This window comes from Mya arenaria, chromosome 15 (genome assembly GCF_026914265.1).
Source record: "Mya arenaria isolate MELC-2E11 chromosome 15, ASM2691426v1".
Classification (NCBI taxonomy): domain Eukaryota; kingdom Metazoa; phylum Mollusca; class Bivalvia; order Myida; family Myidae; genus Mya; species Mya arenaria.
In genome coordinates this window covers 43,953,595-44,097,773 of record NC_069136.1, presented here as the reverse complement: position 1 = coordinate 44,097,773, position 144,179 = coordinate 43,953,595, and the positions used below count along the sequence as shown (strand labels likewise).

General features: G+C 36.4%; 6 protein-coding genes and 2 long non-coding RNA genes across 14 annotated transcripts; 4 read left to right on the top strand and 4 right to left on the bottom strand.

Moving 5' to 3' along the window:
• Positions 1 to 266: 266 nt before the first annotated feature.
• On the top strand, positions 267 to 1,354 carry LOC128220556 (uncharacterized). Its single transcript, XR_008258812.1, has 2 exons — positions 267 to 557; positions 898 to 1,354. It is a non-coding gene; the product is annotated as an uncharacterized LOC128220556 (long non-coding RNA).
• Positions 1,355 to 5,242: 3,888 nt separating this feature from the next.
• On the top strand, positions 5,243 to 14,260 carry LOC128219587 (very low-density lipoprotein receptor-like). The gene is made up of 6 exons (XM_052927414.1): positions 5,243 to 5,329; positions 5,658 to 5,807; positions 6,881 to 6,991; positions 8,153 to 8,275; positions 9,074 to 9,196; positions 14,103 to 14,260. The coding sequence occupies exons 2-6, from the start codon at positions 5,660 to 5,662 to the stop codon at positions 14,219 to 14,221; spliced, it is 624 nt and encodes a 207-aa protein (XP_052783374.1). The 5' UTR covers positions 5,243 to 5,329; positions 5,658 to 5,659; the 3' UTR covers positions 14,222 to 14,260.
• Positions 14,261 to 21,972: 7,712 nt separating this feature from the next.
• On the top strand, positions 21,973 to 35,388 carry LOC128218906 (uncharacterized). Of its 4 annotated transcripts, none has more exons than XR_008258501.1 (7): positions 21,973 to 22,257; positions 27,003 to 27,089; positions 27,825 to 27,968; positions 30,087 to 30,191; positions 31,211 to 31,287; positions 32,272 to 32,376; positions 33,268 to 35,388. It is a non-coding gene; the product is annotated as an uncharacterized LOC128218906 (long non-coding RNA). The 4 variants fall into 4 exon arrangements; XR_008258502.1 differs by lacking the exon at positions 21,973 to 22,257 and adding an exon at positions 22,317 to 22,496; XR_008258503.1 differs by lacking the exon at positions 21,973 to 22,257 and adding an exon at positions 26,344 to 26,864.
• A 34,559-nt stretch (positions 35,389 to 69,947) lies between these two features.
• Positions 69,948 to 72,128, top strand: LOC128220315 (uncharacterized). The gene is made up of 3 exons (XM_052928673.1): positions 69,948 to 70,091; positions 71,107 to 71,297; positions 71,529 to 72,128. Coding segments are annotated over exons 1-3 (360 nt in total). The 5' UTR covers positions 69,948 to 70,090; the 3' UTR covers positions 71,697 to 72,128.
• A 1,830-nt stretch (positions 72,129 to 73,958) lies between these two features.
• LOC128219411 (uncharacterized) lies at positions 73,959 to 82,080 on the bottom strand. The gene is made up of 8 exons (XM_052927221.1): positions 81,886 to 82,080; positions 81,205 to 81,390; positions 80,739 to 80,829; positions 80,190 to 80,345; positions 79,341 to 79,451; positions 78,018 to 78,140; positions 77,733 to 77,846; positions 73,959 to 74,080 (listed from the first exon to the last, which is right to left on the bottom strand). The coding sequence occupies exons 1-8, from the start codon at positions 82,078 to 82,080 to the stop codon at positions 73,959 to 73,961; spliced, it is 1,098 nt and encodes a 365-aa protein (XP_052783181.1).
• Positions 82,081 to 84,359: 2,279 nt separating this feature from the next.
• Positions 84,360 to 85,340, bottom strand: LOC128219410 (uncharacterized). The gene has a single exon (XM_052927220.1). It carries the CDS (start codon positions 85,338 to 85,340, stop codon positions 84,360 to 84,362), a length of 981 nt encoding a protein of 326 aa, XP_052783180.1.
• A 3,241-nt stretch (positions 85,341 to 88,581) lies between these two features.
• Positions 88,582 to 111,070, bottom strand: LOC128219408 (mucin-3A-like). Its single transcript, XM_052927219.1, has 15 exons — positions 110,887 to 111,070; positions 109,081 to 110,263; positions 108,678 to 108,925; positions 98,661 to 98,872; positions 96,968 to 97,142; positions 96,686 to 96,791; positions 96,082 to 96,160; positions 95,412 to 95,498; positions 95,113 to 95,255; positions 93,649 to 93,695; positions 92,928 to 93,036; positions 91,288 to 91,440; positions 90,495 to 90,642; positions 90,037 to 90,153; positions 88,582 to 89,913 (listed from the first exon to the last, which is right to left on the bottom strand). The coding sequence occupies exons 2-15, from the start codon at positions 110,190 to 110,192 to the stop codon at positions 88,582 to 88,584; spliced, it is 4,068 nt and encodes a 1,355-aa protein (XP_052783179.1). The 5' UTR covers positions 110,193 to 110,263; positions 110,887 to 111,070.
• A 13,967-nt stretch (positions 111,071 to 125,037) lies between these two features.
• Positions 125,038 to 134,028, bottom strand: LOC128219809 (uncharacterized). Of its 4 annotated transcripts, none has more exons than XM_052927845.1 (4): positions 131,946 to 134,028; positions 131,527 to 131,723; positions 126,822 to 128,673; positions 125,038 to 126,426 (listed from the first exon to the last, which is right to left on the bottom strand). In XM_052927845.1, the coding sequence occupies exon 3, from the start codon at positions 128,588 to 128,590 to the stop codon at positions 126,935 to 126,937; it is 1,656 nt and encodes a 551-aa protein (XP_052783805.1). In that variant the 5' UTR covers positions 128,591 to 128,673; positions 131,527 to 131,723; positions 131,946 to 134,028; the 3' UTR covers positions 125,038 to 126,426; positions 126,822 to 126,934. The 4 variants fall into 4 exon arrangements, with proteins under 4 accessions (XP_052783805.1, XP_052783806.1, XP_052783807.1 ...); XM_052927846.1 differs by having other exon boundaries at positions 133,132 to 134,028; XM_052927847.1 differs by having other exon boundaries at positions 133,762 to 134,028.
• Between the last annotated feature and the right edge of the window lie 10,151 nt (positions 134,029 to 144,179).

Genomic DNA, 144,179 nt, shown 5'->3' with positions numbered 1-144,179 from the left:
AAATTACAAATGGTAGATATTGTTGTGGACTCGCCTCTCTATGCCTGCCCGTTGGCGGCGCTGCCTCGACCAAAGCACGCTTGATATCTCTTTGGATGGCTATCGCCTTTAACCCTTTCGGCGCCAAAGTCGCATAATTGCGACAACTAGGCTGACCGCCAAAGTCGCATATTTGCGACAAAACGATAGGGTAGTGTTTTCGCTATTTTTACGCTCAAATATTATTACAGAGCCGAGTGATTTCTACTTTCGATTCAGAACGAGGCTTTATCATGTTACTTCCGCATTCTTAAATAATTTTTCACGTAAAATTGAATTAATTACAGTCTTCTAAAGTGAATTAAAATCGCAGAGCGATCTGGACAATTCAAGATGGCTTCCAGGAAAAGGAAGCGGGCTTATACTTGCAAGGAAGTGCTAAATACGATCTGTAATGACAGTAATAGTAATATTCCGGACATCGAAATTGGATTCGGATATGTCAAATGAAAGTTCGGATGACGATATTAGTGAAAAAACTGTTTCAAATCCGTCATCCAGACCACAAACACCTTCAGGTTAGTTTGAATAATGCTTTTTTTCTGTTATTATTGATGTTTTATCCCCATGAAAATGTCAAATATACCATAAATAAAGAAATAAGCACTTGGCAGCTAAGTAATTCAATATAATATATATAAAAGAAGACTAAATTAAAAAAAATATATGGATGAAACTTTGCCCAGTAGGTTGAGAGGTTGGCGGTCGTTTTTTTTTTTATGATATCTTCAAATTCGTCTGTTTTGAGTTCTGGCTGCTTATTTTGATCAAATTCTCAATTTATAATGCAGTTTGATAATTAAACATATGCCTATATTGATTCATGACTGTTATAGAATTATTTATTATTTATTTAAGACCACGGACAAGAGGTTGAGGGGACAAGGTAGAGCGATCGGGAGAGGGGAATATTCGAAAAGAAGAAGCATCGACCAGATTGTGCAGTGCGAAGTGACAGACAGACTCCTGGATGGAGTATAAAACAAACATATTTTAAATGCAATGAGTGCAACATTCCTATGTGGGCAGCCCGTGTCATTCACACAAACAAGAACTTTCAGGAAGCTGGACGCGTGGTCCATAATGTTGATGCATAACTATCTAGATGTGTTGTTTGTACACATGTAGATTTGTTTATAAGCAAAAATGTTTTCATTTTAACATAGTCATTTTTTCTATTGTATAAGAAGTAAAGAAAGGATATGTACACAAATGTAATCACTAAATATTTATGAACTTAATGATATTTTTTCATTTTTTTAAATTTATTATGTAATTTATTAAATATTTTGTATAATAAAATTTCAAAAAATCATATTTGTTTTGATCTCATGTTTAATATATTATTTAATTAATTTACTGTGAAAATTTGAAGAGAAAAGCTTTATAAATAAAAAAGTTATGGTCAAGTGAATAACCTTGGTAGAATTCTCTTAGACTTCCAGGAATTAATTTGGCACTGAGATGAACTTTTGACTATTTATTTGGCGCCAAAAGGGTTAACAAGTTTTACCATACTCTGCTGCTTGACCCACATAACTTTTACTTGACATCATTTAATGATTGAATAGTGTCGGGGGCTTCGAAATGGCATCAAAACATCGATATAAAGAAATAACGTTTATTGCCAGAAATTCATTGTTAATATAAAAAATGTCACAATAATGACACTAACCATAACAGCTTAGATATTCTTTCTTGGATAATTTTCATTTAATATCGTCCTGTAAATAACATTTGTATATATCCTCTCACTGCAAAGTAATATTTTGAACCAATAGTTTTGTTATATGTAATTCAAGCTATCCCTTTAAGGATAGCTTTCGTTATTGGTGTATTTGAAATGCATTTAATTAATGGTGCTCTATAACCATATCCCCAGTAATCTCATGACGTAACTTATTAAACTGGTCTGATTGGCCGCAGTGCGCGCCCTCTACAAAGCACATGGTTATTCAGGCCTTTTTTGCTCAAACCATCGTAAGAGAAAGGCCAGCCTTTGGCAGTTCTTATATTAAATTCTAGTTTATTTTATTATTATTTTTTTCTTTAACAATCTGTTAAATACATAATCTAGTTATATAGTGGCACGTTTATTTCATATTCAGCGATATAAATTAGTTATTTACGAGTTATCATGCAGTATCTGATTGTAAATACATATAGTGGTGTATTTTCGCGCACTAGCAGTGTCTCGTCTGCTTACAATTCTAATTTATAACAAAGTAAACTTGATTATTCTTCAATTGTTTTAAGCGTTTTAAATGTTTATCTTTTGTGTTTAATGTTGAGATGACCGAAATGTTCCGAATCGTCGAAGAGATCCGGTCGGCCAAGTGTATCCGCCTTAATCCTCCGGCTGCACCACCTCCTCCGGCTGCACCAGCGTACGTTCCTAGGGAGAGACTCCCGCACCCCCCCCCCCCACATGTTCTTCCAGTCCTCAACGAGGATCAAGCCGCCGAAACAACGACCCCAAAGGACCAGGCATCCACATTCTCCCCACCACGTGATAACACCTTCCGGCCAGCGTCAGCCGCCGACCATCGGCCGTTCAAATGCAAGAGAGAGAGATGAGCCAGATGATTGTGTGTGTGTGTGTGTGTGTGTGTGTGTGTGTGTGCGTGTGTGTGTGTGTGTGTGCGTTTTCTTTTTGGGCAGATCGGCTTCTACTATCTCAGCCTCTCATTGGCGAATGGCAACTCTTAAAATTACTACTTATGGACAATTTGTGGTATTTAAATTGGTCGGATCTGATCATGAATATACCATGACAGAACCGTTGATATTTTATCTACACTTCGTCCGAGCCTTGCCCATTATTTTCCAAACATAAGATAAAGACAAAGAAAATGAATTAAATATTGAAATGGTTATGTTTTCCTTGATTGTAATGATGGGTTAAAGGATATCCACTACGGGCTTGCCTTAGTTGCTGCTCTACTTCCGATCATAAGTATACCAATAATCAGTGATTGCTGATGATATTGCTATCTTATTTTAGTACTAACGAAGTTCTTTTTGAATTTATGTAGTGACATTTGAATACATTAAAATTATTACAAAATTTAAAGTGAACTTGAAAAGTAACATGACGTGTCCAACTATTTTAAAGGCCTTTAAGGTATATTTTACTGCATACTAACTTATGTATATTGAATATACTGTAATGTTTCCGTTAACGCCTAAATGATTTACAATTGACGTTATTCACATTCACGGAGTTGATAGGAACTGAGCAAGGTAAGCCATTTAAAGCCATTTAATAAAATGATGAAATAATGAGAATACAATTTAAATGTCAATGATTTTGCTGTTTTTGTAGTGCAACTAAGATGTTGCTTTTTGTTATGTTTAGCAAGTTTTATTTCATATTGAAAAAGTTATTCAAAGATGTAAGTGTACCGGTTGGAGAGCAGTATCCAGCGGGAAGTAGCAGCCAGCAATTGTCATCTTGTCTTTTCATTTTTGTATTGCATGGCAATTGTAAATGTTAATTCGTAAAATGTGTAATTTTGCCTCGAATCTTTTTTTTAAAGAATTATTCAGAAATTGTGATTTGTGTTTCAAAAATACGAAAATGTCATAAAATCTGCATTTTCCCACTGTTAAATATTCATCAATAATCGTATTCATTTTGTATAAGTAATTTTTATTTTGAACAACTGCATGTATATTAAAGAGTATTCATTGGTAATTCACTTTAAGATAATACCGTTATAAAATGGTAGTGTTCTACAGTCAAAAGTCACAAAATGCACGTGTTTTTTTTAGATTAATGGAGAAATTGCATGACTTGTCTTGTTCGCATAATTGGTTCTGTTTTACATAATGAGGATTTCATTTTGAATAAGCCACAAGTTGTTTTATTTGCGTACGTCCAAACAGCATTTTTGGTAGATATGAATCGTAATCATTTATCCGACGACGACCGGGTACGTGCTATGGGATTTAATGAAGCGGGGTGGAACGTTGAAAACATTGCATCGCGCTTCAACGTTAATCGTGCAACGATTTACGCTTATGACAACGGTTTAAAGCGACAGGGACCGTTCGTGATACGCCGCGGTCAGGGCGACCCAGATCAACTTCCGACCAGGAAGACCGATACCTTGAAGTAAACGTCGCTAGAAACAGGTTTTTGTCCAGTGTTGCGTTGCGTCAAACTCTTATGATGAGGTGGGGTCAAGGCGCGATACCTGTTTCATTCCTAACTATTCGTAGCCGGATGCACGCCGCCGTGTTTAAGTCACGTGATTCGGCGGAGAAACCAGGCTGACATGCGAGCTTGAACAGAGCGCAGTGGTGGATTGTGTTGTTCAGTGACGAGTCGCGTTTTTACCTTCAGAATGTTGACGGACGCCAGCGTGTGTGGGGCCGGCGTCGCGAGCGGCACGCGCAGTGTACCGTTATGCCGACTGTCGCAGGAAAATAAGGATCAGTTATGATCTGGGGAGGTGACAGAGCAGAAGGTAGAACATGTCTTGTTTGTTGACGGCTCATTGATCGGTCAGCGGTATCGAGACGAGACTCTTGGACCGCACGTGCTTCACTTCTTACGACAGATGAACGTCGCCAGCCAATCGATCAAGATGACAATGCTAGGCAACTTAGGACTGCTAATTTGAACCTGTTCGTCCAGGAAAATGGCATACAGCGCATTAACTGGCCCGACCTCTCGTCGGGATGTTATTGGCGCCATGTTTCTCTGCGTTTAAAGCCACATAAAACCCTAGTAGACCTTCGAAGATTTCTTGAAAAGGAATGGGGTGTGATTTCACAACAGGAAATGAAAAAAAAACTCGTTTTTACATGAACAACCAGAATGATTGAATGCAGGGACAACTTTGGGGAATATACACATAATTAACGATTAAAATGAGAACGTATACGACTTTTTTAACAAGATAAAACAAACATTGAAATATAAATAGATAATTATACGACAAAAATATTTTTTTTGCAAGACTGGGACTTTCTCAGCTACATATTGAGCCGACTGACACTATCAATAGACTGCGAACAGCAGATACCCATAAATGAGTTGAAAAATGAGCCGTCACTTTTTGTTAAATGCAAAAATATATTGGACACGCGTATTACTCACAGTTGTTAACCGATAGTTAACGAACGATTGAATTCCACTTTGTGAGTAAAGCATTGAATTGTATGAATTACTTGTCATATATTTGCTTGCAGATGAAGGGTCCCTTTATCCTGCTTCTTGCACTGATTGTTGCAAATACTGTAGAAGGAAAACCAAGGCAATCATCACCAAGGAAATTCAAGGGTATTCTTCTTTGTAATAAATTAAAAGTTACCTTTTCAAGACATGCGCTGCTATTTGCTATACAAATACATGCGCTGGTTTCGAAGACATGCGGTGCTATTTTTTGTTATACAAAGACATGCGTTTATATTTGTTCCACAATGACATGTACTACTATTTGGTGATGATGATGATGACGATGATGATGATGATGATGATGATGATGATGATGATGATGATGAGGAGGAGGAGGAGGAGGATTAGGATGATGAGGATGATGAGGATGATGATGGGGAGGAGGATGATGCAAATGCGTAATTGAATAAATGAATAAAACAAATCGTTGAAGGTATGCCGCATCATGAAGCTCCAAACTGTGATGAACAATTTCAATGCGGCAGGGGTCATCCCATGGGCTACCCAGAGTGCGTGCCTGCAAGCGCCGTTTGTAACGGATTTCCGGATTGCTCGAATGGCGCCGACGAGAGGGGATGCCCGAGTATGTACTATTCAATCTGTAACTCGAGGGGCGAAAACAACAAATGTTATATTTGATTCTTATTTTATGTGTCTTGGAACCTCTCGCGTTACGTAATATGTTTTGATGTTTGTTTGCATTTTCTTATTAAGGTCTTAACATATTGTGTGTTTCGGCGGGGCTGTTTAAAATTAATTTTGAACTAGATTTTAGACCAATCAAATGTTGTATTTTAAGTACGGTGCTTAAAGCTGCACTCTCAAAGATCGTTTTTTTTTTTTTTTTTGTCTTGGAATGAACAATTTTTTGCGTGAATATTTGCCAACCAGTGATAAAAGACAGCTGACAAAAGATCAAATCGCAAATTTTCATATTTCCGTTCGAAAATTAATGTTTTCTGGCTGAAAGCGTTACTAACGGTTTAAGAAAATGCATAAAACATCATTTTTTAACTTAAATATAAGATTTGAGATTTGTCAGCAGTCTTATATGACTGGTTTCCATGAATTTTCGCATAAATTTGCTCGTTCCAAGACAAACAATAAAAAAGTTGTCAAAACGTTCAATCTGTGAGAGTGCAGCTTTAAATACGAAGTAAATAATATGTTTTGATTTGTTCATACTTTAAGCGGAGAAAAACCAAAAGGAACTATTTCAATATATGATTGAATTTCAACTCGAATACACATATTAAGTATGTGTTTGTATTGTTTAATTTCAACGTTCCAGCTAATTAAAGTCGAGCGATACGTCTCTTCTCGTTGTGCATCACTTTCGTCAATACCGAAATATGACATTAATTTTAAGAGACAGTCGCAACACCTCGATCAAATCTCGCATTTAGCGAGAACTTATTCTTGTTAGACTTTTTTGAGTTTGTAGTAAGTTTCCTTTAACTATAATACTGTCAATCAATGAATGGTGTTGTCCTCAAAGAATCTCTTCTTTCACTATGTAACTCGTTTTCACCTCGAACACTATTCAATCTACGCTGTTTTTTATATAATTTCTTAATTCAATGTAGATTTCAACTACTCTGTCAGCTTCCCCAACACTGATCATATGTTAATGTATAAAACTTTTTTCACCAACAGACCCTAATTGTGGGTCACGTGGAATGATGACGTGCAACGACAGACGAACCTGTGGGAAACCATGCGACGGCAATACGCAGTGTCAAGGATTGGAGGACGAAATCATGTGCCGTAAGAAACGCTTAAAATTGAAAATTTGTTTCTTAAACCGACTGTACATGTTTGAAATTTAAACACATAGCTTCAGGGAATATGCAATTGATCGAAAATGGATCGATGAAATGTGGTTAACATCCGCCGTTAAGGAAATGATAATAAGTATATGAATTCGTATAATCAATTATCTATTCAAAGGCCAAATGGGATCGTTATTTTAACACTCCTGGTGATTTGCCACACTAAATTTCGTAATACAGTTTTTTGCATGAATGATGCATTTTACAAACAATGAGCGAATTTATTTTTTTGAATAGAGCATTTACCAAACCATGAGCGAGTCCCTTTAAGAGTCATTAAGACCTTTTCCAAATTAAAAAAACAACAGAAACGTAGATAGCAACACAGTAGGTGAGGAGAGGGCATACTTTTTACAGATCCCTCACATGAATAAAATACCATCGTAGGTATGATATGCAAAAAACAAAATTGCCTTAAACTTGCTCCCCGACAAAGTACGGGGTCACCTTTTACAGCCCCTACTCATAACTTAACGACATCTAATATGTGTCAAAGATACACGCAACAGTATGTATGAACGTGCTTTGATATCACAATGGTATTAAAAGACAGTTAGTTGAACACAGTTTAGTTTAAACTATTTTACAACGATTGTGAAACAAGCTTTTGCAACTTATATCAATCACTCTCGTTGGCACGATGGTGCGCGAGAGTGTGGTCTTGTGTTGTAGGGGAAACCGGAGTACCCGGAGAAAACCCACTTGTCCGACTTGGTGACCACAAACCAAACTTACATGCGATCAGGCAAGGAATCGAACCCGGGTCGCCTAGGTGAGAAGCGAGTGCACTAACCACTGCGCTAACCGGACAACCAAATTTTACGGTTTACGGTGAATACGTTCCTAACACTATTTCAATGAGTTTGAAAATACCTGCTAGATTGTCAGGTTAGGCACATACATCTGAAACAATATCAAACTCCTTTTTATTTTGAGTATCGAGCTGATGGGAAACAGTTTTGTTGACAAATATCATGTCAGCAGCTGAAGCCAGTTACTACATCAAAACCACGTTACTATTATTACTGTAGCCGTGGTTCTTTCGCATTTCGCTTTCAAAGATGTTGTTATTCAAGTATATAACTTATCATTTCAGCAAAGATTTGCCCGAAAAGGAGTCTTCTGTGCGGAGACGGCAAGACGTGCGTTGACTTGGATCGGATGTGCGATGGACATGATGATTGCCCTTCTGGCGACGATGAAAACAAGAAGATTTGCGGTATGTTGCCACCTGCCTTTCAAATATGATATTCAACACCCAGGGGACGTAGCTACATGTAGGCTTTGTAGGCCCGGGCCTACAACTTTTTTAAAAATGACAAATTCTAAAGCGTCAAAATTGCAATAAAAACTTGTTGCTACTAAAACACATTGAACTACTAAAAAAAAATTATTCACGTTTGAAAAACTGTCATATTTTGTTAACCGTAGAACAAAGAATGAATTTCATTTAAATTTAGGTAAATGTTAACTTAACGAAGCCAACGCTTTATCTTTATTCCCGAGAAGTAGTTCCCCGCGTAAAGTATTGGTAAGTAGTCTCGCGCAAAAGGTACAGAACACAGTTTGCAAGCGTTTGCGAAATCAAACACCCGCGTATGTTCTAAAAAATGTGTGAAAAAGATATCGGCCCAGTTTATCCCGACCTCGGTGAAATCGAAGTCTGAAGAAATTGAAGCGGACCGCCAAATATGCCCACCGTTTCTGTGAACCCAAAGTATAATACTGCTGTAAATTGTACCTTTTGTTTTAAACTATAAAGCTCCCAGGATCCTCCCAGATTGCATCACTTTGCTTCTATTGTTTAAGAAAAATATTTCGGGGTATGTCCAACCCCCGAGCACTATCGGGCTTACAACTTATTTTGGCCTAGCTACGCCCCTGAACCCCGGGGACACAATTATATGCGTACACCATTGTAACCATTCATTATATGTATGTTTTAAAGACATATTTGATATGTACGCGGTATATACCTATAACGTAGCTAGTTTAAGGTTGCTATATATGTCTTCAGTGAAGACCAGTGGGCTCATGGATGGACAAATCCGTTGCTCAAATGGCAACGTTGCCAACGTTTGCGATGGTGACCGACAATGCCCAGGCGGTGCGGACGAGCAAAATTGCAGTCCTGAACTAAGTAAGTTGGTTTGTCACAATTTTAAGTATCTGATACATGCAGTACATTATAAGAACCAAGCAGTCCATATTATTTATGGATGGCTTTTGGAATAAATTCGGAGTGAAATATAGGATAGTTGAGATAATATTCTATAAAACCGTCGCCATATTAAGGATTTTGAGTCAGCCTACAACGTCGGGCTAGCAAAATAATAATGCAGTTTCCATCTCTTTTTGAAGTATATACAAAAGCGATTTCATAAAATATGTACATAGAACGAAGATTTCACACAGTATGTACATAAACAACGATTGCATACAGTATGAGCATATAACAGCGATTTAAACAGTATGTACATACAACACCGATTTCATACAGTATGTACATAAAACATCGATAGCATACAGCATGTACATACAACACCGATTTCATACAGTATGTACATACAACAGCGATTTCATACAGTATGAACATACAACAACGATTTCATACAGTATGTACATACAACAGCGGTTTCATACAGTATGTACATACAACATCGATTCCATACCATATGTACATACAACAGCGATTGCATACAGTATGTACATACAACAGCGATTGCATACAGTATGTACATACAACAGCGATTGCATACAGTATGTACATACAACAGCGATTGCATACAGTATGAACATACAACAACGATTCGATACAGTATGTACATACAACAGCGATTGTATACAGTATGTACATACAACAACGATTGCATACAGTATGAACATACAACAGCGATTTCACACAGTATGTACATACAACAACGATTGCATACAGTATGAACATACAACAGCGATTTCACACAGTATGTACATACAACAGCGATTCCATACAGTATGTACATACAACAACGATTCCATACAGTATATAAAACAACATCGGTTTCACACAGTATGTACATACAACAGCGATTCCATACAGTATATAAAACAACATCGGTTTCACACAGTATGTACATACAACAGCGATTCCATATAGTATATAAAACAACATCGGTTTCACACAGTATGTACATACAACAGCGATTCCATACAGTATATAAAACAACATCGGTTTCACACAGTATGTACATACAACAGCGAATCCATACAGTATATAAAACAACATCGGTTTCACACAGTATGTACATACAACAGCGATTCCATACAGTATATAAAACAACATCGGTTTCACACACTATGTACATACAACAGCGATTCCATACAGTATATAAAACAACATCGGTTTCACACAGTATGTACATACAACAGCGATTCCATACAGTATGTACATACAACAGCGATTCCATACAGTATGTACAAACAACAGCGATTCCATACAGTATATAAAACAACATCGGTTTCACACAGTATGTACATACAACACCGATTCCATACAGTATATAAAACAACATCGGTTTCACACAGTATGTACATACAACAGCGATTCCATACAGTATATAAAACAACATCGGTTTCACACAGTATGTACATACAACAGCGATTCCATACAGTATGTACATACAACAGCGATTCCATACAGTATGTACAAACAACAGCGATTCCATACAGTATATAAAACAACATCGGTTTCACACAGTATGTACATACAACAGCGATTCCATACAATATATGAAACAACATCGGTTTCACACAGTATGTACATACAACAGCGATTCCATACAGTATATAAAACAACATCGGTTTCACACAGTATGTACATACAACAGCGATTCCATACAGTATATAAAACAACATCGGTTTCACACAGTATGTACATACAACACCGATTCCATACAGTATATAAAACAATATCGGTTTCACACAGTATGTACATACAACACCGATTCCATACAGTATATAAAACAACATCGGTTTCACACAGTATGTACATACAACAGCGATTCCATACAGTATGTACATACAACAGCGATTGCATACAGTATGTACATATAACAGCGATTCCATACAGCATGTACATACAACAACGATTGCATACAGTATGAACATACAACAGCGATTTCACACAGTATGTACATACAACACCGATTCCATTCAATATATAAAACAACATCGGTTTCATACAGTATGTTCATACAACAGCGAGTTCATACAGTATGTGCAAACAACAGCGCTTCCATACAGTATGTATATACAACAGCGAATGCATACAGTATGAGCATAAAACAACGATTGCATACAGTATGTACATACACCATCGATCCCATACAGTGTAAACATTCAACAGCGAGTGGATACAGTATAAACATACAATAGTGATTCCATACAGTATGTTCATACAACAGCGAATGGATACAGTATGAAAATACAATAGTTATTTCACATAGTATGTACATACAACAGGGAGTGGATACAGTTTAAACATACAATAGCGATTGCATACAGTATCTACATACAACAGTGATTCCATACAGTTTGTTCATACATAAAAGATTCCATACAGTATGTACATACTCAAACGATTGCATACAGTATGTACATACAACAGCGAATTCATACATTATATACATACAACAGCGAATCCATTCAGTATGTACATACACAAACGATTGCATAAAGTATGTATATTCACAAATAATTCAATACAGTGTGTACATACAACTGCGAGTACATACAGTATGTTTATGCACAAACGATTCCATACAGTATGTACATTCAACAGAGATTCTATACAGTATGTTCATACACAAACGATTCCATACAATATGCATATATAAAAGCGATTCCATATAGTATGTACAAACGACAGCGATTCCATACAATATGCATATATAACAGCGAAAACATACAGTATGTCCGTACAATAGCGATCCCATTCAATTGTGCATACACAAACGATTTCACACAGTATGAACATACACGAACAATTGCATACAATATGTTATACAACAGCAATTTTATGGAGTATGTAAATACAACAGCGATCCCATACCGTATGTATAAACACAAACGATTTCATACAATATGTATATACAACAGCGATTCCATACAGTATGTACATAAAACAGCGATTCCATACAGTATGTACATACACAAACGATTCCATACAATGTGCATATACAACAGCGATTTCATAAAGTATGTACATACAACAGCGATGGCATACAGAATGTACATACAACAGCGATTTTATAGTGATTTACATATAAAAGTGATTGCATACAATATGTGCATACAACACCGATTGCATACAGTATGCACAAACAACAGTGATTCCATACAGTATGTACATACAACAGCGATAGCATACATAATGTACTTATAACAACGATTGCATACAGTATGTACTTACAAACGCGATTTCAAAGAGTATCTAAATACAACAGCGATTGCATACAGTATGCACATACAAAACCGATTGCATACAGTTTGTTCATACAAAATTGATTGCATAAAGTTTGTACATAAAAGAGCAATTCCCTACGGTATGCACATGCACTTGCAATTTCCTGATAGTGTATCAAAAGTTGTTTTAAAAGAGCCTCCACTTGTAAAAGCAATATCCAAGTACGTGAAATTTTTGACTGTCTCTAAATGTTCACCCTTATATAAAAAAAAACTAATACTCGTTCTCTACCCTGCCATCCTTTTTAAAAATCATAACCTTATTCTTGGTAGCATTTACACTTAGCTTCCATCTATCACAATACTCTTCTAATAACAATAAACCTTTCTTGAACTCACTCAAAATACCATATTTGAAAAACTCATTCAACAAATAATCAGGCCCTGCTGCCTTCCCATTTTCAATTACTTGCACGCCTTCACAATTTCAGCATGAGTTAATGATTCATTTACAGTCTTATCTTAGTTGCTTCGTGGTAAAAATTCATCCTGGACATAATCATCTGGTAAAATATCTTCTAAACAAGAGTGAGCATTGTCATTTAAGACAAAGTCAGGCCTTTCACCAACTCTGGCATTAAAATCCCCACATACAACAAGTGTACATGCATTGTCAAACATAGTATTGACATTTAACATATCATGTAGTATAAATTCAAACACACTGTAATCAATAAAATATTCCCTACAACTACCTTGTGGAACATTATAAGTAAGACACAACAGAATATCATGATTTATATTAACACATTTTTCGTCTAATTTTATCCCTTGAATACAGTCACTAGTATTCTTTACAAATGTTACAAACTGTTTTAATATATTATGAATATAAATAATTACGCCAACACTACTTCTCTTAGAATTTTTAACTTTAAGTTTTCTATGAAGAATATATGAAGCAAAATTGTCAATATCATAATTAAATAAATAATTTCACCAAGTTTGAGTTAATAAAAGAATGTCATAAGTATTAAGCAATAATTTCATTTATTAAGCACTTCATGCTATTAGAACAATTATTAAAAAACAACGCAGTTCTTGTGTTGTTTTTTATGTTGGCATGGAAACTTAAAAGCAAATCATGATAAGCAAATTTGATCTAAAACCAGATTAACAAATTTATATGCATTTTGGTGTAGTTTATAGCCTACGACAATGGATTTTCCGTTGTAAAACAATTTGTTTATAATACATGTCCGAACAAAATATTTGTTTGTTAGTTTAAAATATTTGAATTTTTACTTTTAAAAAAGTAGAAAGTCTTCTCCTTCATTACAACAAATACATAAATTACAATCTTTCAACTTTAAAAACAAATTTTCAAAATAAGTTACCAGGTTGTATTACACTTATTTTAAACAGTTTTTGTAAAACTTTGAGAAAATCATAATGTTTGACAAGTATATTAGTTGGTGGAAACGCCATTTAAAATAATGAAGTCGTTTTCTTTTATTTCATAACGGAATTTCTTGCACCTCTTAGGTATTGTAATAAATTGAGTTGTGTTACAATATTGCTATTTGTTAAATCTTATGTTGCAGCCCAGAAAATCGGTTTGTGCTTGTGTCAGGAAATCTGCCAGCTTGGTATGTCCGTTCAATTTTGCGATGACTTCTGCGGTGATTTAAGTCTTCTCCCAACGATTACACAATGTTTCTAACTTAACCTTCCAGTGTCAAGTATAATTACAGGACATGTACTGAAATAAATAGCAAGCTTCAAATTGTTATTTTTTTATTGTTCCTGGCGTGTTTAAAGGTTGGCATCAGACAAACATAAACAGACATAAGATACTGTCGAAACTCGCTATGTCTCAGTCGTCCGGACCTCGGGAAAAAGTTCGAGACAATGAACATTCAATATATCCGAAATACCAAAATATGAAGCACGAAACGAAACATACTTATTTCCGAAGACCATACTCACTGATATCAGCCAAAGTTGTATTGTTATATTTCCGACGTGAAAACAGCAAACTAACAATTAAAAATGAAATTTGAATTATTCGTGTCAACGATTTATTACATTAAACATTGATCGCAAAGCACATTCATGACTCCGACAAATTTCGGTGGGGATGGGGGTGTATGCTTATTTATACTCTCAGTTGGGCCAAACCCATTCGGCGAGTGCTCCGGCCGGAATGTTAGTCATATTAGGTTTTTCGAGCATCGTGTACAGACAGAATTTAACCCTGGTTAGAGCTACATCGGTTCTTTAACGTGCATTAGTGTAAAGCAATGTTTCAATAAGTTAAAACCGAAATATGGTGATTATATCAGTAGACGGTCGCAACACCTCGACCAAACTTTCGCAACTCGCGAGAAGTTACTCTTATCATCATCATGATCATTTCTGATCCTATTATACATGTTTGCAACTTTTACCTCCAACAGACCCAAACTGTGGGTCACTTGGAATGATCACATGCAATGACATGCTGTCGGAAACCATACGACGGCTTTACACAATGTCAAGAATTGAAGGACGAACTGATGTGCCGTAAGAACCGCTTAGAATTTGACATTTGCTTCTTACAACGTCTCTCAACCGCTAAGTAAATAAAAACATTATATGAATTAGTAAAATCAAATTTCCTATCCGACATGGACATAATGATTGCCCTACTGAAAACGATGATGACATGGATACGATGGTTGCCCCACTGGAGACGATGATGACATGGACATGGAGATTGCCCCACTGGAGACGATGATGTACATGGTGAATGTATCACTGGAGACGATGAAAATGAGGACACAATGGCTCCACTGGAGACGATAATGACATGGACATTGTAATTGTCCCACTAGAGACGATTATGACATGGATATGATGATTGCCCAACTGGAGACGATGATGACATTTTCACATTGGTTGCCCAACTAAAGACGATGATGACATGAACAAAAGGATTGCCCCATTGGCAACGAAGATGACATGGACATGATGATGGCTCCACTGTAGACGATGATGACATGTACATGACGATGGCTCCAATGATGACGACAATGACATGTACATGACAATGGCTCCAATGGAGATGACAATGACATGAACATGATGATTGCTCCACTGGAGACGATGAGGACATGGACATGATGATTGCTCCACTGGAGACGATGAGGACATGGACATGATGATTGTTCCACTGGAGACGATGATGACATGGACATGCAGTTTGCTTCACTGGAGACGATAAGGACATGAACATGTTGATTGCCCCATTGGAGACGATGAGGACATGAACATAATGATTGATCCACTGGAGATGACATTAACATGGACATGCTAATTGCTCCACTGGAGACGATAATGACATGGGCATAATTATTGACCCACTCTAGACGATGACGACATGGATACGATGGTTGCCCCACGGAAACGAGGAAGACATGTACATGGTGATTGACCCACTGGAGACGATAAGGACATGTACATGATGATTGACCCACTGGAGACGATAAGGACATACACACGAAGCTTGCTCCACTGGGGACGATGATGACAAGAATATGATGATTGCCCCACTGGCGGCGATGCGGATACGAACATGATGTTTGCCCCACTGGAGACGATAAGGATATGGACATGATTTTTGCCTCACTGGAGACGATGAGGAGATGGACATGGTGATTTACACTATGGAGACGAAAAAAACATGGACATGGTGATTGCCCCACTGGAGACAATAAGGATATGGACATGATCATTTTCAAAACTTGAGACGATGAGGAAAAGTACATGATGATTGCCCCATTAGAGAAGATGATGACATGGACATGATGATTGCCACACTGGAGACGAGGAGGACATGGACATGCTGATTGCCCCACTGCAGACGATGAGCACAAGGAGATGATGATTGCCCAGCTGGAGACGATGAGGACATGGACACGCTGATTGCCTAATAGGAGACGATGATGACTTGGACACGATGATTGACCCACTGGAGACGATGAGGACATGGACATGATGATTTCCATACTGGAGACGATGAGGACATAGTCATATTATATGCCCATCGGAGAAGATAAGGACAAGGATTTTGTGATTGCCCTACTGGAGACGATGATAACATGGACATGATTTTCCCACTGGATATGAGGAGAACATAGACATGATGACTGTCGCACTGGAGACGATGAGGACATGGACATGATGATTGCCACAATGGATACGAGGAGGACATGGACATGCTGATTGCCCCTCTGCAGACGATGAGGACAAGGAGATGATGATTGCCCAACTGGAGACGATGAGGACATGGACACGCTGATTGCCCACTTTGAGACGATGATGCCATGGACACGATGATTGACCCACTGGAGACGATGAGGACATGGAGATGATGATTGCCCCTATGAAGACGATGATGACATGGACAAAATGATGATTGCTCCACTCGAGACGATGATGACAAGGAAATAAGTAATACCTCACTGGAGGCGATGCGGATATGGACATGATGTTTGTCCCACTGGAGACGATAAGGATACGGACACGATGTTTGCCCCACTGGAGATAATGATGACAGGGATAGTAAGATTGTCCCACTGGAGACGTTGAGGACATGGACATGATGATTGCCACATTGGAGACGATGAAGACATGGACATGACGATTCCCAACTGGATTCGATGAGGACATGGACATGATGATTGCCCCACTGGAGTCGATGAGGTCATGTACTCGATGAATGCCCATCTGGATGTGATGAGGACATAGACATGATAATTAGCCCACTGGAGACAATGAGTACATGGCCACGATGATTGCCCAACTGGAGACGTTGAGGACATGAACACGATGATTGACCCAATCGAGAAAATGTGGACACAATGGCTTCAATGAGGACGATGATGACATGGATGTATTTATTGCCACAATGGAGACGATGAGGACGTGCACATGATGATTCCCTAATGGAGACAATGATGGCATGTACATGATGATTGATCCTCCGAAGAAGATGAGGACATGGACAGGATGACTCCCCACTGGAGGCGATGGTGACATGGATATGAACATTGCACCACTGGAGACGATGAGGACAAGGAAATGAGAATTGCCCCACTAGAGACAATGACGACATGGACACAATGATTGCCCAAATGGAGTCGATAAGGACATGGACATGATGATTCCTCACTGGAGACAACGCTGACATGTACATTTTATTTGCTTCTCTGAATACGATGAGGAAAGTGACATGATGATCGCCTGACTGGTGACGAGGAGGAGATGGACATGGTGATTGCACAACTGGAGACGGTGAGGACATGGACATGATTGCTTCACCGGAGACGATGGAGACAGGGACATGATGATTGAACAACTGTAGACGATGAGGATATGGACATGATTGCCTCACTGGAGACGATGTATTAGATGGTTGCCCCACGGAGACGAGGAGGACATGTACATGATAATTGACCCACTGTAGACGATGAGGACATGGACATGATGATTGCTGAACTAGAGACGATGATGACATCTACATGATGATTGCCCCAATGGAGACGAATAGGACATGTACATGATGATTGTCGCACTGAAGACGAGTATGACATGGACATGATAATTGTCCCACTGGAGACAATGCGGACACGGTCAAGATGATTGCCAAATTTGAGACGATGCAGGCATGGACATGATAATTGATCAACTGGAGACGATGAGGACATGGACATGATGATTGCCCCACTCAAGACGAGGTGGACATAGACACGATGATTGTCCCATTGAAAACGATAATAACATGGATATGATGATTCCTCCACTATAGGCGATGAAAACACAAACATGACGATTGCCCCACTGGAGACAATGACGACATGGACATGATGATTGTACCACTGGAGACAATGAGGACATGGACACGATGATTGCTCTACTGGAGACGATGAAAACTTGGACATGATGATTGCACAACTGGAGACGATGAAATATGGACACGATGCTTGCCCAACTGGAGACGATGAGGACATGGATACGATGATTGACCCACTCGAGAAAATGAGGACATGGACATGATGATTGCCCAACTGCAGACAATCGGACAATGACATGATGATCGGCCCACTGTAGACGATGAAGACATTGACATGATGATTGCCCCACTGGAGACGATGATAACATAGACATGGCGATTGCCCCACTGTAGACGATGGTGAGGTTGGTATGATAATTGTCAATTGCAATCGACGAGGACATGCACATGGTGATTGCCCCACTGGAGACGATGAGGAGGTGGACATTATGATTACCCATCTGGAGACGATGATGACATGAATATGGTGATTGCCACTCTTGAGACGATGACTTGGGTGTATGATTCCCCACTGGAGACGTAGATATGACATGGACAAGGTGGTTGCCCCATTGGAGACGATAAAGACATTGACGATATGATTGCCCCTGTGGAGGCGATGAGGACATGGACATGATGATGGCTCCACTGGAGACGACAATTGCAAGGACACGATGATTGCCCCACTGTAGACGATGATGACATGGACATGATGATGGATCCACTGGAGACGATGATGACATGGAGATGAATATGGTTCCACTGGAGACGATGATGATATTGACATGATGATTGCCCCACTGGAGACGATGATGACATGGACATGATGATTGCCCAACTGGCGACATTGATGACATGGACATGATAGTTTCACCACTGGAGACGATGATGACCTGGACACGATCATTGCCCCAATGGACACGATGATGACATAGACATGGTGATTGTTCCATTGGAGATGATGTTGACATGGACATGGTGATTGTTCCATTGGAGATGATGTTGACATGGACATTGTGATTGTTCCATTGAAGATGATGATAACATGGACTTGATGGTTGCTCCAATGGAGACGATGATGCAATGGACAGAATGGTTGCTCCACTGGAGACGATGATGATATGGACACGATGATTGCCCCAATGGAGACGATGATGACATGGACACGATGATTGCCCTACTGGATTCGATGATTACATGGACATGGCGATTTTGACACTAGAGACGATCATGCCAGGGACATGATAATTGCCCAAATCTTTGCCCCACTGGCGACGATGACGACATGCTGATTGTACAATTGGAAACGATGATAAGATGGACATGCTGCTTGAAGCACTCAACACATGTCCGTTATGTACAGGAGCTAGTCATTCCTATGTGTCCAATGGTGATTTATGTAGATGCCATACATTGATTGATTATGTTTGTATTCCTGCTAAAATTGTATAAACTTGTAGACATTGTGAAATGATTGACGAAAATTATTTGAATATGTATAGACACAGGTCTGCATTTTGCATGCTTATTTTAGGGGAAACTATTTCTGAATGCAAGTATACAAATACTGATCCTAATTTACAGATCAACTGGAAGAAAAGACTCCTGGAGCATATCTCAGTATATCATGTTGCAAGAGGATACTGGGCTAAATGATATAATGTACAGCGATTTAGGAATAGATTCTGTTGACAATGCATGTGATTATATTAGAAACAAACTTAACGTATATTTATCATAATCACTTCCGAGAAAAAAAGTTCGTTCCTCACATAAAGCCATTCTGAAATAAAAGAACTATGAGATTTACACAGTACGATGACGTCGTTGGGCGTCAAGTGGTGTTAAGAAGGATGTCCTAGAAGTTGTAGTAACACATTTTTTGACAATAACAACGCCAAACGGCTGTTTCGAAGTGTACATAAAAAATGTGTACAAACATATTAAAAGACACTTGATATGGAACTTGACAACGCAGATGAACTCGACCAAAAACGCTTTTGTAATTTAATAAATAGACTGCCTAACAGGAAAATAGGCCGGGCTCCCTAAACGGCGTAGACTGCGCTATGTTTCATTTGAAATGGTGAAGAAAAAGAAAAGTTATCTTTGATTTAAGTCTTCATTTTAATCCAAATATTGCCTTCAGACGTAGCATTTATGACATAATTTATCACGTGGTATACACACACTGGGTATGCCGCTTGCCAAATGCGTATCTGGCTAAAACATTTTTTAATCATAGATAGTTGAGATTCATTAAGTATGTCCAAAAAAGACTTGGATTCATACCTGAAATATATAGACACTTACAGAAATATAGTCACACAAACTATATTAGCAATTGTATATATAATACGGTACATTCCCGTCAAAATCATGTTAGAAGACCATATTAAACGAACGTGTAATTCATGTTGTGAAACGGCGACAGTTGATGTCCTTGATCTTGCATGAGGACGTTGGAGAATTAATGTCAAAACTTTAATGTGACAATAAACCAGCATATTTTTGGTTGCTGGCAAACAAATGCAATACTATTGGACACATCCTGTAAACAAATGATGAGCATTATTATATTTGATTAATGAGTGAAAGGTTAAATAGACAACAAAGCTCTTGTGAATTATTAAAACTGCTCACTCACAGATTGACAGTTTTGTCCTTTTTTAGTTTTTGTCTCAGAATCAGCAGATTATGGTATTATGGAACTCAGAATAGAACAAATCCCAATTGTTTTGGAAACTGCCGAAAAAATATTTTTTTCTTTAAGTGTTATTTACGCCTTTAACCATAAAATATAAATTTCCGAACGTAAATATGAAAAACACATGCGATTAGATCTTTTGCCAGCAGTCTTGTATCACTTGTTTGGAAACATTTAAGTAAAAATTGGCTCAAAGACAAAAAAGTTCTCAAAACCCTAATATGTGAGAGTGCAGCTTTAGAAAACTATTCAATTGTTCATCGTATTTGCTTCTGAAGTGCTCGTGAGGCGAAACGGCATTTGATGTGAATGTTATCAATACTGACACTCCATTGGACTTATGCTAGTTGCATTTGTTACGGCCAGTCATTCAGGGCATTAAACTGGTTGCATATGCTGTTGATTGCCTCATAAGGAACACGTCTGAATATCTTGATAACATCATTTATAGCTTGTTCCTAGATTCCTAGGAAATGTATGCAATGTGTATATTGTCTTCACACACACACACACACACACACACACACACACACACACATATATATAATAAATATATATATATATATATATATATATATATATATATATATATATATATATATATATATATCTACTACAGATATTAAGGTGACCATATATATATTAATCTAGGCATTATGGGGACCGCTGGATTAAGGCGACAAAAATTGGTCTCCTTAATATTTTCAGTCCAGATTTGATGTATCAAATGTCAATAAAAATGTCCATTGATAGTAAGTTGATAAGCTTGAATGTTTATTTACGAGATCATTTCATTGTTTTAAATCTTATTATCTTTTATTATCAAAAAAAATATTCTTAAACTTTTGTGCGTGTATATTTGTGTATCCATAAAAATAGCTATTAAGGCGACCAGGGAAAAAATCATAATTTTGGTCAAAAATAGCTATATACTAAGCATTTTTTATTTGTTTTACTTTATTTAAAGCCTATTGTATATTATCCCGAAGTTTCATTCCATAAAAAACAGAAATAAGGAAATTCGATATTTCGTGTACCATCAGCATCCAAATTTTCAAGTATACAGAAATTTAACTTTCCGGAATATAACGGAAATTTTCGGGTATCTCCGTGGTACCATCTCCGTGCAATTATGCAGTATGGCGTTCATCTCTTACGGAAACAGAATGGTAACTTGGTAAGTGTTTAAAATACATATTCAACGTTTTTTTTTTTCGTTTATTTTTATGACTTTTGTACAGTAGTATAAATCGTCCACCCTTTGGATGAAAAGCAAATGATTTATCCGGATTTTGTTCATCCGAAACTAAATCACTAGTATCAACATCCGGTGTAATTTTTGCTTGTATTTTGGAGAAACTCGATTGATTTCTAGCAAACTTGGTTTACCACTACATCGTCGCTTATTATTATTTGGTATGTTCCAATCTAAAAAGGGATTTGCTCCCTTAACATCTCAGATTTTAATAAATAAAAGACGAAATGATACAAATGCCTTACATTTTGTTTGTCAATGTCATGTCATTTGTCATTCTCATCACCTTTGAATAGCAGAACAGAACGAACACTATCACCAATTCGTATTGTGGCTTTTTGCATGTGTCTTAAATTTTCATATTTGATAATAAATGCAACAATAAAATATTTCCCTTATTCTGCCACAGTTATGCACCAGTCAATTGTAACCATGGCCCCCAGGCAGGTCTTGTTTATACCAGGGATAGCAGGGGAAATGGGCCATGTTTTTACGTTCCAGGTGGACCGGCAGTGCTGAGTGAATGCAGTGTTATTGTTTTTGCGCTGAAAACAGGGAATAGGCCTAACCTAGGATGCCCCCAGGGGCATTTGACGGGGATCTGGTCATTTCGTAACCTTACCATTTCGTAACTGCTGAATCTTGGTTATTTTGTAACCATTTTGTTAGTCAATTCGTAACCATCAATAAATCAATTGCTCATATGGTAACCACCATTTAACAAGGTGATAAATAGTACACTTAGCACCTCGTTAAGTGTATTGTTCGAACCTGGATGTATATGGCACAGCAACCAAGACACCAATTGGGAGACATTACTCAAATTCTCACTAGTAACAAGCCAATAATTTATGTTACTCAATAGTTATTAGATATATATCATGGTAAATTAGAAATGATTTGTTATACTACCAAAATATGTTAATTATTTTCTTACATTTTGCTTACTTATAAACAATAATTTAAGACTGATCGCGATGTATTTTTGAGTAAAATTACGTTTACATAAATGATCATTCTTGACCTATTTCATTGACTATATTTGTTTGAATTGTTTAAAACGAAAAAAAAATTGTTCTGTTCTTTTCTCAATTGATCCATATTCTGCATACTTTATATCCAAAACCGACAAAAAACAGCCTAAAATTATTAGTTATGGTACAGTGGAAACTCACTAAACCGGATCTCCACAAAACCGGAATCCTCGGGATACTGGAATTTTATCAGAGTCCCGGTTTTCCCCTTCTATTTTCAATGTAAAAAAATCCCTACAAAACCTGAACCTTGGAATTCCGGATACCGGACAAAAAATCGAGAAAATTTGTTAGTTGTCAACGTAATTTTACCTTACAAAACCAGACGTTTTGTTCAAACATGTCAAAATAATTCTGTGTATTAGGAATTCGCGAATCACGTGTCATTTTGTTTTGACAGCCGGTACGTCGTTAAATATTACACCTGTGATGTTGTGTTAACACGATAATCGATAATGATGATTGTGCTGTGGATTGACTGTTGCGCGATAATCAAACGATAATCAAACTTGTGAAAAGAAAATTGATTAAAACATTTATTTGTTTGTTGCAGAAAATAAAGAACTAGAAACGGTTTTTTAGTGATCATTTTGAAGTGTTGTTTTATCTAAAGACTTCTATGATTGAATCAAATTAGAGCGGTGCTTTAATTAAACTATCAAACATACTAAACAAGCATTAAATTACGAGAGTTGTTTTATTTCAAGACTTGGAAAAAAGATGGTTATAAAAACGCAGAAATGTTTTATTATGCTTATCACTTTTGCAAGTGCTTTAATCATGTCTCAACCTCCGTCTAAACGTCGGAGAATTGAACTGTCCCTAGAGGACAAAAGCCTTTAAAGGTTAACTCAATTAATATATTGAGTAAACTTACTCCGTACATCGAATCCCCACTAAACCGGAAATTTTGCCTTGTCCGGTTTAGTGAGTTTCCAATGTATTAATTTCCAATAACAAGATACAAAATTAAACATATGGGCACATTTTTAATACAATAAGCATATAAAAAGCGCATACTCTCATTCGGCAAACTTACTACATTTTACAATACTTCTATGCAATTTAAAAAAAATGAAATTCTAAAGTTATATGGTCTATATATTTAAAAAATATTGGCTTAAGGTCACAATTCCTCTTAATGGTAGAACATCTATGAATTAAAAAATTATTACATTTAATATTCAGCCTACTTATAATATTTCCTTCGCAACATAAAAAATAGCTAGTGTGAATGTTTCTATTTGTCATAGTTTCAGAGTTTATTGGCAAATCGCACTACACTATTAGGAATAAAGAAGGAATACAACTACTAGATTTAACTTTGTTTATTTTGTTATTTTTATGTTTTATACTTACCGTAAACTTATTTTGTAAATTCAAATGGTATTAAACTAATTCCTCATAATTATAGGAGTCAACGGTTAAGATATGACCATTCGATTTCTTAACGGTTACGAATTGACTAACACAATGGTTACGATATGACCAACAATGAGCAGTTACGAAATGACCATAATTCATTTGACAGGGCTTTTACCAGCTGTTTGTGCAGAGCGGGAATTTTACCTGGGATTGGCTGGACGGAAAGTCAAAGTCCCCGCTATTAGCAGGACCTTGGGGGCCCATGCTGCAATTGACTGTTGCATTATTTGGATTTTTTCTTAACTTTACGACACGCCCCCCTACAGTATTTTATAGTCAAGTTTAGTATCATTTATTTACAGAAATTGGATAACTTAACAAGTAAAGTAAACTGTACTGAGCTTTTGAACAAACCTACATACTTATAAATCAAAATTGATATTTTAGGGTCTTACTGAATAAACCCAAAATGTTAGTTTTGATTTGCTAAATTCGAACAGTATTTAGTCTATCCACACAAAATTTACAGGATCATGAGATAACAAATTTTCTAAAAATTCTCTGTTTGCCAAATAGGGAAGACAGGTTAAAGTGGGGTTAAAAGGTTGCTATCTGTGACCAAAAAATACTGTTCAAAATTGTGAGTATTCATTTATCTTTCATTCAGTAAAGAGCATGCAATGGCATACTTTGTGGTTGGATTAGATAATCTGACAGCGGTGCTGGACGTCAGGAGTTCAAATATTGTTGTGAGTTCAATGTACCAAAAGAATACCTTTGGAATACACAATTATCTATAAAAATGGCAGAGCAAACTGCCCATATTGTAGTAATGTCTTAGATCCAGCTTGGATAACTTGGACACAGTAAGCGGTTCACACCAAGGGAAATTCTCAGATTAAACAGCGCTTATGAACTTGAACATTACATTTTTCATTGAGACAAAGAAAAAACATTATTGCTGATCTTCTGAAAACAAATCTTGGATTTATACTAATCACCACCAAAAATTTAATTTTAATCACACAATGTAAACAACTGCGCCACAGATCTATCTTATCTGTATGTTTAGAGTTTTTAAAATTTAGCAGTTAAATATAGATTAGCATACTGGTAGGTCTGGTTGGTCTGTTGCTTTAGATGCTAAGTAAACATAATGTCAGTGATTTCATCACTATTTCTATCAAAATATCAGTTTTCTTCTTCAGAGCTTCTCACATTTGCACCATTTTTTACCATTTGAATCATAAAAAGATAACAAACGAACACGGATGGAACATTTGAAAATACAATTCAGTTGGTTTCTATTTTCATGCTCATTTTTGCTTAAAATTATTCTACTTGAATGTGATTTATGTTGCTTAAATTTGAACTTAACTCTTTGTGAATATTTAAGGAATGTAAGGGGTCAGATTTCAGATTGCTCATTATTTCTGGAACACTAAATACTTTATTTGATTGTGTACACTGCACTTTCTTGTTAAGCATTCATCCAAATAATTTGGGTAAATATTGGCAGAAAAACTGCTTTTAGATTTATACTGGTCATCAAAACCAGCACTGACAAAACATAAGATGTGTTTAATTAATGTGCGGGAAAGAGGTTTAAAGGTGTCCGCCCACAACGAAATGCTTGCGGGTCACAGTACCCCTTCAAGTAGTTCTTGAAAAAAAATGATTCTCTCAGGTAGCGTTTGATTATGTGTACATTGTATCCTTGTATATATTCTCAAGTGTACACATGATTTATATAAGGTTTGTACAATTTTAGTTTTATTTAAATTTTAAAATTTTGACATTTTTTTTAAGATTTGCCTGCCCCTGTCTAAACACTTAAATTCTTGGTCTTTGGAGTATTGTCTGCAACTTCAAAACACACTTTTTGGAACAGGACACATTTTTCTGATATTTTATCCAGTTTGACTGCAATATAAGTTGTATTTATCAATCAAGTAAAAAATGACATTTATTTTTCCATAATTACCTGGTAGTTATTTGTTAATTTGTTTTAATTCATGGATAGGTTTATTGCAAGTGTCATGGAAAGCTGGAACTTTTCAGTACACAACATGCAAACAGAGAATGAACTGTGTGTGCCGGCTTTGTGAACAAAAACGCAAGGCGGCTATGGTAAGTTGCGTCAAGATATATCCTTGGGACCCCCCCCCCCCCCCCCCCAGTTACCCCAGCCAACAGGCTGCATGTTTAATTTAACTCAATACTAAGCTTTGTTTTAGTGCGAACATCAACATGTTTATATAATTGCAGTTGCTGCTTGGGACATTAAAGTTAAGTCAGCAACCGTCTACCAGACTGCAAGATTCATCTCTTCCAAAGGATGTCGTACCTTTCCAGGTGGGTGTGCATTGATTGATTGATTGATTGATTGTGAGTTTGTGTAAATGAATAACTGTGAAACCATAACCAAATGTTGGGCTGTAAAGGTGTGTATGTGCATGCTTCACATATTCTCCATCCTTTTGGCATACTGGACCGTCATCAGACACTCTGCCATGAATGTTAGAGAGTTTAAAGCTATTTCTTATTTTCCTGTGTAACTATATTGATGTTAGATTAAATTTACGCCGCCGTGTTACTGAGTAACAATTTGAAATTGGGCCAAAATCATCAAGCTAGAGCTTTGCATAATCTTTTTCAAACTTCTGCGAGATTTCTGCCCTTGACAATATTTGCTCGCAGCCCCCCTCAAAGTTGCACTTCGTTCAGTATTTGAAAGCTTACGGATACACTTTTTTGTTAATTTGAGATCTTAATGTGGCTACTTCTAAGTAAATAGATGCTCAAAGTAACTAGATGCTCTGGGTGTTCACTGGGTGACAAAGGCTACACAGTATTGGTTGTTTCTTTTTTCTGAAAAGATGTTTCTAGTGAATTGCCCAGTTGCAGTGGTTTTGACGCCACAGAACCAGCATAGCTCCATGACAGATATATATGTTTTCGTCATTGATGTCAGTACTGCTGTATTGGAGGCCTCACAATTTCTGTGTGGAAATGTCATCTGATACACTCATAACGGCGTATTTCTAGCATAGCTTTCATAAGTGCATGGCCATTCTCTGTCATTTTCAGATACACTGTGTTTTGTGTGGATAAGAAATGCAGAGTGGTACCACCAATCACCTAAGCCACAATTCCCCTAACAGACAATAGGCTCAAGGGGACAGTTCCTGCAATTTACAGAAAAGCTCTCAATTGTAGCCCTACGAACTTAAGGTAAGCGATAAATCTGGACTTCAAGATATCTCTGTACTCACTGTAAGTTTATACTTCATTTAAACAAAACATAGGGCCGAATTCAGAACAATCACTCTCACTCACACTCAATGAGTTAATCCTCTGTAATCACATAACGGTCGAGATATTTTCGAGTGAAAGGTATATCCGTATTCACAGGTGTGAGTGAGACTCAAGTGTTTTGCGTGAGTGGGACATTTGTGAGTGCTTGGCTAGGCCACATGAACCGCCCTCGAGGATTGGTTGTGAATAGGAATTGAATGAGTGTATGTGAAAAAAGTACATGGCAAGTAGAAAAGATGAAATATATCAAATATTTGGAACAAATAAGGGACATGCTCGTTCCCAGACAATATTTAAGAGACCGGGATAATCCATTGACGTACATGTTCATTCAATAACGTGGCCATCTATAAACAAAACAAATTCAAAAGGATGCGCCTATCATATATTTGTTTTGTCTCACAACGATCTTGAACCCCCAGCAATGTTGATGTTTGCAATTCATCAATGGCTGCAAAGACAGGCAGCTAAAGGTACGTGAAGTTAGCATCCTAGCGGCATGAAGTTAGCGGCCTAGCGGCGTGAGGTTGACAGACTAGCGGCCTAAATTTGTTATCTATTTCAAGGTTCAATGGTTTAAATGGAAAATAAGATAAATCAATGTTTTTAGTCGTACATTAGCGGCCTTAAATTGTTTTCTACTTCAGCGCATTTTTATATGAGTTTTCTTCTAAAACAATGCTAAAATAATTGTTTTCCTATGCAAAATACATCACGCTTGAGCGGTCTTGCGGCGTGAACTTGGCGGCCTGGTGGCCTAGCGGCCTAAAAATCCCCAAAACTCATCCAGCAGCCCATGAAAAGGGGGAAATGCTGATATTCGCTAAAGGATGTTGATTTATGAAAAGGACATTTAATTTATCATTGTTTTAGAAAAGAACGCATATAAAATGCTTTGGAATAGGAAACAATTTTAGGCCGCTAGTCACATGAGGCGGCTAGGCCGCCAGGCCGCTAACTTGACGCCGCTAGGCCATTTCATAGCGTGGTAAGGGAATTGATATGTATTTTCCAGCCTACATTCAGCTGGATTATTATTACTATTATTACTATTATTATTATTATTATCATTTTCATCATCATCATCATCAGCAGCAGCACCACCAACACCAGCAGCAGCACCACCAACACCAACACCACCATATCATCATCAACATCATCATTATTATTATTATTATCGTCATCTTCATCCATTTTCCCCTACATTTCTTGAGTTGTTTTTCACTCCGAGGTGTTATTTCCCCATAAGAAGTAGATTCATTCGCTAATTCTATCCATCTGCTATTTTTTCAACTTCCATTTTTTCAACTTCCATATATTATTTTCAAACGCCCAAGACCGCTTTATGTAGAATACAAAAGCAAGATTATATATGAATACATATTTAAATTACGTGATACAATGGAAAACGGCTACATATTTAAAACAGCAACAACAATGACAACAAAAAACATGCATTTAAACGTATTTTGCAACAGTTATTTACAACCCAAAACGTTTATTTTTATTGACCAATTGTTTTAAAATGAAAATATCAGTTTTAGAATAACACTTATTATCATTTGTTTGTTGCCATAACTAACAATAAGGTACTCAAATCTCAAATAAACATATGTTTACAATGTATAATGTAAACATCACCATAGTCAAACAGATAATCCGATATGATCATGTAAACATACGTGTATAAATATATACTGTATTGCTCACTTGATGAAGTGGAGTGTTAGCGAGGCGTGTGAATACGAACAGATCACTTGAGTGTCACTCCCCATATTCCACTCAAGTGATCATTTGAGTGTCCCTTACGGGAATGTGGTTGGAGTGTGAGTGAGAGTGGATGTTCTGAATTCGGCCCTTACAATTTCACCATCAAAATCCAGGTTTAGATCCCAGACCGAACTTTGTCTCCTTCATTAAACTTAATTTCAGATGTTCTATAAGCCACATACATGTTCACTACTTATGACGGATAAGAACTTTCGCAAATTGATTATAAATGCGTTTTCCCAGATTTACACCCTCCTCTTGCAGATACTGCCGATGGTGAAGCTTGGATGCACCGGGCCGGTTTTCCAGCCGTGTGGAATCTCCAGCTGAACTGGGGCCGGGAATTATATAAGACTCCTTAGCAGCATGGTGAGCTTTTGCGTATTTATTTCCAGGCTCATATACCCGGCCAGACTTCTGCGTTTAAGCTTTCCTGTCGTCATTTTTTTAAATAACGTATCTCAATTCTTTCAATGAAATCACCACTGTGACACCTTTGGAGACTAGATTTAAATTAAGGAACCATTATGTGTAGAAAGCCTTTTGGGTGATTTAAAATCAAATTAATAAACAGGATTCTCATGGTTCATGGTTTATAATTGGTCTTGTGGACCTTTCATTCTTTACTTTGGTAACAGCCGCTTAAGTATGTAAGAAGGGGGGGGGGGGTACAGATGTGATAGTAAACAGTGTTTAATAAGGTATATTTGTTTTTATTTTATCACCAGTTTGAAGGTAATGATTTTGTTAAATCAGGGTTAAGTAACAAGTTTAACACAAACACTGTAACATGTTCTTTATTTCAAATAAATCTATAAATTATCTCTGGAGAATTTAGTCTGATCTCCATTTCTCAGAAAATGTAGCTGTCTAAGTGCCTATTCCATCAATGAGTATCACTGTCTTTAAATTGCTGTTGCGGTACAGTTTAAATAGCAAAAGTTTTATGGCCCTGCTTGTTTGCAACTCCTCATTCATTTTTGTACAGCGAGAAAAGTAAGGGAATTCTAGAGATTTACTAGAATTATGGATTGTTTTTCATGAGTTACACAGTACATAAGGAGGAATAAGTGTGTACACAACTCCTCATTTTATTCCTGTTTATTATTTATATATGTAACATAGATGTGTACAAGACTTAGAAACATGACATAAAAGAGCTCACTTTGATAAATTTTCTCAAAAAAAGATATCTTTACTGTTAAAGTAAGAACTTTTACTGCATAGTAAGTAATGTCTTCTGCTCATCTTTATGACATCATTACATGGAATGGAAACTTCCCAAGATACATTTCCACATGGCGCAGCTCATTTATATATATTGCTGATGGATTGTTTAGAAAGGGACAGTTTTAATTGGACAAAATGTTTTAATCGCCATTTTACAGAGTGCCAGCCAGTCATTGCTGTTCTTGCATTGCTGAGGAGGACAGTCCTGCCAACATAACAGTTTGTTCAATAACAGGTAAAAAACTGGTCTCACTTTACATTTTCAACCACTGCCAGATAATATAATCTTATATAATGATAACTCCTTCTTCACAACTGGTGTTAAATATACAATGATTAAACAAACAATAAAATGAAAATTATGCTCTTTAAACTCAGAACCATTATTGACTGTCAGATGCTATTGGTAAATGAACTGGTCTTGATGTCCTTTTCTTGAGATAATAACTATTTGCATATTACCCCGGTACTACTATTGTACATTCAACAGAAAATCGTCTTGTTTGTATTGTTAAATGGCTTTATAATGTTCCCCACTTCCTGATTCTTGAAAATTACGTGAACAAATGACAATCCTACTACCATTTAAAGTTTGATTAAATTTCGTACAAATGTGTTTGTTTTAATTTGCCTTCTGCTTAAAGTAAGGGTATATATACTGGGCAAGAAGTGCTGAATTTCATCGTGAATGACAGTGATTATCCATAGTTTGAATTTGGTTCGGACATGTTTGACGGGAATTCAAAGACATTTTTTTGTCATCATTTTCGCATACATTGGTTCATTCTAAGATAAAAAATATAACCTTTTTCAAAATGTTTAATCTGTGAGAGTGCAGCTTTAATAGACCTGTGAAACTAAACTCTTAATCAAACTTTGGTAAAAGATCAAATGCGGGGCTCCGTGTGTGGCATAGACTGTGTTATTTTTTATTTAATATGATGAAGAGCTAGTTAAGTTATCTTTGTTAAAAGTCTTTATTTGAAGCAAAATATGTTTCAATACCCTGTATGAATTTTCTTCACTGGATATTGATTTATAAAAAACATTGCTCCAGGGTGCGGAGCTATTTTTTGCTATATGTCTATATGGAAAAATCTTCTCCTCAGAAGTCAACTTTGTTCCCCAATGTGCAAGGCACAATCGGTGAAAATAATTTCAATAAAAGTCACTGATTATTATTATTGTTATTATTATTAATAAACTTTTACTATTTCAGGAGACAAACAGAAACACAGAGGTGCTATACATTCTGATGGAAAAACAAAAGCAATTCTCCCATCATTTTGGCGTGGCTCAGATCAAGAGGAGAATTTTAAGAAAGGTAATAACTGAGCGACTAAGAACATGCAAGTTGCACTGGTTAGAGTGTAAGACCCATCTCCCTTCATAAGAATTGATAATCATCACTGTATTAAATCAAGAAATTGAAACGTAAGTGTCTTGTCTTTTGCAGTGTTTTTGAAATATAATATAATTTTAAAAAAACTAAATTATTATTTAATATGATTGTGAATGTGTGATGTTTTCTTCTGATCATTCACTCTCAAAAACCAGATACTAAAAACATATTTGTAGATTTTTTTGTTTTACTTGTAAATATAGTTTTAAGGTTGTATTTTAGGCAAAGCCTTTTATTCTGCTCAATACAAACTTAAATATTGTAAGAGTTATGGCCCTTTGTAATTTTTTAAACAAATACATTTTTTTATGTTTTTGTAAGCCCATTATTAAGGGACTTTTAATATTTTCACCAGCTGCATTATAAAGTCAGACCGAAAGTGTTCAGTAAGTGTCCAAACAATAACTAAGTTAGAATCCTTTCTCAAATCAAGTGAGCGATATAGGGCCATCTCTGTGTTTGTCTGACTAAAAAACAATAATCAATCTTTGAGTTAAATTGACAAATATTGTTGTAGAATGTTTTGTGAAGACATACAATTGGATTACTTTTGTGTCAATAGGATTAAGGTTTCTGCACATAAAAATTATTTAGAATTGCATTTGGGTCAGTCGGTTCACGTTCAATATTACTTGCAGTATAAGTGGAAGCAGTGACTTAAAATTAATTACCAAACAGTTTCTGCTCAATTGCTTTGAGTTAACATACGAGTTATGAAACTTGGAATACTAGTTCTTGGTGGCATAAATGAAAGACCTTGTTTTGTCACATTGACTTGTTATCAAGCACTAACTTCCTCTAAATTCTCTTCAGGTGATGGTTGGGCACACACAAGAAGACATAGATCACAGGTGTCTAGCCATATGAGTAGATAGGAGTGTCACACTCTGCCAAACTTACTTCATCAGACGAGCAGAAAGCTTCTCAAGATCCCGCACTGCACACTAAGACATAGTCTTTGACTACAACAAGGTGATGAAAGTACAGAGGTCCAATTGAAATCAATTCTGTGCTGCTGTCATTTCTTCATTCTGGAAGTCGATGGACATGATTTATTATGGCATCAAGTGTGCAGTTTGCCGACTATCAGCAGTCTTGTTCACCAGCTGTGCAACTTGAGCTGGTAGCTTTATTGCTTGAAGCCACTGCATAAGAGGGGGAAGGTGCAGGCTCATCAAAAAGTCTCAAAAGGTGAAACTAGGAAAAGAAGTTTATCAAGAGTGTGAATCTATTTTGAAAACAATCGTTACAATGATTTGGTTTCCTTTGAAACTTCATACATACTATGAATTGAGATGCTTAAATAAAAAACCGCTATTCAAATATCAGGAAACTGCCTTTTTCATACTAAAGGGTAAATGATGTCGCCATTTCCTGTATGTATTTAAATAAGATATGTCTCCACAATTAATATTTTTAGGGAATTTTTCTCAACCTTATGAATGAGATTAAATTGTACAGGGTTATATGAGCTTAATATGTTTTCTCATTCTTTAAAATTGGTGAAAAATTGTCAGAAGATAATTAGACCAGTATCCATTACTGCAATCATACAATCAAATATACAGGGACAAGCCCACTGGGCATATAATATAATTAAACCCTGTTTAGGGGCACGAGGCAAACAGAGTTACTTTCAAACGTTAAAGCTGCACTCTCACACTGGATGTTTTGACAACTTTTTTCATTTTATGTCTTGGATTGGAACCATCCAATTTTTGAGAAAAATTAAATCCCAGATTTTTCTATTTAAGTTAAAACATTGAAATTTTTTATGCACTTTTCTTAAACCGTTAGTAACATTAATTTTCGAACGGAAATATGAAATCTGCGATCTGATCTTTTGTCAGCAATCTTTTATCATTGGTTTGCAGATAATTACGCAAAAACTTGCTCATTCGAAGACAAAAAAAGTTTTGGAAACGGTATATCTGTGAGAGTGCAGCTCTAAATGTTTAATTTCTTGATTTTACTACTGTATTAGAAATTACAGGGATTGGGGTATATTTTTAGTGTTTTTATTGCTTGTTTTTGATTCATACAGTCATACTTTATTCTTCAGGGCACAACTTACAAATAAACAAAACTGGAAAATGGTCATATCAAAAGGTCAAAGATAATGCAAGTTGAACAATCATATTGTTCATGGCTTGTATTTTTGGTATATTTTGTTGCATATGCTATAGAAAAGTTGAAAGTTAAAAATAAATTCATAGTTGAAATGATGGCTTTGAATGATATTGTCAGATGAGAAACGGCACTATTAAGAAATAGGTATAATGGTACTTTATTTATTTTAATCAATTTTAGATATTATGAAAATTATCTTATTTAGTACATGAGACCTTTTAAACAGTTATTGACAATATAACAATGTGTATATGAAGCTTTAGATCAAAACTTAAAGCTGCACTCTTACAGATTGTCAGTTTAGACACAAAATTGTCTCAAAATCGGCTGATTTGGTTATCATTCCTTTAATTCAGTCATATTAGATAATTCACAATAGAACCAATCAAAAATGTTTGGTAAAACTGCCGAAAAGTTCATTGACAATAAATTGTTCGTAATGCTTTTAGTCATTGTTCGTAATGCTTTTAGTCATAAAACATCATTTTTTTAACATAAATATGATGAACTGCAATCTGATCTTTTTTCAGCAGTCTTATATCACTTTAAATTGGGTCTAGACATTTCTGCAAAAAATACTCCATTTATTGACAAACAATAAAAGAGTACCGGTAGTCAAAACGATCAATCGGTGAGATTGCAGCTTTAAATACACCTTTTAAGACCGCCGTAAAATTCCAATGGTTTGCCTAAATCTTTAAAGCTAGCATACTGTTTAATTGACAACCATACTTATTGTTTAAAATATGTCATGATATCTTTGTACAATGTGTTTATATAATTCATTAAAGAAGTCAAAACAAATTTGTTTACCTTGTAATTTGTTATCTGTTATTTAAATGACTCGGACAAAAATAGGAACGTCAGTGCTAGTTCTTTTACTATTAACATCCCATGAAGTTTCTATTGGTGTAGCAGCAAGGAGGTGTTACATTAATTATGCATCATTTAAACCAAATTATACATTCATATGCACATCATACAGGCGTGTAGCCGCCTATACGTGAATACGCGGCTGAATCCACATGATTCTGACAAAAAAAATCAACCGAAGTTGCAGTATGCGAACTTGACTACATGAATCTAAAACTGGTTATTTTCCAGTACTAAATAATGCACTAGATTGCACCATGGTTTTCAAAATTTTCTGAGGGGGCACGCCCCTGAACCCCCCCAGCACATGAATTCACATAAATAGAGGGGTAGCTACGCCCCTGACATAATTGAAACCACCGTGTGGCTAAACAACACTTGTATGTTTATCATACGCAGTGATCTCCCATGGAAATGCAATCGTCAAAGAATCTGAAGGGGCTGTTTATATGGACTAGATTTGAAATGCACCAAGTGTTTAAAAAAGTTGATTTCAGTCACGAAGAGAATCAACCATACCCCACACTTGTTGGAGTAAGATGAAATGTCCACTTTCCGCGAGAAAGAAAGTACATTGAAAATGGTCATTTGATTCAATTGACTTTATCTTTTTATAAATATGTTGCAATACATAAAATACGTTATTTGTTATAATTGTTTACCCATGTTGAATTTTATTTGGCAAATTTATAAGGGATTTAAATATTAAGAAACTCAGCCGCTAAAGAGCATATGATTATGACATACTTTTTTTAAATCTTTCGAACATGAGTTTTTGAGTGAATATAAGCGAAGCGTTAAGTGTTTTGAAACTGCATCTTTTACTTGGATTTTATAGATTGTTATTACGAAATAAAGTATGGCGAATCAAACGAAGTGTTAAAGCCAAGCTATTGATGGCTGAAACCCTTCAATAAATGTTGATATGTGCTAAAATATAGTCTTTGAAGTCCAAAATTTTGACATGCGTTACTAACCCGATTCAACAAAAGGCTGTTGCACAATCAGTTGATTGACGTTATCACGTGATAAACCAATAACTTCCATTAAGGTTAAAATATTCAACACCTTAGTATGAGTCCCTGTGGGCGAGTGGATAAGCGATCCGTTTTTTATTCTATGTGTTATCTGCACACCCATGTGCTTGCTCCCAACTTGAACAAGATTAATTTTTAATACTTTAATCGTTTTTTTAAAAATGCAATTGAAGTATAAAAGAAAATCAACCTGGTTACTATTATTTCTGCAATTTCAGTACCAAGGAGTAAAATAAATATACATGTAAGTGTTTTTAGATGCATTACGAGGAAAAATATGTTTGGTGCCAAAACATGAGAGAGTCTCTTTAAACGGAAAAGTTTTGGCAGTTACTCAGTCAGTCAGATGATGATAAATATAATGCATAGCATCATCGCTCTGGAGTACGAGAACGTTGTAAACAGAGTATGTTTTTACTGAACATGCGTCTGTTTATTTTGATGCCATAAAAGGTTTAAACTGTTTAAAGGAACTATAACATTATGAAACAACAAATCTGATTACAGATATCAGTGGCAGATCCAGGAATTGACTTAAGAAGGGGTACGTGAAACTCATGGGCTTAATCTTTCCACATCCGCCCCTCCCTCAGAACAGAAATTGAATGGCTTAAAATGTTGGACCGGGGTGGGGGTTAGACTCCCCTAATTTATAGTCCGAAATAGTGCATTTTTATACTAATATTGTATGTTTTCCCGATATTGACTGAGAACGTATTATAAACGGACGATTCAAAGGGGTGGGGGACGGCGCGCGCGCTGGGACCGACCCCCCCCCCCTGAATCTGCAATTGAGTACATGCATTAAAACCGTCTCCGTAGCCTATTGGTTAAGGCGTTCTATACCCTTCATTCAATTGACTTAATACTTCACACAATTGTTCAGGACCATCAGCCAATGAGGTTACATAACTCCATAATACAAGTTATGGCCCCTGATTGACTTAGGTTAAAGTTTTAGGCAAGTAAAATTTAAGGGGAAGTTGGAATTTAATAAAAAAAACTTCCATGGGTCACAATGAACCAAATGAACAATGTTCTTTAATCATGAGCTAACTGTTCAAGCGTTAACAGACACATTCCTGTGCAGACAAAACTTTTATTGTTTTTACAAGCACAGAACTTGTATTTAGAATTTACAGTTTCTATATAATTCAACTGAAAGTTCTATTTAACCATAATATATCAAATATTAAGTCACCATTCACTAGCGGATTGAGAATGGGGCGCAATCGGCGTGCGCTGCCTTTAAAATCGTCCAAGTTTACTTTTTGTGTCAATATATGAGAAGAAAATAAATACGCACATAATGCATCATTTCCGACTACAAATTGTTAAAAATTTCTTGATTGAGTAACCCTCAATCCTCCTGCAAACGCCCCTTAGTAACGCCCCCTTCTAACGACAATTCCTGGATCCGCCCCTGGCCATTATATTTTTTGTTGATCAAACGGTACACATACCAAGTGACTGAAGCTGAATTTCATTTAATGAATGAGATGGTCTGTAAAAGATTTCTGATGAATATCCTATGAAATTTGCAGTCCTCCCGTTTCGACCGGTCAATGTTTGTGGATTTATTACACACAATTATATAAAAATACTATTACAAAGTTGTCTCTTAAGGTTACAGGAGCCTTCACTGTCAAAAGTAAGATATATATAATTTGTCCCCCTAATGCCATAAAATATGGATGGTCCCCTTAATGCCTCAAAAATAATATTATATATACACTGGTCTCCATAAACCCTTCGACATATATACCGGTCCCCTTAAAACCTGCAACATACTTACAAATTATTAAGGAGACCGCAAATTACGTATATGTTTTGTTAATTAATTTAAGAAGCCTAAATCTTGTACACATAATAAATGATCATTTCAATACTAAATTATCAAAAAAAAAGCAAAATAAAGTATAAAACAAAAAATATACAAATTGTCTCCTTAATGCCGTAAAATACATACGGTCTCCTTAATGCCCTAAGTAGATATATATATATATATATATATATATATATATATATATATATATATATATATATATATATATCACATGCTTACCCTTGTTTTCCGTGTAATATACCCATTACGAATATTTTTATCTTACACATGTGTAAGATAACCTATCAGACATTTCTATTGGCGAGACTAATCACACGCAACCTAGATATCCCTCCGCATTGTTTGTAAACAAAATGGTTTAAATGCAAACAAATACTAACCTCAATAATGAAGCTGTAAGACTTCCGGGAGACAAATGGCTAACGAATCATAGTGCCAGAAAGCATCTTGTACAAAAACTTTCTGATAACAATGTTCCGCCAACCAGATAATGAAGATCATTAGTCACAGAAATATCCAGTCAGTCAACAAATACAGCCACATTAGTGATAAACACCACAAGAACATTTCAAACATTTCCATCTTGACCAACACAAGCAATATGCAATCAATGCCATTTGCTTGCCAGTTTAATCAGCTGTCGGTGACCGAAAACACAAATACGAATTCCGCAGCACAGACATCACCTTACACATCACATGGCGGCTAGAACATCATGTTCTCTGGAATCATTCTTGTTGGAACTTTTTCAACATCAACATCCATGCAGTACAGACAAAGGCTTCGCAGTAATCATCTGCATGTTGTGAAACTCCATGTACGAGAAGAAAACGCTGCAAAATCATCGTAGAAAGCGACAGCGAATAACTTTTAAATCCGTGCACACAGTAAAACTTGACAGACCGATGTAGGTCACATAAACCGCGTAAATGCATGTAGTCTGAGTGTGACGTCATCAAATTGTGTACTTATTGAGTATTTTTGGTTAAAATCGTTCGTTATTCATGCTGTTGGATATTTTACTACACATTTTATAGTTGTGACTTGTTACGCGCTTTATCAGAATTAAAACTTGATAACTGCTAGTTACTTTTGTCATTTTAATTTGGAACTATTTATATGGCGCATCGTTGACGTTCTACTCTGAGTACTTTGGCTGTCAAACAATCGGTTCAAGAAGTGGAACTAAATTGGTAATAAAAACACCGTTTCAAGCATAGCATGTGATAAAAAAGATCTGACACTCGTTGTCATTTAATACAAGAATTTTATAAAACTCGTCCATGAAAGTTGTTAGAAAGCTCGCCAGAGGCTCGCTTACTAACAAATTTCATAAACTCGTTTAATAAAATCTTGTATTAAATGACAACTCGTGTCACATTGTATATATATACAAATAATCAAGCATAATATTGAAGGAGGCCTTGAAAAGATGCCATCATTGACTATGATTTCTTAACCATTGTTTTTTATCATTAAGTTCCCAAGCCGCCGACGCGGCCGTGGATGGTGGTTCTCTTGGTGGATCACTGTTGGACCTCGGTGCTAACTCCGCTTCCCCTGAAGGTGTCCCTTTGTGGGGCTTAATCTTAATAGTCATCGGTTGTTTGATTGCTGTCGGGGCAATCATTTACCTAATCTACTGGATCCACAGTTAGAAAGGTGGTGCCAAGGAAAAGCCAAAGACGAGAAAGAACCTGACATTGCGAAGTGAGAACAAACATCTAACTTCATATGGAGTTTCTTAATCATCAGTTAATGTATACTTTGATAATATTTACCTTTTTACGTTTTTTTCTTTATTTAGGATTGTTTGGATAAGAGTGAGGTTTGTGCACGTAAACCATAGTAGTAGATTTACATTTTACTGACCGTTCCAAGGCGCTACCTAACAATTCTTGACAAACACGCCTAGTTGTTTTATATATAGTATGTATGCACTGTGCTGTTTGTGGAGTTTTGTGATGTTCGTTCATGTTTGTGATTTTTTTTTGTTTTTGTATTCTATGTTTTTGTCGTTTAACCAGTGTCATTAAACCGGATAAACTTTTTGCTAATGAGCTTGTTTCTGTAGTTTTTCACATAAGTATGTGATACAATACTTTATTACATACTTGAGAGTAATATTTAATGCTGTACATCAATCGTGCTATAAGAAGCGTGCGGATATATTGCAACGCTCTTTCCTTTTACGTATGATGGTAATTAAACATTATCCTTGACAACATATGGTGCATAATCAAAGCACTGACAACAATCAATGTGGCAAAGCGTTAATTATATGACCTATCATTGTTCCAGACAGCCATCGATGACGCAAAATATATGTCATATTCACTGGAGTTTCCTCATAATCCTGATCTAAATAGAGAATGGCATTATATTAATTCAATGTTTTTCCGGTGTTGTTCTTATTTGTGTCTGCAAAGTTGTATTGGTTACAGAATAAAATGCGTCTTAAAAATAAATTGTTGCTCTTCGATCAATATGACTTCCTGCCAGTGAATAATGGCTCAATAGTCTATCATTGTATGATATGTCATGGGATTTTCAGTTACAAAATACAACGAGGTATAACCTTTCTTGAACTCATATTTATGACAATGGTATACCATGCGATTCTGAGACCGAAAGTTTCAAAGCGAATCTTGCATCTTCAGTAAATCTTTATATGATTTTGCGGATATTGGTCTACCAGAATCTTTCCTGTCTAAAATACTAAGGGAACAATATGGTGATTGGGTGTTTGGCAGATCAGATGCTCTGTTGTTAGGAATGAAACACCTTACACATTCATATCATATGATATCCTCAGGCTACTTCCTACAGAGTTGAACCTTCGTTTCTAGCTCTTTTGATTTTAATGAAATTGATAACTAAATATGTGTTTGTTTAATAAACCTTTGATTTGAAAAAGATCAATTTCGGCGACCGGTTTCTACGCAGTAACTTTGAATTTTTCGGAAGCTTTCAGGTCAAAGGCTAAAAAAATAGTTCCTTTAGATTAGATTAGCTTCGACCGAACCATATACAAGAATAATCCCTATTAACAAAATTAGCTGCACAAAGATTTTATACGACTGTGCTCTATTGTTCAGCTCCATGCGTCGGGCTTTAGTATCGGATCAAAATAGCTTAGTTTCCAGAAAGGCCTTGTTCATAAATGCCCCGCCCTGAAAGGACAACATTTAAAATCAATGAAAGGATTTTTGTCTTAAATTTCATTTTATATTTTGTTATCTTTCTTCCTCTCGAAACACCTGTCAAAATTGTTGGTTTCCTCTACAACACACTAACATACTTTCGCGCGTGATCGTGCCAACAAGAGTGCCTAAGTATAAGTTAATGTAACTTCTTCACAATCGTTGTAAAAAGCAACACGGTTTCAATTTGTTGCCAGTGCAATAACAATCAAATTGGAATGCCCAAAACAAAACAACAACTCTACGTAAAATTGGCCTTGTTTCATTGTATCAAACAGTCAATGAGCTAATCATTGCAAACAGATTAATTCTTCATTGTGTTTTCCGCTTTAGATATAATTTATCTGTTTTATTTACACAGTATATACAATAGCAATTATACCAGTGGCATCAGTGTTTACAACACATTCGAAACGTACCAGCTTTCACCGAAATCATTCACTTGCATTTTATTTTTCATAAGTATATTGTAAAATTTGTTTAAAACCTGTTTACACCAAATTAGGTTTAAAAGAGTTAACCAGAATAATATATATATATGAACATTATCAGAATGATATAAAGACAATCACTTATATGAACACGCTATTCAAAACTATACAATGGTACCATGAAAATTGAAGGGACAGGCCCAGTAATGGACAATTAAAAATACCTGTTTAAGGGCGCACGGTAAGGGCCCAAATGACAATGAACAAGAGACATAAACATATTATCACAACATACACTAATGCAAACACTTAAATAAAAATCCTTACAACACAAACCCATTAACATCTCTAGTTCTTTAGATGTATAAGTGAATAAGAACACCCAAAATATGAAGTCTTGTACGAACTCAACCCTTCATTTCCCGAACAGCGACAAATTAACAGTTGGTCACCTCCTTTAGCATCGACTACAATCGCGAACGAATCCACTCTGTACGCGGAGGAATGTACTACGGCTAAATAGTCCATATTGTTTCTCATAATGTAGCATGCAACGTAATCGTTTGTATCAGCTGCAAGAGTAGATGAAAGCAGGTTATCGCCGTCATTTGAAGTTGTGAATATGCCGGTTGTTGGATCATACCTGGAATCTGAACTGGATATTGGTCCGGTGAACATCAGTGGTTGTCCGATATTAGTTGGTAAAGAAGTTTTAAGATACCGGTATTAGAGAAATGTAGAATCTAAAATTAATATATTTATTTCGAGCTAAATAAAAAAAGTTCAGAAGATGGGGCAAAGTAAGACGGTAAATGAGATGATAAGGTGAGCAGAAAGGTAAGCACATGTCAGAAATTGTAGTCGTCCGTTGTTCGAGAAAGATGTCAGTTGATAGCGTCTATTTCGTTTTTTGTTAATTTGTTTCAACATGCATTAAGGTCGTAATACAATTAGAAATTTTTATTAAAATGTATGAAAACAAGAGATTAATATATTACGTTCTTTCCGTATAGTTCAAAATGTTCACCCATTTGCGATTTAGTTTACATACTCGTCTATCTTATTGGATTAACAGCTTTCATTTGGTATGTTTCGAACCAGTAATGTAACTATCCCGTTCAAAATGTCGAAATCGAACTAAAGGTCGAAAAAAAGTAATTTCATAAGCAGTCTGTCCGTCGTTTCAATGACGAGGTCGACAATATATATGACGGACCTGAATCAACCAAAATTAGGAATTATAAAGACTCTGATTCTGATTAATAATTATGATTAAGATGAATAATATTTACAATAATCGCTCAAATCGTTTTTCAAATGAAGCATTTGCCATAACAGTAATATTTACATCAATGAAACAACACCAATATATCTTCGTGGACAAATTCGTACAAACTCATACATTCGAGAGTGTTGCACACTAATAGATTGGTTAAGGCCATACGTAAAAGGGAAGTATTTTAGTTTAATTTCAAGTTAGCACTTACGACTTCGAACTGAGAACCTAAAAGTTAGTGCTTACTTTAAACTTAAAAACCTATAATCATATAGCCTTACATGATAATTACCTAGATACACACAATATTCAAACACCACTGACATATCATACTTGCATCAAACTCTCTTTATCAATCATTACACAGACATAATCAATCATTCTTTAAGGCCGTTATACACTCTGTCGACTAAATATACTTTTTCTTAAATTACTTTTCAAACCCAAAATCCTACTTTTTCCGACTAATTATTCTACCTGCACTTTACACAATATTTACACTAATATTCTACATATAGTTTTACAAGTGAAACATTTATAAAATACTAATATGTAACTTTAATACACGCCAGCATTTTTTACTAAAAACCAAACGTCTCTCAAGTTATTGCCTTCAATCTCCTAGAAGTTTAATGACATCACTGAAAATAATCATGAATGCCAATGGAGGTCAGGCATCAAAGAAATATTTTACGTGCACAATGCGAATAGCATCCACATGTCCAAGAACCCTCATTAATGTTAAAGGAAAGGTTTTTGTGGTTTTAATATGCGGCTGAGAACGTATTTATTTATCATATCAGTGTTAGTAGCTCTATAAAAATATATGCCTTTAAATTTTGATTAAAAAATATTTTGAAGCAAATATATAGGTAGGAGCTTCTACAAAACAGTCTGTATTAAACGGATCACAAACGGACAAAATGTGCAATTTCGTTGCAAAACATTTCACAGAAAACAACGGAATGTGCACCAAAATGCATTTACAGATGCGATGTAGTAAACAGATACGTTTGCGTCTATTTTACTTTTGTTAATTGTGCACACTAAGGGTGGAACACGACCCTGCGCGATTTTTCGAGATAATGTTCGCAACATAAAACAGCATATGATCAATAAGTGACTGCGTTTTCAATTTCAATATTCAAAACAGGTTTGTAACTACGATTACCGAAATAAACCATTTATGTCAAGACTGGGTCGTATGTCCTTTTCTGCGTTCAAGCTACAAGAGTTGAAGATTTTTCTTCTTGCCTTACGTGGGTTCTTTTTAATGCGTCATTGACGTCAATTATCGCATGGAAAATGAGCTCGTGTTTTACTTTAAAAGATGCGTCTTATTCTGAAATTAAAAATTCACAAACTGTTCATTTAAGTCTGTATTGTTTATTTATATTTATTTAAAATTTTACTACAAATCGCCTGATATCAAGAAAAGGGTACAATACCAACTTCATCTTTGCGCAATATTAATAAATCTAACCCCTTTCTAACTGTTTCGTACTCAATACGTATTCATTTAAACGTTTTCAAAATGCTAATCGAAATACCGTGTATGTTAATCTAATGCTCAGATTATAAACTTAAGAGTCTTACAAGAGTATTGTACAAAATAACTTAAACCACGTACGATGGCTAAATAATCCCCTTGATAACTCATATGATATAAATTGGGTGACTATTTTTATGAGCGGCATACTAAATGATTAAGCAATCTCATTTGCCGAATTCACATCAATACTGTTTTAAGCCATGGGGCTATGTTGATGATTTTTTATCAGTTCAACAAACTGCTCTGTTTGAGTAAACAAACTTGTTTTTACTACAATCAGCAGAAATAAGGCTCTAGACTTAGCAATACCTTAACAGAATCAGATGGTGGATAACCTTTCACTAAAAAATAGAACTTACAGTTCAAAACATAAACCCAACACTAATAGGTATTGTCTCATCTCTTGTATGTGTGTGGTTTAGAGCATTTAGGAGCAAAAAAGGCCTGAACAGCATCAGCTTTCGATTTTCGGGCTCATATGGGGACTTCTCACCACCAAAGTTCCAGTAATCGAACATTTTTACGAAAATGCCATATCTCACTCCTTCAATAACCGGCATTGTTCAAATAAATCATTTGGTCGGAGCTGCTCAGGGCAAAAGCCACAGATATCGTAATATTTGATATCTTAGTGCTGATGGTATTATATCGCCCTTTCCGCGCATCAATGCTTTCATATGACACCAGAGCATGCCCTTTGTCAGTTGTTAGCATTGAGGTGGGGAAAGGGTCGATGGCGAATACTGGTGACACATGGGAGCAATGAAATGTTGGAAGGCTAATTCTGGTGCCACACAGAAACCACTTCGGGGGGACTATGGCGCAATGTACCATTAATGAGCTTCGGGATGTTAAGAAGCTCTGGTCACCCATTACAGCAGGTAACAGCGAGGTTTCAACACGTAAGGTCGCGATTGCAAACGTTATGCCATACACATTTAACTAGTTTTTGGATGTTAATCCTAGCTAAACTTTAAAACAGGTAAGTTCGTAGGGGCAAACTCGGATGCGTTTTAGAATTGATGAGATGCGGGATGTTTACCCTGGTTACACCTTTCAGCAGGTAAGTTCGAGAGGGCCAACTCTGATGTCATATACATTTAATTAGGACCGAGATGATCAACTTTAGTAACACATCAGGTAAGGTAGGATAGCGGCGACTCTGGTGCAAAAACGTGTTTAGGGCAAAAGCCGCCGCCACAAGAAAGCAAGAAATTCGACGGTTTGTAATGTCGTTTATTCAATTTAGTTTACAGGTGAATGGGCAAAAGAACATAAAACATATACAAGATACATATTTTTTATGAACAAAACTGAATGAAAATAACTATATCTAAGTAAGAAGTAAAGGTTTTGAAATATAGGATGTCAGGGAGAATTAAGATTGAGGTATTTGATTTATTTTCTTTGGACAATATGGTCCTATAGTAATGCAATAATAATAGATAAATTGTTTGGACACTTGTACAATAAAACCATCAAGTAGGATGGGTAACGGAATGCAAGTATAAGCAGCTCAATACATTTGTATTAGCATGAACAAAATTATTCTTATATATCGAGAAAAAATATCTTAACCTTTAAATGCATTTATATAAATCGATAGTGGGAGTTCAAAAAGTAACGGTATGTGGGCAGAAAGCTCAAATATGAGTTAAATATGTATATAGCAGACTTCCAGAAACGTGGTATGCTAATATAATTTATTGTGACTCATTTCTGCAACAACATGAATATTAAGTGTTATAAAAAATTTGGTGTTATGTGTTGGAAAAAATGCCACGGTCACGATAAAACACTCAGAGGTGCAAAAAAATCAACTATAATCTTTCTCAGAGGCACATATACCAATCGTTAAATATATACGGTTACAAGATCAATCACACAAAACAACAGATACCAATAAAAGCTCCAAACCAATTTTAATAAATCATGTACCCGTACAAATAAGGTCATTGCTATATGAAGCAAAAAGGCTTTACATTTTCAAATGAAAAGTATAAACTACAGGAATAAGGCTAATTGCCTTATTTGCAATAATACCAAGCCTAAAAGCAAACAATCACAGCCAATCAATTAACGATTTGAAACAAGAAGTTAAGCACTTAAAGATAAAACACGGAACATAACACAACTACCAAAATATCGTCATTTGTAAATGACGCTGTTATCACATTGAAGAAAACATAACAAAAGGCACCCTTGAGAAGGAATAATGAGCCCACAGTTGCTAACCTTTCTTCAGTACATTTCGTCAATATAATCTTTTCCAAACATTTACCGGCAAGGTGTTTTAATATAAAATCTAATAATCACAACTTCTCAATCAACACATTTGGGCTGAATCTGGTTTTTGACAATTCACCCCCCCCCCTCTAATTGAAACATTCTTTCGGAAGTGTCTTAATAAACCACTATCGTATCATGTTATATTAAACATGTACATGGACTTATTCATACCGACTTAGGCTTATAGCAAGACTATATAAAGATGTAGTTTAATCATCATGCTCCGTTACTGTCCAATACTGATTTTATATTCATCGTAATATTTATTCGTTCATAAAAGTCAATTTTATATCACAATATTTAGTATTTAGAAGGAAACAGCTTATTGAACGTATATGAAACTTAGGAGTGAAGAAAACTATAAACGTACTTCAAAAAAACTATCAAGTATATGGATGTACTTTTGTAGGAGCCGACAAGATGCAGTAGCTTGTAACAGTCCTTAAAACAGGTATCATAAACACCTATGTTGGTTGACAAATGCCTTTCTTATAAAAACAATGTCACAAGAATGCTTATTCAGATGAACAAATGGCTGCATGATCTTTTTACGATACAGATTACGATAACGATAAGGACCAGTTACCATGATCTGTTCAGGCTTATTGTAGTACTGCAAAAGTACTCATTTTTCTTGCATAACAAAGAAACATAGAACACAGAATGTTACACTAAACATATTAACCCAACTGTCAACTTATGTTCAGCATAATATCTGAAAATAATGATCAAAATCAAATATCTACTTCTAAAAATAAAACATAACTTTAGAACACAGTCGACTTTAAAAGAATCATTCACTTTTTTAAAGAGGAAATTGTGGTTTCAATTTTCCACCTGAAGAACAGCTTTATTGTATGCGTTTGCAGGTTTCCATCCACTTGTTTCCTTGCTGTAAAACACCAACACACTTTTCATTCACATTATACTTTAATTTGAATAAACCTCAAAATGAAAAAGGAAAACGCAACTTTCCCTTTTCAGCATGGTAACATTTTAATCCAACAGAAACCCTTTGTAATCGCGTCTAAGGGTTTCTGTAGGAGTTGAAATATTTCTTGGAATATAACCAAACCCTTCATAGTATATCATTGAAGGTTATAGTGTTGTTTTCTACATTTCCGTGTATATTCCCAATATCATCAATATCATACGAAGAGATGTCCAGGATTTCTGGGAATATTACCAACTGAATCTTGAAATGTTGATGTTAAGGTCTTTAGTGGGAGATCACAGTCCCCATTGCCACAAGCAAACGGAATAGAAAGACGAACATTGACATCTACATAGTCCAAGTTTCTAAGGTACACAGTCTTGTCCAATATCTACAACAAGGCGTAACAATCAATATATTCTGTAAGAATTACAGCGAAGAACGCAGCAAACACTTTCTCTTACCTTTATTCCCATCATTTGTTCTGTACTAATTTTCGGCAGACTATCCCTGCTGCTTTGCGTATATCTACCTGAACAAAACAAGCAATCTGCAAAGAATTTTCATCCTCTATTTAACGCGTCAGTATTGTTCATTATAATTAATGCAAAGGAGATAATAACTATATAAATTTGGGTTTCTTTACAAAACCCTTGTTATACATAAAACGCATAACTAACAATATAGCTGACTGTGTTGCACTTGAATAGTCTTTATTCAAGAATACAATGTTTATGTGTATACAAAAGCTTTAAATTTGCACATAAAGGTTAACAGCAATTATTTGCTCGAATGCATTTATAACTGGTCTTAATTTGGAATAAGACTAAAACTTTGAACAAGAATGCCCAGGCTTATCTTACTAAACCATCCTGCCTAAGAGTTAGTTCAAGTATTTATATCCGCACTCTTTCTGTTGTTCAAAGCTTCCAATCTTTATCTGCTAACAACATAGCTTCCGTAAGTCGAGAGTGAGATCGAAAATCAGCCTGAAACGTATATTGTATAGGATCAGACGTGTTAAGTATTTTAGTCAAAACGGCTTCTTTTGTAATTAGTAATTACAAAAGAAGCCGTTTTGACTAAATTACTAATTACCCATGTGACAGTGTAATAGTAATTCGTTTCACTGCTTGCTATGAAATCACAGAAACAGTTAAACATCCTTCATTTATAGTTTACACTTTAAATGCAATTGTTGGTTGAGCCGATTTTATATGAGGGCGTGAGGCGTTTGAATCTGGAAAAAACACAGATTAGTTACAAGAATGTTTTAATGCCTGTCCTACAACATTTGCATTTACAAAATCTTAAAGTCATATTGTGGATCTTTGCTCTAATACGATACGTTACAAATAGTAGCATCAAAACTATGTTTACTGTTTAACTTGCGATTTTTTTTAAAACTAACAGTTCAATAAGCCCCCTCTTTAACTAGAAATATACATATACCAGCTCTTAGTATATCTTAATGCCAATGAAAACCCATCATTGTGCACTTCAGAAGAACATCGTTGCAGTTTTAACTACAGTATGACGTCAACAAACAATATTTATCTACTTACAATTAAAAACACACTGTGAGGTATTTTGCGGTACCCAATGTTCTTTTTCATTACAATTTCGGGTTGCAACTCCGACAAGAAAGAATCCCGCAAACGAAATATGCATTGCTTCCATAGTATTCCTGGTTTGAAAAAGAGATTTTTCCATTGGGTAAAGTTGGTAGTTTGGTGCATGCTGGAATGAGAATATAGATTTAATAATTCAAAGTAAAAATATAAATGGCCAATCAGCTAATATACATATATCATATACCCATATAAAAAAAAATCAGAAACTATAAGTAATACTAGTAGTACATGTGTATGATTGCATTACTTATAGTATTGCAGAACACTTTCTCCAACGGTTTCCATTTACCGCTAATATCGCACTGTTTTTTTAAGGACCAATCAAACCATAACAAGTATCACATTCAAAGGAAACTGTATCCGATTGCAGTGCCTGAATGATATTTTAATACGCCATTGACAAGGTCGGTTAAGTTTCCACAGTCTGAAATAAAAATTAATACAACGTTTTTGATTTTAATTCGAGTGATATGTAGCAATTTTTAAAGAGTCTCAATACATATAGTTTGTAATTTGACACCATGTAGATATAGTTAATATTGTAACATATAGCTCCATCTTATAATAATGTTTTAAATCATTCGTTTGTTAAAGTGTTGCAAGATTTGATACACGTTTGTAATATATAGAAAAATAGAAACACCTATTGGGGTACAGTCTGGAGCAGGTTTTGGTTGCCACGTTCCGTTTTTAGAGCAGGTCCGATATTCTGTATTTAAACGTTTTAAGTCCCTTTTAAAATGTATGTAACAACGCTTCCGAACAACCGCCCGTTTGAAACAGTCACAGTCCTGTTGTAAACTGTTTCAAGCTCTTCACATTCTTATTATTAAATGATAGTGATGCAAACATTAAAATGAAATGTTAGTATTCCGTTTCATAAAGTGGTTTGTGATTCTAACGTTAAGACATTACATACTGTAAATGAAATTGCATAAATACATTGTCAAACACTTAAATTGATAAAATCAGTTTTGTTTGAATCCAAAAAGGTGCAACTAAGCAGAAATGATCGAAAAGCATCAAACAAATCAATAATTTATTCTTATAAAAAAGAAATTGCAATACAAATCGCGCAAACCTAATAGGAAACAAAACGACTGCACTTGTGGTTGCTAAATACCAAACTCCGAACATGTTTTGTTGGTGGTACCGACCAGATCATAGCCGGGATTGCATGTGTAATATGCGACGGTTCCAAACAAAGTCCCACTACTGTAATTTATTTCACCATCCTTGGTAATCATAGTCTGAGATATATTTAGAACATAAAAGATCAGTACAGCATGGTTATGGTGACGCATTACTGTTTTTGGACTGTATTCAAAATCAACAAACAAAGCACTGTCATGAATAAATGTATGAATAAAACGTCGTACTATAGTATACTATTTTTTTATAGTATTATTATTGTGTGTATAACACAAATGAATATTAAATGCTATACTAGCGCAATACATGATTAACTCTGTCATTACGATAAATATATTTTAGGATTAGATTTACATATGCAATATGCATCTGGATTTTGAAGAAAAATGAAAAACATATCTATCATTCATATGACGAAATTGCATAGTAACTGAAAACCTTTCACAATAAACATTTTCTTGTAAAATTTAACAATCAATTGAATCGATGTGAACGGATGTATAGTCAGTATACATTTCGGATAAAATCATCCTTCATATCAAATCAATTGAATCCTTTTTCAACAGTTGAAATTGACACAAGCTGGAATGAGTTCTAGCTATGTTAATTATCGAACTGTCTGTTATGAGTTTACAATATAGATTTATACCAAATACATATCATTCATGAATACTGTACTTAAACCAATACAGTTGCAAGAGCGAAAGTCGCAAAACACTTAAGACATTTCAACCTTATCAAAATGAATATATTGTAGTAAAAACTTTAGCAGGCAAAATATCCCTTCTCCCTAAACCGTAAATTGATTCCTCTTTTCCAACTGAATGAATAACTTTCGTTCGAGAATAATTCATTTGGCCATCCACTTCTTTAGCAGTTCCGGGAGAAGATCCACCTTGCCCGCCAAGCCTTCTGGTAAATCATCTGGTAATATGCCACCCTTATGCATCTGCAAAAATAGACGTTTACACGAAAATGTTTCTGCAAAACCATCATTTATGACTTTTTCACATAAATTAATTCAGCAATCATGGCTTATGACTGATGCTATAACAACATGTTTCAACATACAATAACTGTACTGGTGAAGCCACCGTGTACTACAATTCATTCATTTCTGGCGAAGCCGCCTATGAATGTCTCTCAAGGCGAAGCCGCCTTAGCTCAGCGAAGCCGCTTTTGTACATTTATGCAAAGGGAGGTTATAACAATCCAAATTAGTTTTCAACTACAGAATACTCTCCCTTAAAACCAATTAACAAAGCTAACATTCTAAATTTAAGATCTGCATTCCCAAATATGCCCTTTCTGTTCTTACGTGCTACATAGAAATATCGTTGTGTTGGCAAATCAATCATATCAACAATATTTGATATGAATATCCCATTTGGACACAAGAACGGCCAAAACATTGCTGACTTCCAATAAAGAACTACCAAATCTCCCTTTACTCGGATCAATTTCTAGTTTGCGTAAGACTCTAAAAAGGCACCCGTCCCTGTTGAAGACGGATTCCAAAACCTAGAGAAAAATAATGTCAATTTAGTATTGTGTTCTGATGCAAACCAGTTTACATCTTATATGCCAAACCTCTGAATAACTATGTCCAAAATTTCAAACGAGATACCCCAATCATAATAATCCATTATTCTAGATAGAAAGTATTCATTCAAACTCAAGCGAGATTGAATTTTTCATACAAACTTTGAAGATACTAATAGCTATATCCTGGATAATTATTACATTCATATAAATCAACAAAACATCAATATTTACATTTAAACTAGTACTGGTGATACCACCGTGTACTATAATCATTCTTTTTTGATGATCCCGCCATGAATCAGTGGATGCCGTTTTAAATAACTTCATAACAGTATATAATTATTAACTAGTAACGGTGATTCCACCGTGTACTAAAATGATTCATCTCTGGCGATTCCGCCATGAATCATGGTTGCCGTTTTAAATAATTTCATAACAGTATCTTTATATTAACTAGTACTGATGATTCCACCGTGTACTAAAATGATTCATCTCTGGCGATTCCGCAATGAATCAGCGATGCCACTTATTATAACTTCATATGTTTCACATCCGGCCATTCTGCCGTTAAATCATCATTATTGCTTTCATAACTTTATAACAATATTTACATAGAAACTATTACTGGTAAAACCACCGTGTTCTATAACGAGTAAGGTTTTTCGATTCCTCCATGAATCATAAATGTTGATTTTTCGCACTTAAAAATATATTTACACTTATATTCTATATCTGGTACTACCACCGTGTTCTAAAACGAATCATCTTTTTGACGATTCCGTAATGACTCTTCAATATCGTTTGTTAAAAGTTTATAACAATAATTACATATAGACTATTACTGGTGATGCCACCGTGTACTATAACAAAACATCTCTGACGATGCTTCCGTGAATCAGCAATGCTGGTTTTTATAAGTTTATAACAATATTTGCATATTAACAAGTACCGTAACTGGTGATGCCACCGTAAATTATTATAAGAATGCAGCCTTTATTTTCACTGAACAAACCTGCAGATAAGCAATCATTAAGTCCTAAACTTAATCATTAAGAGTTTCAACTTTCGCTTGTCATATGTTTCGCCTTCTTTCACTCTTTCTGTACACAATCCCTGCGTCATTGACAATGCGTCAAAATTTTATGTATGTGAATCAGCGATATCGCCTTTTATTACAACTTTATAACAATTGTATTGTCTTGGTGACGCTGCCATTGAATCTACGATGCTGTTAAACTTTAATCTTAGGTAAGAAAAGCAACAACAGACAAACTCATATTATTATTATTATTATTATTATTATTATTATTATTATTATTATTAATTATTATTATTATTATTATAATTGTAAAATGCTGTATCATCACAATCAGCCACTCCAGACAAAGTACCCCATTCATCATACATGTGTTCTCCATACTGTTAAATATAACACTATCTTTCAAAACCAAAGAAATTCTTTTTGTAAACAATGTAATTGTTTTACGAAAAAATATGAAATCTGAACATAACAAATTAGCCCATGCAATCTTTCATGACATTTTGCGAGCAGTTTTATTTAAAAACTTACTACTTTTGATAAGCTTTACGTATAACATAGAAATGCCTTTCCTGTCCAATTTGAAATATTGTGAAAATCAATGTATATACACTTTTAGAAACAGTTAGTACTTGAATATGTCGGTAGTATCACACCATTTACAAACTGAATATTGAATAATAAGTATATGAATTCCTTTTATATCGAACAAATTTTACTGACATACACACGGACAAACTCCATAACGTTCCATACGCCTCATCATTGAACTTAAAGCCAATGGCTCTGCCAAAACTATCATAACATGTAATGCTTTGCAGATTTAACAGCATTGCTTAAAATCTTTCTCTTTCAATTCAGAGATGATTGAATTTCATTTATAATACTTATCTTTTAATGTTGCCTGTATGGCCACAACTATAGGTGACGCTGTCTGGTGATATTATAACAGAAAACCCCAACAGTCGAGGGAAATACACCGGAACCGTGGCACGTGAACAGGCGATGACATCAACCCCAAAATGTTGTCACGAGATGACAAGCTTGACCAGCTCATGCGTTCACACCCACGTGCTTGAACCGCGGAATCCTGTAGCCCCGACTTCATTGTTTTGCATCTTTCTCCAACGTGTAGCTCGCAAAACAGAAATAAAAATGTCACCTAAATATTCTTTAATAATAATATAAAACGAAAAGCACTCTTTATAAGTAAAACTCGAAGCACTAAATATAAAAATAGCCGAACTATTTTCTCTAGCACAAATGTATCGATGCCTTTACAAACAAAAGAACATTTTCTTACTAGTAACACAGTACATATATATATGAACTGAATATACTCATCATTTCTGAATTTTTCACTTTTCCACTACGTATATTGAGTAATTATGATCATACATGTAATTTGTCATGTCATATAAATCAACAAACATATTTTCAATATGACTTACCCTCTGCACGAGGATTTAAACTATGCTTTATACGGCCTATTCAGTAAACACGGACTGCTGCATACTGCCCGGTACGACCTCAAATTTAACAATCAATTGAATCGATGTGAACGGATCGGTTCCCCAAAGCTGAATGCCTTTACATTCATATTCGCACGAATTCCTCGTGCTTATCAATCGCCACCTGGCGGTTATTACATTATAAACAATGAAAATTAATTTCATTCTAATTCGTTTTACTCAAACATAGGAAATTATATTTCTTTAGTGCCATACACATTTGCATTATTATATACTTAATGAAGGAACTATTCACTACACACTTAAAAAGTAGTTTTGAAAGCGTCATTAAGGGCCGGCAGCGATGCAAAAATGGGTGGGGAAGGTAAAAAAATAAAACGTTTAAAAATACAGGTTTTATATAGCTTTGATAAACTTTTTTTTGGGAGTGAAACATTAACTCTTTGCGACATGTTTTGGGTTAGTTAAAGAGCTAAACAAATTTAAAAAAAAATATTTTTTTAACAGATTTTGTATCAAAGAGCATTCACATTATAATGGAAAAGTCCATCGTTATTAGTATTTAGTTTTTATGTCAAAATGCGCCAGACTATCTTTTAAACAATGTCTTGAGATATCTTGATGATTTCTTGTCAAATAAGAAAGTTATTTAGAAAAATAATGAAATTTCGTGGATGATGGTTACAAATATGCATATATCTTATTTAAAATAGCTGCAATCAACACAAAGCCACAAGGCATTGACTCCAAACAAATTCTTTATGTGTTCAGACATTTCCGGGAAAACGGAAATGCTTTTTGATTGGAAATCTGATAAAATATGATTTCGTAAAAAATGCTCAACTCCTTATTACAGCTTTTCATGTTGTATCGGATATATGAGTAATGCTTGTTCAATATTGAACCTCAAAACTAAATAGAAGTTGATTTGTTAAGACATTTAAAAGTAAGAAATACAGAAAATAACCTTCACCCTAATGAAGTTTCAATTTAATAATTTATTAATTGATTGCTTAAGTTAACACAAAGGCTATTTACAATCAACTTTTAGTCGAAAACCCATGTCACTTAAATTTGGTTCAGTTTTTAACAACACGTGGCGAAAGGTAATTTAGTTTCTGTTCAGTAAAAAGTTACAACTTACAAATACATCAAGATAAACTATAATTATAGCATCAAAGAGTTTTTCAGGTATTATGGATGATGTTTATTGTTACCGTGCGCTTCGTATCGCGGTCGCAAAAACGTTTGAATGCATGACTAATCAGGTTTATTACGTTAATTCAATAAATAAACCATGTAAAAACTATGCTTTTTGCAAAGAAACACAAATATACAAAGTATCGATTGTATAAGATAAATGCAAGTTATTGTGTGTACCGTTTATTTGACATTGGTTAGATTCAACTGGTTCCCATTTCTTTTTATCTGTACAAGTTCTTCCAGCAGTACCTTGTAAAGTATAGCCAATGTAACAAAAGTAGATAACTCTGTCCCCGAATGAAGTTCCACTAGGCAGAGTTAACTGTCCGTTTTCTAAAGTGTCAGGTTGGCCACATTCTTTAGGCAGAACGGAAACATATTTTGAAGTAAAGAATACGTTGGCTAAAATAAGACAATCGTTTTTCAGAAAATTTACAATACACGCATGTCGCTACATGTATGCTCAAATGAGCCAAACCCACGAGTTCGGGCATTCCGAGTTTATTATAACAAAACAATAATCATTTATTCATATGCCAAACTATGTTTTAAAGCCAATATTCAAAACGTTTTACCTTGACGTTTACATGTTGTTTTATTTTAAGGTTCCCGCTGTCCGCTTTCTGAGCAATTCGGTCCCAGTACTCTAAACCCCAATGCACAGGCAAACTCTGCTGTGCTTGCAATACATGTTCCATTCGAATATGTGAGAACACCGTTTGAGGGGTGATAAAGTTCTATGACAAGAACCAGCAAACACATACATCATATAAAATTGGTACTGCAACGTGTCCACAATATCATTATCATCGGCTAAAAACATTGCAATATTTTGCAAACAAACGGGTTTAACAATTGGAACGCTACGCTAAATATAACTTATACCATACAATTTAAAAAGATTTGGAGATAATGAATAGTCTCTTTTGTCCTAGTAGTGTCGCTGCATGGTTACAAACTTTACTTACTCGATGCTCCACATGTGTCTGAAATTTTAAAGAATACATGCTCTTTAATTTGTTAATTCATATAGAGAAATCATCATATATTTTCTTCTCGCGTTAAGTAATTTGCTAAAAGTCTCGAATTTTGTCCATATGTATGTATTATAAACTTCGTTGAAACCTTTTTAAAAAAGCAATTATTTTATATAGTGTGTTTTGTAAAAAAACAATCTGAATACGATATTCATGTATTATTCAATCATCATGCTCGGCTTAAGTACAAACAGCACTCCACCAGATAATCAAACACTAGCTTACCGCCCGCTGAATTATGTTTAGAAGATCTGACCACGAACAGTATTACTATTACAACGGTGACAATCACTGATAACACATTCCGATAATGAGTGTCCTTCTCTCAAAGGAAGATTTAATAGCGTCGGTGTATGAGGTCATGTCATCATGATTAAGTTCACTGAAAATTGATATTGCTGTTACCAATGCCAAGCCCAATGTTACGGCCTAGACAACTTTGATAACCAGCAATATTTTGAGCATTAAATGTGAATATGTTTTAGTAACCTAATCCTGGGTCTGGCAAATCGCGTGCCCTAATTCATGGCAACCTTTGCATTGAAAACTACGTGATGGCATCGCCGTGAAGATATGCCTCTGTATCGTTGAGGCATTAATTGGAATTTATCGGGAATATATGGCCCAAATTATATCTTCTTGATCGAATTATGACAATTATTCACAGCAGATACTACTCGTTACAGCGACACGAGTAGGGGTACGCCTTAGAATCGACAGCGTTTCTCCTCAAAGATACAATTAAGTTTTACAACGACAACTTTTCTACATAGCTTGATATTTCACCATTACAATTGTAATTATCTAAATGAACAATAAACAATAAACATATACGTTAATTGCGATACATAGAAATGTTCTGAAATAAATTTATTATTCCTAAAATTGGAAGTGATCAAGTTAAGTTAAACTAGAAATTACAATTAACGCTCGAAATCGGCAAAACAACGAAAGTATTTGCCATCACAATTATATTAAACACAACAAAACAACGGAGAAATGTATTACTAAATACAACAATTTTCTTACTTCTGTCTCAATTAAATCATAAGAAATCTGAATATAGAACGTAGTATGATATTATCTTACCGTAATGGTCATTTTTCTGAATCACTTTTTAACCTTCCATTTGCAAATTTTCACCACAACTACGTGCATCCTTAACAAGCTGATATCAATAAGTAATGGCTATAACAAAATGATTGGATTTTACGTGTCAGGGGCTTGAATGAGTTTTAAACAATATTTTTAAAGTGAAACATACATTTTAAAGAAATAAAAATAAAACACTTTCATTTACTTTTAAATTTAAGACTAATTTAATTACGACTCAGAACCATTATTCAACAGGGGGCTCAGGACATATTAAAATTTACAATTACAGGGTTTTGCTCGCTACCAAAATAAAAGAAGACTCTCTTTAAAAGGCTCAAGGCTTATCATAGTTGAGTTGAGTTGAGTTGAGTTGAGGGATAAAAAAACGCAAACAATATACTAACCGGACCTCGCATGCAAAGTCTCTACACTAATTAAATTTGGGGTCAACGCCTTGATCGGTTAGCGAATTGGAGTCATCTGGTGGTTTCAAATAATTGATAAGTATTCGATAGTGTTTAATAATAACACAAATTCCATAATCAAAAATCGTAACTTTTGCGCATCAGAATGATTTCAAAGAATATATATTACGCGTCATCAAATATGATAATTATTATTATGACAGTTGAGTTTATCGAACGGTTTTTTACCACTTAAAATCATTATTGATTGAAAACTTCGTGGAATACTTAAATTTAGTTCCAATTTAATATTTTTATTGGTTTCCGAACGTCATCAGACGTTTAAGAAATAATATTGGCATCACACTGTCCACGAAAAAATCATGAAACATGACAAGAAAGTTGTTTATACAGTAATTGCATTTTGTATTAATTCTCACGTAGACAAAAACATTGTTTTATGGTGATAGAGCGTTTTTAATGTAATATATATTCTAATTTTAAACGATCAACATGATTTACATGAAGACTTATTTAAAATGCAATGTTGAAGTGTATTACTTAAGTATAAAATATAGCGCTTCACAAACTTGCTTTCTTAAGCAAATAAACAAGGTAATAAATAATCAACGGGGATCTATACGAAGTGGCTCAATAAACATGGATCGGGTCGAAATCATTGTATATAGGTGTTTGTTAACACTTAAAGATAACGCATTCACGTACCTTTTGAAATGCTTACCTCATTTGGGGCAGCTATGATAAATTCCCAGCGAAAGTCATTTGAAGACAATCAACAGCCAATGCTCGCCTAAATAGGATTGAAATATGTCTTCATTGAGTCTAATCATAAAAGTAAAATTAAACAAACTAGGAGGCAAAACACAAAAAAACTATAATAAAACAATACAAAATATATAGATGGCGTGTATTTTTCTGCTTTCTGGAACGTTTTATAGTGCTTTTCCTTAGACAGAAAATAAGCATTTTTCCATTACAGTACGTAAAGCCGCCTTTCCATAAAATCGGCAAACGTGTATCGGTATATGCACATCCTTAAACGAATGTTTTCATGTCTGCAGGAGGCTTTTTTGTTTGCGCAAACATACAAATTAGATATTAAATAGCTCAGGTAAGGACAGTTTATCCATTCTGACTCTTCAACAGCATGATAGATAGCAGGGTTTAACGCACTAGTATGATTGCCTTTCCGCAAATTTCTGATAAAAAGCTTCTTTTGAGCAATTTTACAGACACGGATGCGTACACGTGTGCAGACGAGCATTTGCCGTCTTTTTAAAAAGGTGACCTAATCTCCAATGTTTATTCATACAAATAAAATTAGCAAAGATGATTGCAATTGCTGTGACTAATCCTAAACTTGGATGTGTAATAACGTATGTATTATGAAACAAAATTGTTGAAACTGTTCTTGTTTACAAGTTTAAATATTACATTTAAGGTAGAGGCTTTATATCGTCTTCTTTTTATTAGCTTTTACTACCTCTAAAGACTTGAAAGACCAAATGAGATTAACTGCAGTGTTTTAATACACTTTATTTCTATATTTTGCGCATGCATTTCAAATAGGATGTAAGCAAGACTGAAACTTTTTTTTATATAACAAGAATTCGCGTTAACTATAAATTGTGATTCATACGGGTGTTTATGCATTCAAGGTAGCTTGTGTAATGTTGGAGTGTTTTCCTGAACTTAATTTAAATAAACTGGATCTTGAACATAACAATCAATATGCTTTGAAGTAATACAATTTTAATGGATACATTAGACTAGGAACATAAATTATACTATAAATGTTTACTCCTACCAATTAAGCGACCGTTGACACTCCTTATTAACATCAACCAATGGCCCTGTAGATTTTTCTTAGACCTTTGCAAGGAGTTTGTAATAACTACTTGTTTAACTGATGTCAATGTTGTTTAACAATTAAAAGCATCAATGAGATATGAATATATTTATTTATCATTTTAACATTTTCACAGAAAACAAACATATTCACATTCTTTTTTAAATAGTTGTGTCGAATTACATTAACTTATTGAATACTTTATAGGGTTTGTCATTAATATTTATTGTAACACATTCTGCTGTAAATATTATTTGATTTCCTTTTAGCTTTTGTTTTTATTAGGGCGAAGTAATGTCAGTGGTGTCGTCATCGACGTTTATGTAAGGGTGAAAGGCCGAAAACTGTCCGTTATATAAGAGAAAGAACAGTCCGAGGCACGTAGTGCTTATCTACAGTGCTTAAAACATGTAAACAACGGGCTCCAAATCGTAAATTTCATGGCGCTTTTGGCAACTTATTGAACACTGTCACACCATTTGAAAAGATACTTATCATATGAATCTCAACTGGACAGAATGCGTTCCACCATGGTGGTTCATGTATTAACATACAAGTTTGTAGTGTGAAAGTTGTTACTAACAGGACATCTTTACCTTCTACACCATGTTGTAGAAACAATTTCTTAAGAACAGATAAGTTTGTTTCGTGATTAGTACCGATCGTTTGTTCGTCGGAACTAATTTGAGACAATCTTTGTCCGATTTTATCGATTGCAAGAATAGATAACCAATGGAAATGGGAACTTATAACTGCAGATAGCATATCTCCTAAAATATTAAGTTCATACTTAAAGAGTTTGCCTGTAAACAGATTCACATTTGCTATCGTGTAGTGTGGACACAATTTGATCTTGAACCAACGGAGCAGTGTTGTAAAACAGTATTTAACACATAGAATAATATTGTCTTCTCTCCATATGTCTGGCGGGTAGCTTTCCACGGTAAAAAACATAGCTGTTTTCAAGTGAAACGTGCTGAGACGATCTTTAAAATAAGGCTTGATAAACTCTTTTCGAAAGAGTTTCATGAACGTGAACACTTTCAACTGAACTATGTTAAAGTCTGACACAAGGAACCTTTCTATTGGAAGTGTCGAAAATCTCCATTCCAATAGACCTGACTGACCACTTGGAATACACGATGGTGCCGAAAGCGCTGTAGATCGGCCTTTCGTGGGATTGGATGGCGTCTCTTTATAACACTGAGGTACCAAAAACACACCGGCAATTTTTGCCTTTTCGATGGTGTTTGTCTTTGGCCAGTGTCCTGGGCGTGGTCTATTGAACAACACCTGGCAATCTTTTGGTGACTCAGAACAGTGGTAGCCATACACCGTGTCTATGTCATTGCACAATGATCGCGCGGGACCATTTTGTTCAAAGGAACCAAATACATTTTGAAAGTAGGTATTAGCAAGACTACCGTTGTTCATCAGTAGTAGTCTGCCTTCACAGTCGAACAGATCAGGTGCGTCAATATCTTCTTCGGCCATCGGGATGTCACATTTGGTCATCTGAAGCCAGCAATGCTGCGGTGGTGTGTTTTCATGTTTAACAACTAGAAGGTTGCGTTTTCCATGTTGCCATTTACTCCAGTCGAGAATTACAGGAACTTCATTTATATTGATAAAGATATCAATGTCCGAGTCCATACCGACTGTTGTAGTACCCTCGCTTTGGCTTCCGGCGACAAAACAGATTATATCTTTTAATATCATATTCAATGCCATTGACATCATTGACTCTCTCATTAGAAACAACTCTCTCCTCCTAGCTCTTATCCACTCATTTACTCCGATATCATCCAACACTCGGGCCAGTCTGGCGGACATAACCCTCTCGGTGTCCTTACTGTCCATTTTTTATGTCAAACATGTACTAAATATGAACGTTTTTTTCTGTGTTGGTGTTTATTAACAACTGCCATTGTTACAATAGAAAAGATTAACTCCGTGTTCGTCTTTTATATTATGATGTTTATAGAAATTTCACCCGAATAAATACGTGCCAACAGGTGCGTAAACAGAATTGTCGTTGAATATGAAGATAAGCGACGCAATAAATTTGTTCAATAAAGGCTATATTTATATCTCAGGTCATACAGCGGTAGGCGAATTGATAAATTATATCTATGTAAGGATTAGATTTAAAATCATGAACAATATTGATCAAACTATGAATTGGTACTGGATATAAGTGCTTCTTTTCTATGCAAGTCTTTTAAACCTATTTAAAATTGTATTTAATATATACTGAAATTTACAAAAGGCTTAAAAATTTGCATAAAGAAAAGTACTGATATTCAGTACCAATTTAAAATCAAGTCAATACGACCAATGATTTAAAATCAAGACACGATAGACACTCATATATATAATTAAAATTACATCGCCTTGACTGATTACCGTGTCTAGTCTGACTACCGTGTCTGTGCTAACTACCGTGTCTGGACTTATTATCGTGTCTGAACTGACAGCCGTTTCTTGACTGGCTTCCGCGTCTTGACTGATTACCGTGTCTTGACTGATTACCGTGTCGAGACAGAGCACCGCGTCTTGACTGATCAGCGTTTCTTGACTGGCTATCGCATCTTGACTGATTACCGTGTCTTGACTGGCTACCGCGTCTTGACTGATTACCGTTTCTTGACTGGCTACCGCGTCTTGACTGATTACCGTTTCTTGACTGGCTACCGCGTCTTGACTGATTACCGTTTTTTGACTGGCTACCGCGTCTTGACTGATTACCGTTTCTTGACTGGCTAACGCGTCTTGACTGATTACCGTGTCTAGACAGAGCACCGCGTCTTGACTGATTACCGTTTCTTGGCTGGCTACCGAGTCATGACTGATTACCGTGTCTAACCAGAGCACCGCGTCTTGACTGATTACCGTTTCTTGATTGGCTACCGCGTCTTGACTGATTACTTTGTCTTGACTGATTACTGTGTATTGACTGATTACCGTGTCTTGACTGATGACCGTGTCTTGACTGAGTACCATGTCTAGACTGAGTACCGTGTCTTGACTGATTACAGTTTCTTGATTGAGTACCGTGTCTTGACTGATTACCGTTTCTTGAGTGATTATTGTGTCTTGACTGATTATCGTGTCGAGACAGAGCACCGCGTCTTGACTGATTACCGTGTCTTGACTGGCTACCGCGTCTTGACTGATTACCGTTTCTTGACTGGCTACCGCGTCTTGACTGATTACCGTGTCTTGACTGGCTACCGCGTCTTGACTGATTACCGTTTCTTGACTGGCTACCGCGTCTTGACTGATTACCGTTTCTTGACTGGCTACCGCGTCTTGACTGATTACCGTGTCTAGACAGAGCACCGCGTCTTGACTGATTACCGTTTCTTGGCTGGCTACCGAGTCATGACTGATTACCGTGTCTAACCAGAGCACCGAGTCATGACTGATTACCGTTTCTTGATTGGCTACCGCGTCTTGACTGATTACTTTGTCTTGACTGATTATTGTGTATTGACTGATTACCGTGTCTTGACTGAGTACCATATTTAGACTGAGTACCGTATCTAGACTGAGTACCGTGTCTTGACTTATTACAGTTTCTTGATTGAGTACACTGTCTTGACTGATTACCTGTTCTTGACTGGCTACCGCGTCTTGACTGATTACCGTTTCTTGACTGATTACCGTGTCTTGACTGATTACCGTGTCTTGACTGATTACCGTGTCTTGACTGATTACCGTGTCTTGACTGAGTACAGTTTCTAGACTAAGTACCGTGTCTAGACTGAGTACCGTGACTTTACTGATTTTATGTCTTGACGGATAACCGTGTCTTGACTGACTACCGTGTCGAGACTGAATACCGTGTCTTGATGAGCACCGTGTCTTGACTGATTACCGTTTCTTGACTGATTACCGTGTCTTGACTGATTACCGTGTCATGACTGACTACCGTGTCGAGACTGAATACCGTGTCTTGATGAGCACCGTGTCTTTAATGAGTACCATGTCTTGACTGAGCACTGTGTCTTGACTTATAACCGTGTATTGACTGACTACCGTGTCTAGACTGATTATCGTGTCTTGACTGAGCACCGTGTCTTGACTGAGCACCGTGTCTTGAATGACTACCGTGTCTTGACTGATTACCGTGTCTTGACTGACTACCGTGTCTTGACTGAGCACCGTGTCTTGACTGGCTTCCGTGTCTAGAATGACTACCGTGTCTGGACTGATTACCGTGTCTTTACTGGCTACCGTGTCTTAACTGATTACCGATTTTTGAACGATTACTGTGTCTAGAGAGAGCACCGCGTCTTGACTGACTACAGTGTCTTGACTGACTACCGTGTCTTGACTGAGCACCGTGACTTGACTGATTACCGTGTCTTGACTGAGCACCTTGTCTTGACCGACTACCGTGTCTTGATTGACTACCGTGTCTTGAATGACTACCGGGTCTTGAATGACTACCGTGTCTTGACTGAGCACCTTGTCTTAACTGAGCACCGTGTCGTCACTGATAACCGTGTCTTAACTGAGCACCTTGTCTTGACTGAGCACCGCGTCTTGACTGATTACCGCGTCTTGACTGATAACCGTGTCTTGACTGAGCACCGTGTCTTGACTGGCTACCGCGTGTTGACTGAGCACCGTGTCTTGACTGATTACCGCGTCTCGACTAATTACCGCGTCTTGACTGATAGCCGTGTCTTGACTGATTATCGTGTCTTGACTGATTGCCGTATCTCCATTTCTTCAATCATGCGTATTTTGATAGACTACGTGTCATAAGGCACTTTCGTGTACTGTATGACGACCGTGTGTTGTGGTACTTTTTTTAATGGCAACAGCGTTATGAGTGACTACATTGTCTGTTTCACTACCGTGGTGACTACCCTGTTTTATTGACTACCTTATCTTGTGTGACTTGATTCTTTGAGAAAATACATAGTCTGGAATAACTTTCTTCTCCAGTAACTACATTGTCATCAGTGTGTACCTTGCCTTCTTTGACTACGTTTTTTGAGTGACTACCATGTTTCTAAAGATAACCTTGTCCATAGTGAATTCTTTTTTGTGATTACCTTGTCTTCTGTGAATACATTGTTTTGAGTTATTAATTTTTCTTGACTGTCTACATTGTCTTCAGTGCCTAGTGTGACTTTCTTGTTTTGAGAGACTAGCTAGTCCTGAATACTTCGAATGACTTTCATGTATTGAGTGACACCGATTCGTGAGGCCTTACCGTGTACTGAGTACTTCACCTTCAGAGACATCTTTGTCTTGAATAACGCCATTGTATCTAGGGGTTACCTTGTCATGAGTGACCACATAGTCTTTATTGACTTTACTGTCTTCATTGACTACGTTTTTTTCGGTGACAACATTATCTTTAGTGACTACAATATCTTTAGTGACTTCGTTGTTTTCAGTGACTATGTTGCTTTCGGTGACTACATTGTTTCCAGTGACTACATTTTCTTCAGTGACTACGTTGTTTCCGGCGACTACATTATCTTCAGTGACTTCATTGTCGTCAGTGAAAACATTGTCTCCTGTGACAACATGGCCTTCAATGATAACCGTGTCTTCAGTGACTACCGTGTCTTCAGGGACTACCTTGTCTTCAGTGACCTCATTGTCTCCAGTGACTTCATTGTCGTCAGTGAAAACATTGTCTCCAGTGACTTTATTATCGTCAGTGAAAACATTGTCTCCAGTGAGTACATGGTCTTCAACGAGTACAGTGTCTTCAGTGACTACCTTGTCTTTAGTGACTTCCTTGTCTCCAGTGACTTCATTGTCTTCAGTGACTTACGTGTCTTAAGTGATTATCGTATCTTGACTTTCGTGTCTTCATTGACTACGTTGTTTTCGTTGACTACATTATCTTTAGTAACTACGTTGTTTTCGGTGACTACATTGTCTTCAGTGACTACACTGTCCTTATTGACTACATCGTCTTTAGCGACTACCTTGTATTCAGTGACTACGTTGTCCTGAGTGACTACCTTGTATTCAGTGACTACGTTGTCCTGAGTGACTACCTTGTATTCAGTGACTACGTTGTCCTGAGTAACTACCTTATATTTAGTGACTACGTTGTCCTGAGTGACTACCTTGTATTTAGTGGCTACGTTGTCCTTAGGGACTACCTTATATTTAGTTGCTACGATGTCCTTAGGGACTACCTTGTATTCAGGTCACTACGCTGTCCTCAGTGACTACATCGTTTTCTGTGACTACATTGTCTTCAGTGACTACATTGTTTTCGGTGACTACATTATCTTCAATGACCACTTTGTTTTCGGTGACTTCATTATCTTGAGTGACTACGTTGTCTTAAGTCACTATTTTGTCTGCAGTGACCACATTGTCTTCAGTGACTACACGATCTTCAGTGACTTCGTTGTTTTCAATGAAAACATTGTCTTCAGTGACTACTTTCTCTCCAGGGACTATGTTTTCTTGCATGACTACCTAGTCTTGAGACACTACCTTGTCTTGAAGAATACCGTACTTGAGTGGGTGTTATTATCTTGAGGCACTACCGTGTACTGAGGGAATACCTTGCCTTGAGAGACATGCTTCTCTTGAGTAACGCCATTGCTTCTGTTCAGTTACTACCTTGTCTTCAGAGACGACGTTGTCTTGAATGACTACCGTGTCTTCAGGGACTACCTTGTCTTCAGTGACCTCATTGTCTCCAGTGACTTCATTGTCGTCAGTGAAAACATTGTCTCCAATGACTTTATTGTCAGTGAAGACATTGCTTCCAGTGACTACATGGTCTTCAATGACTACGTTGTCTTCAATGACTTCATTATCTCCCGTGACTCCATTGTCTTAAGAGACTTACGTGTCTTAAGTGACTATCGTATCTTTAATGACTTCCGTGTCTTTAATGACCTTTGTATCTTTAGTGACTACCGTATTATGGGTGATTTCTGTGTTTTGAGTGACTTTCGTGTCTTGAGTGACAATCGTATCTTGAATGACCTTTGTCTTGTCTTGTCTTGAGTGACTACCTTATACTGAGTGACTACCTTGTCATGAGAGACTACCGTATATTTAGTGACAACCGTGTCGTAAGGTACTTCCGTGTACTAAGTGAATACCTTACCTTGAGGGACTACATTGTTTTGATTCATACCCGTGTATCTAGAGGCTACCTTGTCTTGAGGAACCACTTTGTCTCCTGTGACTAACTTGTCTCCTGTGACAACCTTGTCTTGAGTGACCACTTTGTCTCCTGTGACTGCCTTGTTTTGAGTGACCACTTTGTCTCCTGTGACTAACGTGTCTCCTGTGACAACTTTGTCTTGAGTGACCACTTTGTCTCCTGTGACTGCCTTGTTTTGAGTGACCACTTTGTCTCCAGTGACTACCTTGTCTTGATTAACTACCTTGTCTCCTGTAACTACCTTGTCTTGAGTGGTCACTTTGTCTCCTGTGTCTACCTTTTCTTGAGTGACTACCTTGTTTTGAGTGACTACCTTGTTTTGATTGACTACCTTGTCTTGAGTGCTTACCGTGTCTTGAGTGACTACTTTGTCTTGAGTGACTACCTTGTTTTGAGTGACTACCTTGTTTTGATTGACTACCTTGTCTTGAGTGCTTACCGTGTCTTGAGTGACTACTTTGTCTTGAGTGACTACCTTGTTTTGAGTTACTACCTTGTCTTGAGTGACCACTTTGTCTCCTGTGACTGCCTTGTCTTGAGTGGTCACTTTGTCTCCTGTGTCTACCTTGTCTTGAGTGACTACCTTGTTTTGAGTGACTACCTTGTTTTGAGTGACTACCGTGTCTTGAGTGATTACCGTGTCTTGAGTGACTACTTTGTCTTGAGTGACTCCCTTGTTTTGAGTTACTACTTTGTCTTGAGTGACTACCGTGTCTTGAGTGACTACCTTGTTTTGAGTGACTATCGTGTCCTAAGTGACTACCTTGTCTTGAGTGACTACCTTGTCTTGAGTGACTACCTTGTCTTGAGTGACTACTTTGTCTTGAGTTACTACCTTCTTTTGAGTGACTACCTTGTGTTGAGTGACTATCTTGTCATGAGTGACTACCTTGTCTTGAGTGACTACCTTGTCGTGAGTGACTACCTTGTCTTGAGTGACTACCTTGTCTTGAGTGACTACCTTTTCTTGAGTGACTACCTTGTCTTGAGTGACTACATTTTCTTGAGTAACTTCCTTGTCTTGAGTGACTACCTTGTTTTAATTGACTATCGTGTCATGAGTGTTTACTCTCTCTTTAGTGACTATCGTGTCATGAGTGTCAACTCTGTCTTAAGTGACTATCGTGTCATGAGTGTCTACTCTGTCTTTCGTGACTATCGTGTCATGAGTGTCTACTCTGTCTTTCGTGACTATCGTGTCATGAGTGTCAACTCTGTCTTAAGTGACTATCGTGTCATGAGTGTCTACTCTTTCTTTAGTGACTATCGTGTCATGAGTGTCAACTCTGTCTTAAGTGACTATCGTGTCATGAGTGTCTACTCTTTCTTTAGTGACTATCGTGTCATGAGTGTCAACTCTGTCTTAAGTGACTATCATGTCATGAGTGTCTACTCTTTCTTTAGTGACTATCGTGTCATGAATGTCTACTCTGTCTTTAGTGACTATCGTTTTCGAGTGACTACTTTATATAGTGTTACGCCCAGGAAATGAAAACCTTTTCTTTAGTAACTGACTTGTTTTGATGCCCGTCCGAATATTGAAAGACAACCTTGTCTTGTGTGACTATCGTGTCTCGAATGACGACTACCTTGCCTTGCGTAACATCAGTGTATAGAGTGTAAACAGTTTGTTAAATGACTACTGTGTTTCCAGAGCTACTGATTCTGAGTGAAAACAGTGTCTTGAGTGACTTTTTTTTCTTGAGTCGCGTGAATACCGTGTTTTGAGTGACTACCGTTTCTTGATTCACGACCTTTTTTGAGTGACTACGTGACTTGAGTGACTATCGAAACTTTAGTGACTACAGTGTCTTAACTACCGAATCTTTAGTGTCTGCAGTCGCTCGAGGTACTACCGTGTCTTAAATCTCGGCCGTGTCTTGAGTACAAACCGTGTCTTAGTTGACTACCTTGTTTTGAGTGTCAATCTTGCCTTGAGTGACTACCCTGTTATGAATGACTTCTGTCTCTTCAGTGACTACCGTGTCTTGAATGACTACGTGACTTAAATGACTACGAAGTCTTGATGGACTAAAATGCATTGAGGGACTACCAGGTCTAGAATAACTTCTTGGTATTGATTGACTACAGTGTTTTGAGGGACTACTGTTTCCTGAGTCACGACCGTGTCTTAAGTAGCGATTGTTTCGCAAGGGACAACCGTGTCTTGAGTCACGACCGTGTCTTGGGTAACAACCGTGTCTTCTGTTTATGATGCACCTGCCTTCCTCATGGATCTAGTGTATAAACAAACTTAAAGATTTCAGCGTTTAGGTCTTCGGCTTAAACAGTTGCAGTTTTGGATAATTTCACACACGTTTTAGTACAATTGCCCCATGACTATGGAACAAATTGCCATGATAACCTCTTTAGAACTTTAAAATATAAACATGAAAACGCATTTCATAAACATTAATGTGCTGTTTAAGAAATTTATAAGAGTGACAGTAAGTACACTTTATTAGAGACTTTAACATCGTTTAAAACTTTCATAATTGAAATTTGTGCTGTTTTAATTAGTCTTATTGTCATGTCATTCATAAGATTTAAAATGTGATTAAATTCTAAATCAATAAAATGTTTTCATGTACTGTTTAAAATATGCTTTCAATGAGTGTGTTTTTTACTATTTGTAATTATTTTACATGTTTTATACTGATGTATAATGCCGTTGAATGTGATTTTGTGTAAAAATAGGTGGTTAATAAATAAAACAGTTTCAGTTTCAATATGACAAGCTGGATGACTCAATATTTTAAAAAAGCACTTATGGACTTTCCAACTGCGTCGCAAAATATTCATGTTTAAATACGTAGATAAATCATTCAAAAGCTAATACAAATTTAGGAGTGCATTTGATAATGATATTCAACCAGATAACCTATATGTTTTATGAAATAACTCGACTCATTTTACCTGATTGGCAAACGTCAGCTTTTTTATTTCACAAACTTGTTCCCAATTCAACCACGGTAATTATTACTGATTAATAATAATCAGGCCAATAATGACGTAGACATGTAACAAAACATAGACAGTTAAGACCGTGAGACATTTAAAATCGCTCATTTATAAATCGCTTTAGATAAATTAAGATATTTTCTATAATGTGACACAGCAAAAAGGCTACCATGTTTTGAATATGTTGTAACGTTCCTAAATCATAAAATGCTTAAAATAATAGAGTCGTTATCGACTGTGTCACGAACATAGAAGTAATTTACTAATTATTTTATCGATTGACGATTCAAGGTTCATAACTGCGTATTGTGGAATATTGTAACACATTTGGTATGGTTTGTATTAAAATCGTAACGTGAAGAGTTGCCACAAAAATGTTACAACGCGGGTGCCGCCAAATTTGCACAACATGATCATTATCTCTCTGCAATACTAAGCAGGCTAATCAAACACCTTCGACACCTTATTCTATGCAGAAGTCTTTCACATTATTGTGTCTAGTGTGTCCGGGGAACCTGCAGTTGCTGGCGGCCCGCGTTGTTAACAAATTCATGACAGAACCAGTAGTGAACAACTCCCTCATGCAGATCGAGCTCACGTGTATAGAAAGTAATGGCGCTTCCCAAATCGCTCCCCCACCCCCCACCTTTCAGTGGTTCCGGCGGACGACGAGGGGCCAGCTCGTGTTCAAGGTCAGTATATATGTTTACAAAATCACGTGCCGTTTAGTAAAAAACAAATCATCGGATAGTGTGTCAGATTGGAGTACCGTCAACTCATTAGTTGGCGCTTGAGTAATAGCATACTAACAGTATTCAAACATATTAATATATCCTGTACTTATACTTGCGTTATATTAATTGCTTAGTTGGTCCGGTATTTGAACACATATTATTTACACTACTTTTGTTGGCTTAATGAAGATATTGGACAACCTAGTATTTAACCTCGATTCGAGACGCAGACTATGTACATCTCTGAGGGTGGAGCCGCCGGCATCTCGACGCCCATCTGCAATTACTCGCGGACGTCCATGCTGCGCTATACGGTGGAAGCAGCGGACTCCGGGTTGGGCTTTCGGCGCCAGGTGACGTCACAACAACAGATGACGTACACGGCACACTCACCGGATTACACTTTCAGCATGCTCGGTTTATGTTAAACATGACCACACCGAATCAAATGTACAGCCTTTCACTAAAGTATATAATCAATGTTATAACAAGAACTGGCGATAATTGACTTGCAAAGATGAAGTTACAATTTAACCTTAAAGTGGTTGATTTACGCAGCAGCGAAAGTGTCTTTTATAATTTCCGGATATCTTCTTACTTGTATTTGTAACGTGCCGTGAACACCTTCACATTCGATTCCATTTGTTCGTAACTTTTATTGTCTTTCTGTCGGAAGTTTAAACTTTAAATTACACTTAAACTCGTCTATTTACTTATAGCATATGATTGCATGTATTATTTACGTTCTGGTTAACTAATTATTTGGATCAGTTTGACTTTTCTGATACATGTGCAGTAAAAATACAATGATATTTGGTCACAACAATAATAATAAATTGAAGCGAAACGTTCACGTTTATTAAGATTTTAATTAGGGCCAAGTGTTTATATTATTTTAAAAAAGTGCCAGTTGGTGTTTGGTGTTTGTTTATACAAGTAGTTAAATGACGTTATATCAACAGAGTTTATAAACGTCGTTGCCCACAAAAAATCTGTGAACGAGTCCTTTAAAGTCCGATAGCCGTACGAAAAGCTGTACGTAAAGACTTTATTCAAGCCAATTATAAAATAGGCGCCACCTATATTGCACGTGGTTTTAACGCCACTTGTATATTGAACTGATTCAAGAAATATGTCATATTTGGGTGTGCATATTTATTGAAGTGTTCGCAATAAATATCTATTGAGATTACACAAAACAATTGTAGACTGCATTCATGTAGTGAATACGCGCGCGCGTGTGTGTGTGCGTTGGTGCGTGTGCGTGCGTGCGTGCGTGTGTGCGTGTGTAGTAACCGACGATAAATAAATATTGACTTGGCTTGTCCTGTTTGTCCTGTATGTGTTCAACTATTGATATCGAGTTTAAATCTCCCCCGCATTGCTTAAGCATTTCGTAAGGATACTTATACACACGTTACCAATCATCACGTGGTTTTGACGTCACATAAAAACAGAAAAGAGAAGAGGCCTGGCCTTTCTTTTATGACAAACGCGTCGAATAGGGGAAATTTTATGCGTAAACGCTTCACATCATTTCGTCCACCAATTCTTGACACTGCGTAAAGCCGTCGTATGGTTTCCCACAGGTTCGTCTGTCATTGCACATCATCATTCCAAGTGACCCACAATTAGGGTCTGTTGGAGGTAAAAGTTTATACATATATATATATGATCAGTGTATGGGAAGTTGACTAGAGTAGTTGAAATCTACATTGAATCAAGTGATTCTATTAAAGTCAGCGTATATTAATTGGTGTTTTAGGCAAAAAATACTTACAGATCAACTCAAAACAACAAAGCAAACGTTAACTGATTGTAGTAAAGTAATAAATGTGCTATATATCAAAAACAAAAATGTGCATTAATATATAATATAACAGCCGAACAAGAATAACTTTATGCAAACTGCGAAAGATTGGTCGAGGTGTTGCGACTGTCTACAGAAATGATAGCCATATTTCGGTATTTACTTCGAGAAACCGTGCTATACACTGGTGCACGTTAAAGAACCGGGGTAGCTCTAACCAGGGTAACATTCTGTCTGTACAATCTGCTCGAAAAACCTAATATGGCTAACATTCTAACCGGAGCACTCACCAAATGAGCCTTGCCCGAAAGCGAGTATAAATAAGCTTACACACCCCACCCCATCGATATTCGTCGGAGTCATGAATGTGCTTTGCGATCATCAATTAATGTGCTATATCGTTGTTTATTAAATCATGCATGTGCTTGTTTTATATTGTGTTAGTATTATAGAAAACTTAATTAAATAAAGTTGACACCAATAATTTCAATAGTAAGTTTATTTGTTTTCGAGACGGATTACAATACCAGTCCAATGGCTGGTGTAAATATCAGTTAGTATAGTCTTCGTAATTCAATGTTTTGGGTTTCGTCCCTTTTTTGGTATTTCGGATATATCGAATGTTCGTTGTCTCGAACTTTTCCCCGACGTCCCGACGACTGAACGAGATTCGACTGTATCTTATGTCCGTCTAAGTTCGTCTAATGCAACAATTTAAATACGGCATGCACAATTAAAGATAACACTTTGAAGCTTGCTATTTATTTCAGTAAATGCCATGTAACTATACTTGAAACTTGAAGGTTACGTTAGAAACATTGTGTAATCGCTTGGGGGATATTAAGAAGTGTAGGGCACAGGTCACTGCAATCCGTATTGGGATGGGCCACGTCGCAAAAAGCCACGCACAAGCACTGACCTAGTTCCTCGCCTGCAACATTATATTAAACAAATAACAACATTGCAACACAACCCGGGATAATTATTAAAATATTTTTTTAAGATTTCATGATTTCATGTGCCGTTTACCACCCACTAATTTTCTTGTCAACCATTTTGATTGTCTCACAATTAAAATAAATAAATAAATAGTGTAACACAACCTGGTAAGAATTTATTTGGAAGTATGTATTGTATGTTGAAAGAGTATCCTTTATGTATTTGTTGAAATGAAAAAGAGGACTATAAACACTTTTTTATGAAATATTCTCCACTAACCAAGAAATACTTTGTTAAAACAAGTAGTATAAACACATTGTTTATAACGGAAAATACATTGTCGTAGGCTATAAGCTATACCTAATAGCATAATTCAGTTTGTTTATATGATTTTGAGTCAAATTCGTTACTACTGATTTGCCTACCAGTTTCCAAAAACATTCCAAAAAAACAACAACAATAAAATGTATATTCGTGTTTCGAATGAATTTCTCATAGCATTAAATGCATTATAGAATAGCATATCAAAAATCACTTCTGATTCACAGGCGTGACATACGGACGTTATATCTATATATAACGTTGCTATATGTACATAATGCATGAAATCGCTGTTGTATGTGAATACAATAGGAAATCGCCGTTTAATGAACATACTGTATGAAATCGTTGTTGTATGTCCATACTGTATGAAATCGTTGTTGTATTTACATACTGCATGGAATCGTTGTTGTATGTTCATGCTGCATAAAATCGCTGTTGTATGTACATACTGTATGGAATCGTTGTTGAATGTACATACTGTATGGAATCGTTGTTGAATGTTCATACTGTATGGAATCGTTGTTGAATGTTCATACTGTATGGAATCGTTGTTGTATGTACATACTGTATGGAGTCGTTGTTGTATGTACATACTGTATGGAATCGTTGTTGTATGTACATACTGTATGGAATCGTTGTTGAATGTTCATACTGTATGGAATCGTTGTTGTATGTACATACTGTATGGAATCGTTGTTGAATGTTCATACTGTATGGAATCGTTGTTGTATGTTCATACTGTATGGAATCGTTGTTGTATGTACGTATACTGTATGGAATCGTTGTTGTATGTACATACTGTATGGAATCGTTGTTGAATGTACATACTGTATGGAGTCGTTGTTGTATGTACATACTGTATGGAATCGTTGTTTTATGTACATACTGTATGGAATCGTTGTTGTATGTACATACTGTATGGAATCGTTGTTGTATGTACATACTGTATGGAGTCGTTGTTGTATGTACATACTGTATGGAGTCGTTGTTGTATGTACATATGGTATGGACTCGATGCTGTATGTACATACTGTATGGAATCGTTGTTGTATGTACATACTGTATGGAGTCGTTGTTGTATGTACATACTGTATGGAATCGTTGTTGTATGTACATACTGTATGGAATCGTTGTTGTATGTTCATACTGTATGGAATCGTTGTTGTATGTACATACTGTATGGAATCGTTGTTGAATGTTCATACTGTATGGAATCGTTGTTGTATGTTCATACTGTATGGAATCGTTGTTGTATGTACGTATAATGTATGGAATCGTTGTTGTATGTACATACTGTATGGAATCGTTGTTGTATGTACATACTGTATGGAATCGTTGTTGTATGTACATACTGTATGGAATCGTTGTTGAATGTTCCAACTGTATGGAATCGCTGTTGAATGTTCATACTGTATGGAATCGTTGTTGAATGTTCATACTGTATGGAATCGTTGTTGTATGTTCATACTGTATGGAATCGTTGTTGTATGTACGTACTGTATGGAATCGTTGTTGTATGTACATACTGTATGGAGTCGTTGTTGTATGTACATACTGTATGGAATCGTTGTTGTATGTACATACTGTATGGAATCGTTGTTGTATGTACATACTGTATGGAATCGTTGTTGTATGTACATACTGTATGGAATCGTTGTTGTATGTACATACTGTATGGAGTCGTTGTTGTATGTACATACTGTATGGAGTCGTTGTTGTATGTACATATGTATGGACTCGATGCTGTATGTACATACTGTATGGAATCGTTGTTGTATGTACATACTGTATGGAGTCGTTGTATGTACATACTGTATGGAATCGTTGTTGTATGTACATACTGTATGGAATCGTTGTTGAATGTACATACTGTATGGAATCGTTGTTGTATGTACATACTGTATGGAATCGTTGTTGAATGTTCATACTGTATGGAATCGTTGTTGTATGTTCATACTGTATGGAATCGTTGTTGTATGTACATACTGTATGGAATCGTTGTTGTATGTACATACTGTATGGAATCGTTGTTGTATGTACATACTGTATGGAATCGTTGTTGTATGTACATACTGTATGGAATCGTTGTTGTATGTACATACTGTATGGAATCGTTGTTGAATGTTACAACTGTATGGAATCGCTGTTGAATGTTCATACTGTATGGAATCGTTGTTGAATGTTCATACTGTATGGAATCGTTGTTGTATGTTCATACTGTATGGAATCGTTGTTGTATGTACGTACTGTATGGAATCGTTGTTGTATGTACATACTGTATGGAGTCGTTGTTGTATGTACATACTGTATGGAATCGTTGTTGTATGTACATACTGTATGGAATCGTTGTTGTATGTACATACTGTATGGAATCGTTGTTGTATGTACATACTGTATGGAATCGTTGTTGTATGTACATACTGTATGGAATCGTTGTTGAATGTTCCAACTGTATGGAATCGCTGTTGAATGTTCATACTGTATGGAATCGTTGTTGTATGTACATACTGTATGGAATCGTTGTTGTATGTACATACTGTATGGAATCGTTGTTGTATGTACATACTGTATGGAATCGTTGTTGTATGTACATACTGTATGGAGTCGTTGTTGTATGTCATACTGTATGAAATCGTTGTTGTATGTACATACTGTATGGAATCGTTGTTGTATGTACATACTGTATGGAATCGTTGTTGTATGTCCATACTGTATGCAATCGTTGTTGTATGTACATACTGTATGGAATCGTTGTTGTATGTCTATACTGTATAGAATCGTTGTTGTATGTCCATACTGTATAGAATCGTTGTTGTATGTACATACTGTATGGAATCGTTGTTGTATGTCCATACTGTATAGAATCGTTGTTGTATGTACATACTGTATGGAATCGTTGTTGTATGTCCATACTGTATAGAATCGTTGTTGTATGTCCATACTGTATGGAATCACTGCTGTATGTACATGCTGTATAGAATCGTATTGTATGTATATTAATCTTGAAACTTGAAACTTGAAACTGATAATGTAGGAAATGGCTGTTGTATGTACATACTGTAGGAAAGAGCTGTTGTAGGTATAAACCGTACTGTTGCAATCGTTGTTTTATGTGCATACTGTATGAAATAGTTTTTGTTTGTATATACCGTATGACATCTTTGTTGTGTGGGTATACCTTAAGAAATCGTTGTTGGATGTACATACTGAATGAAATCGTTGTTGTATTTACATATTTTATGAAATCGTTGTATTTATTTTCGCTCTTATCGCACTAAATTAATACTAAAAATACTAAAAATTGTGACAAACCAACTCACTTATTGTAGGACTGCAATTTTGCTCGTCCGCACCGTCTGGGCATTGTTGTTGGCCATCGCAAACGTTGGCAACGTTTCCATTTGAGCAACGGACTTGTCCATCCATGAGCCTTACTGAAAGGGAGACATAAATAGTTATCTTTAACTAGCTACTTTATATGTATATACCTATTACACATTAAATATGTTTTTTAGCATACATGTAATGTATGGTTACAAGTGTGTATGCATACAATTGTGTACGCGGTGCTGCATATCATATTTGAAAGGCAAGTGGCAACATACCACAAATGTCCTTTTCCTCATCGTCCCCATTAGGGCAATCATCATGTCCATCGCACATACGATCCAAATCAACACAGGTCTTGCCATCTCCGCACAGAAGACTCCTTTTCGGGCAAATCTTTGCTGATATGAGACATTTTAAACATGCATTTACTTATCAAAATAAAAAGATGGCCTGAGTTTGATATTTCTTTGTGTGTGCCTAACATGGCAATCTAGCATACATTTCAAACGTATATACCACCAATTCTTTTAATGTACTGTCTTTTAATACCATTTTGATATCAAAGAAGGTTCATACGTACTGTTGCGTGTATTTATGGCATACATAAGATGTCTTTAAGTTATTTGGGGGTCTGTTAACAGTGACCCCGTACTTCGTCGACGAGGAAGTTAAAGACAGTCGTGTATAAAGCATACATACGATGGTGTTTAAATCAGGTGTATTAGCTGTTAAAAGTGGCCCCGAACTTCGCCTACTGTGTAGTTAATTTATTTTTCGGGTACTTGAATCTAGAAAATGTCTTAATGACTCCTCGATATAGAATACTGATAAGCCAGTGCTAGAGGGCGTTCACAGTGTTACTCTTTTCTTTGCTATCTATATGTATATGAACAATTCCATTCAAACGTAACTCTTTTTTTTCATACATTAAATGTATTTTGTGATACGATCGATTTCCATTCAAGAACGTAGAAGAAAATATTGTTGGAAAATCTTCTTTCTTGCATCATCTGTCATTAACATAGTAACACAATTATCTTATACCAATACATATAGCATAGTGAAACCGAATCAGTAATAAAATACATATCAGACATTTTTCAATTTATACACATTTAAAATAAAGTCATACACCATGAATAACTTGGATTTGTGATGAAATAAATCATCAAAGTGAACTAATTATATGGATCACAATGTATATTTTATAATACGTGACAGGATGACCTTAAGTGTCAACCACTCATAAACCGAACGGAAAGGTATTTCATCCTACTAGACTAAACTAAATTATAAGGGATGTCAATGCGGGCTGTTGACCGAAAATATAAATCTGTAAACATGTATATTAACATACCAATTAAGACTTTAAATTTTGAATTTCAAAGAAATAGCCTTTGGTGATAGCCTTTTGGCCTTTGAATAGGTAATTGATTATACTAATTCATCTATTATTATTATTCCCTAAACGGCGGATGTTAGCCGTAATTTATCGATCAATTTTCGATAATATACAATTTTCCTGAAGCTAAGTGTTTAAATTTCAAACATGTACAGTCGGTTTAAGAAACAAATTTTCAATTTTAAGCGTTTCTTACGGCACATCATTTCGTCCTCCAATCCTTGACACTGCGTAAAGCCGTCGCATGGTTTCCCACAGGTTCGTCTGTCATTGCACGTCATCATTCCAAGTGACCCACAATTAGGGTCTGTTGTTGGTAAAAATATACATTTATATATGAGCAGTGTTAGGGAAGCTGACTAGAGTAGTAAAGAAATCTTCTTACATTGATTCATGAACTTATATAAAAGAAACAGAGACGATGGAATAGCGTTTGAGGTGGAAACGAGTTGCATAATGAAAGGAGAGATTCTTTGAGGACAACATCAGTTCACTGATTGACAGTACTATAGTTTAAAGAAACTTGCTACAACTTAAAAAACAACATTTTGTACATCAATATATAATATAACAGCCGAACAAGAATAACTTCATGCAAACTGCGAAAGTTTGGTCGAGGTGTTACGTCAATTAACATAATCGCCATATTTCGGTATTCACTTTTTGCCAAAGTGATACACAACGGGCTTAGAAGTATCTCTCGACTATAATCAGCTGAAACTAAGAAATGAACTACAGAAAACACATATTTATTGTGTGTCTTCGAATAAAATTCTATCATATTTTGAAATAGGTCATTTTGGAATCTTTCCGCTTAAAATATGAACAAATCAAAGCATATTATTAACTTGAATTTAAACCCCGCACTTAAAATATAACATTTGATTGGTCTAAAATCTAGTTCAAAAGCAATGTCAAACAGCCACGCCGTAACACACAATAACTTAAGACCTCAATTAAAAATTATCTGATACCAAACAACAAACAATATTACTAAATCTCGAGAGGTTCTCGACCCGCGAGATACAGATTGAACAGTACATACTCAAGCATCCTGTCTCGTCGGCGCCATTCGAACAATCCGGGAATCCGTTACAAACGGCACTTGCAGGCACGCATTCTGGGTGGCCCATGAAATGACCCCTGCCGCATTCAAGTTTTTCACCACAGTTTGGAGCTTCATGATGCTGCATTAGCATACCTTCAACGATTTGTTTTATTCATTTAATCAATTACACATTGTATCATCAACATCATCATCATCATCATCATCATCATCGTCATCGTCATAGTCATCGTCGTCGTGTAACAAATAGCAGCGCATCTATTTGTGTAATAAATAGCAGCACATCTCTGGGTGTAACAAATAACAGTGTATATATTTGTGTATCAAATAGCAACGCATGTCTTTGTGTAACAAATAGTAGCGCGTGTCCTTGTGTAACGAAACGCAGCGCATGTCATTGTGTAACCAATAACAGTGCATGACAATGTGTAACAAATAACAGCGCATGTCATTATGTAACAAATAACAGCGCATGTCTTTGTGTAAAAATTCTAATGGGTAGATACTTATGTATTTAAAGGAGAATACCATAGAATTTCCTTGGTGATGATTGCCTTGGTTTTCCATTTACAGTATTTGCAACGATCAGTGCAAGGAGCAGGATAAAGGGACCCTTCATCTGCAAGCAAATATATGACAAGTAATTCATATCAATTCAATGTTTTACTCACAAAGTGGAATTCAAGCACAAAAAGTGAAGACTCATTTTTCAACTCATTGATGGGTACCTGCTGTTTGCATTCTATTGATAGTGCCAGTCGGATTAATATGTAGCTGAGAAAGTCCAGGGATTGCGAAAAATTATTTTTATCTTATAATAATATTTCAATATCTCAACAGTAATGTTATCTTGTTAATAAAGTCGTATGCTTTTTCTTTTTAATCGTAAATGATGTGTATATCCCCCTAAATTGTCCCTAAATTGTTTTGTTTTTTTCATTTCCAATTGTGGAATCGCGCCCCATTCCTTTTTAAGAAACCTTCGAAGGTCTACTTGGGTCCTATGTGGCTTTAAACGCAGAGAAACGCGGCGCCCAAGAACATCCCAAACGTGTTCAATGCACGAGAGGTCGGGCCAGTTAATGCGCTGTATGCCATTTTTCTGGACGAACTGGTTCACAATAGCAGCCCTAAGGGGCATAGCATTGTCATCTTGATAGATTGGCTGGCGAACGTTCATCTGTCGTAAGAACGGAAGCACGTGTGGTTCAAGAATCTCGTCTCGACACCGTTGACCGGTCAATGAGCCGTCAACAAAAACAAGTCAGACATGTTCTACCTTCTGTACTTTCGCCTCCCCAGATCATAACTGATCCTCATTTTCCTGCGACAATCGGCATAACGGTACACTGCGCGTGACGCTCACGACGCCGGCGCCACACACGCTGGCGTCCGTCAACATTCCGAAGGTAAAATCGCGACTCGCCACTGAACAACACAGTCCGCCACGGCCCCCTGTTCCAGCACGCATGTTCAATGCAAAATGCTAGCCCGGTATGTATTTGTCGGTCTTGTTAGCCTGGTATCTTCGCCGGAACACGTGACTTAAACCCGGCGGCGTGCACCGGCTACGGATAGTTTGGAATGAAACTGGTCTCGCGCCTTGACCCCGCCTCGTCAAAAGAGTTTGACGCAACGCAACGCTGGACAAAAATCTGTTTCTAGCGACGTATACTTCAAGGTATTGGTCTTCCTGGCCGAAAGTAGATCTGGGTCGCCATGACCGCGGCGTATCACGAACGGTCCCTGCCGCTTTAAATCGTTTCTCGGTGAACGTTGAAGCGCCGTGCAATGTTTTCGACGTTCCATCCGCTTCTATAAATCCGATAGCACGTACCCGGTCGTCGTCGGATAAATGATTACGATTCATTTCTACCAAAAATGCTGTATGGACGTACACAATTAAAACCACTTGTGGCTTATTCAAAATGAAATCCTCATTATGTAAAACAGAAGCAATTATGCGAACATGACGAGTCCTGCAATTTCTCCATTAAACTAAAAAAACACGTGCATTTTGTGACTTTTGACTGTAGACCCCTTCCCATTTCAAACAGTATTATCTTAAAGTGAATGACCACTGAATAATCTTTATATGCATTCAGTTGTTCAAAATAAAAAATTCTTAATATAAAAATAAATACCATTATTAATGAATATTTTACAGTCGAAAATCCAGATTTTATGAAAATTTCTTATTTTTGAAACACCAATCACAATTTCTGAATGATTCTTTGTAAAAAACATTCGAGGCGAAATTACACTTTTTGCGATCTAACACAATTGCCATGAAAAAAAAGACAAGATGTTAATTGCCGGCTGCTTACTCCGGCCGGACATTGCTCTCCAACCAGTACACTTACATATTTAATAACTTAGACTTTTTCAATATGACATAAAACTTGGTAAATATAACAAAAGGCAACATCTTACATCAACTACAACAACAGCGAAATCATTGACATTTAAACTGTATTCTCATTATGTTATTAAATGGCTTAAAATGGCTTACCTTGCTCTGTTCCTATCAACTCCGTGAATGTGAATAACGTCAATTGTGAACCCTTGGGGCTTGAACGGAAATATTAACGAATATTCAATTGACGTCAGTAAGTACGTAGTTATAATTAATGATATAGAATGGTATAAGGTAAAAAAAATACCTTAAAGGGTTTTGAATTTTTAATAGTTTGAATATTTGTTGAACACGCCATGTTGTTTTCAAAGTTTACTCTTTATTTTGTGAATTCATAATTTAATTTATTCAAATGTCCCTACATAAATTCAAAAGAAAATTCGTAAGTACTATAATAAGGTACCAATATTATCTTCAAATAACAACCACTGCTTATATATATCTAAAATATTGGTTCAAAATATTATATTTACACCTCAACTTCCATTCCTTAATAACAGTATATTAGGAATTTGGTATATATATATTCATATATATTAATTTATAGTATAAATCTTATTATTTATCATTCATTTTTTTGGGTTTATAACTTTCCACAACGATATTTTATTCTTTTCTTGCAATTGTTGTTTTCTGGTGGCTAGTCCCTTTAGGGAGGGGGTGTGGGTGGAATTGGAATGTCTTTTTCAAGTGGAGTTTATACACTTTTACATTGTTGTATATGAAATGTTTAGATTTACCTTCAGGCTGCTAAGGGTTGCAATGATTTTTTATGACTTACTATTGCTCTTTTACTGATAACAGTCAGTTTGACTACAGATGGATTAACAAAATCAGAATCCAAAGGGCTTGTTAGTCTTAAATATTAAGAAGTTTGTGTGAGTGTCTTGTTTACGTTTGGAGACAAAGGTGATTTGACTGCGTGACTGCAGTCTGTTTTTTCTCATTATGATATTAACAATGTTTTCCTCTACACATGAAACCATTTCATATGACACTTAAAATAATATGGGATCGCCAGACAGATATGAAAAATCATATTTATGTACATCAGAGAACTCAAACGACAGTTAATGTATATCCGTACACTGATCTGATAGAAGCCCTGTGAAATAAAAGCACAGTACTTGTAATTTTTATTGATATTTCGGTACAATAAATCAATATGTAAGTAACGAACTGATCAAATTCCAATTAATATGGAGTTCAGTCTCTTATCATTAATCTGGAGTCATTTAATTGATGGCAGTGCGTTATGAACCAGAGGATGCCAACCACTTGTCGCACATGTTGCATTGGCTTTCTCTCAGGAACGCGTTGTCTCCCGGTCTGGTGTCATAGCACGCTTCCGGAAGTCGCCCGCATCTTTGCCCTTTCCAGTGCCAAAGGTAATTTTTGTTAGCGGGCGGACAGAAGCCGATTGGTCGGGGTTTTTGTCCGAAGCAGGGTCTCATCAATCATTCGCCAAGGGAGATAATCAGCGCAAGCGCCACCAGAGTTACCAGAAATTTCGGTTTACCTGCAATCAGATATATTAAAAAAATGTAAACGATAGGGACAAGCACTTATAAATAAATCGAAAACCCTGTTTATAGTCGCAAGGTCACGTGACCTCAAGACACTCAACCAGAAACACACAACTTCACAATACAACAAGAACAGACTACATTTTTACATTTTTTAATGATAAATGTTTGGGCTACCAGCCTTGTAACGGGCAGTGACACAGGAGCTCACTGGGGGTTGACGGGGACAGGGTACGAGGGACTGGGCGTTGACTGGGGACGGGGTAGGAGGGACTGGGGGTTGACGGGGGACAGGGTACGAGGGACTGGGGGTTGACTGGGGACGGGGTAGGAGGGACCGGGGTTGACTGGGGACGGGGTAGGAGGGACTGGGGGTTGACGGGGGACATGGTACGAGGGACTGTGGTTGACTGGGGACGGGGTAGGAGGGACTTGGGGTTGACGGGGGACAGGGTACGAGGGACTGGGGGGTTGACTGGGGACGGGGTAGGAGGGACTGTGGGTTGACTGGGGACGGGGTAGGAGGGACTGGGGGTTGACGGGGGACAGGGTACGAAGGACTGGGGGTTGACTGGGGACGGGGTAGGAGGGACTGGGGGTTGACTGGGGACGGGGTAGGAGGGACTGGGGGTTGACTGGGGACGGGGTAGGAGGGACTGGGGGTGACAGGGGACAGGGTACGAGGGACTGGGGGTTGACTGGGGAGGGGGTAGGAGGGACTGGGGGTTGACTGGGGACGGGGTACGAGGGACTGGGGGTTGACGGGGAACAGGGTACGAGGGACTGGGGGTTGACTGGGGACGGGGTAGGAGGGACTGGGGGTTGACTGGGGACGGGGTAGGAGGGACTGGGGGTTGACGGGGGACAGGGTACGAGGGACTGGGGGTTGACTGGGGACGGGGTAGGAGGGACTGGGGGTTGACGGGGGACAGGGTACGAGGGACTGGGGGTTGACTGGGGACGGGGTAGGAGGGACTGGGGGTTGACTGTTGACGGGGTAGGAGGGACTGGGGGTTGACTGGGGACGGGGTTGGAGGGACTGGGGGTTGATGGGGGACAGGGTACGAGGGACTGGGGGTTGACTGGGGACGGGGTAGGAGGGACCGGGGTTGACTGGGGACGGGGTACGAGGGACTTGGGGTTGACAGGGCGGGGTACGAGGGATTTAGCCAGATTACGAGAACTCATTTCCTCACTTAAAGACACATTAGTTTTGTTTCTTGTCATGATAAAATAGTGGAGGAACAAGATTGTATCTGTGTCAGTCTATTCTATTTCTAATTGATTTAACTTTTCGATTTAACATATACAAGTATTAACACTCAGGTGTATTTCGTTGTATATTGTTATTGGGACAACTTCAACGGTAATAGTAAATACAAGATGATTTTCAGCCAATTGAATTGCCAATCGACCTTTTTTACCACGCATAATCGTTAAGAATTATAGTTTGCATGTCACTAAAAGGATTTTACGGTTTTAATGTAATTTCAAACATCTTTTGCATGATGTTATAAACTGAAATTTTCGTAAATTAACATTCAAAACAGTTTCAATTCGAGACTATCGCAGTTAATAGATAATAGGAATATACATAGTTAGATTGTACAGAATATTGCAGTGTATTGTCAATCCCACAGGAACAACATAAAAGCCAACAAACAATATACATAATAAAATGATAAATAAGCGAGTTACAGAATTACACAATGTTTGATAAACATATTCCGTAATCATTATCTTAGATTATTAACACATTATGTACAATATCGTAATGTTATTATGAAAATATATTTGAATAATATTTTAGTATAATATCATAATAATCGAAAAATCTTACCTTTTTCAGGAACGGCAATACAACACAACGACCAAAACAAACTGTTGTTCCATTATATACCCATAACTCCATCACCTTCAGTGGTCTCAACCTGTGACATGGTGTCCGATGTCGGCAAAAGCTAGTTACTGTCCGGCTGTTTGTCACATATTGCCAGCTAGCCATGGCACTGGTCATTGCTGAGTGCATTCTGCTCAAAGAATTGTAATGGTAGCATGTACATTATGTCGATGAAATGCGTAATACCATTACAATTAGAAAAAAAACATACTAATCGTTTTCCAGGAATGACGTTAAATTGGGGTCCCGTGTGGCAATGCTATACACTGGTTGACGTTTAAGAACCACGGTACCTCTAATGCACCAGTCAATTGTAACCACGGCCCCCCAGGTCCAGGGGTATACCGGGGATAGCCGGGGAAATGGGCCGTGTTTTTACCTTCCAGGTGGCCCCGCAGTGCCGGGTGACTGCGGTGGTTTTGTCTTCACGCAAAATATAGCGGGAAATTGGCCTAATCTAGGGTCGCGTGGGTGCGGGGACATTTGGCGGGGGTTTTACCAGCAAATCGTCCCCACAGGGCGGAGATTTTGCCCGGGCTTGGCTGGACCGAAAGTCAAAGTCTCCGCTATTCCCCGGACCTGGGGGCCGTGGTTACAAATGACTGGTGCATAACCAGGGTTACATTTTTTATGTGCAATATTTGTTGGTGGAGTGTTAAACCCTTCTCCTGTGTTAACTTCATTTCCTGCTATTCGTGACCTTACACTCTTCTAATTCTTCTGTTGTACGCTTGTATATCATATGATCCCAATGATCTTTGTATTTAGTGGATCTTTTGTCGTACGCTTGTTTATCATATGACCCCAATGATCTTTGTATTTAGTGAATATTCTGTCGTACGCTTGTTAATCATATGCTCCCAATGATTTGTGTATTTAGTGAATCTTCGGTCGTACGCTTGTTAATCATATGCTCCCAATGACCTTTGTATTTAGTGAATCTTCTGTCGCACGCTTGTTAATCATATGCTCCCAATGATCTTTGTAATTAGTGAATCTTCTGTCGTACGCATGTTAATCATATGCTCCCAATGATCTTTGTATTTAGTGAATCTTCTGTCGTACGCTTGTTAATCATATGCTCCCAATGATCTTTGTAATTAGTGAATCTTCGGTCGTACGCATGTTAATCATATGCTCCCAATGATCTTTGTATTTAGTGAATCTTCTGTCGCACGCTTGTTAATCATATGCTCCCAATGATCTTTGTATTTAGTGAATCTTCGGTCGTACGCTTGTTAATCATATGCTCCCAATTATCTTTGTAATTAGTGAATCTTCTGTCGTACGCTTGTTAATCATATACTCCCAATGATCTTTGTATTTAGTGAATCTTCTGTCTACGCTTGTTAATCATATGCTCCCAATTATCTTTGTAATTAGTGAATCTTCGGTCGTACGCTTGTTAATCATATGCTCCCAATGATCTTTGTATTTAGTGAATCTTCTGTCGTACGCTTGTTAATCATATGGCCCCAATGATCGTTGTATTTAGTGAATCTTCTGTCGTACGCTTGTTAATCATATGCTCCCAATGATCTTTGTATTTAGTGAATCTTCTGTCGTACGCTTGTTAATCATATGGCCCCAATGATCTTTGTATTCAGTGAATCTTCTGTCGTACGCTTGTTAATCATATGCTCCCAATGATCTTTGTAATAAGTGAATCTTCTGTCGTACGATTGTTAATCATATGATCCCAATGATCTTTGTATTTAGACATACATGTAGTTTGTACAATAATGAATCAAGTTCACAATGAAAACATATTAAAGATCAAAGATATGTGAGAATAATTATTCCGTACTTTGAATATATTTGTGAGAATAATTAGTTCGTACTTTGAAGATTTTTAGAAGAATTTACCATGAAAGTTGTTGGATTAGAACCTGCTTCACAGATACAGACAACTTCAATTGTTTTTCGTTACCTATGATCAACCATGGACATTTGCAAATGATATTGTCTAATATGGAGTTAACAATAAACCTCGGGTATTACACATGTAACCTTGAGACCAATAAACATATCTAAACACGAAGCGTAATGATGTTTTATTTACTGCCACATAGATAAGTCGACAGCTGTTGTACAGTTTGAACAAATCCCCATGATACTTGACAAGAGTGCAAACTTGAGAGGATGTCATTATTTATGTCTATATATTGCCGATATGTATTCTCTGCTCCTAGAACAAGATCGGTTATGAATTAACTAGAGGTCTCTGATCAAAATGTGTTGTTGTTTTTTTACAAAGTACTTTATAACAGCTTGAACTTGAACTTAAACCCGATATTCGCGAAATTGAGTTAATAATATTGTTATATAATAACTAAGTCATATATATAAGGGTCAGATTAGACTTAAAACTGCAACCATTCATGAGTTCAAATATTAAAACAAGATTGTAAAGATTTCCATTTTTTCTTTATAATTCTGAGGTCAAGATGTTTTAAAGAATTCACTTTCATATACAAATTTGGTGTTCGGGAATGAAATACCAATTCTTCAAAAAATTCTTGTTGCCAATTAAGCTTTAAACCCTACTTGGGGAAAAACACCCCTCAACGAACCACAACAATAACAGTCCGCCTTGAACTTCTTCCTCTTTCGTGCACAACACTTTCTCTTTTTAACCTTGTCAGGGAGAAAGAAACAGCAATTGCACGGTGCAAGTGGCACTTCTGTTGTCGTTGTTGATATCATAGTCGATGTTGTAGTGGGAGTAGTCGATGTTGTAGTTGAAGTTGTTGACGTTGTAGTTGAAGTTGTCGATGTCGTAGTAGAAGTTGTCGATGTCGTAGTGGAAGTTGTTGATGTTGTAGTTGAAGTTGTTGATGTCGTAGTAGAAGTTGTTGACGTCGTTGTCGATGTCGTAGTGGAAGTTGTTGATGTTGTAGTTGAAGTTGTCGATGTCGTAGTAGAAGTTGTTGATGTCGTTGTTGAAGTAGTTGATGTAGTAGTGGAAGTTGTTGATGTCGTAGTCGAAGTTGTGGATGTTGTTGAAGAAGTAGTTGATGTTGTTGTCGAAGTTGTTGATGTCGTAGTAGTAGTTGTGGATGTTGTGGTTGAAGTAGTCGATGTCGTAGTAGAAGTTGTTGACGTCGTTGTCGATGTCGTAGTGGGAGTAGTCGATGTTGTAGTTGAAGTTGTTGACGTTGTAGTTGAAGTTGTCGATGTCGTAGTAGAAGTTGTCGATGTCGCAGTGGAAGTTGTTGATGTTGTAGTTGAAGTTGTTGATGTCGTAGTAGAAGTTGTTGACGTCGTTGTCGATGTCGTAGTGGAAGTTGTTGATGTTGTAGTTGAAGTTGTCGATGTAGAAGTGGAAGTTGTTGATGTCGAAGTCGAAGTTGTGGATGTTGTTGAAGAAGTAGTTGATGTTGTAGTCGAAGTTGTTGATGTCGTAGTAGTAGTTGTGGATGTTGTGGTTGAAGTAGTCGATGTTGTAGTCGATGTTGTGGAAGTTGTAGTGGATGTTGTAGTCGAAGTTGTTGATGTTGTAGTTGAAGTTGTTGATGTTGTAGTCGAAGTTGTAGAAGTTGACGTTGTGGATGTTGTAGATGAAGTTGAAGTTGTGGATGTTGTAGAGGAAGTTGTAGAAGTGGTTGTCGAAGTTGTCGAAGTAGAAGTCGAACTTGTTGAAGTAGTAGTTGAAGTTGTTGATGTGGTTGTGGAAGTTGTGGAAGTGGTTGTCGAAGTTGTCGAAGTAGAAGTCGAAGTTGTTGATGTCGTTGTTGAAGTTGTCGAAGTACTAGTCGAAGTTGTGGAAGTTGTAGTTGAAGTTGTCGATGTGGTAGTCGAAGTGGTTGATGTCGTTGTACAAAGGGAAAACTTGTCTACACAATGACCTTGATAGCAAATCTGAAATGGTAATTCTTAGATCCAGTGTTGTACCGTTTTGCCATTCAAACACAAACTGATGTACACACTGCAAATGTACGAGAATAGAAGCGGGTCTGAAAACGAAATAACCAATAATGTTACCTTTTCGTGATCACAAGGCGTGCCTGCCCACACAAAGTCGAGTGTCTGAGCGCAGGTTCCCCAGCTGTTGGTGCATCGCACTTCTCCGGCTTGGTAGCAACTAACTGGTGTCGCGTTCTGATGTACATGGAGAGAACGAGTGTTTAAGTCTCGAAGTAAAATTTAGAACAACAACAGGTTGTCCGATTAGCGCATTGGTTTACGCACTCTGTTTTCACCAAGGCGACCTGAGTTCGATTCCCGGCTAGGGCGCATGTGAGTTTGGGTAGTGGTCACTAGGCAATCGTATTAAAATATATAACGTATAAAATAAACATCAACAAAATACAACAGGTACGAATCCTAGCGTTCATAATTATTAATTTTTTTTAATAAATCGGCCGTAAAATCCCTCTTCTTCGTAATTGGAATAGAAACCGATTCTGTGATATTGTATATTTAGTGTTTCGGTTCCTTACATCACAAGCCACACTGTTGTAGTTGTGTGTATAACTCTGACACTGCAGGTCGAGGGAGGCAGTGTACTCTCCCGGAAGTCCGCCGCAGTAGAACTCTAAAAACTCCTCGTCCGTAAATCCATTACCGCTCCCCGTACAGTCCACCTGGCTGCAATAAAAGCGTGAAGGTATCGCATAGAAGAGCGTAGTATTCACAGTGGATGTGAAAAACCATAAAAATGATGAATATAAAGAGTGAATAATATATCTCCATGAAGTTTGTCAAATATCGCCAGTATCCAAAGGAGTGGATATTTCATACAAGTTCTGGAAAGTTCTTGAAATAAACGATGTGGAACTCAAAATGTACAGATCCTATTTAGACATTTCTGGAGTGCAAATATAACTGAACGTGGCTAAGACAAATTTCGACACAAATAAATACAAATGTATTTAAAACCTGAAATTCACATTAAAATTGTCAATTCGTGAAATCGTGAGGTTGAAATCGTGAATTTGTTATAGACAATCATAATGTATTGAATATGTACACATACAGGACAGGCGTTTACAAGTTCAGATTGGCTCTTTCATGAAGCCAAGTTAAGCCCTTTTTCGACTGAAAAAATACAAACGTTGGCGTTCTCTTCGCGGTGATCTTGTTTTATTTAAAGGCACGACATGGAATGCCTTGTAAATTACAGGTAGTAATTTGGTCATTTGTTATAAAGCATTATGCTAATAAATAATAAATTGATTATAGAAAGATCAGAGTGAGTTTTGATATAGCTTTAATAGGACGAAAGCAACTTACGACTGAATATAAGAGTTAATGGCTAAAGCGCTGCAGCTGGAAAATCTGAGGAAAGTTGTAGCGGTAGACGACGTGGCGGCAAAATACGATGTTGCCATGACAAATACATTGTCTGCGCATGCGTTGCCGTCACCATCATGCACTGCTCCTATCCTGCAAATTTAAAAACAGATTTTAAATCACACATAACGTTTACACAACTCTTTCCTTAAAGAAAATCAGGTGCAAATACTTCATTGAATACATTCCACTGTTCTGTCTATGAATAGTGAAAATAGTCATACTTTTGGTTTTTAGGATGTATTCGAACACATTGAAGGTGTCATTTTTTGTCATTACGTTTGGGCTTCACTGATTTACCCAAACCACTCTGACAACAAAAAAATCCCTCTGGTATTTAAAAGGTTGCCAATAATGTAATCGTTGTTTGGTTAAATGCCCAAGTTTACGCCCGATTCAGCGGCCGTTTTCGTTTCTTTTGGTACACATTGCTGACATAATTTTAATCCGAGTGATGACTCGCTAAAAGGGCGGTGTCCAGTACGTGCAATCTGTGTGGACGCTTAGCCTTACAGATGGCTCCCTATGCCAGCTGTTTACTCGTTAAAATTAATATTCACGCATGTCTCAAGAGATGGCTCGCTTTGTCTGCGAGGACTTTCTCCCGCGCTCTATGCAGTCACTACTCACCCATATCCTGCAAATGGTTAGCTAAACGGACGGAATTTGTTTTCCGTAATTTATTCAATAACTTCTCCCACATGTGCCAAGAGATGGCTCGCTAAGCGGCCGAGGTTTGTCTAAATATTTGAAACAATTACTATTCACGCAAGTCCCTAAAATGACTCGCTGTGAGTGAGAGGTTCGTTTCCCGTCGTCTATAAAATCGCTACCAACGCATGTCAATTGAGATAACATCTGTGCCGGCGAAGTTCGTTTCATGTATTTTCTCTATAAAGGAGCGCGGTTCTCTCTAATAGACAGGGCGACATCATATAACGTGGCCAAGTTTGCATCCCATACTATACAGTATATACATAACATACACAACATTTATTCAGAATCATAATTATGTACATAACATTTTAAGCGAACATTAATTATGCATTACATTGTCGTAAAAGGTAGAGACATGGTCACAACTCACCGCACATCCAAAGAAATAACTCGCTTTGTGGTGAGATTTTTTCCCGTTCTCTATACACTAACTACTCATGCATTGCCAAGGAGGTGGCTCGCTATATGTGCGAGATTTGTCTCCCGTACTCTATTCACCCTACTCCTTACGCATTGCCAAAGCGATAACTCGCTTTGTGGTTGGGATTTGTATCCAGTACTCAATACACTAACTACGTATACATTTCCTAAAAGATGGCTCGCTTTACGTGCGGGATTCGTTTCCCGTTCTCTATACACCTACTCCTTACGCATTGCCAAAGAGATGACTAGCTTTGTAGGTGGGATCTGTCTCACGTACTTTATACAATCACATCTCACGTAATTCCAAAGACATGACTCGCTTTGTGAGTTTCTCTCACGTAGTCTTAACAATCACTACCTACGCATGTCCCAAAAGATGACTCGTTATTCGGGGGTTGAGGTGGGTTCGTCTCCAGTCGTCTAAAGCAACTAATACTCACGCATGTCCCAATAGATGGCTCGCTATGCGTGCGGGGTTCGTCTCCCGGTACTCCATCAGGGCGTAACGAGTGTTGCTTGCCGTACATACTACGCTTTGAAACGTGAATCCTATAATGGTACAGTAAATGTGAACTCATTTGCTTACAAAGGCAATAAAAAATACAATGATTACTTCAAGGGCGAGGACAATAATTTGCCAAGTAGCTTGTTCCGTTCCAACACTTTTTACTATCTTGTAAAATGACAAACGCGAATCAGAATAGGTCGTGGGAAATAGCATACAAAAATATATTCTTATTTAAAGGCCTGGTTGAAGGAATGGTTGGCATGATACTCCCCTGCTGTGCATCTACTGCTAATTGCACTGGTGTCACAGTAGGGGCCAATTTCCTGTGTATTCGTTTATTGGCTCAGGGCCATTTAGGGTCAATTTTTATAATAAAACCCCATAACTGCACAGCAGGATACTCAGGCCTTTAATGTCATTTCGTTGTTGCAATTAAATGAAAACAGAACGTATGCTACATTTTGTATAACAACACTACATAACCTCGTTAGAAGTTAAAAGAACGCAAATAAATTGAGTGTGCTATTGTATCCGGCCAAATGCTGTTATTATCAAAGTTTTGTCGCATGTTCAATTGGCAAATGAAATCATCGGATGACCATCTTATATAGCTTTTTCGCAAACAGAATTTATCACATGACTAATATCATCACCTTTAGTAAACCCCTGTGTTGACCCGAACAGTTTGTTGACACGAAACCTGTAAAAAATTGTAATCATTACAAATATGATATTTATTTTCTTTTAAAAACAAAAATAATTTTCATTCAAAAATATTTAATCCATGCATTAAAAGTGTTTACAAAAAAATATAATCAAATGAAACGTTTGTCTGCACAAAAGCAGTGTGTGATTTAAGGTAGATATAACAACTACTGGTATCAATATTAAAACGATCTTAGCCGCATGGAGAAATTCTCTTTCTGTCATATATTTGGACCATTTTAGTAGGAAAGAAATTTTAGCCAGTTATCTTAATGCAATCTGTGGTGGAACTATTAGAGATTTAGAAGATTATGAATAAAATCCTCTATTGAAACAGGCCCCATAACTTAATGTTGAATAGTAATAGGGTTGTCGTAGTCAACAACTAAAATAATACAAAACAAAAAAAACTTTGACCGTTACGACAGTAACACATTTTTTATGATTAAAGTAGAATCGAAGCAAGCTCCAAAAGATGACCGTATACATGTGAATATATCTGAGCTCATCCCCTAAACCAAAGGAGCCTTCATCTGTGTATGTGACAGAAATGTTTGCATGTATTTATGCACCTGTCAATTGCAAACCACGCCCCTCCCTCCCCCCCCCCCCGAGGTCCGGGAGTATACCGGGGATAGCCGGGGAAATGGGCCGTGCTTTTACCTTTCAGGTGGCCCCGCAGTGACGGGTGAACGCGGTGGTTTTGTCTTCGCTTTAAATATAGCGGGGAATGGGCCTTACCTAGGGTCCTTGGGGTGCGGGGGCATTTTTCGGGGGTTTTACCATCTGTTCGGGATTTAGCCGGGGTTGCCTGGACCGAAAGTCCCCGCTATACCCCGGACCTGGTAGGGCCGTGGTTACAATTGACTGGTGCATTACTACAAACACTCGACGAGCATCTTAAATAAGAATGATATATAGTATGTATATCGATAACATAGATTAGTTTCGTATATTTGTTTAAACATATTTTATTCAGTTCATATATACAACAATAACAGTACAGCAGTAGTAAGATGAAATGGATTGGAAGACAAGCACCGAATGTTATATTGTCGACGGTCGGTTCTTAGTCTTCTAGAACTACATGTTACATATTACCAGCGAATAACCGAGAGACTGAACCAATGAGCACACCACAATTATCGTAAGATCAAGGAATTCAATTACATATTTAGAGAGTGTCTGAAATCAAATTGAAAGTTGAACTTCTAAAATGAATACACCGTCCCTTAACCAACCAGAAAAGATCTTACTATTACTATTACTACTCAGAAAAAAATAGTTCGAAAAAGCGAGTGGAAGATAAATGATGACCCCAATATTTTTATCAACGGTTTTGTTGTTTGAGGGCTTATCTCAAGTAAGAGCATAAATAAGTCTTATCCCTAGCACGTTCAAGTGTTTCTTACCCGGTAACTGCTATGGCAAAGTCCCATTGCTGTGTCGTGATCCCACTGTTGACGACAAACAACAGATTGTTATAAGCACCCGACCCGAAGTTAAGGTTTGTACCGTCGTTGTAATACTCAGACCAGGGGTAATTAAACTGGTACTGGAATCAAATAGAATAAAAGCTAATGAGAATAACTGTATTCATTTGTGCTTTTCCTCTTATAAAAATTAAAATAATCGCAAATGTACTGATATTTATTTCGATGATTTTAAAAGAATTTGTTGCAAACTTTTTAAAAGCAAAACGGGTCCCTACCCCCGGATATATGACAGCGGAAGGATACACGTATAAATCTAGGAGCCCTCCGGATGCGCTCTTGATGGACGAAAATATCACATTCATCTGAAAAACGGTATCAGTGCATGTGACATAAAGGTTGAAGAAATTATGAGTCTATCACCATTAACAATATCGTTTCGTCATTCTGACCAACAGATCATATAGAAAAGCTTGAATAATCTAGGTAAAGATGCACTCTTACTCCAATATAAGATTTACTACAATTATAACAAATGTATTAATATACCAAGAGGATGAATACATGTCGAAAAGAATGTTTTTATGACGGATACTGAATTTAATTTTTTAAAAATGTGCAGAAAACACGGTATTTTTACCTTATGAGGCAATGGTTGATCACTGTAAATCTTTTAGCATTCACCAATCATTTAATATTTTTGCGTATTCAGCTATTAAATACACGCTTACAATCTTGTTGTCAGTAATTAATATTTTCCATAAATGCATTATTTAGGGATTCATTAAAGGTTTATCACTCAAAATGTATGTGTTTTATACATGTGTATGTTTTGATTTTGAATAAGAGTGTCACTTTAATATTTTCCATCTATGTACAATTAATGCAGTAACAAAAACTGTCGCATTTTAAATGTAATTATGTTAACAAAAAATAGTTAGTTTATACCTCATTTGCAATCAATGTGTAAACAACCACCATCTCCGATTCGGCCGCCGAGGTATTACCCGGATGTCGAGCATAAAATCTAGAAAATTAAAAACGTATATTCTATACACTAGCCATTTGAGCGGAATCACGTTTTGAACTATCTACTACAAGAATAACTTAGCAACAAACATACTTCTTACCGAATTTTAATAATATTGAAATGGAACATATATTTGTGTTTATAAATACGAATTATATATGTATATCCAAGTAACCTATTTAATATCTACATCTTTAAAACAGTAATTTCTGCTCATCTGCATATATTTCTTGTCAATCAAATTGTATCAATATTATAATTATGTTGTGATGCAACACATTTGGCAACAATACTGGTACCTTTCAACAAACAATAAAGCAACATCATACCTTCTGCAAACAGTCAAGTTGCAAGAGGCACGCAAGTTAACTGCATACGGGTATATGTAAGTTATATATACATAATTAATACCTCTTTAATCACTATCTACAGTGTAAGGTATATATACAAATTACTTATTATTTAACGTTTGTGTATTGAAAGGTGGGTGCCAACATTCAAATTTTATGAATGACAACTTACATGCTTGTGATTTTTGCGTCAAGGAGAAAGGCCACCTCTACGTATTTCTCGATGGAGGTTTGTCTTCTGTAACGCTCGCCGGTTGGAGGCCCTTCGCTTTGCTCAGCTAAAAATAATATGAAATATCGTCGAATGGTTCTATCACATTGTGAAAATTATAAAACAAAAAAGTGATATTGTATGATTATGTAGAAATTATACACTACAACGTTGAGGTTTTCAAGTACGCTCCATCATCAATTGTTACAATAAACTTAAGCCATAAAATCTTACCAATAATACCTGTGATGTTGTATCCGTTTTCCGGGATGCAGTCCGCATAACCCGAAGTCTCTCCCAGTACGCATGTCTCACCGGAAGTCTGAACCACGACGTTTGAAAGAATCACTTGACCGTCCGACGAAAGTCTGCAGGCTGCAGCAGCATGACCATTCGCGTCAGAGTAAAACGTAACATTCTGAAGTTGTTACGAGATTAGTAGACGTCATAGGGCATCCCATGTACAAGTAACCGTATTCCTTGCATTGAGTTATGATCACTTTTGATTATTTTCGTGACATCATGTTATTTTGGTATCAATTGAAATGATACTGCTTCCTAACTAATTAAGTGTAAATGTAAAAGGCTGAACATTTCAGATAACGTTTAATTGTTGTCCTTTATTTCAATTTACATCGGAAATGAATTGACCGATTTTTCAATCTTGTAATGTAAAAAGAACATTTGCAATATTTATATCGGTATAAAATGAGTATTTATTCTTCCTCTGAACATTTGACCCTTTTATATGATACAAAATAATATGGGGTCATCATATATCAACATTTAACATTATTGTACATCGGGCTATCTTAAAGCTGCACACTCACAGATTGACCGTTTTGACATTTTTTTTAATTGTTTTGTCTTTGAATGAACCTATTTTTGCGTAAATGACTCGAAACCAGTGATATACACTGTTGACAAAAATTCAGATCGAAGTCATACCTGTTTATGTTCAAAACATGTCTATGTATTAATATTTTTCTTAAAGCGTCAGTAGCTTTAGTTGTCGTTATTTTACTTTTAGTTCAACTCAGGTCGATGTCTTAACGGTAACACTGCATAGGCAGGATCGAAATAATTTGGTACCGCGACACGTGTTTTGAAATAAGATGAATATTGATAGCAATCATATCTCTGCACCATATCTATAGTTATAGTCGTGTCAATATTATGATGTATCATTTGGTCAAAATTCCCGTTCTACTAGTAAGGAGGTGCACCTCTTTGTATAACAAATCTCTATATTTAGAAGGTCACATCTATTACGGCTCTGCTGTTGGCATTAAAGCTGCACTCTCTCAAATTGAAGGTTTTGACAACTTTTTTTTATTTTTGGTCTTTGAACGAGTCAATTTTCGCGAAAATCTATGAAAACCAGTGATATAAGACTGCAGACAAAAATAAGATCGCAGATTTTTATATCTAAGTTCAAAAATTAATGTTTTTTTGTATTTCTCTTAAACCGTTAGTTGCTTTATTGTAAGTGGTGCATTGTCCTTGAATTAATATATGTAAACCCTTATAAATGTTCAGTCGCCTACAACATATACGAGGGATGATTATAAAATAAGCAGGACTGGTGTACATTCGGAACTTCTCGGCCATTTTTATCGAAAACAACCTCGGATCTATGCCGGTACATCAGTTGAAGTAGTTTGTAAATTTTTGAATTATATTATTAGTTAAATACAGTGTTTTAGAATTGTATTTATTGATTTTAAGTTCAATTGATTGCCAGTGAAGTATATTATTGTAAACAATGCGAGAGAGTTAAGACATAAAGTTTAACTGCTAATAAAATTACTACGCGATCTACTTGCAGTACCAATTTTTGAGTATGTAAACCGTTCAAATACATCCGAGGTTGTTTTCGATAAAATGTCCGAAGAGCTCCGAATGGACTGGTGTACTCGTACAACTTAAATTATACCTGATGTTGCAAGAGCTGCTGTGACAGCGTTCCATCTTGGTGTTGTATATACGCCGGTGGGATACCCTGTTTCAGGTCCTGCACGAGGTGCACGTGGGTTTTACCGCCACTTTCGATATCGATTATGTAATCAAGTTCCATGGGAATTGCGTTGGTCGTGCTTAATCGCACATGAGGGTTGACAGGTTGAATGGTAAATGAGCGAGGAGTTCCTGAAATACATAATAAGTTATAAAGCAGTGTAACATCTCATTAGTCGTAACAAAAAAAGAAGAAATTTCAAATTTGCAAAAATTGACGGTATATAATTTTGACAAACTATCGGGGATTACGATATTTCGAATCCAGACAAAACCAAGAATATGTGTTTCAATTACCTTACACATATCACATAGTTTATAACTACTTTTATAAATAAACTATATATATATGTAAGTTCATATACAAATTATTTGAAGACACTGGCTCAGCATATGATATGTTAGGCCACACCAATTTTATGTTCTTTCAGCTGATTTTCGCACGTATATTTTTGAAAATGTATTTTTTTGTGCTACCGCAAATAGATTTTTTGTTGTCATCGGCATTTCTAAATGCAGTAAAAAAAGAACACTGACTCGGGCACACCAAAAAATAGGTTAACATAGCGTAAGTTAATTACCTTGATTTCTGTTTTCTTTCAAAACATAACCTGGGATGAATTAAACAACTCACTGACCTTAATCGTATTCTAAACATACCCTTAAACTGTTTCATTAAAATAAGAAATAAAAATGTACATGGATTCCTAAATAAGTTGATGTTGCCTGTGTAAAACATGCTAACAGGTCATTTTTTTAAGTATCCAAAATCATTAAAAAAAATCAATGAATGTTTCACTACAGTTGCAAATGACGTGGAAGTGATCCAGGTAGATAAGTTGTTTCAAACATTTTCCTAAAACCAGGGTCGTTTTTTATTATAATTGATCATCATACTTACGATATGTTAAATTTATCTTAGAAATTTGATTTATGCACATATTATGCTTACTAAAAGCAGACGATAAAATAGTACGTATTCGAACATGTTTCCTTTGTCCAATGGAGGTTAAGTTCAAGATTGTATTCAAATTAAAGAGCAATTATTGTGAACACTATGTCTTTTTTAAATTGATTAACAGAATATTCCTTTTCGCTCTCCGCTCGATTCGGATTTTTTGTAAACTTACAAACTTTAATATATTTTTTTTTCGCTAGCTTGCGCCAATTTTTTGGATAAAAACAGAGGAACAAAATGTTAATTTGCTGTGGCCTTACATTTTTTTAATAAAATATTATGTTATGTAGTACCATAACCGAAACATTAATACAGGTTTGCAATGACCAAAAAATGTTAACAGTTTCTGTTTCCTTAAAGATAGACATATTAACATAAACACATAACTCAATAGGCAACAAAATCGAACAACTATCCTCAATCAACATTTACAACAGTTCAGGCCTTTAGGATATGCGAATAAGTTTGAATAGAAATTGGAGATAAAACTATTAACATTATAGGTTAATGTTTTATCGATGATTAATTAAATTTGATTCAATATAAATAAGCAATAATCGATGATAAAAGTATATCATTTGTAATATACAGTCGAACCCCGTAGGCTCGAACTCGCTTGGCTCGAATTACTCGTTGGCTCGAACTAGATGTAAAGGACCGATTTATTGAATCTGAAGGTAAATAATCCCGCTTGGCTCGAATTTTTCGAGGCTGGAGGTATTTTCGCCGGTCCCTGGGAGTTCGAGCCATCGGGGTTCGACTGTATCGACATCAAACGTCTATCAATGAGCCTTTGCGCGACTCTAGAGTTCGAAAAGGGTAAAACGTATTAAAAGACTTACCCATGAATCCCCCTTTTGAGTGACACACTTTCAGAAACGATACGAAATAGATGAGAAAAAGGCGCGAAAAAATCATTGAAAAATATTGAGTGTGTATTTCAAGCATGTCAAGTTGTTAAGTGTTATTTTCTTAAATGATGGAATACTTATTAATATTAATAATCGTTTCGAAATAGCACACTGATATATTGTGTTTATTTATGTCCTTTTAATTAAAACCGTTGTTTAACCAATCAAATTCTACCAATATCGTGGAAAAGAAAACAACCGCATGTCGTGACGACTCTCAAGATATGCATCGGACATCGTGCAGCCTTCTTTAAAGTCATTGGTTGAGAGAATATGTATTGCTACTGTATTGCCAATGGCGCTGACTATTTATGGTGTATTAATTATATCTATTATGGTATCGTGTGACTTCTACAATTAAAACTCTGTGACCTCTAGTCAAGTGTACTTCAATGATCAGATTTCGTCAAACATGTTTTAAAAATAGTTGTAAGAAACTTAAAAATACTTTCTTCAACGAAAGTAAATTAATTATTCTCTAATCACAAATTGCAAGATTATTAACAAATTAGTAATGGCATTGGTGGAACATTAAGTATATTGTTATATTTACTGTTCAGGGAATCAACGTATGTTTACGCAAATCACACCAATTAAAGGCAATATCGACAAAACAGGATTACAAATTTAAATGTATTTTACTTTAACATAACACTTTAATTATCTTTGCAAAACAATTCAATATTTTTCAGTCCCGTATGTCCTTATATCGCTTTTAATATAGATATGGAGGCAAGTTGAGCGTGTATAAGCCTATCTGTGTCCTCAAACGGCTATTAATAGTGTCCCCATACGACCATTATTATAGATATGGATACAAGTTAAGAGTGTATCAGCCTATATCCGTGTACTCATATGGCTATTAATACAGATATGGAGATAATTTAAGCGTGTATCACCCTATGCGTGTCCTCATACGGCCATTAATATAGATTTGGAGTCGAGTTAAGCGTGTATCAGCATATCTGTGTCCTCATATGGCCATTAATATAGATATGGAGGCAAGTTGAGCGTATTATCAGCCTATCCGTGTCCTCATACGGCCATTGATATAGTTATGGAGGTCCCCATACGGCCATTCTGTTGAATACTATTGCCTTTGATACATAAGGATGAATAATTTTGAAAAATCTCAAATTTTCATGTATATTCATTATTTTCCTTATTATCATTTAGTGACCTTTTGTCCAATCAAAATATTTAGATATAAAAAAACAAGTTTTTCGACAATAACAACGTATGTTTTGAAATCACGAGAGCAATAACAGTATGTTTCCATTGTTTCCCGGGTCATAAGTTCAGTGTGTAACAGAATACCGTTTATAAAACTTTGAAGTCTACGAGGCACAAACTGATTTGCAGATTTCAGGTTTAACTTCTGAGGCAACAATTCTTTCATCAATTAACTGAATACATCATCTTACGAATATGTGCCTTCTAGTTAATTTCGAGTCGAAGTAAAATCAACAAAAACAATCCTGATAATTACTGACGAGTACGACTTGTTTAGCCCTTATATCCGATCTAGTTCGTATATGAACTCCGTGGATTTTCTTAACAAATAAAGAGTTGAAGCCTATGAATGGTAGTAATATCGCTGTCTGTAATGTTATTCCACATTTCTCTCTTAGCGATATAAAATGATAAGCATTTTAAGTTAAACATAATGATCAGCAGACTCTTATAGATTAAGGACATAAGGCAGTCACTGTGAAAAAAACGCGTATATGTTTTTTGACATCGCTCTTTAATCTGTTTACATTCCATATTTGAACCTTGATTGACATTCAGATGGTTCGCAAGATTAGGTTGACACATGTAATATATATAAGCATGTTTAAATATGTCAGTAGAAAAAGTTATTTCATGCATGAAGTAGCATGAGAGTAATATATACATGTATACAATGGGTTCAAGTCAAACACAATATTTATGACAAACTAACAGCAATTGTATGATCATACAATATAGACATAATCATCTTACGCAATATATGCACAAATGCCACTGTTTCAGTATTATTTAAACACTATCGAAAGTATTGTATACATTGAACGCATCTTGAACATAACGAAAACTGAGCTTGCATAACAGCAATTGATTATAGTATTCATTTTGTATGTACTTGCTCCCTAAAACAAAATCTCTGAAAATTGTCGAATCTTTTTTAGCTAAGTCGGATCCGACATGTTGACCAAATACCATGTTTATATCACAATAAAAACTATCGCGTACAGCTGCTGTACACGGACAAGCAAACACGATATGCTCGGTTTTGTTAAAGAATACGCGTTTGCAAATTAAGCAGACGGAGTGCAGTAAAGAGGGCTTGTCTAGCCACAAGTAAGCAATAAAATGCGCAAGTTTTAAGTCCGAGCGATTATTTGCGGACTGCCACACAACACATGGCTCAATTTGTTTATGGAGATTTTGGAATAGTAAAAAATCCCTGTCGCTAATAAGTCTTTCGCGCCATAAAGTATGTTCTGTCTGTTTCACGGTTTTATGAATAGAACTTTTCCGGCTCGACTTCGAACGCGCGACATTATGCAATATGAAATCGTTAAGGCTATCTTGTAAGCGGTATTTGTTTACCAAAGCGCATATGTCAGGTATAAAGCCAAGCATTGGATTACTTGTTCGGCGATTAAGAAGTGTTATATATTTCCTTATAAAAAGTTGTCGCGTTAAACTATCGGAAGGCAACGTCATTATCTTTTGCAGAAAAGATAATTTGCGGATCTCGACTAAGCTTATAAGACGATATAGTCCCACCATTGACTCACACATGTCGGAACGAGTGTATTTATTAAAGCCTTAAATAATTTTAACAACATAATGTTGAGTCCTATTGATAATATCGAGATCCGATGACTTGAGGTTATTACACAATTCGCTTCTATACAAAATAGTTGGAATGATGACTTTTTATATATATGCTGGTGGCAGTTAATGGACTAAGACCTTCGCCATGTAGTCCATAACCTTTCATAGCATGGAATGCGATTTTGCCCTTTTGGCACCGTTCTTCAATACGTGTTGTAGACCGCATCCCATACTTAGAGTTAACTAGTATTCCTAAAAGAGTGGACGATTCGACGTAACTAAGCGGTTGTCCGGCAAATGTTACTATTAGTGGAACTGACAAGCGTTTTGTGGAGAACGACAAGCAACAAGATTTTGTAGTATTGATTTCAAATTTGTGAAGAACTGCATAGTCTTGTACGATATCAAGCATATGATGAAGACCGGAGGGCGTTAAAGCAACGAGTGTAATGTCATCTGCGAGAGTAGGATTCCCTGCAGCAATTGTACCAACTTTGACGCCATATCCGGATGTTTCTAATCGATTCAGCAGGTCTTTAATGTGCACTAAATAATAAAAACCTGATAATACGCCGCCTTGGCGGACAGATCTACGTCAGACGTTGAACCAGACCACCTCACGCATGTTGTAAGGTTTTGGTAACCATTAAGTAGAGTTTTCCATAGCTTCCCTTGAATGCCAAAATCGTGCAATTTCAAAAATAGGGAGTCGTGCCAGACAACATCAAAGGCGCCTTTCATATCTAACTGAGCTACATATACATTACTTCCACTATCGAGATTATGCGTAATTACTTCCTGTAGATTAAAGGCTGCAGTTATACAACTCAGTCCTTTTTGGAGTCCTTATTGTTGTTTATTCGGAAATTTTGAAAATGACAATTTATCAAATCTATTTACGATGACACGCTCGAATATTTTGCAAAACGTAGAAGTGAAATCGGCCTGTAGCTACTAGGACTTGACCGTAGCTTGCCATTTCCTTTGTAAATAGATGATGTAACTACGTTTCCATGACGCTGGATACTCTTCGTAGCGTACTATATCATTAAACAGAACCTTAAGGGCCATAATAACTGGTTGCCCACCGTATAAAACGTGTTCATTTAAAACTGAGTCTGGACCGGGCGCTTTTTTACGTTTTAATCTATTAATCGCGATCCTATTTTCATGTTCTGAGATTTCTTTAAATGTAGTGTTATCTGGTAAAGATTCGCGAATCTTTTCATTAATTCTGTCTTAAACTTCGCGCTCAAATTCTGAAAGCGGCACATTATAGCTAACATCAAATACGGATCGGTAAAAACTAGCAAAACCATCCTTTATCTTCTCACCCTCGTACTTTACGCCATCAACCTCAAGTTTTGAAACACTGTTAGGGTTTTTATTTTTTAACTTTCTAAGAAGGCGCCAGAATAACTTGTCATCTGTTCCTGCCGCGTTATCGATTTTATCGAAAACATTATGCACATATGTTTCGGCGAGCCTCCGCTGTGTAGCTCTAAAAAGGGATTTTGCTCGCTTAAATCTTTTGATTGAATCATCGCTTGGATTGCGCGGACGACCATTTCGCATCCATTGTAATCGTTCGTGTTTAGCAATTAGATATAATTGTTTTATTTCATCATTCCAGTAAGTCTTTGGTTTGTGTATCGGGTTGTGTGTTGGTAGATATTTGTCACACGTTGATACTAGTACTGATACAATGGTCTCATTTAATGTATTAACGTCTGGGAGTATGGATAACTCCTGGTTTATAAACGCTTTATCTAACATTGTTTGATACATGCAAATGTCGTCAGGTGTAAGTTTATCCCAAGCGACATGAGTTCGCCGTACATTTGTATTGTTTACGGCATTTCGACTTTGAGTGTCTGCCGTAAGGGTCATGACAAATGGCAAGTGATCAGACGTAAGTATTTTACTTTCGTCAATGACTTCAAACGATGTAACACGTATATATAAATCGGAGGATACCAACATATGATCTATCATTGTTCGGTTAGATACGTAGCTATAGTCGTGTGAGTTGCTATATGGGCGAAGGTTAACAGGTATAAGGTTATAGCTTTTTACGATTCTTGTCAATGCCACAGATTTTGGGATATAGTCGTATAATTTTACTCTGTTATTGAGGCACGCATGCACTTGCGAGATATTAACAAGCAGTCTCTTACGAAACATGAAAGCAATGCCAGCTCTCCCGCAGGATACTGCATTAGTTTCGCAAGATGTATCATTATGTTCCATAGACAGATAACTAAAATCAGCATGAATACTGTCTAAAAACAGCTTGTTACCAGGCTTTAGCTTGTGCTCATTTACAAAAATCAGTAATTCCTTACATCAGACATCTTATACAATACGAAACTATTGAAAGCCTTTGGACAGGGGTGAAGCTAGGCTTTAAAAACTTGAAGGTCCGATGGTTCTATTTGAGTTTGGGGATACCTACCCACCCCCGATGCAATTTGGGGGCATTCCATGAGAAAAACAAAAGGCACAATTACATCCATTTTATATGCACATTACACAAACGTAATTATACATACAATGATTACAATAAAATCAAGCAAGACACCCTGCACGTAATTAAAATAAACACCAGCCTTGCTTTGGTTATAATAATGTTATATACAACTTTTAAGGCTGTTCAAAGTGTTTGAGTATCTATTAGTTGTTAAATTTAAACAAAATCAATTAAATTTTGTCATTTTTCAAAATAGTTGTAGGCCCAGGCCTACACGGCATATATGCAGCTACGCCACTGGAATGGGTAAATACCTAACCTATCAATATACTCGTTTAATAGTCTTACCTGAATAGATCTTGTATATAAATGACTTCAATAATGATAATTCTAAATAAATACTCAGCGTAAATGAATAATCATACTGTCAGAAAGTATTTGTCGGAGATAATAGTTATATTAATCACATATTAATACATACAATCAATAATGTATACTTATTGAAGTGCACTTATTCTGATTCGTGTAAAATTTACCACACCAGTTAAAATTTCTCATATATGTATGTAAATCTAGTAATATTTGTTTACAATATCAAACACGTTACATATATTCAAACAAATATTATATACACACACTGGTTCATAAAATACATTAAAATACATACATGTCCACTAATCTATCTAAAATGCATTTGTTTCCTACATAATATTGATGGCAAGCATCAACTATGGCCTTGTTTACTATACGCGTGTTTGTCCAATCATTAATACATGATTTCAAGATTCTAAATTCAAGATTTATTAACAAAAAATCCAGAAAGCCATAACCCACGTGTACTTATACATAAACCAAAAAACGTTTTCAGGAGATTCAATGCAAAAATATAAAATAATTAATGAAAAATAAGACATAATGCTAATTAAGCATATACTGCAACTCTTAAGTCAAGTAAATCAAACAATCTCATAATGTTATTTTTCGTTCATGAAAATCAAGTAAATAGTCGTAGATATCTTAATTTACAGCATCAAAAACGCTACATGGATTCAAACAAATTGACACATACATTTGTAATATACAAACAATAATTAAGACGCAAACATATCAACTGATCTAACTTTATTGCATTGTAAACATATGTACTTAGTTTTCTTAACCTATTATCTCTATCATAAATAACGTTTTGAATAAACTTTATTCACATAATTGGTCTACGTCTATAAAATGCGGATATATGTTTACGTCTTATACCAGCGTGTACACACTACATTGTACAACGAAATGATATTCGTCTTCTTAGACTTGAGAAAAAGGCAAGGATAGGGCTTCGCCCATCTTCCACTCTAAATTTTAAGTCTATGTACAGATACACGATACCTCGATAAACTAAATCAAAACTTTTAATATTGCTTAGTTCAAAATAAGGTTAAAGTCTTAAACATGATCTGATGTTATAAAACAATGCTCTACTAGAACCTTCTAATCTTCCATTCCTGTTCTGGATAAAACTATCATTTATCGTCCATGTGATTTATCACCGGATTTATGTTAATCGACATTTCAAGGTTATGGAACACAATTTAATCTTTTTAAAATGCACACATTTAAATACAAAAAGGCCAGATTTTGCAACACAGCTCGACATGAAAATGAAGTTGAACCGAAACACTTTATCAAATCGTCATGGCATCAAATTGATTTCAATATCATTGATAATCAATATCAGTTTTTCATTATCATGACATTTGTTGTTCTTTTTCAAACCAGCTCTTACAAGGCTCGTTGTTGAGATTGTTCTTTGATTTTACCCAGAAAAACACTTGTATCTGAAATACAAAACAGACTATTGGTTTGACGAAGTGCGAAAACACATGACCTCTAAAATGAATCTTCGAACTGACTGTTACCGAACTGTATCGTTCAAAATCATATTAGAGATTATATTTTACAAGCAATTGGATTGTTACATTGTATAATACATATAACATTCATACATGCCAGTAAAGAAAATTTAGAAAAGGCAAATTAGTCGTAAATATTCAGGGTATCTTTTACTTAGACGAATGAGATGAGTTTCTTTCAACAAATAAGCTGCTTTATTTCAATAGCAATAATGCTATGGTCCTAGCTAGCCCAACAAACTAATAGCATTATTTTAACAGATTTGTATTGGAGGATGAATAACTGTATGTACACTTCATGACATAATGTACTTTGTTGGTACATAATGATGATCTATAAACCAACCGAACAAAACCTGAGGACTATTTAACAATTTAACAAGGCGATTCTTCTATAAATACGTTATGAAAAGACCGTTACGCTTCTTTTCATCTTTTAAATTTTATCAATTTTTACCCTATAGTCATTATGGATTTCTCGTAAAACGTTCGCCTAAATTTAGTTAAATACCTTAACCAAAGATGGGCGACCACAATAATCCAACGACAGAGTAGTTCATGCTTAAGGAGGTGAAATTGAAAATGGCTAATATACATGCCTCTCTTTTGGCGTTCCCCTAATCTTGCTCCTATATTATCATTTCCAGGAACGTCTGTTTCTGGTGACTTTCATTAAGTAACCGCATTGCCGCGCCAGCTCTTTCTTTCTTAGGTCTGCAACGCGCCGGATGGTATTCTTGAACCGTCACCCAATCAGCCTCAAGGTTGACCTTAATGGGGAGAACTTTGCATATTCCAGTTTCCAAACAGACCAACCATACTCGAAATTTCCTTGGTTCTATAGAATAATCTTTTTGCCAGACTATACCATCAGTGTCCGCTAGAAATGCATGGCCTCCGATCTGAATATCTTCATCAAGATGTATTTGAGTTGTTCCTATCATTAAATCGGCTGGTAGATTACTGTGGGCATTTTCGTCAATCGGTTGATACTGTCGCACTTTTGCCCAGTAGCACAAGTGATCAGATCTGTTTACCACCGGTCCCCATTTGGTTTCGTTTATTCTCATCCTGACACGTCTAACTGTTTCTTCTAGAGAAAATGTGTCCAAATGGCTGCAGTCATATTTCAACATGGGGTTATTTGACAATGAAAACTCCTCTTCAACAATAATTCTTGTTGCAAAAGGCTGACTTGTAGAGTAATGTACAATTTTACCCCAGAAGATGTTTTGTCTGTTACTATGCCAAAATGTTCGAAGAGCCAGTACTTGAACGACACAACGTCTCCTGGATTTATGTCTGCTAAACCCTCCACTTGTTTGCCAATGATTTTAAATGGACTCGATATTGCCCGCACGATCTTCGGCATTTTCCATTGAGTGTACAGTGACAGAAGTATCACAACGACAGTAAATCCACTGGTAACCACTGTAGCAAGTGGGATAGCTAGGTTAAGCATGCAGAACGTAACAGCAGATGTTGAGGCAAACACCGCAAAACAGAGCCACACATCCGTCACCTTCCTGCGGAAGCAACAAGGACACATGTCTGAGTTTTCGTACAGCTTTCGGTAGTACATCGTCATAGCAACAGAATACAGCAACGTTGCTACAGATGTCATTCCAAGGACAATTCCAGCAATATATTTTGATGCCGTTACACCTAAGGCAATTTCGTCCAGAAACTCTGAAATGACTTTAGCTACTATTTTGGCTACTAAACGACCTCCTGGTACTTGTAGATTGTTTGCAAATCGTTCTGCGGTGTTAAAAATCTCCTCCACTTGTAAGCTGTGTTCTCTGCCTAATACACAGGATGTTGCAAAATGCTCACAATTTCTTGTAAATAGCTGGTATCTACACGGCACCCCATCATCAAATGCTTTTTCAGCCGCTTGTGCAACTTCTTCACTTGAAAGTTGAACTCTTAAATAGTTTACAATCCATATGTCATCGTACCTCAGGTCATAATAAACTTCGTCTTTCGTAACGTGATGCGTATCCGATTTATCGACTTGTATTATCTCTAAGCGCACCTTATACCGATTCTCGTCATTTACTTTTGCTATGATGGCATGGTGCTTATACAAAAAAGGGAAATTTGGAATAACCGTTCTTATTTTATTCGTTATTTCGAGTGTTTTCTCTCCGGGAACCGTTATGTGTTGTCCTCGTTTCAGCATCGAAGTATTTATTACCTTTGTCTCTTCCGAGCAATGATAACATGTTCCCTGTTCAGAGGTTTGAGCGGGAAGGGTTTCTTCCAAGCGTTGAAAAGCTTTCCCAATTGATTCTGCATTTTTTATATCGAGTTCGGATTCGGGTTGCAACTTCCCGAACTCTTCTCGAGCTTCAGCAAAATATTCCGGAGGGCTTGGCATGACTGGTAACTGGATGAGCGTATAATATCAAATCGCAATAACCGTGACTCATCCAAAAGTATCCATTATTGCTGAAAAAGATGCTGTTCTTTACTTTCTTTATTGGTCAAGATTTGTGACGCTTTACGAGATATTTGGCGCAAAGTCGGAAAACTCCCAAGCAGTTTTCTTTGCCATGTAGAAATTATTAAAAACCGTTCTTGTTGTTTTACTTTGTTTTTGTTTTGAGGGTTGCTTTTTTATCAAAGTACCAAAAAAGAAACAAACATCCAATCGTCATATTACATGAAATACAAAATACACCCAAACATTCAATAATTACATACGAATCACATTATAATGCGTTTGAACTTTGTAATGTATTGTTTGAAAGCCTTTAAAATAAGAAATTAGTCTAATTAATGGGTTTACTTGAATGAGGACTATATCTTATATTTTCATTTTAGTTCTCCCAAATGATTGACAAATATTTTAAACTTTAAAGTATTTGTCAATCATTTAGGAGAACTGAAATGAATATATAAGATATAGTCCGCATTCAAGTAAACCCATTAATTACTAATTTCTTATTTTAAAGGCTTTAAAATAATACATTACATATTTAAATGAACATTGCATTCAAACTGTTTATTAAAGCGAATTATACATTGAAAGACATTACCAATAATTAACGTTGAATAAAAGTATCGCTTACCTGAAGCTAACAACTGATTGCAGACAATCTCGATTCTCTGCTGCCCAAGAACCGTCTGGAGTTTATACACCATCCAACAACGACCAACGGACTTTTCTCAAAAACATCATTTCACAACTTTTCATGGAAACTGATTAAAATAGATTGACTTCTTCGTCAGGCGAATTCGCTATTGTATTTCAGGTTTGCCTGCTTGTATATCATCTAATTAGTCTTCTATACAATTATTGAGATTAAAGAGGGCGTTGTGTTGACCTGTATTTCTCATTTACCCAATATCGCCTGTTGAATAAGCCAAATTGTAGCACTGTTTTCCAAAAATGACATTGTCTTCCCACTGCGCAAGTACTTGAACTGTAACGATCAATTGATCTGTGTTCGAAATTATTAATTAGATGTTTATTTAGCCATATTCAACGAATTGAACTAGTACAGTTTTCAGAAAATGACAATAAATCTGCGCCAATATAATAGATGTCTAGGTCACATTGACCGACAAAGTAATGTTTGTAGTTTCGTGTTGAATATTTGCTTTTAGCATACTAAAGTTATGCAATGATAAATGAAGTGCATTTCTAATGTTAAAGTCTATCCACGTTGCAAAAGAAACAACAGCGATAACGGTATGCCATAGAAAAATATTCTCTGTCCAACCAATGGCATTGAAAGCAATGAAATTCGTGAAGAAATCATCATAATTATACATTTGAATGTAACTGTTAGTCCACATATGTCGAAATTGCTTTTCTTCTGCATATATACATATGACAAAATTATTTTCTTGACTCATAGTTTTAATTCGTAAGCTCTCGAAAACAATATTTCGAAGTGATTTTGGCTTTCGTTGTTGTTTTTTGACTGAAAACATATCCACCTGATTACGGATTGCGCTAAATATAGAACCAATCTGGCATTGCCCTGTACTTGTGTCAAACTTCACAAAGCATTATGACGAAAGATAAACTTTCACGGGGCGTTCAATAGTTATATTTCCCACAAACTCAGGCATACTTTGTAAAAATATGTGAAGTGTTGCTGCCTTGTGACCCTTTATTTTTTTGATTTCCTTTAAAATAGTTTGAAAATAGAGCAAGATGACGTGAGAAAAAACAGGATCGAATCTTTCATAACGGTCTTTTTATGCACGATTGTAGTTTGGATACACACTTGACCGTGCATCAGCCTATCTGTGTCCTTATACAATTATTCCTTTAGATATGGGAGCATGTTGACCGTGTATCAGATTATCTATGTCCACATACGACCATTGATTTATATATGGGAGCAAGTTGACCGTGCATCAGCCATTCTGTGTCCATATGCGGCCATTGATATAGATATGCAAGTAAGTTGTCCGTATATCAGCCTATCTGTGTCCTCATATTGTCATTGATATAGATATGGAGGTAAGTTGGCCGTGCATCAGCCTATGCCTATCCACATACGGTCATTGAAATAGATATGGAAGTAAGTTGGCCACGCATCAGCCTATCTGTGTCATCATAAGGTCATTGACATAGATATAGAGGTACGCTGATTGTGCATCAGCCTGTCTGTGTCCTCATACGGTCATTCATATAAATATGGAGGAAAGTTGACCGTGCATCAGCCTATCTGTGTGCCAATAAGGTCATTCATATAGATATTGCACTAATGTGACTGTGCCTCAGCCTATCCGTGTCCTCATATGGTCATTCATTTAGATACGTAAGTAAGTTGACCGTGCATCAGCCTATCTGTGTCCTCATACGGTCATTGATATAGATATAGAGGTAAGTTGACCGTGCATCAGCCAATCTGTGTCCTCATACGGCCATTGATATAGATATGGAAGTAAGTTGACCGTATATTAGCCTATCTGTGCCATCATACAACCATTCAAGTAGATATGGAAGTAAGTTGACCGTGTATCAGACTATCTGTGTCCTCATATGGTCATTAATATAGATATGGAAGTAAGTTGACCGTATATTAGCCTATCTGTGTCCTCATACGGCCATTGATATAGCTATGGAAGTAAGTTGACTGTATATCAGCCTATATGTGTCCTTATACGACCATTGATATAGATATGGAAGTAAGTTGACCGTGTATCAGACTATCTGTGTCCTCATAGGGCCATTGATACAGATATGGAAGTAAGTTGACCGTGTATCAGCCTATCCGTGTCCTCATACGGTCATTAATATAGATATGGACGTAAGTTGACCGTGCATCAGCCTATCCGCGTTCTCATACGTTCATTTATATATATATGGAATTAAGTTGACCGTATATCAGCTTATCTGTGTCCATATACGGTCATTGATACAGATATGGAGGTAATTTGGCCATGCATCAGCCTATCCGCATCCTCATACGGCAATTTATATAGCTATTGAGCCTATCTGTGTCCTTATACGCCTATTGATATAGCTATGAAAGTAAGTTGACCGTGCATCAGCCTTTCTGTGTCCTCATACGGTCATTCATATAGATATGGAAGTAAGTTGACCGTGCATCAGCCTATCTTTGTCCTCATACGGTAATTCATATAGATATTAAACAAAGTTGGCCATATATCAGCCTATCTGTGCCCTCATACGGTCATTTATATTGATATTGAAAAAAGTTTACCGTTTATCACTCTATCTGTGTCCTTAAACGGTCATAAATAGAGATATGGAAGTAAGTTGACCTTATATCAGCCTATCTGTGTCCTCATACGGTCATTAATAGATATATGGAAGTTAGTTGAAAGTGTATCAGCCTATCTGTGTCCTCATACGATCATTGATATAGATATGGAAGTACGTTGAACGTGTATCAGCCTATCTGTGTCCTCATACAGTCATTCATATAGATATGGAAGTAAATTGACCTTGCATCAGCCTATCTTTGTCCTCATACGGTCATTGATATAGATATGAAAGTAAGTTGACCGTGTATCAGCCTATCCTTGTCCACATACGGTCATTGATATAAATATGGAAGTAAGTGGATCGTGTATCAGCCTATCTGTGTCCTCATATGGTCATTCATATAAATATGGAGGTAAGTTGACCGTGAATCAGCCTATCCTTGTCCTCATACGGTCATTCATATTGATATTGAAGTAAGTTGACCGTGCATCAGCCTATCCGTGTCCTCATAAGGCCATTCATTTAGATATTGAAGTAAGTTGACCGTATATCAGCTTATCCGTGTCCTCATACGGTCATTGATATAGATATGGAGTTAAATTAGCCGTGCATCAGCTTATCTGTGTTCTCATACGGTCATTCATATAGATATGGAAGTAAGTTGACTATATATCAGCCTATCTGTGTCCTCATACGGTCATTCATATGGCTATGGAAGTAAGTTGACCGTATATCAGCATATCTGTGTCCTCATACGATCATTCATATAGATATGGAAGTAAGTTGACCGTATATCAGCCTATCTGTGTCCTCATACGGTCATTTATATAGATATGGAAGTAAGTTGAACGTGTATCAGACTTTCTGTGTTCTCGTGGGGCCATTGATATAGATATGGAAGTAAGCTGACCATGTATCAGACTATCCGTGTCCTCATACGGCCATTGATATAGCTATGGAAGTAAGTTAACCGTGCATCATACTATCTGTGTCCTCATACGACCATTGATATAGATATGGAACTAAGTTGACCGTGCATCAGCCTATCTCTGTCCTTATACGTTCATTGATATAGATATTGAGGTAAGTTGACCGTGTATCAGCCAATCCGTGTCCTCATTTTGTCATTAATAGAGATATTGGGGCAAATTGAGTGTATATCAGCCTATCAGTGTCCTCATACACTCATTCATATAGATATGGAAGTACATTGACCGTGTTTCAGCCTTTCCGTGTCCACATACGGTCATTGAAATAGATATGGAAGTAAGTTGACCGTGTATCAGCCTATCCGTGTCCACATATGGTCATTGATATAGATATGGAAGTAAGTTGACCGTATATCAGCCTATCCTTGTCCTCATACCGTCATTCATATAGATTTGGAGGCAAGTTGATAATCGAGTCACGTGATACAGGTTTTCCGTATCATGTGACTTGTTGAAATAATATTTTATATATGTTTGATATTATTTGACTATGTACTGTGATGATATACATCTAATAAAAGTATGTTCAGTTCTGTTTCGTTCTGATAATAACTAAGGGAACCAACTTGTTAAGTCCTAACAGGGACTCACACATATCTAATCTAGGTCGAATTTAACTGTCTGAATGTTTATTAAAAATGAGATGTTGACGTCGATTAAGAGTAGTAATACATCTATCTGTACTATTATTCCGCATTTCGCTCTAACAGCTGACTTTTAAACATAAGGATCAGCAAATATTAATGGATTAATACTAGAAGGAGAAAACATTTGCTTGTGCACATCTCTCTTGAATATTGGTTCACATTTTACATTTGAAACTTTTTTAACACCAAGTTTCTCGCAGAACAAGTTTGATAGATCAAGATTCTTGCTGAACGCGATAATGTCTTGTATTGTCACATTTATATCAATTTCCCATGTTACACGAAAGCGTTATTTTATGTCCAACGTTATGTATTAGTTCAGGGGCGATAATACTCATAGGGCAATTTCGTTAGCATATGTTTTGTTGCCGGCCTTAGTACATATTACACAGCAGCTATTATTGCTCAATTTAAAGATATGTAAAACAAGTAATACAAAGTCAAAACAACACTACCTTGGCGAACCAATTTTTATACTGCATTATTTGTCTTGTCAACATTGAATTTAACAATACAGTTCGTCATAATACCATTTTAGCATGCTGTGGTCTGTTTTTACTTTTATTTTGCCCTTGTAAACAGAAGTCAGCAAACCACATGTTTTTCTTTCGTTGTATACTATAGTATTGATTAAAACTGATAAAACTTTTGTTTTCATTAACCACCGTGCTTTGCCGATTGAAACCGCTCGGCCATCTCCGGCAAGCTGTAGGATAGACCTGGTAAATATACTTGTTGTATACTATAGTATTGATTAAAACTGATAAAACTTTTGTTTTCATTAACCACCGTGCTTTGCCGATTGAAACCGCTCGGCCATCTCCGGCAAGCTTTAGGATAGACCTGGTAAATAGACGTCAGTATATACGAAAATGTGACGAGGCCGCCGTCGACTAACTCAATTATCATGACACTAAGTAGACCCATTCGAAAGTGTCAAAATCTTCTGACATGAACGATCTTTATTTGTGTCTTAATAACGCTTTAGATAAACTTGAAATAAATTCGAGTTAAAAGAAAAAACAGCTTGATACTTTCCACAATGTCTTCAATTCGCAAGATACAGTTGACGATGGAAAACACATACAAAGCTATTTCAATACTGACGCCGCGTTGATATACAGATCTTAAGGACCCGTAAATAAATATGTTTAAAGACCATTTATTCTTGCTCGTAGTCAATTGCAACCACGGCCACCCCAGATCCGGGGGTATCACGGGGATAACCGGGAAAATGGGCCTTGTTTTTACCTTTCAGGTGGCCCCGCAGTGCCGGGTGAATGTGGTGGTTTTGTCTTCGCGCAAAATATAGAGGGAAATAGGCCCTGCATATGCTCCCTGGGGTGCGAGGGCATTTGGCAGTGATTTTACCACCAGTTCGTCCCCACAGGGTCAAAGTCCCCACTATTCCGGGGACCTGGGGGGGCGTGGTTACAATTGATTGGTGCATAACGAAATGTCTGGTTTTTAAAACACGAATTGTTGTTTACCGCTTCACTTTAAGAAACGCTTCTTAAACGAGTAAAAGTGTTATTCAAATGCTTCATTGAAATCGTCAATAGCACAGATATTTCAAATTCATTTTGTTTATAACCTTGAATACGTGCGTTTGGCCTCTTATTTGGAATTAGAGTAATGACAATAATCCCTTGGACGGCCTTCGTCTATCCACATCCGTCATATGAGTTGCAAATAGCTATTGTTCATGTTTTACAGTCAACTTTTCTTATAGGCTGATACGCGGTTTTCTTACTTCCATATATATATCAATGACCGTATGTGGACACGGATAGGCTGATACACGGTCAACTTTTTTCAATATCTATATCAATGACCGTATGAGGACACGGATAGGCTGATATACGGTCGACTTGGTTCAATATCTATATCAATGACCGTATGAGGACACAGATATAATTCAATATCAAGATTCAAGATTTCTTGATTCAATATTTATTAACAAACGCTCCTGAAGGCAATGGTCAACATTAACAAAAATATTCAATACAAACTTTTTAAGCTAAATCAATGCATATATAATACAAAATGAGATCATTACCCAGAAATAAGCAAAACTACCGAATAAGTATAAAACAAATCCCAATCTACTTAAGTTAAGTCATTCAAAACATTTCATGTTTGTTAGCGATTAATCAAAGTTTGTTTTAGGGTTGTTAAAGACCTGACTATGAAAGTATGTTATATTCATTGTAATTTACGTGTATACTGTCTCTTTTAACTTATTTTGTGCAACTATATTACGAGATTGCTACAACAATTCTCCTAACATTATGATTATTTTTAAACATATCCGTAACTCCCTACCTCAGTCAGTCTATACGAAACGCACATACAGTGAGCTTAAAAAAATCTACTAAAATATACACTCATGTACTATTTTTACCTGTTAGTTTAATACCTAGTTTTGTAACATATTGCAAATAATCATTGTATATGCATGATTCAGTCATTAGAAGATTATGTAAGAATGAAATAAAATGTTTGTTGAAGGGAAAAGAAAGTTAAACATTGCTTACTTAACACATTATCAGACATATTCGTGCGTACCAAATTTACAATAAAAAAACGTTACACTAATGAATACTTATGAACCACACAATATACATACGATATACAAGTCAAATAATCTAATTAAAATGTAAGATTTCATATAACAAATAATTTATCAATGTACTTAACATATCATTTTAATCATATGTTCTGATCTATTGTAGAGGTTTGCATATTCGGTCTACGTCTATAAAATAGGGGTATTTGTATGCATGTCGGAGTATGTTTAATCAAGTATTTCATCACTCAGAAATTTGAAAGGTTTAAAAATTGGTTTATAGGAAGGCAAGCGTTTTTAGATCGTCTCGCTGTCGGCAAATTATTCGTATTTTAGAATCAAATGTGTCAAATGGAATGAGAAATACCATACAAAAAACATGCATAACAAAATGATGATTACGATGAAAATGATTGTAGTTGAATCGTTCATGTCACCATGAAAGGGTTTATTGAATACAACTAGTTTTTAAACATTTATGCATCAACGTGTGGAGTGTTTGTTTATTCATTATTACATGATTTGCGTCATTTATATAACCGAGTAAATCATAATCGACACCTTAAGGTAATGGAACGAAATAAAGAAATGAAAAAATCACACATTAAAAAACATAGGTCTCATTTTGCGTCACCGCCGGAAATCGATCCAACATCGGTAAAAAACATCAAACCAAAATCAAAACCACGCTGATCCGACACACCTTATCGAAATCGACATGATATCAAGTTGTTATCAGTATCTTTGGCACCAATATCTTTACATCTGTAGATTTTTCAAACAGGCTATAACAAGACCCGCTGTTGTGCTTGTTCTTGTATGATTTCTCTAGAAATGTGTCGGGATGCATATCTTTATCTGAAATATTAAACAGACAATCGGTGTTGGTATTTTTAAGAAGGTTATGACTGCTGATAGTACCAGGGTGTACAATTTATTACCTAATGTACTTTGTAGATCAAATTATTAATATAAAAATGTTTATATATAACTTCACCAAAAACTGATATCACTCCATAAAGGACAATTTTGCAATACTACAATCCAAAAGCGTTAAAGACACATTAACAAAGGGCCATATCACTTCTTTTTTATATAATACTATTAAATCATTATATAAAAGGTCGCCTATGGTTTGCCGAATACCTAAACAAAGTTTGGCGACCACAATAACTCAAAGACTGTGTATTTTTTCGTTCTCATGTGACTTAGATGGAAAGAAAAACAACAACAAAAATCTGTTTTGAATTTTTAATCTTGCCCACAGATTGTCTTTTTCAGAAACAACACCTTTTCCATGCAAGGCTCATCGATCAGCTGTGTTGCCATGTCGGCTCTTTCTTTCTTAGGTCTGCAAAACGCTGGATGGTATTGTTGAACCGTAACCCAATCGTCATTTAGGTCGACCGAAATGGAACGCAGATTGCACTTTCCAAATCTGCAACAAACCAAATATATGCAAATTGTTCTTGATCTTGTAGCATCCTCTTTCCGACATACTATACCATCAATATTCTTAAGAAATGCATGGTCTCCGACCTCAATTTCACTTGCAAGATGTACTTGAGTTGTTCCTAGCATCTTTATTTCTGGTAGACTTCTGTGGGCATTTCCGTCAGTCGGTTGATACTGTCGCACCTTTGCCCAGTAGCACATCTGATCTGATCTGTTTACCACCAGTCCCAATTTGGTTTCGTTTATTCTCATCCTGGCACGTCTAACCGTTTCTTGTGGAAAAAATCTTTCCAAATTGCTGCAGTCATATTTCATCATGGAGGTATGTGACAGTGCGAACTTCTCTTCAACAATTGTTCTTTTTGCAAAAGGATGACTTGTAGCATAATGTACAATTTTTACCCCAGACGATGTTTGTCTGTTACTATGCCAAAATGTTCGAAGAGCCAGTACTTGAACGACACAACGTCTCCGGGATTGATGTCTGCTAAACCCTCCACTTGTTTGCCAATGATTTTAAATGGACTCGAGATTGCCCGCACGATCTTCGGCATTGCCCATTGAGTGTACATTGACAGAAGTATCACAACAATAGTAAATCCATTGGAAAACGATATAGCAGCAAATGCAATAGCTAGGTTTAGCATGCAGAAAGTAGCAGCTGATGTTGAGGAAAACACGGCAAAACAGAGCCACACCTCCATTACCTTTCTGTGGAAGCAACAAGGACACATGTCTGAGTTTTCGTATAGCTTTCGGTAGTACATCGTCATATTAATGGAATACATCAATGTTGCTACAGATGTCACTCCAAGGGCAATTCCAGAAATGCTTTTTGATGATGTTTCTCCTAAGGCAGCTTCGTCCAGAAACTCTGAAATGACTTTAGCTACTATTTTCGCTACTAACCGACCGCCTGGTACGTGTAGGTTTTTTTGCAAATCCTTCTACGCTGTTAAAAACGTCCTCTACTTGTAAGCTGTGATCTCTTCCTAATACACAGGATGATGCAAAATGCTCACAATTTCTTGTAAATAGTTGGTATCCATTCGGCAACCCATCAGAAAATGCTTTTTCAGCCGCTTTTGCAACATCTTTATTTGAAAGTTGAACTCTTAAATACTTTATTGTAACGTGATGCGTATCCGATGTATCGACATGTATTATCTTTAAGCCCACCTTAAACCTATTCTCGACATTTACTTTTGTTATGATGGCATGGTGCTTATACGAAAAAGGGAAATTTGGAATAACTCTTCTTATTTTTTTCGTTATTTCGAGTTTTTTCCCTCCAGGAACCGTTATGTGTTGTCTTCTTTTCAGCTTCGAAGTTTTCATCACCTTTATCTCTTCTGAGCAATGATAACATGTTCCCTGTTCAGAGGTTTGAGCGGGAAGAGTTTCTTCCAAGCTTTGAAAAGATTTTCCAATTGATTCTGCAGTTTTTATATCGAGTTCGGATTCGGGTTGCAACTCTTCTCGAGCTTCAGTGAAATATGCCGTAGGGCTTGGCATGACTGGTAACTTGATGAGCGTATAATATCTAATCGCAATAGCCGTGACTCATCCAAAAGTATCAATTCTTGCTGAAATAGCTGAAAAAATACTGTCAGATCTTTACTCTCTTTAATGGTCATGATTTGTGACGCTTTATGAGAAATTTGGCGCAAAGTCGGAAAAATAGAAAAACATTACCGTAGCAGTATTGATAATTATCATCATCATCATCTGAACATTATGTATACTTCATCAACAGTTTTCTTTGACATGTAGAAATTATTAAAGACCGTTCTTGTTTGTTTTTACTTTGTTTTTGTTTTAATGGGGTTCGTTTTGTATCGAAGTCCCAAAAAACAAACAAACATCTCATCGTCACATTACATGAAATACAAAATACAACAACCTCCGGACTTTTCTCAAAAATATCATTTCACAACTTTTCAAGGAAATTGATTAAAATAGATTAACTTCCTTGTAAGGAGAATTCGCCAGTGTATTTCAGGTTCGCCTGCTTGTATATTATCTATTGGTATTCTTTACAATGATATTTAGAGGGCGTTGTGTTGATTTGTATTTCTCATTTATCCAATATCGCCTGTTGAATAAGCCAAATTCTAGCACAGTTTTCAAAAAATGACATGTCTTCCCACTGCGCAAGTACTTGAGCTATCAGGTTCAATTGATCTGTGTTTCGGAATTTCTAATTAGATGTTTATTTAGCCATATTCAACGAATTGAACTAGTACAGTTTTCAGAAAATGATAATAAATCTGCGCAAATATTATAGATGTCTGGGTCACATTGACCTACAAAGTAATGTTTAATGGCTGATACGTGCCATTTTCGTAGTTTCGTCTTGAATATTGGCTTTTAGCATACTAAAGTTATGCAATGATAAATTAAGTGCGTGCTTTCCTAATGTCAGCCTGTCTGTGTCCTCATACGGTCATTCATATAGATATGGGAGCAAGTTGACCGTACATCACCCTATCTGTGCCCATACGGCTATTGTTATAGATATGGAAGTAAGTTGACCGTATATCAGCCTATCTGTGTCCTCATACGGTCATTCATATAAATATGGAGGTAATTTGACCATGCATCAGCCTATCTGTGTCCTCATACGGTCATTCATATAAATATGGAGGTAAGTTGACCGTATATCAGACTATCTGTGTCCTCATACGGTCATTCATATAAATATGGAGGTAAGTTGACCGTGTATCAGCCTATCTGTGTCCTCAAACGGTCATTCATATAAATATGGAGGTAAGTTGACCGTATATCAGACTATCTGTGTCCTCACACTGTCATTGATATAGATATGGAAGGAAGTTGACCGTTTATCAGCCTATCTGTGTCCTCATACAGTCATGCATATAGATATTGAAGTAAGTTGACCTTATATCAGCCTATCTGTGTCCTCATACGGTAATTCATATAGATATGAAGTAAGTTGACCTATATCAGCCTATCGATATAGATATGGAAGTGAGTTGACCGTATATTGGCCTGTCCGTGTCCTCATACGGTCATTTTATATATATGGAAGTAGGTTGACCCTGTATCAGACTATCTGTGTCCTCATACGACCATTCATATAAATATGGAGGTATGTTGACCGTGCATCAGCCTATCTGTGTCCTCATACGGTATTGATATAGATATGAAAGTAAGTTGACCTTATATCTGCTTATCCGTGTCATCATACGGTCATAGATATAGATGTAAGTAAGTTGACCTAATATCAGCCTATCGGTGTCCTCATACGGTCATTGATATAGATATGGAAGTAAGTTGACAACGCATCAGCCTATCGGTGTCCTCATACGGCCATTGTTATAGATATGGAAGTAAGTTGACCGTGAATCAGCCTATCTGTGGCCTCATACGGTCATTCATATAAATATGGTGGCAAGTTAAGCGTGTATCAGCCAATCCGTCGTCATACGGCCATTAATATAGATATGGGGGCAAATTGAGCGTGTATCAGCCTATCAGTGTCCTCATACGGCCATTAATAGAGATATGGGGGTAAGGTCAGCGTGTATTAGCCTATCCGTGTCCTGATACGACCGTTAATAGTGATATGGGGCAAGTAGAGCGTACATCATCCTATCTGTGTCCTCATTCCGTCATTCATATAGATTTCGGGGCAAGTTAAGCGTGTATAAGCCTATCCGTGTCCTCATACGGCCATTCATATAGATATGGAGGCAAGTTGATAATAGAGTCACGTGATATATGTGTTCTGTATTATGTTCTTGTTGAAATCATATTTCTAAATATGTTTGATATTATTTGACTATGTACTGTGATGGTTTACTTCTAATATAATTATGTTCTGTTCTGTTCTGTTCTGATAATAACTAAGGAAAAAACTTGCTAAGTCCAAACAGGACTCACACATATCTGATCTAGGTCGAATGTAACTCCCTGGATGTATATTAAAAATGAGATGTTGACGTCGATTTAGAGTAGTAATACATCTATCTGTATTATTATACCGCATTTCGCTCAGACATTGACTTTTAAGCATAAGGATCAGCAAATATTAATGGAAAACTCTAGAATACTAGAAGAGAACGCATTTGCTTGTGCACATCTCTCTTGAATATTCGGTTCACATTTTATATTTGAAATTTGTTTAACACCAAGTTTCTCGCAGTTTGAGAGATCAAGATTCTTGCTTAAGGCGATATTTCTTGTATTGTCACATTCATATCAATTTCCAATGTTACACGAAAGCGTTTTATGTCCATCGTTATGTATTGATTCAGGGGCGATAATACTCCTAGAGCAATGTCGTTAGCATATGTTTTGTTGCCGGCCTTAGAACATATTACAGAGCAGCCATTATTGCTCAATTTAAAGATGTGTAAACCAAGTAATATAAAGTCAAAACAACACTACCTTGGCGAACTAATTTTCATACTGCATTGTTATTTGTCTTGTCACCATTGAATTTAACAATACAGTTCGTCATAATACCGTTTTAGCATGCTGTGGGCTGTTTTAACTTTCCATTTGCCTTTGTAAACAGAAATCAGCAAACATATGCACCACTCACAGGTTTTCTTTCGTTGTATACTAAAGTATTGATTAAAACTGATAAAACCTCTGTTTTCATTAAACCACCGTGCTTTGCCGATTGAAACTGCTCGGCCATCTCTGGCAAGCTTTCTGATAGTGGTGAATAGACGTCGGTATATAGGAAAATGTGACGAGGCCACGGTGGACTAACTCAATTATCATGACTTTAAGTAAATTCCTTCGATAGAGTTGAAATGTTCTGAATGAAAGATCGTGATATGTGTCTTAATTACGTTTTTGAAAAACTTGAAATAAGATACGAATTAAAAGAAATAACAACTTGATACTTCCCGCCATGTCTTCAATTCGCAAGATACAGTTGACGGTGGAAAACACATACAAAGCTATTTCAATACGGACTACGCGTTGATATACTTATCTTAAGGACCCATGGCCACCCTAGGTCCGGGGGTATACCGGGGATAGCCGGGAAAATGGGTTGTGTTTTTACTTTTCAGGTGGCCCCACAGTGCCGGGTGAATGCGGTGGTTTTGTCTTCGAGCAAAATATAGCGGGGAATAGGTCTTACATAGGCTCCCTGGGGTTCGGGGGCATTTGGCAGTGATTTTACCACCAGTTCGTTCCCGCAGGATAGGGATTTTACCCGGGGTTGTCTGGACCGAAAGTCAAAGTCCCCACTATTCCCCGGACCTGGGGGGGGGGGGGGCGTGGTTACAATTGACTGGTGCATAACGAAATGTCTGGTTTTTATAACACGAATTGTTGTTTACCGCTTCACTTTAGGAAACGCTTCTTAAACGAGTAAAAGTCTTATTCAAATGCTTTATTGGGATCGTCAATAGCTTAGATATTTCAAATTCGTATTGTTTATAACCTTGAATACCACGTAAAGCGTGTTTAGCTTCTTATTTTGAATAAGAGTAATGACAATAATCCCTTGGAAGGCCCTTCGTCTATCCACATCCGGCATATGAGTTGCAAAAAGCTATTGTACAAGTTTACAGTCAAGTTTTTATCGACGTATATTTATTTATTTATTGCTTCCAAATCTTTCCAAGGAATGGTGAAAAGTCTTGCAATTATTTAATTAAGTTCGCAAAGGGCAGTAACTTGTTTATTACTCTGGCAACTATATACGTTAGAGTTATGTTATTGAAGTTTATATCCACGGTGGCTCTCTATGTATTATGCAATATTAAAGAACGGTCAGACGGACATGAGGTAGTACGGACGGACGTACAGACAGAAGGGCAAATGACCTAATGACACTCGCCTTTTTACAGGCCTCAAATTGATTATATAATTCAATATCAAGATTCAAGATTTCATGATTCAATATTTATTAACAAAAGCTCATGAAGGCAATGGTCAACATTAACAAAAAATATTCAAATACAAACTTTTAAGCTAAATCAATGCATATATAATACAAAATGAGATCATTACCCCAAAATAAGCATAACTAACGAATAAGTATAAAAACATCTACTTAAGTTAAGTAATTCGAAATAATTCATGTTTGTAAGCGATTAATCAAAGTTTGTTTTTAGGGTTGTTAAAGACATGACTATGAAAGTATGTTATATTCATTGTAATTTACGTGTATACTGTCTCTTTTAACTTATTTTGTGCAACTATATTACGAGATAGCTACAACAGTTCTCATAACATTATAATTATTTAAACAAATATCCGTAGCTCTCTACATCAGACAGTCTATACAAAACGCATATACAGTGAGCTTAAATAATCTACTTAAATATGCACTCATGTGCTACTGTTAGTTTATTGCCTAGTTTGGTTACATATTGCAAAGAATCATTGTATATGCATGAATCTGTAAGTAATGATAAAAATTATGTAAGAATATAAAATGTTTGTCGAATAGAAAAGAAAGATAAACATTGTATTAATACGCACGCATGTCAAATAATCTAATTAAAATGTAAGAGTTCATATAACAAATAATTTATACTCAATGTACTTAACATATCATTTAATCATATGATCTGATCTATTGTAGAGGTTTGCATATTCGGTCTATCTATAAAATAGGGGTATTTGTATGCATGTCGGAGTATGTTTAAAAAAGTATTTGATCATTCAGGAATTGAACAGGTTTAAAAATTGGTTTATAGGAAGGCAAGCGTTTTTAGATCGTCTCGCTGTCGGCAAATTATTCGTATTTTAGAATCAAATGCGTCAAATGGAATGAGAAATAGCATACAAAAACATGCATAACAAAATGATGATTGCAAAGCTAATGAAAATGATTATAGTTGAATCGTTCATGTCACCATGAAAGGGTTTATTGTATACTACTAGTTTTTAAACATTTATGCATCAACGTGTGGAGTGTTTGTTTATTCATTATAACATGATTTACGTCATTTATATAACCGAATTAATCATAGTCGACATTTTAAGGTAATGAAACGAAATAAAGAAATAATAAAAAAATAAAAAAAAACATAGGTCTCATTTTCCGTCACCGCCGGAAATCGGTAAAAAACATCAAACCAAAATCAAAACCACGTTGATCCGACACACCTTATCGAAATCGACATGATATCAAGTTGTTATCAGTATCTTTGGTAACAATATCTTTACATCTGTAGGGCTTTCAAACAGGCTATAACAAGACCCGCTGTTGTGCTTGTTCTTTGGCGATTTCTCTAGAAATGTGTCGGGATGCATATCTTTATCTGAAATATGAAGCAGACAATCGGTGTTGGTATTTTTAAGAAGGTTATGACTGCTGATAGTACCAGGGTGTACAATTTATTAACTTATGTACTTTGTAGATCAAATTATTAATATAAAAATATTTATATATAACTTAACCAAAAACTGATATCACTTCATAAAGGACAATTTTGCATTACTACAATCCAAAAGCGTTAAAGACACGGTAACAAGGGGCCATATCAAATCTTTTTATATAATACTATTAAATCATTATATAGTTGTCAGACATCCAAAGGTCGCCTATGGTTTGCCGAATACCTTAGCAAAGTTTGGCGACCACAATAACTCAACGACTGAGTATTTTTTCGTTCTCATGTGACTTAGATGGAAAGAAAACAACAACCAAAAATACCTGCATCTGTGTTGAATTTTTAATCTTGCTCACAGATTGTCTTTTTCAGAAACAACACCTTTTCCATGCAAGGCTCATCGATCAGCTGTGTTGCCATGTCGGCTCTTTCTCTCTTAGGTCTGCAAAACGCTTGATGGTATTGTTGAACCGTCACCCAATCGACGTTTAGGTCGACCGAAAAAAAAACGCATAGTGCACTTTCCAAGTCTGCAACAAACCAAATGTATGCCAAATGTTCTTGATCCTGTAGTATCCTCTTTCCGACATACTATACCATCAGTATTCTTAAGAAATGCATGGTCTCCGACCTCAATTTCGCTTGCAAGATGTATATGAGTTGTTCCTAGCATCATTTTGACTGGTAGACTACTGTGGGCATTTCCGTAAGTAGGTTGAAACTGTAGAATCTTTGCCCAGTAGCACATCTGATCTGATCTATTTACCACCGGTCCCCATTTGGTTTCGTTTATTCTCATCCTTGCACGTCTAACCGTTTCTTCTGGAGTATATCTTTCCAAATGGCTGCAGTCATATTTCATCATGGGGGTATGTGACAGTGCGTACTTCTCTTCAACAATTGTTCTTGTTGCAAAAGGATGACTTGTGGAATAATGTACAATTTTTACCCCAGAAGATGTTTTTTCTGTTACTATGCCATAATGTTTGAAGAACCAGTACTCAAACGACACGACTTCACCGAGATGTATCTCTTCAAGAGTTATCACTCGTTTGCCCTCGATGTCAAATGGACTGTAGATTGCCCGCACGATCTTCGGCATTTCCCACTGAGTGTACAGTGACAGAAGTATCACAACGACAGTAAGTCCACTGGTTACCACTGTAGCAAGAGGGATAGCTAGATTTAGCATGCAGAAAGTAGCAGCAGATGTTGAGGCGAACACCGCAAAACCGAGCCACACCTCCAACACTTTCCTGCGTAGACAACAAGGACACATTTCTGAGCTTTTATGCAAGTCTCGGTAGTACATTGTCATAACAATGGAGTACAGCAACGTTACTACAGCTGTCCCTCCGAGGACAATTCCAGAAATACATTTTGAAGCCGTTACTCCTAAGGCAATTTCGTCCAGAAACTCTGAAGTGAATTTAGCTACTATTCTGGCTATTAAACGACCGCCTGGTCCCTGCAGTTTGTTTGCGGTTTGTGTTGCTCTGCTAAAAATGGAATCCACTTGTAAGCTGTGATCTCTTCCTAATACACAGCATGATGCGAAATGCTCACAATTTCTTTTAAATGCATTGTATCTATTCGGCTCCGCATTCGCTAGTTGTTTTTCAGCTGCTTGTGCGACATCTTCATATGTACGTTGCACTCTCTTATAGTTTACAATCCATACGTAATCTTCCCGGAGGTCATAGCAAACATCTTTCTCCGTAACGTGACGCTCCTTGTTATTTACATGTATTGTTCCTAAGCGGACCCTATGCTCATCCTCGACATCTACCTTTGTTATGATGGCATGGTGTTTGTACAGAAAAGGAAATTTTGGAACCCGACTTCTTATTTTGCGTGTCTTTCCTCCTGGAGTTGTTATGTGCTGTCCGCGTTTTAGCATAGAAGTATCAGTCACTCTCTTCTCTTCAGAGCAATGATAACATGTTCCATGTTGGGAGGCTTCAGCGGGAAGAGTTTGTTCAATGCGTTGAATAGCTGCCTCAATTGAGGCTGCATCTTCTATATTATAATTTTGTTGCAAACCGCTAAATTCCTTTCTAGCTTCATCAAAAAAGGAAGAAGTGCTTGGCATGATGGCTGGTAACCAAAGTCATGAGCTTTAAATATAATATTTGGTTGCAATAGTTGTATCTCATAAAAACGTAGCCATTCTTGCTGAAATAAATTACAGTAAGAGGGTTACTTTAATAGAAATGACTTGTGTCGCATTACACTTTTTGTTTTAAGTCGAAAAAAATCCATATTTAAAAGTACTATCTATATTTAATACTATCTTAGTATCATCATTAGCAGCGTCGACTGCAGCAGCAGTAGAAGCAGCAGTATCAACCTAAGCAGCTACAACAGAAGCAGCAGCAGCAGCAGCAGCAGCAGCAGCAGCAGCAGCAGCAGCAGCAGCAGTAGTAGTAGTAGTAGTAGTAGTAGTAGTAGTAGTAGTAGTAGTAGTAGTAGTAAAAGATGTAGTAGTAGTAGTACTAGTACTAGTACCTCTACTACTAGTACTATTACTACTACTAGTAGTAGTAGTAGTTGTTGTTGTTGTTGTTGCAAAAACAAAAAGGAAAAAGCAGTTGTTGCAGAAGCAGTAGCAGTAGCTGTAGTTGTAGTAGTAATTTTATTCTCATACTATGTTCTGGTCATGCATTTGTAAACAAAGACCAGAGAAAACGATACTTAAGCCATTCAAATGATTAATTATTTCTATGTAAGAGGCTAAGACACCATTAAGTCCCGAAATCGGAAAAGACAGCATTGCACGGATAAATGTGTCGTAAGCGATGTGATACAACATCTTACTTAATCAGTGCTTTGCACACATCGATATTAAGTGTGTACCATTTTCTCTTATTTCTTACAGTTCAATCATCTTGTGTCTATGCCCTTTAACACGAAGAGTGTTTCATAACAAGGAGGACGCCTATACTACTGAGATCGAACAGATGACATTATAGGACTTCTGTTTGTTTCTTCATTTATTCCTCACAGAAGGTATTGTTAGTATTTTGGTGAAAATTAGTTCCTTTGAAAACTGCATGAGATTCGGAGAGCTGACCGTACAAGACTATGATATAGCACTGAAGCATTGATAAGTGTTTTAAAATAGCCACTACACTATGATTACGGTGATAGAAAATATAGCGTTATTCTGCAGTGCTTTAATTCTTTGTCATAATGAAAATTGTTTATTGACAAGAGAAGTACCCATTATACAGGAACTATTGATGCGATAACATTGTTTACTATTGATAGTTGATAAAAACATTTTAACTCTTGATCGGAGTGAGACAAATCCAAACCCTGGCCAAATAAAGCAAACGCCTATATTCGATAAATGTAGCATTTAGTTTAAACAGTTTTTATTCCAATTTAGCATGTCGCTTTTTTACCTCAATCAATTTTTGAAAAACTGCAGCTTATTTTTGCTTTAAGGTATAAAAGCAGGTAAATATATACAGTATTTGAGTTAAGTCAACTTACGAAAGAAACGAAAGAAAAAAAACACTCATAAACATAGTACAATCTAATATGATATCAGTTGTGCAACAAAATAAAAGCATTGTCTTTATAACTCATGTCTAAAACATTCCGCTTAAATGATGAGACTGAAATTAAAATAGTCAAATCCGACATAAACGTCGTATCAAAAGTGCTTACTCCTTATCAGGCAGCATTTTGTCAAGAAATTTCAGCTATATTTTTTTATAAAATAACTATGTACTTATTAGACATACATTGCGTCTTCGTATATTTTGAAATGTTAATTTGTCAAATTTTTACCGTTCAACTGTACAACAATCCAATAACAGCCGAGAGCACATACTGCTTTAAGATGTATTTGCGTTAACTTAGATTGCATGAAAAACAAGTACCCGCAGGAAAAAATTACCCCGTCTTAATATTTGGGGGAAATTTAAGGACTGAATTGAGTGGGTTATGAACGCAGTTGGGCTTGTTAAGGTGTGTGGAGACCGACGGATCCCCGATATTGACATCATTCACGCAATTCATTACTCTTATTTACACCTAAAGAGCATTATTTATTTCAATAATTGTAACCTTATCTCTGTTATTCTTTTTTCTCCCATTACGTAAAAAGAACGACCAGAGCGTAACCCTAAACAGCTTATCATATTGCAAATAAGCGTGAAAATATAATCACTCCATAATTGATCCGTTAAATCGCTTTAAAAAGTAAACAAAATAAAACGCTAATGACAACTTTTAATTTAACGTTTCAAAGATTAACAGTTTCCGTCAAATGTGTTAATGGCTTGCTGGCACAATACAATATAATTCTCGATGCAATATTTTGACATTTTGTTTAAAAAATATTCTAATGTCGAGAGAAATAACAAGCATACACCTCAAACTCTTTTAGAGAGATATATTTATAGCAGTTCTTGGGAAAAGCAATCCGTCATTCAAACTTGACAAAAATCTGCTTGAATATTATAATAGATTCTGCAATGCAGCTTATTGTGCTACAAACCGTTTTTGTTCTTTCGACTGCTTAAAATCAACACATATTCAGCTAATCTATATATTACAACAAATACAAAAAAACGCCCGCACATTCATTAAATGTATACATAATAACATCACGATCATTGATATGTTATAATGATAATGAGAGTAATTGAATGAAACTACAAAGGAAAGCCCTATCGTAGTAGTCAAAGGATCTTAATGCAGAATATCTTTCAACAAGGACAAATTATAATAGAAAAATAAATTGCTCCAATTAAGATCCAAATACAGGTCGTACATTTGACCCATTAAACAGAGTAGTTTCATATTTCGATGGCTTTCAAGTAGTATAATGCTTATTTAAATAAAATTGATTATGATAATAAATTCATTTATTGAAGGTTGCACATTAAGCTTAGAAACGTTACTTATTTACGTAATGATCTTTTCAAAAAGAAAACAGCAAAAAAACATGCACACATGTAAGGCTTTCAAATGGTTTAAGACACAAACGCAAAGTAAAATAAAAGAATCCCCTACCTGAAGATTACAACAGACTGCAGGCAATCGCTATCATGTTGCCCGAGGGCGGCTGGGCTTTATAAACTATCTAATATCGACCAACGCACTTTTCCCGAAAATGATTTTCACAAAACGATCAGATATGCCACTTTGCATATTCAAGTGATCTTGTTTACAATTTTGAAAACCGATGTCACGAATAACCTTGAATATACCTAAAAATAGACAACATGCAATTGATCTGTATTTCGAAACTACGCTGTATCTGTTTATAAGGTCAAATTCTAGAACAGTTTTGAAACTCGAAATATCTCCACTGCTCAAGTAAATGAGAAACCAAGGTCAATTGATCAGTGTTTTGGAATTACGTATTAGATGTTTATTTAACCATATTCAACGAATTAAAATTGTACAGTTTTCAAAAAATGATAATTAACCTGTGCTGAACATTATTAGAGATATCTAGGTCACATTGACCGACAAAAAATACTGTTTGCAGGCTTTGTTCTATCGTCAATTTTACTCTTTTTGAAGTGCCTTGTTCTTATTTCGAAACCTATTTAAAAAAAAAAAAACGAAAATAATATTTTCATTTCAACAAATTGCCTTAATTGCAGAGTTCACAAATGAAAATCATGAAGATTTGATAATAATTTATATTTCATTATGTCTTCATTAAAACATTTCGAAGTTGCTATTCTTCAAGTTATTGATAATATCATATTTTCGACTCATTCCTTGTAAAAAAATAAATACAAAGGTCTCAAAAATCAACATTACTAAATTGTAGTTTTATTTTTAGGATTCTTTTAGTTTGAAGGCTGCCAACATATGCACCCGATGGCTTAAAACATAGATCCAATCTTTTGATACTGTTACATCTTTGTCCAGTATCACACTTGATCAGCAGTCCGCATTTGGTTTCGTTTGTTCCCATCCTGCATGTCAACCGTTTCAACGTGAAGAAATGTGTTCAAAAAGGCTGCAGTCATTCTTCGTCATAGGGACATGTGGCAATGAATTATCCGCTCCAACAACAATTCTTCTTGCAAAAGGCTGACATTTAGCTTAATGTACATTTTTATAACCATAACGATGTGTTTTTTTCTGTTAATAAGCAAGAATGTACGAGCGATACGAGTTTTCCCGGTTGTTATGTCTGCTTAACCCTCCATTTGTTTGTTGTCCATTTTACATAGACTCGATACTATCGGCAACGACAGAAACCCACTGGAAACCACCGTAGCAAGTGGAACAGCTAGGTTGCGAAAACACATCGAAACAGAGCCACACCTCTTTCACTTTTCTTTGGACTTAACAAAGACACATGCCCGAGTGTTCATGTAAATTTTGGTAGTACGTCATTGCAGCGATCGAATACAGCAATGTTACTACAGCTGTCACTCCGAGGACAAAATCAGAAGGTTGTTTAGTCCAGAAACCCTGAAATGACTTAATATTTTGGCTACTAAACGGCCGCCTGCTTCCTGTATATTGCTTGTAAACATTTCTTCGGTGTTAACAATGTCCACCACTCGTAAGCTATGATCCCTACCCAATACTCAGAATGCTGCAAAATGCTCGCAAAATTTTGTAAATAGTTGGCATCAAAGTATTATTCACCTTTTTCATCTGACCAATGATGGCATGTTCACTGTTCGGAGGTGTGAGCGGGAAGGATTTCTTCCAAGCTTTGAAAAGCTTTCCCAATTGAATCTACATTTTCTATATCAGTTTTGGGTTGCAATTCCGAAATTTCATCGAACTTCAGAAGAAAAAGTATCCATCATCATCATCATCATCATCATCATCATCATCTTCTGGATATTATCAAAGTTTCACATAGTTTTCTTGGCCGTGCATTGAAACCCGTTTTATGGCTCTCCTCCTTTTTCCCGGGAGGGGTTGCTGTTGCCGTTGTTGTTTGGGGGGATTGTATCGAAGAATCAAAGAACAAACAAACTTTTCATTTTAACATTAAGTGCAACACAAAATAAACCCAAACATTCAATACTTATGCTTTGTAATGGTTTTTGTGTATCATCGAGGGGAATGGAAAAAATAGATTATATTAATCCACATACAGTCATACATTAAACCCATTTAAAGAAGGGATTTCTTATATTAAAAGCTTTTAAATAAAACTATGCTTATTAAATTAAATGAACATTCAACTTGTTTATTAAACCGCGCGTTACTTTGAGAGTCAAAAAGACATTACTTATATTCAAGGTGAATAAAAGAATCGCTTACCTGAAGTCAAGAGCTGGTAGCTGATAATCACGATCCTCTACTGCTCCAGGACGGCTCGGGGTTTATTTACCATCTACCAACAACAAACAGGTTTTCCCCTAAATGATATTAATCATTTTTATGGAAAGGGTAAAATGTGAACAAATGAACTAATTTGTAAGAAGAATCTGTGCTTTTCAGGAATGCAACCTTGCATATTTAATTGTGCTAGTTTACAATTATTTATAAACTATGTCTCGAACAACATTCAATTAAACATAATATAGACAACATATAACTGATCTTCACATCGGAATTACTCAATATCGTATGTTTATTAAGTTAAATTCTAGCACAGTTTTGAAAACATGACTATTAATCTCTACTGCGCAGTAACTTAAGATATCAGGTCGATTGTACTGTGTTTTGAAATTACGTATTAGATATTTATATAATAGCCATTTTCAAAGAATTGAACTAGGACAGTTTTCAAAAAATGACAATTAATCTGCGCAATAAGTTCTACGTCTAATTGACCAACAAGGAAATATTCGATGCCTGATTTGTGCCATTTCGTGTTTTTGTTTTGAACTTGGACGATTGGGTTGTTCAAAATTTACTCTTTGACTAGAGTGTGGTTCTGATTTCAAACCCTGCCCACTAAGTAAAATATAAAGTAAAATATCTCAACAAATTGCCCTAATGTGAAATTGCAGATTTCACAAGTGAAGAAAGTACCGTATGTATAGTTATGACATGCATTTGAATGTAACTTCGTCCATACTTGTCAAAATTTAGCTTTTCTCTACGATCATGTTTTATATAAAATATTGTCTATTATAGGCCCGGTCACACCGCCCGAACTTTGTTGGAGCGTTCCTTGAACGGTAGGGAGAGGGGACCGAATTTCGACAACGCTCGTCACCGCGCAAAAAATGGGAGAAAAATCGAAAACACTGGCGTTGCCTTAGCGGTGCACCGCTGAAGCCGGTGTTCCTATAGCGTTGGCTTAACGGTAGCGAGGGTTGATTTAGCGGTGACACGAGCGTTGATAGAGCGGCGTTCTACGCATGCGGGCGTTGGCTCGGCGGGGGTTTAAAGTTGGTTTAGCGGCATACCGCTTTTGACTAAGGAGCTGAACGGATCGCTTTGATAGAAGTTCTGATAGATTTTTGATAGAAGTCGATAGTTGAAGTTCATCATGCCACGTGGACAAAAGAAGAGGAAGGCTGGAGAAGGAAAGGCAGCTGCCTCCAAGAAGATCATTACTGAGCAGGCAGCTATACCAATGGAGTCAGGAAAACATATGTGGCCCACTGGTTGTGTCAAGAAATATTTAACAACGTGTGTAAAGTTTCAATGCAATACAGGATATATTTGCTGAGACATTCACTTCAATATGGTTACATGCAAAACCTTAACCAGAATTTCGTCAAATAATAAAGGGCAATTATTTTGCATTAAATGCAAACTAAAGTTATCTCACTTGATTCATTACGTAGGTTGGATGGTTGAGTACCATTGTATGAAGTCTCAATGCAATATCTCAAGTAATTGCTGAGATATTACCCTGTGTGTGCTTACACGTAAAACCTTAACCAGAATTTCCAAGTCGAATAATAAAGGGCAATTATTTGCATTTAATGCAAACTAGAGTTATTTAATTTGGTAAATCAAGTAGGTTAGGTAGTTGGTAATGCATGTCTTAAGTTTCAATGCAATACATGAATTCTATTACGTCATACTATTTCCGGAATCAAATCAGATGTGCAGTGACCGTATAGTAATCAATCAGTGCGCTGTTGTAACTCGTACAGTGAAGACCTATTCACTGAGTTACACTCGACCGTGATGAAGTTTGCTTCGTCGATGTATTCTTAGGAATACGGTTATACCTCTAATTTTGAAACTATTTGGTAGTTTCTTTTTTATTAAAGAATAGAAGTTTTTCAAGATATATAACTAATATTCGTATTAGTTTAATTTTGTTCTGTTCGCAGAAGTAATTTAACACGTATCGTAAAAATTTACATCGTTTCTTTGCTATTTCCGGCATTGCCGAAAATATCCCCTCGTATGTAATGGCGGACAAAGAAGTCCAAATTTCGAAGAATGCTGCGGCTTCGGCCGTTTCTAGTGGAAAGAAAACGTCGACAATGTCGACGAAGATTTCACTTGAAAAAGCGGTCTCTTCAACTACTCAAAGTAGCTCAAAACCCTCTCAGAAAGACAGTAATGGCGGAAAAATGAATGAGGTGCTTGAGATACTGCGAGTACTCAACTCGAATGTGAATGCACAAAATGCCCGTCTTGACAAGCAAGAGAAGTGTATAAATGACATTATGAATTCTGAGTGGCCCGATGAGGGTCAACATGACATTGATGTTCCGTATGAACAAGATGAGTTTGAGGGACAATTTCAGTCTGAATCCTTCGGGGAAAGTTTCAGTGACACAACGGAGAATCAGTCGAAATCTATTTTCAAGAAACTGTTTGACAAGTTTCAGCAAAGTGAAGTAGTAGATGCGGAAGTACTTTCAGATTTAGCAAATCTGGTAAACAGTTCATTCAGAAATGGTTTGTCGGAGGGAAATCTAGAAGAAATTCTAAAACAAATACACAGACCGCAAAATTGTGACTCTCTTGTAAAGACGCGGGTAAACCAAGGTATCTGGCGCTTGCTTAAAAGTTTCACACAGGCAGAAGATTGTAGGTTAAGTTCACTTCAAGGTGTACTTTTGAAGGCATCGATGAATATTGTAAAACTGGTGGAAAAGCTGGGAACAGCTGAAAGTGAAACAGACTGAGCATGTTGAATTAGGCACCACAGCCATTGCTCTCCTTGGCCACGCTAACAAAACGATAAATTCAAAGAGAAAAGAACTTCACAAAGCAGACTTGGACTATAAATACCACTATTTGACTTCGGCATCTTTGCCCTACACCGATTTATTGTACGGCAATGACAATGACGTGAATAATAACGTCAGAGAAATCAATAACATGAACTGAATTGGTAAAGCCACAGGCCGTGGTGGAGGTCCGATGAGAGGACGGGGCCGAAGAGGGTTTAACCCATACAATTCGAGAGGCCGAGGCTTCCGTGGTCGTAATGGTTTTCAAGCCCGCACAGAATCCCAATCCATGACAAAAAACGGAAAATTTCCACAGAAGAAGTAGATCAGGTCAGTACCTTTCGTGCAGGTAGATTACAAGATTATGTCAAAAATTGGAAAAAAATTACAAGTGATGAGAATGTTTTAGATATTATTGAACATTGCCATATTGAATTTATAAAAGGGGAAAACCCAAAAAACTCTATCTGTTATAGAAGTAAATTTTCGAAAACAGAAGAGCAGGTGATTAGCTAAGAAATTGAAAATTTATTGGAAATGCAAGTCATTGAAGAGGTTTATCACCATCCAAATGAATATATTTCTCCAATTTTTGTCATACCAAAACGCTCTGGTGAATACCGGATGATTCTCAATCTTAAAAATCTCAACAAATATGTTGAATACCATCATTTTAAAATGGACACCTTTGAATCTGCATTAAAATAGGTAAATCCAAATATGTTTTTTGCTAGCACTGATATCAGACATGGGTATTACAGTGTACCAATTGCAGTTGAAGATGAAGTCAAGTTGAGATTTATTCATCTTGGTAAGATTTACCAGTATCGAGCCCTGCCAAATGGTATTTCCTGTGCGCCAAAACAATTCACAAAAATGATGATGCCAGTTTATGCATCTCTGCCCATGATGGGACACAAAAATTCAGGTTATATTGATGATTCACTGTTAATGGGTGATACATATTCTGAATGTGAGCAAAATGTTCATGATACTGTCAATCTCATGACGGAGTTAAGATTCATGATTCATGAAACAAAATCGGTAATTGTTACAACTACAAAAATAACATTTCTTGGTAATGATATTGATTCAGAAAAAATGGTGGTAACGTTACCATCAGAAAAAGTGGAAAAAATAGTCCAATCATGCACAGATTTGCAAAAACAGGATAGAGCAAAAATTAGAGATGTTGCTAGGATTTTGGTGTCATCCTTTTCGGCTGTTGAGTTTGTCCATTGTTTTACAGAAATGTGCAAAAATTCAAGCACTTCAACACCATGCTGGTGATTATGAGTCTATGATGTCTATCTCAGAAAGTATAAAAAATGAACTCTCATGTTGGATTCAAAATCTTTCTCACCAAAATAGACAGATTATACATGGAAATCCAGATCTCATAATCACCACAGACGCTAGTTCGTTTGGATGGGGTGCTGTTTCAGAGAATGAAAGCATTGGTGGCCGATGGGATGATACTGAGATTCAGAATCATATCAATGTCTTGGAATTGTTTGCTGCAAGCCATGCTCTCAAGTCATTTTGTAAGACAAAATCAAACATCCATGTACAAATACGTTCTGACAACTCATGTACTGTTGCATATATTTGGCACATGGGTGGTAAAATAGAACAACTTAACAACATTGCAAAGCGTATGTGGCTCTGGAGTAAGGATATAGCAATTTGGCTTTCAGCAACACATGTTCCTGGAATTGCAAACGAGGCAGATTTTAGTTCAAGACATTTTAATGAAAATGTTGAATGGAAACTGTCTAGCAGAATCTGTTTTTTCAGAAGCCGTAAATTGTTTTGGTTTGCCGGAAATTTACATGTTTGCTTCTCGTTTGAATAGGCAATTGGATCGATTTGCTTCATGGAAACCAGATCCAGATGCAGAAGCAGTTGATGCTTTTTTTCTGTGGATTGGATAACACAGAATTCTTTCACCAGTATTCTGGAAATGTTGACTCACGATCCATTCATTCTGAAAGTGGACCAGGACACATTGAAATTACCACAAACATTGAAAGTGCATCCTTTAGTCAACAAACTACATCTAATGCTATGTCGTATATCCGGAGATCCTATGAAAAGCGAAACTTATCTGAAAAGTCTATTAATATCATCATGGCCTCATGGAGAAAGACTACACAGAAGCAATATTCCACGTACATTAACCGATAGATTCACTTCTGTCGTGAAAGAGAAATTGATCCACTTCAAACCCCTATAGAGTACTGCATAGAATTTATAACTTAACTATATGATTCAGGATTGAGCTACGAAACATTAAATACTGCAAGAAGTGCTTTATCAAGTTTATGTAAAAAAACAAGATGGTTATAATGTGGGAAGCCATCCATTAGTTAGAAGTTTTCTCAGTGGTGTTTATAACTTGCGTCCAACTAAACCAAAATACAAAGAGACATGGGATGTGTCAAAAGTTCTGTGTTATTTGAAAACTCTGACACCAGCAAGACAGTTGTCATTAAAGATGCTATCTTACAAGCTAGTTATGCTTATAGCTTTGACTCAGGCAAGTCGAACCATTCTATTTCTTTGTTGACACTTGATAATATGATGAAAGACAGTGAGTCTTATGTGTTACACTACTCTGGGCTGTTGAAACAGTCAAGGAAAGTAAAAGTTTATCCGATTCTAAAATTAAACTGATATACGCTAGATAGCGAAATTTGTGTATATAGTACTATTGCAGAATATATTGAACAAACTAGTGGGTTACGTAATGGTGTTAAACAGTTAATAATTAGTTATATTAAACCACACAAACCTGTGGTTTCAACAACTATAAGTCGGTGGATAAAATTTGTGTTGAAAGGTTCTGGCATTGATATTGATACATATAGCTCTCACAGCACAAGAAGTGCTGCTTCATCGAAAGCGAAAGAAAGTAGCTGGTTGGTACAGATACAACGTTTGCCAGATTCTATGACAAGCCCCTGGAGAGAGAAAGTTGTTGCTCCTTCCAGGATGTTGTTTTACAGTAAACAGGTACCCTTTTTTCTACGAATGTTCGATGTTTTTGAATAAGTGCCTGTACGAGATTGCGCAAGTCATTTTTGTTTGCGTTGAAATCTCATTTGAGTCCGGAAATAGTATGACGTAATAGAATTCCCCCAAACAAACGAGACTTACCTGTAAGTAGAAGTTGGGTTGGAATTCTATTAGTCATATTTCTATTGAGGGGATCAAATGCCCACTGCATTAGGTTCTTGGAAGGTTTTTGATCTGAACCCACCCCTTTTACCTCCAACTGTTGGAAAAGGGAGTTAATTTATTTTGATCCCTCAATGGTTTGGGACAAATATTCCTTGCGCTTTGGCGGATAATACTGATTGATTACTATACGGTCACTGCACATCTCATTTGATCCCCTCAATAGAAATACGACTAATAGAATCCCAGCCCAACTTCTACTTACAGGTAAGTCTCGTTTGTGTGGGGAAATTATTTACCGAGATAATGACTTAAAGGTGCTTGCATGCAAAACCTTAACCAAGGTGTGACGCCGACGCTCGGGTGAGTAGTAGAGCTCTCCTTATTCTTCGAATAGTCGAGATAAAAATAAACAAGAAGCGTCACAATGCATAAAAGCAGTGGTTCAATGATTGACAGAAGTACTTTAGTGTTCATTGCAAAATTCAGTTTCAACCATTTTCAGTAACAGTCACCTTGACCTTACCCCACAAAAGCAATTCAGTTCAAGGTCTCAATTAACTCTTAATACCATTTTTCAGTCACCTCATCTGAAGTTATTCAGGTTCAACAGTTTTTCCATTTTAGTAACAGTGACCTTGACCCACCCAACATAAAAAGTAACCATCAAATTTTCTTATAGATGAAATTTTGTCAAGATATGCCAACCCTAACTTCAGTGATTCAGTGTCAATGTCAATCCTTACTAAAAATATTCAGTACTTACTAACAATTTTACTATTTCTAGCAACAGTGACTTTGACCCAAAACATAATCCCTTGAAAGGTCTCCTTTAAATCTCCATAAATACCAAGTTTAGTAAAGTAATTCAGTTTCAACTGTTATCTTATGTTTAGTAACAGTGACCTTGACCCCCAAACACAATTCCTTGAAAGGTCTCGATTCACAATCTCATCCTACATATAAAGTTTGGTCACAGTATGTCAAATCAAGCTAAAACTCGAGATTGCTTTTTAAAGAAGAGCTGGTCTCCCCTTTTGTGTGGTCGAAGTTAGAAAAAATAAATGATTTGTAATTTTGGACTGGAGACGAACCAACAGTGAAGATTGATTTATTCACCCGTATTAAATAGTGAACCTCTACTTCGACCATGATCTACTGACCTCAAAATCAATACGGGTAGTCTACTAGTCCTAACCAACTAGCATACCAAGTATGAAGTTCCTGGGTGCAAGCGTTCTTCATTTATTGAGTGGAAACGAAGTGTGACGTACAGACTAATACAAAATCAATAGGGATAATCTACAAGTCATGACCAACTTGCATACCTACTATGAAGTTCCATGGTGTAAGCGATCTTAAGTTACTGAGCAGTAATCGTTCCTTCACCTCAACGTCACGGCGAGCAATACCTTTGACCTCAAAATCCATAGGGTTCACCTACTAGACATAACCAACTAGCATACAAAGTATGAAGTTCTTGGGTGTAAGCGTTCCTTAGTTATTGAGCAGATGTTTTAGCTTATGGTCACCGCCAACATTTTACCTGGCAACAGCGACATTGACCTACTGATCTCAAAGTCAATATGGTTCATCTACTACTCATGACCAACTAGCATACCGAGTGTGAATGTCCTGGGTGCAAGCGTTCTTTAGTTATTGAGCGGAGACCGTTTCTTAACCTCAACGTCAAGGTGACCTTGACCTTTAAATAACTTATCTCAAATCACTAGGGTTCATCTACTAGTCAGGACCAACTAGCATACCAACTATGAAGTTCCAGGGTGCAAGCGTTATTTTGTTATTGGGCTAAAACCGTTTCTTCAACTCAGTCAGGCTGAAAATGTTACCTTTAGACTATTTGCAAGGTTTTTTGTTTGGGCTCTGTGACCTAGCTTTTGATCCCAGATTACCTATTTTCGAACTTGAGCTAGAAATCATCGATACAATCCTTCCGACAAATTTCCTGTATTTATGGGCTGATTTAAAAAATGTTACCTTTAAGAGTGTTAACAAGTTTTTTTTCTATATTTGTGTTCTGTGACCGAGTTTTTGAACCCATATTCAGACTTGAGCTAGAAATCATCAAAACCATTCTGACAAGTTTCCAGGATATTTGGGCTAAAAATGTTACCTGTATAGTGTTAACAAGGTTTTCCCATATTTGGACCCTGTGACCTAGATTTTGACCCCAGATGACTCATATTCGAAATAGAGCTAGAAATGATCGAATCGATCTTTAAGACAAATTTCCAGGATATTTGGGCTGAAAAAGTTACCCCTAGAGGGTTAACAAGGTTTTTCCATATTTGGACTCTGAATACAAACTTGAGCTAGAAATCAACAAAACAACTTTTCCAGCAAATTTCCAGGATATTTGGGCTGGAAATGTTACCTCCAGAGTGTTTACAAGGTTTTTTCCATATTTGGGCTGTGACCTTGTTTTGACCCCAGATGACTCATTTTCCACTTTGTTCGGGTAATTACTGGGACAAACATCCTGACAAAGTTTCGGACAATTTTGGCAAAAATATAAACACTAGATTGTTAACAAAGTTAACAAAGTGTTGACGGACGACAGACAACGGACATTCATTGATCCTAATAGCTCATCCTCAGCCTACGGTTAAGGTGAGCTAAAACCCAGATTGACCTAAACATTTACCCTACCCTAAAACTTTAACTTACGTTGCTTAGTCAATCAGGGGCCATTAACTTGTATTCAGAATAATATGGAGTTATGTAAACTCATTTTGTGATGGTTCTTAACAACTGTGGAGTATCAAGTCATTTAAAATTTAGGATATAGAAGTAATTGATAACATGCCCAACCTGCGGCTGCCCTAAAACTGTAAGTTCCATGGTCAATCAGGGGTCATAATATGTATAAATGATATGGAGTTATCGAACCTCATCAACTGATCGCCCTGAACAAATGTGTGAAGTATTAAGTGAATTGAATGAAGGGTATTGGAGTTATAAGTGAAAATCCCAACTTGCCCCAAAACTTTAACCAAACGCCGACACTGTGGCGATTAGTAAAGCCCTCAGTATTCTGCGAAAAGTCGAGCTAAAATCAAAATCTAGACTATATTCCAAGTTTGAATAGGAGTGCTTTATAAATGTGGTTGCTAGACTGTTCACAGCCGACAGTGGACAGATGAGAGCCAATGTTTCTTTCAGCTCATCATAAGCTAACAAATATAATGACTCAATGGCCAACCATATGAAATGGCCAACCCATCACCATATCTCCCTACCTTTATGGTGGGAGATAATACTTTTATTTTATTCATCATAATAATCAATACAAAATACATTGTACATATAAACAACACTGTTCGTGGTCGATTCTTGAATCTCCTTGCAGACGAACCATTTTAATTCTGCAAATGAAAAAACAAAACAAATTAAAAATATAAAAATTAACTGTAGCATTTCATAACTCATATTATTAGAATCAGAATTCACAATATATCTTTTTTAACTTGTGGCAAATAAGTTTAAGACACATATGCTCATTGCTTTGTGAAATTGATGCCCAAATATCATAACTGTTCAAAAACATGCCTTCAAAATGACTTGACAATACACAAATATGTCAAACATTATAAAAAAAAGTGATTTTACTAAAAGCAAACATTCTAAACAAGTGTTATATGGCTTAAAGAAGGTTCACTTTTGGAGAAAATAAATGCCTACGGTTGATCTGCAGTACTGATTGACATGATGTATCCTACAGTGCTAACAAACGCAATAGAAATGTCAAAGACAAACATTCAATTGGTGATCTACTGTTTGTCCTAATGACTTGATCTAGATTTAAGAAAAATAAGCATCATGACACAGTTACAAGATGAATGATTGATTGGACATAACCCAGAATTGATTTTTTTTCTTTTAAAGGTGTTACAAAGATTCAGGACCATTAGACCTTAAATGCTTTAAAACCTTACCGGACTTATGATGTTATAATCAAAGTTGACCTTAATGCAGACCAGGTATGATTTGATTACTTCACATTACAATAGCTACCATGTTTCACATGCATCACTTACATGTATTGTGTAGCTATCTTTTAATGTAATGTTTCACAGCAAACATGGTGCCTGCCTGCATGCAATTGTCAACCTCCAGATCATTTCCTCACCTTTGGTCTCGTGTCATCCATGTCTTAAAAGCGCTGCTTCATTGCTTAGTTGCCTGGAAAAGGTGGGAAAATACTGTACACATTTAGAGAAAGATACAAGTGAAGTCATAACCTGGCGACCTATTGTTTGACCTGATGACATGTATACACAAACTTTACTTAGATTTCATAGATTTTTACTAAAAACTTGTGCAATGTTTGATCTAAAGACCTAGCCACATCATTGCCCAACAAAACCTATAATTCAAGTTGAC

Coding starts and splice junctions, on each gene's coding strand:
- LOC128220315 (XM_052928673.1), top strand. Junction 71,298..71,528: donor GGGGCCAGCTCGTGTTCAAG/GTCAGTATATAT, acceptor GGCTTAATGAAG/ATATTGGACAACCTAGTATT.
- LOC128219408 (XM_052927219.1), bottom strand. CDS start 110,192: ATGCCAAGCCCTCCGGAATATTTTGCTGAAGCTCGAGAAGAGTTCGGG. Junction 91,441..92,927: donor AGCCATCTATTGGGACATGC/GTGAGTATTAGT, acceptor TTAAATTTGCAG/GATAGGAGCAGTGCATGATG. Junction 90,643..91,287: donor ATTAACTCTTATATTCAGTC/GTAAGTTGCTTT, acceptor CTTTTATTGCAG/CCAGGTGGACTGTACGGGGA.
- LOC128219809 (XM_052927845.1), bottom strand. CDS start 128,590: ATGCCAAGCACTTCTTCCTTTTTTGATGAAGCTAGAAAGGAATTTAGC.
- LOC128219411 (XM_052927221.1), bottom strand. CDS start 82,080: ATGAATCGTAATCATTTATCCGACGACGACCGGGTACGTGCTATCGGA. Junction 81,391..81,885: donor AGGAAGACCAATACCTTGAA/GTATACGTCGCT, acceptor TTCTTACGACAG/ATGAACGTTCGCCAGCCAAT. Junction 79,452..80,189: donor CGACGAGACAGGATGCTTGA/GTATGTACTGTT, acceptor TACCAACAACAG/ACCCTAATTGTGGGTCACTT.
- LOC128219587 (XM_052927414.1), top strand. CDS start 5,660: ATGCCGCATCATGAAGCTCCAAACTGTGATGAACAATTTCAATGCGGC. Junction 8,276..9,073: donor TGAAAACAAGAAGATTTGCG/GTATGTTGCCAC, acceptor ATATGTCTTCAG/TGAAGACCAGTGGGCTCATG. Junction 9,197..14,102: donor AAATTGCAGTCCTGAACTAA/GTAAGTTGGTTT, acceptor CTTATGTTGCAG/CCCAGAAAATCGGTTTGTGC.
- LOC128219410 (XM_052927220.1), bottom strand. CDS start 85,340: ATGAGTTCTCGTAATCTGGCTAAATCCCTCGTACCCCGCCCTGTCAAC.